The 144,179-nt window shown below is 42.7% G+C and overlaps 3 protein-coding genes across 4 annotated transcripts; 1 reads left to right on the top strand and 2 right to left on the bottom strand.

The window, feature by feature from the left end:
• The first annotated feature begins 39,173 nt into the window (after window positions 1-39,173).
• LOC311443774 (uncharacterized protein) lies at window positions 39,174-78,027 on the top strand. 2 transcript variants are annotated; one of them, XM_084534235.1, is made up of 15 exons: window positions 39,174-39,342; window positions 59,184-59,266; window positions 61,876-62,046; window positions 62,861-63,010; window positions 64,766-64,807; window positions 65,567-65,651; window positions 66,494-66,571; window positions 67,737-67,803; window positions 69,220-69,408; window positions 69,873-70,048; window positions 70,403-70,564; window positions 71,761-71,870; window positions 72,769-72,958; window positions 73,583-73,700; window positions 74,271-78,027. In XM_084534235.1, exons 2-15 carry the CDS (start codon window positions 59,187-59,189, stop codon window positions 75,989-75,991), a joined length of 3,339 nt encoding a protein of 1,112 aa, XP_084390361.1. In that variant the 5' UTR covers window positions 39,174-39,342; window positions 59,184-59,186; the 3' UTR covers window positions 75,992-78,027. The 2 variants fall into 2 exon arrangements, with proteins under 2 accessions (XP_084390361.1, XP_084390360.1); XM_084534234.1 differs by lacking the exon at window positions 39,174-39,342 and adding an exon at window positions 40,222-40,394.
• Window positions 78,028-80,459: 2,432 nt separating this feature from the next.
• LOC311443775 (adrenodoxin-like) lies at window positions 80,460-86,546 on the bottom strand. Its single transcript, XM_084534236.1, has 4 exons — window positions 86,296-86,546; window positions 81,724-81,848; window positions 81,045-81,174; window positions 80,460-80,796 (listed from the first exon to the last, which is right to left on the bottom strand). The coding sequence occupies exons 1-4, from the start codon at window positions 86,472-86,474 to the stop codon at window positions 80,676-80,678; spliced, it is 555 nt and encodes a 184-aa protein (XP_084390362.1). The 5' UTR covers window positions 86,475-86,546; the 3' UTR covers window positions 80,460-80,675.
• Window positions 86,547-95,214: 8,668 nt separating this feature from the next.
• On the bottom strand, window positions 95,215-137,789 carry MSN (moesin). Its single transcript, XM_084534233.1, has 13 exons — window positions 137,374-137,789; window positions 111,630-111,713; window positions 102,917-103,012; window positions 102,310-102,584; window positions 101,795-101,878; window positions 101,292-101,438; window positions 100,750-100,846; window positions 99,502-99,665; window positions 98,903-99,033; window positions 98,077-98,237; window positions 97,491-97,583; window positions 96,836-97,069; window positions 95,215-95,755 (listed from the first exon to the last, which is right to left on the bottom strand). Exons 1-13 carry the CDS (start codon window positions 137,383-137,385, stop codon window positions 95,591-95,593), a joined length of 1,743 nt encoding a protein of 580 aa, XP_084390359.1. The 5' UTR covers window positions 137,386-137,789; the 3' UTR covers window positions 95,215-95,590.
• Window positions 137,790-144,179: the final 6,390 nt, after the last annotated feature.

Raw genomic sequence — 144,179 nt, 5'->3', positions numbered from 1 at the left:
AGGCCTGCAGGCAGCCACCACAGTGTCGCCAAGACACCAGCTTTTGCTGCTCTTGGACCCTCTGCTTCGGGCTTCCAGGAGGAGAGATGTGTAGCTTATCACTCACCCTCCTTTTAGCACACAGAGGGCATTTCAACACTGCTGCCTTTGCTTGCATAGTCATTGTCGTAGGGAAGTATGTGACCGCTGGGCTCCAGCTCACAGCTAGCATGCTGTGTTGCTCAACAGTGACGGTTGGGTTTACATCAGCCATCGCCCTCTGTGGCAATGAAGCGCTTCCCCAGCACAGAGCAGCTTGTCAGCTGCAGAAACCATTGTAACAGAACAAAAGGGGGGGTCGCTGTACTGCATATGTCTGTGCCTCAATCCATCAGGCATGCTGCTGGGCATCCCTGTAACCACTGGATCAAACCTGTCCTGCTTGGACATGGAAGGTCTTTGCAGCTGTTCTCCCCAAAGCTGTTCCTCTCCCACCCTACCCCTAAATACCTCTCATATCAGGACCACCTGCTTCATCAGACCGCTTCACAGTGGGGCAAGAAAGACCCAAACAAAATTGTGCTGGTATAATTGCTAACAAGTTTCAAAAGAGTAGGAGCCCTTTTTTACTGTATGTATTTCCTTGACTGGCTGCTACATTTCCCAGCCTTCCTAAGGAGAAAAGTACAGAAAGAAAGATCACAGATCATAACCTGGGCAGTTCTTTCCTTCCTTTAAGGCTCATAAGAGAATATTCATTAAATTGTATGCCTCCACACTATAGCTGACCCGGGATGGACCCACCAAACAGACCAAAATATCTCCAACACCCAGTATCTATTTCCAGCACATCTTTCCTTGTGTGAAGGAGTTCTTGAGACATTCCAGGGCATTTTCCATGCCAGGGAAATTCCATCAGCACATCTCTTCACACTGGAATGTTTCACAGGCTATTGCCCACAGCAGGGATGCAGGCTGAAATGCCAGCACGTAGTCATCAAGAATTTCTCCACCTTTCCCAGAGCATCTGAGTTGTTTGACATCATTTACTCATTCAGATATGAATCAAAGACTCCTTCAAGCAACAGCATGGAAAATGAAAAGAAGTTCTATTGAGCCTAATGGCTTAATCTTATCCCATGATGTGAGTGAACTTTTGAAAACCCCAGTCTGAAAAGTTCAAATATATAAGTACTAAAATGACTCTTTTACAAGCAGCTTATGAAGCATCACACAAGTCCATCAAGTTATATAAAAAGAATATTTTAAGCAGCCAGTGATTTTACACAACCTTATCCAGACTGTGAACTTGCACATTTGGCACCAAGAGAGACACAAAATTGCCCATCAGAGCACATTGCCTGAGCAAGGTATTAGTGTCAGAGCACCAATTACCCTGCTGAGCAGGTTACTATGCCACCAGGCAATTAGGCTGTCTGTAGGCTGTCTGCAGGGCAGGCTGGGAGGTCTTAATAGGGTCATACCTGTTCTCATGGCCTCCTGTCACAGACTGGGTAAATATGGGTGTTGAATCTTAAAACTGTTCTACTGAGTATACTTCTACGCGCTATATTAAGGCTTTACCTAAGGATTTGTAGCTTTTAGTAGATACGAGACCAAATCTAGAGTGACTGATACATGAAAGTGCCTCCATGGCAGGGAACATGCTTTGCACCCAAAGCCACTGCTCTGTGCTCACATTACTAATTGCTCTGGCCTCCTCTAGGACTGTATTTCCATTGCCCTCCTTCTGTCTCCATGCCCAAAACAATCTGCACATCCAGCAGAGCTGTTAAAGCACACGGTGCCCTCAACAGCCCACCTCTGGCTGCCTCTTGGCTCTTAGAGGTGTTCAGTGGAAAAGGCACGCGCGCCTGTAGCGAGATGAGCGGGCACCGGCAGGCGGCCAGACACGACCGGTGCTCACAGAGCGTTTCAGGAGGGGAGGCCCAAGACGAGCACGCTCCTTGAAATCTCGAGGGACAATCTGAAACCACCGCGACCGCGCCCGGCGCGAGGCGCCCCCGCTCCGAGGGCTGCGGGGCCGGGGGGCGCTCGCTGCCGGGCCGGGCGGTGAGGGCGGCAGGGCCCCGCTCCGCCGCGGGGTGGCGCTGCCGCCCAACGCCAGCCGCGAGCCCCGCGCCGCGCCGGGTTGCAGCGCGGCTCTCGGCGCAGCGCAGCCGCTGCTCCCCCCCCGGGCCTGGCTGTGCGTTAACGCGGCCGCTACGCGGGGGCACGGGGCGGCTCCTGGGCGGTCCCGTGCGGAGCGGGCTGCTCGCTGAGCGCGCCGAAGGAGTAGCCGGCTGCCTTCGCTGCCTCGGATGGCCGGCTGCTTGGCAGAGCCCCTTTTTCCATGACGGGCGGTGCTGTGGAAACTGCATGGGAACATTCTTTGCAATCCTGGGCTTACGATCTCTCCAGGGAAAGAGCTGCTGGTCTGAAAAATACAAGGGCGACTTTTCAGTCTGGGGGTTGGATTTTGTTTTTAAAGTTCGTGTAAAAATAATGCAAATAAAGGCTTGTGCCTGCTCGTGGAGCCCAGAAGACGGAGTGGTGGGGCAGTGGCAGAGACATTTTCCCAGGCAGCTTAGAGCAGTCCTGCTGAATAACAGCAACTGAAGTCAGAGCAGCAGTACTGAATTCTTTGCCCTGGGAATTGCCATCCTACCGGCTAAATGTGACCTTTAGTATTATTTTGTCGGCTCTAGCTGACAGTCAGTTCTGCTAGAACTTGATTAAGAAGACAAAGAAGGGCCTGGTAATTGCAGTAATCCTAGGAAGCTGGTTCATGTCAACATCCCAACCAAGCAATTATCAGAACCATCACAGCCAGCTGCCTGCCTCATCCCTCCCAGTCCCAACATCTCAGTTGTACATCCAAGCACAGTGCGTTTTGGAGAGCAGCTCTATTCCCTGAGCTTCTATGAGCAGAGATGCTGGCAGACTCCCAGAATGGACTGGTGCCTGGTCACAGGGTATGTTCTGTGTCTGCACAAGGTTGCCTTCTTGTCAAGCACCTGTCACCTCACTGAGCTGCTGCACAGAGGTAAGCATCAGGAGTGTTTCTCAAGCAGTAGCTGCCTTCCTCAGCAGAACAGCAGAGACACCAAGACAGAGAACTTGAGGAAGTGGGCTGTCTGTTCTTCCACACAACTACTATCTCTGGTTCATGTTGGCAGGTGTAAGAGAAAATGGAGAGTCTTCACAAAGGACAGATTTAGGTGCAGGATCCATTTTGCAAGGGCAAAGCAGACTTCCAGCACATAGAGGCAGAGCTGCTTTGACCATCAAGACACAAAAATGAGCTCTACTGTTTTCCCCGATTTGCTTTGCTCAGTTTCCTTCAGCCTGACCCAGGCAAATGTAATTCTCTTTATCTGGCAGTTACAGTCCTGTAAATTCTGCAATGGTTTCCAGTATGGATGAGCGCTGGAACAAGTTTTATGCTACTAGTGCCTCCAGGCAGGGAAAGTGTGAGGGGCAAAAGGGATAGGTGAGTGAAAGACCGCACCACACAGCCAGCACTTGGAATGCGGATGAGGTGTCAGCTGCGGTGCAATGCGTACTCACCACTGGAATGTCCTGCAGGAAAGGGGCCGGCAGTGGTGCCAGGGCAGAGAGGATGAGAAACAAGGTGAGGAACTGAGCTGACCCACAACCTGCAGCAACCCTCAACCTTCCCAAGGAAGGTAGAGCTAGCCTTAGGAGAAAGTAGTGTTGTGCCATCCTCCTCCTCCCCCCCCCCCCCCCCCCCTTATAATCCATATGAGCACGAGGGTATGGCGAGCAAAGGATAATGCTGATAAAATGGCAAAGTGTATTCTGTAAGCTGCACAGCCTTGCCAATGCACCACGCTCCTGCAGCAGGCCCTGGAGCTCCCCTGCTGATCTGTGCAGGGCTCTAGCTCCCTTCCTGGGGTCCCACAAGCTCTCCTGCCCAGAGCTACCCAGAGGTCATCATCTAGCCCTTCCGAGCAGTTCCTAAGTCACGCTGTCACTGGTGCAATTTGTCAGTGAAAATGTTCTGCAATGTCATTTTCTCAGGGACAGAAACTCTTTGTTTCTCTACTCAAGACCACATTTTTTCACTTCAATCATTTGGAAATCAGTGAAACATATCAATAAATACAACATCAATAAAACATATTCATACTGAGTGGGACATGGTCCTCTGCATTTCGTTTACTCTTTTCATTTACTTGACAAAATGAAAGGGTTCTCCAGGTTCTCTATATAACATTTTTCACTTGCAAAAATATGGGAAGAATAAAATAAATGCATATTTGGGATACTTTTTTTCTTTCTGTTATAGGTTCTTTGCCTTTTGCATCATGTTCCCATGAGAAAATATAAAAATCTTTCCTTGCTTCACATGCTTTTAGAGTTTGTTTACTTTTTGTCTTTTAAACCTTTTCTCAGTTCGTACACACTTTCACAAACATACAGTGTGACCATAGTTTGAAAGCAAGTTTGTCTTCCCCTATATTTTTTATTTTACATTACAAAAATTGGAAGCATTTCACTTCTGACAAAATCTCATCTTCAGCATCTCTCTCAAGCTTACGATGCACTGAAAATGTTTGACAGATTAGACTATGCTGCTCCTGGACCTACCGTTTACGGTCAGTACCTGCCACGCAGAACTGGCCATTGGCTTCTGTGCTGATGCTCAGCTCCCTCCGTGCAGCTCAGCAGAGAGAGCAGATGGTGCTGAGAGCACAGCTGAGAGTGCGAGTCCTCCAGCACCTGGGGGCCAGGGACACCACGGGACTGTGGCAGCCCTTGGCAGCCGCTGCTGTGATGGCCGGGGCTCAGGGCTTGCCCTGCTGCAGGGCCAGTGAGCTGCTCGCCTCCTTTCCAGCTGAGACCACCAGGGGAAACTCTTTCTAGCAAGGAAAACTCTGAACATAATGCTCCTAAGAACTTTTGCATTTAGCTGTGGGCCTGATTTAAACATAGAATCATAGAATCATAGAATATCCCAAGTTGGAAGGGACTCAGTAAGGATCATCAAGTCCAACATACTAGCAATAAAGTCCAAAGAAGTCCAGTAAGGCTGAAGTGGCACAATGGAGCTACTTCCCAAATATGATTTCTGATTTTCTTTCATTCCCTGCTAGCCCTTGTCAGGCTTTAAAGGAGAGTTTTTTCCTTCCAAATGAAAAACTTCCTTTCTCTTAATCCTTAATCCTTCCTTCCTCTTCCTTCCTCTCAACCCATACTGCAACACAGCAGTATTCTGGGAGAGCCCCCAGATAACACAGCCTACAACCCCAAATGCAACAGGCCGTTCTCTGAGCTTTGAGGCCAAAAAGCACAGCTTTGATTGTGTCCACGTAATGAAGTAAGTTCTTGGTACCAGGTCTCCAGCATGTGGAGGCCTTGTGGTCCTAAGACATAATCCTTAACTTTTCGTGTGTTTTCTTTCCAGTTCAAAGAGCATGAAAGAGCACACAGCCTGTGCTGCAATCCATCAGAGGAGTGTTTTCACAGCATGAAACTGTACTGCCTATGCTGCCTTTTGGCAGTGCTTCCTGATTTATGATATTGTCCAAACAATGCCCAGGCATAATTTCAGAGAGTATTAATTAGCAGCAGCTGAAACAGTGCCAGATTGTGAGCTAATAATTAAGCAGGACAGATGATCGCTGGTCCAGTGCTTAAGCTCACAAGCTGACAATGTTTTGTTTAATAACATAAATATAGCCTGGCAATCAACTGATGGTGCAGGGATGTGATCAGGGCATCATGTACCTTATGTATTGCTTTGCCAACTGGGACATCCAACAGCATCAGGAAACCTTCAGCCTTCCTAAACTGTTCTTTGTTTCTTCTATTTCAGTGATCATCAGCTGCTATATAATGATTCAAGCCCTGTAATATGTGTATTCTTGCCTGAAGCATCACAAAATCAGTTTTACTATGAAGTTCATATTGATGCAAAACAAGAGTGTGAGTGATGCACACTGCATGAGGAGCTCAGGCAGGAATGGGATGCTGTGGACATGCCAGATCTGTGCAGCAAGCCAAGGAAAGCAAGCCACCTAGGGAACAGGAGCGGGATTTTTACCAGGGAGTGTAGCAACATTCAATTCATGCATCACATGTAGCACTAGTGGTGCCATGCTCAGGTGTTGTTGATACTAAAGAAACTGGGATCAGGGCTGCATGTGATGATGAAACGGTTTTGAAGGCACAGAATCACACAGAATTGTAGGGGTTAGAAGGGACCTCAAGAGATCATCAGGTCTTGGCTGTTCTTCTTCAAATACCCAGCAAGCTACTTTGCTCCCACTGTTAGTAGAGAACAGAAATACATGAGCAGCAGTATCAGGACTGGGAGAGAATCTTTGATTATTTCTAGAATCCAGGCTGGTCCACAAGTGGTGGACGAGTAGTTAAAACTATTTCAGGGTCATTAAGTTAAAAAAAAAAAAAAAAAAAAAGTCATTTAAGAAGAAAGACTTCTAATATGTTTGGAAGGGTGTTAGAATCTTTTAAATAGCTCTTCTCTTGAATGCACCAGGAGCTACTCATGGTCAGTAATGTATTCAATACAGTTCACCTGCAGTCTGTAACTTTTCCTTGCCCCCATGTTATTTTCCCTAACTGACTCACTGTTTTAAATTATTTTCTTGTTCCAACCTGTGAACATGTTCTCCACTTCACAGGCAGCTCTCAGCTTGGATGTACTAGTCAGAAACTGACCTGCATTGCAAATACAACTGGCTCATACAGGGCCACTCTGCTTCCAGTGCAATGATCATTACCAGGGAACTGCCATTTCTTCTGCTATTCCATAATTTAATATTTGCTCAGCAAATCTTTGACATGAGTTCATGTTTTCTTATTTATTTCTACCAATCTTCTTCCAGGGAGCATTTATAGAACATGAGGGCAAAAGGAAATCAAGCTCTATTTCAGTTTCAAAAAGGAAGACAACAAAGAAACATCTGCACTCCATGTCATGTTTCAATCCTCACGCCTGGGGTAGGAAGATATGTATGAAAGGAAAGGCACTTTGGCCCAGCATAAGTTGGTTTCCTGATGCACATTCCCTTGCTTACCAAGCCCAGGTTAACATGATTTAAGTAATAGGGCTTCCATCTCCTTACTTTGGGAAATGATGCCAAGATTTTACAGATCTTGCTGCTAGGACACTTTTCTAACTGGGTTTCAATCTTATATGTCCTTTGACACAGTCTCACCCCAATGGTTTCAGATAGAGGCTAAAATTAAGAAGAATGATATGAAATGAAGCCAAGGGAAATGTATTAAGTCATTTTTGCAGAGTACATTCAGAGAACAGGACAAAATGTCCTTGGGAAGACAAAGAAATCGATCATTAATAATATATCTCATGGTGCAGACACCAAAGTTTTACAGCTGCTGTGAAGTCAGCGTGCATTAACCGTAGTTATTGTGCAGTCCTGCAAAGTGAATATAGGCTAGTTGGGATCAAGGTAGACTAAGGTCTGTGATTAGAAAGTGTGCCTAGATCTTGTGAAACACCGAACAGGTCTGAGTTCTGCTACTACACAGTAAGTGCCAGGCACCCACACAAAATCTCCTGGATCTGCTGGCTTGCTGGATACACACTGTGTAACTTTTAGGAGCAGGGCTCAAACTCAGTAACAGTACATTAATCTGACTTTAGGTGTTTGGTGAACTGTTTAATTGCATGAAAGTTTAATGTTAGAGAAATGTTAATGTTAGAGGAAATGTTAATGTTAGAGGAAACCGAAGCAATCACTTCATTGAAAATGGATTACTATTCCAAACCCTGGGCAGATCTGAGTCCAGCAACTTCTAACAGTAGGTGCAGTCATCCCACATACATTCTGCAACAAAAAGAGATCTTAAAACTGATTCAATCCTTCCCACTTTATGTACTAATCAAGTTTAGATGAGAGTAATGCTGTGGGTGGAAGGACAGTCTGGACCAGCAGGCCCTGGTATGCATCAGGAGAGAGAAGTAAGAAGATGGATGAAGAGAAGAGATTTGACCAGGAAGATGAACAACAAAAAAGAGAATACTGAAACTTAACAAAGACAAATTAAATGAAATGGGGATCTCTCAGTGAGTGGAGCAGCAGCAAGGCAAAGGCTACACATGCTGGAATACTGGACTTGTCCTGAACTCCAAACAATCTGAATCACTGTCAATGGTTTTCCTTTGACAGCTTCATCTACAAAACCACTGCCACAGTTGAAGACCTAGGCAGGAATTGCAGATGGGGAGATCCAAGATATCCCCACAGCAGGTACAGCACAGATGGCTGCAAGCTCAGTATCTTTTAGGCAACACATTGGAGTCCTAATGGCAGCGACATGTATAACAAATGAGGTCACCAGGACTAATATTACAACAAATTCCACAGGAATTAATCACGTTTGAACTATAACGGTAACAGAGCGTTGGTTAGTGAATTATCTCTAAGTTTCCCATCTCTCTGGCACTTGCTTGTAGTCCAGTTTCTTTAAATGGGATGTGAATTGTTTTCTTTCATACAAAAGAAGTAGATTCATTTAGCTTAACTGAGATTTATTCTCAGGTAGGTCAGGTTTACAGTGCAAGTCATTCTAAATCTGCTTTATGATATATTTTTGTGAGTTGTTTTTTTTCCTCCTTTCTGTGCAAAATACTACCAGGACCCCATGTAAGCTCCTCCACCAGGCTTATGGCTTTGAGTTAAAAGTAACCTCTTTATAAAAACATACATGAATTACACCATCCTGGTGCTGGAAGTAGTGTCTTTGTTTGTTTGTTTGTGTTTTTTGTTGTTGCTGTTGTTTAAAAGCAGGAAACTCAAATGAAAGACTGTTACTAGTCCTTGCACCAAAAAAGTTTGTGAGATCTCCAGAGGAAAATTTTCTTGAATAAATATATCACATACATCAACATAATATCAGTAAATAGAAACTCTTATGACCACAAGAGTGAAAAACCATGTAGTTGGAGCTGCTTGTGTGGATGTGAGGGAGATCATTAGGTTCAGTAGCTGCACTGACCTCCAGCATTCCCATCCTCCCTAATGATGGATGGCTGACAGACTTTAACAATGGGATGAGAGAAATAAAGAGAAAGAGAGAGCACTTTGACCACATTCCTGGAAATCAGAGCAGTAGTTAGCCAAGTTGTAGAGCACAAAGAAGGTTAAAGTCAGGTTGGTGGCAATGGGTTATCCAGGGGCTATTTTTCTCAATCTGGCCATCCCAGAATAGCTGCTCTGCTTCAGTTTCCAATACAAAAGCTGTCTCTGTTACTCACATGTAGTAAGCAGGAAACCAGCAGGAAAGAGTGAAGATTCCACAAAAATTCCGCCTTTTCCTGTATTACTGGCTGTGCTGATGCTTTCTCTACTCAGCCCTTGTTTGACTTCTGGGCACCCATCCAGATTCACCCTCTGGCAGGAGACAAAAAGTGCTGTTCATAGACTGAAAATTGGAGCTTCAGTCTTGAGAGACCATTTGGCTGACAGATGTTTCTGCTTGCCTGTCTCCACCATTATTTTTTTCTCCTACTAATTTCTATCCTAGGAAGTGTGTGGCACTAGTGCAAAGAAGGGAGGGGAAAAGCCACAAAAAATAAAAACATTCAGAAAGCCATGAGACATGAGTTCTTAATCAAACACTGTAGGTCCAGTTATGCCTGCAGGGGTGCGTCTATACCTCTGGGTCTGGGTGGGAGTCTGCCTGCAATGAATACTTCATTCAAATCAAAGGGCAGAAGTTACACAATGTCTCTGAACTTCCATTTCACAGAACAGGGAGTGTCAACAGTCCAACTGTTTGCAGAAATGTCTTCTTACAAAACCTGCAAAGTTGTGCCCCAATCCTAAAATGGGTAGGGATACTTCTGCCTGTGCTGAGTTTGTAGTCAGTGTCAAGGTCTTAAGACCAGCAATCTTGCTGATGGATGTGTTAGAGCAGGAGGTCAGTAAAGTATCAGGTAAAGCTCAGGAGGACCTCTGCTTTCTTAGTTCCTGGAGGGGATCAGATCTCATCTTACTTTTCCTTCAGTGAGTCCTGGATGGATTAAACTAATACATAAAAAGAGAGCACAAAGTTCAGTACATGTTGTCTTTGGAAACCACCTTCACATGCACCCTCACAAAACAACCTGAAACCCTAGCAGTTTTTTGGCTGCATTTCTACACTCAGCAGTGGATGTTACCATCCATCCTGTTGTTGGCTGTCCCCTGTCCTCCATTGCTTCTTTTCTTCTTGCCTTTAACTGAAGTACACTCTTCTGGAGAAATGACAGGCCATATCACTTCTGCTGTGGCTAAGGGAGCTACTCATGAATGTTGTGAAATAAATCATGAAACTGTGTTGATAAAGAAGCTAAGGAAGAAAGGTGGGGTGTTGATTTGGAAAGTGTAGCCCTTGCAATCCTCTGCTGGCATAAGCATATCAAGTGATACTTTACTTTCTCTGGAAGTCTTTCGTCTGCAGCCACAGCTTTGTTGCAGTCTGTCATCTATGCAAGGCAAGACAGCACAATCTGCCGGTCTGCTTGATTAGTTATATAAAATAGACGAGTGTTTGTCAGGTCATCCGCTGCTACACATGTATAAACATGTATCTATACTACAGCTAAGCAGAATCTGTCACTTTACACAGTTTGTGGAGACCCTTTTTATCAGCACTAAATACATCCACTAAAGCTAGACTGTGATCTATTCAGCCTCCTACATCACCATGAAATAATAACTTCAGAGAACAATTGGAAATGCAGGGCTTCTCAAGAGAAAGTGAATACTGTAGGTTGTTGGTTTTCTTCTTATCTCCCCAAACAACCAATGGCATAGGATGGGGGTCCTCCAGCTTCCACAAGAATTGAAAGCAATGCCTTTTAAGGAGATGAAATCCATGGCAGCAAGTGGTGTACATGTGTCAGCCATCCAAAAGCCTGAAATGGTGTCCACTGTGCAGATCTACAAAGCTACTGTAGAGCTGTTACAGAAGATAATGCTAGCAAGCCTAGGGCAGTGAGAACCCAGCAGAGATTACTGACACCTAAATTTTACCTTATGCCTGTACAAATCTGTCTTCAGATGTGTGCAAGTGGTGCCACCATGCAGTGCCATGTAAACCACCCACTGCAAAAAAATACAAATGTCTGAGGGGCATCGTTACTCATTTGCAAAGATTTAATGATATAACTAAAATCATGACAAAAGAACAAAGAGAGATGTCTGCACCTGCAGCATGATGTTGGTGCTGAACCATGCAGCAGCTGGCTTTGTTCCCCACTCTACTCTGCCTTTGCAGAAGAGACAGAAACCCCAGGGAAGGCCACAGTGGCAAGGCACAGGGAACCTGGAGCAGGGCTGACGCACAGAAGGGAAGGCACTTGTCTCTGACAGGCCCCCTCAGCACAAATTTCTGACTGGATGCAAAGGGGAAAAGGCAGAGGAAGAAGGGGTGGTTGGGTCTGTACACCATCCACCCCTAGCACCCTACAAGGCCTGAGGCTGCTTTGCTCCTGGACCGCACACAGACCCTGTACAAGATCCTGCAAGAAGGAAGGAGGCTAACAGTGGAAACTGGAAGAATTCACAGGCAGAATTACCCTGGTCTGGGACAGGGAAATTGTTCTATTTAGGACCTGTCATTTATTTTTAACACAGGCTCTTAGATTCATACGCTGTTGTTACCAACTTTACAAAAGGAAGGTGGAGAGGTTTCTTTGCTGCAAGGCGTCTGTGTCTCACTGGGCACAGGATGAGCTTGGGAGGTTTCTAATTCCAGGAATGGAACTTTTTATAGATCTTAATCCAGGAAATAAAATCACATGGCCAACTTCTCCCCTGAGGAACACACTGTGCAGCCCTGGAACCCTAGGTAAAGAGTAACCAGAGGAGCAGAGGGGCAGGAGAGGCACAAACTTAGAGATAGGAAGAATGGTGGGAAATTGCATCTTTTGGTTGGAAGTCTTCAGCTGGGAGGACTATGAAAACTGTACAAAGGGAACATTAAACTAACTAGTAAACTAACAAGTAAAGCACCCTAATAGTGAGATATAAGCTCCCAAGGGAAATAGAAAATGCCTTTGTATTTTAACCATGCACTTTTTTATGTCATTGCAAGCCCTAAGTGATTTTAAATCTATCTCTTGGGCCTTTTAACCCTACGCTAGATAAATCATTGGAGCATATTCTTAGAGAATCACAGAATGTTAGGGATTGGAATGTTTGTTGAAAGAACATCTAGTCCAATCCCCCTGCAGGAGCAGGAACACCTAGATCAAGAATACTTCACTAGTACTGTAGAAACCTACTACAATTTATTAAAACTCCAACTGAGACAAAAGGCTGGAAATACAAGTGTAGTGTAGAATTTTTTTCAGGATTGGAAAGAGTGGCCTTAGAGGAGTGAAACATGTTTGTGCTTGCACACACACATATGCCCAGCCTGAAGGGAAGATACATAAAAAGACAAAAATAGTGCCAAAAGATTTCGATTGGTCTGGGGTGGCCTCACAGCTCCGTTCCACCTTCTCTCAAGCTTTTATGCAAATTGTTGAAGCATCTCATCAACTTTAATATGCTCAGGGAGTATGACAAAATCAAACCGTTCTAATCATCATCCTATTTCAGTAGGGCCTACTTTAATGACGGGTTAATTGCCCTTGATGAGACTTTGATTTTCTTGGAATGTCTTAGCCCTTTGTAATTTTCAAGTTCTGGCTTATTCACAAGCATCTTCATGAATAACTGCAGTCCTTCATGAGTAATAAAGGAAGACACAGTCCCACAAGGGAATCTGAGCTACATATTTTCTAAGTGTGCTACATATTTTCTAAGTGTGCATATAAGATACCTGTCAATTTGCTTTTTTCCATCTTCAACCTGCCTCCTCTGGAAGTCAATCCAAGAAGGCCAACACCCACTCCAAACTGTACTTCTACATGGGATTTTTTACTCAAGAAATGTTCCAGCTCAATGGAAAATAATCATGGTACCAACAGTTTTCAACAGTGAGCAAAGCCTCTGCTGCTGCTGGTATCCAAATTGGATGGCTTGAGGCTTTGGGCTTTGCAACAAAAATAAATTATAAATACATAAAGATTTTCCTGTGGTTTGGCACATGGGTAGCATTCCATTGATGTATCACAGAAATTAAAGGTAGAAAAGACCTGCTGGTAGTTCTAATCCATTTTGCTTGGATAGCACAGAATTTGTCCCTATGGGACAATTTGCATTGTTTGCTTGAGGAAAGTTTTAAATTTCCCAGGTGATGAAGCTTCCACCAATTCTTTTCAGGAAACCATTAACAACCTAACACATCTCACTGTCAAGACATTTTTCTGAGATTCTTCCTATACTTTTTTTTACTAGGTATAGCTCCTAAGTATGTCCTACCGCACTTCAATAAATAATTTCCTTTCTACCTGTCTGTTTACGCTTTCAAATGTTTTTGGTGTGCTGCATGAACTGGGCAGATTAGGATTAAGCATTGTGATCTCCTTATTCAATCCTTTCTTATTCCTTCGTATAAACTTTTCCCTCAAAAGTCCCAACTGGCAAACTGTTCTCTTCTAGATCCTCCCTGGCTGGCACAGTTTTGTATTGTTTTGTTTTGTTTTGTTTTAGCAAAATGGCAATCAGGATGAATGAAAATCTCATGAGCACGGGAGATAGCACACGCTATTCAGCATTCTACCTTCCTTAGAAAGAGTGTGCTATACCATTTTTTTCTTGGGCTGCATACCCTATATGTTCCCAAGCCATCAGTCATGTTGGCATTTCTTTTATCTTTGACCACAAGTATGTGTTTTAGTGTTGGAAAGTATGCCAAAACTTTAGCAACCACAGCACAAGCTCCTCTTCAGTACTTGTTCTGGTCAAGTTCAATGCACAGAGGAGGTTTCACCTTGATGTTTATGGAACACTTGCTCATGGAATCTAGCCACTCTTTAATTTGTCGCAGTGGATAAAAGTTAACACTGTAGCTCATGAAAAAAGCATTTTGGCAGAAGTGCTGGAGCTGGATCTAGAAATGGAGCAGCATTTAAGTGTCACAGTTGAAGAAAACAGATGAGCCCCTACGTGAAATACCAAAGCTGTTGACCAGGACAAAGCTCATTGGTGGGGCTTAGAACTGAGATAACATTGTACTATTTAAACAGAGCTGGGTGAGCAGTCAGGACTGCAGTCAGAAGATGAATGAGTTAAGACTGAAAGGCTCTGGTGGAAAGCACTTGGAAATTTTAATATTTCAGTGGAAAACTTTCTGAGACCTTAAAGACACTCTCATTTGTCTTGTTTCTTGAGACAAGGCATTCATCCACCTTGTCCCTTGTTCAAAACAGACTAAGATGTTCTTTGTTAAGTGCTGTGATCTGCAAAAGTGTGCTATTCCATTTTGAAAACCATATGCTATCCACGTATATGTAAACTGCAGAAATTATATTTCTAAGAATATCATTTTATTCCACCAAAGGACGTGTCCTTTATTCCCTCACAAAACAGTGAAAGTGGAGTGGAATGGTGAAAATGATTATGGAGTCCCACTTGGTTCTTCTGCTGCTGAGTCTGGTGATAGGTACTAAAATATTCTACAGTGAAGTTAGATGAATTTGCCTGGTAGGGGCAATTTTCACATCATCTGAGAATAGGCTTTGTCCTCTCAGTTATCTGGGGCCTCTCTGGTTGTTTGTTATCCCCTTCCTTCTGTTTCCCTTTTATCTTGGGCCTCTCCATTTGTCTGTTATCCTCTTCTGTGGACGGTTTGCAGGAGGGAACAAACAGGAATAAAGCAGGACTCATGGGATTCCAGTTCAGTGCAGCACTGCCACCCAAATATGCAGCTACATGAGAACTGATAAACAAGCTCAAGACTGACTGCAGCCAAGAACATATACATGGAGTTTGTTTAATATTATCTTTGCCCTCTTTACTGATTTTTTTAGCCTAATGTAACTTCATTATGTGCACAGGAGAACCTGAGGTTTCCTCAGTAGGATTCATGGCACTTCACTAGAAGTCCATAAATATTTTGACAGTTCTAATATAACTAAGGCTGTTTTCTATTGCTGTTCGTACAGTGAACCTCACTTGTATGTACTCTCAAGCGATAGATTTATTAATTCTCCCTGGCACTTCCTAGAAATGAAGTAGCAATTCCTAATCTGGTCAGCTTGCTTAGGGACACAGAAAAAGCTTTTTCTCTTTCACAGAGATATCAAAACTGGATCAACCCAAAGCTGGAAACCTGCATAATCAACTTCTACATTGATTTATCAACATCAGCCTTTCCATTAAGAAGACAGTCCAATATCATGGCATCTATTGCATTCCCCCATTTCTGTTCTGTTGGTTGTTTTGTTGTTCTTGATGTTTTTAAATTGCCTATTTAATAATGTTTTTAATGAACAGAATCAGAGTAGAAAATGATTGATTCAGCCAGAGATGAAACTATAGCCTCAGCAGACTACCTTTTTCTCCTGTCACTTCTAGAGATGCTTCAACCATGCTCCAAGCTCGGGAAACCTTGCTAGAAAAGATCAGCTCAGTAGCAAAGTCTTAAGGGTGAAAGTTAGAGAATGTATGTGCTGGCTGCCCACAGTCTCTTGTTTCAGATAAAAGAATAAATAGCCTCCTACCTTATTTTTTTGAGTCTGATTGTGATGTGAATCATCCTTGCAGTGGGCAGCTGAATGCCGTTTCCTCCATCTGACAGGTGAGGAAATTGGCATATGGAGTGCATTCTCCAATGTCAGGTACAAATCTCAGGCAAGATCTGGAGGAGACCCCAGGACATCTGTCTTTCTTAGGCAGCCAGTGAGGACAAGATGGTGTGAGGTGTACCTCATGCCTTTGCTGCCTCAAGTCTTGCCCTCTCATTCTATGTGCCATTGTTTATACAAATGCATATTAGCATGCCCAGCTAGCCCGGAAACTGATGATTTCTTCAAGAGGGCCTCATACAACTGGGTTCTGTAAAGCCCAAGAGAAAATGAGCTTTGACGCCAAGAGTGGGTACGTTGTCCACAAAGGAGTATCAATGCTGACAGTGTAACCCAAGGACAGTTCACCAGGATGGGATCCCACTGATCTCTCTGTGAATACACTGTTCTGGGAGTGCTCTGCTGGAAGAGGGCCTGAACATGGCCCTCACACTTTTTGTATGTTGTTGAGAGGGCAAAACACAAAAAAGTGAGGCAGAAACCTGGGGCCTACAGCAGTGTGCTGTTTGTCACATCCGTTTCCCCAACACCGTCATGCTCACATCCTCTCACCACAACCCCTTCCTTTGTCTGTGTCATTCTCCAAGTCTGTATTTCCTTCCATTGTTCCCCAGCAACTCCTTGGGTAATACTTGGCCATCCAGTGTGAACTGATGGATGGGCTTTAAACAACAAAACAGAATAAACATTTGCTTCCCAAAAGATTTCCCCCTCCAAAGTGCTCACACACTCATAAACGCACTGAAGTCAGATGTCTGTCTTCTTATGTTCATTGACTCAGGGATAGAGGCTAGGAGTGGGGAGGGAAGGTTCAAAGAGATTCTCATATTGTCCTGTCCCCTGGAAAAGTTGCTCTCCTATTAGAGCTGCCAGCACAGCATAGCTCAGCATTGAGGTCCTGGGCTGCACTTTCCCACTCTTCACCATTTCTTCCCAAACATTAGATGTGAGCTGTATTCACCAAGGTGCTGAGTATCTCCAGACAAATCCTCAAGGTCAAATGGAAGTCAGAGTACAAGAATTTATTTCTTTTTTCGCCTCTCTTTTCCTTCTTTATCAGCAAAAATCATTATGCCAGTTGAAGACAGACAAAAGGAATCAGCTCCCTTTTAACTCCTCAGAAAACTAGGAACACTTGTTCAAACTAAATATTTCCAAAAACCAGAATCATTTGTACCAAATTTCTTTAGACAGAAAACCTGAAAAACTGGGAGAAGTCAAAAGACACTTCATTTTTGAATAGTTTTGTTTCAAGCTACCTAAGATTAATTCGAAAATAAATAGAAACATACAATGTTTTTATTTGTTTGTTTCTAACTGTAAACAAACTGGAAGAAAAATAATTTGGTTTGGTTTGATTTGGATTGGTTTAGTTTCTGAAATGATTTGGCCTTTGTGCAAAAAATAATAAAACAGAAATAAATATGCTGTTGTTTTTGTTAATTTGTCATGGGAGCCACAAAAATCCTTCACTGAGATTGTTTTATTCCTAACTGATATTGATTAACTCTGTGGTATCCCACACATGATCCCATATAATGCTTGGGAATATGGGCAGCAGAAGAGCTGCTAGTTCTATCCAAGTGCCAATGTGGTGAGGAAGGGTATCAACATGGCCATCCTTCCATACAAGCACTTACATTATTCATTAGACCCAATGCTCTGGCCTGACTGGTAAGATATTCTCTGCCTCATGATGCCCCAAGACTCGCACAGGGACACATTTTTATTTCCTCAAAAGTATAGTGGGTCTTACTGTTCAAGGAGGGATGCTGGTAATCTTTTATATGTGATCATGAAACTTGAGCGTCTTTGCAGAAATCTCCAAGGGATTTTTGGCTTCCTGAAGAGCTCTCAAAGCTACTTCACCTTTGAAACTGTGCAGGACAGTGATGTTAGAGGGAGACATTAAATTTTTGGAGCTCTTCTGTGTTCTTTTAAAGACTGAGTGACTGAGGTCACAGGCAAATTAACAGGTTTCTGTAAGGAGATCAGGACTGCTTCTAAATATTTACCCTTTTCCTACGAGGGGTTTTTAGCATCCTAACAAGTGACCTCTACAGCAGTGGGTTGAGGGAAACGCTTTGAACGCACCTTGGCCTATCTAATTGCCAGTGATGCTTCGAGGGATTAGGCAGCTTTGCAAAACTTCTCCACCCAATTCAAAGCATTATGACTAACCCTCCTGCATACAGACCATTTCCTCAAAACAGCAATCAGAGGTTGCAGACAGCAGACAAAACCTTCCAGTGATGGGAGACTGGTCATGCCTGAGTGATGTCCTCAATCTAACCAGTTTAGTGCAGCAGAGTGGAAGGAGCATTAAGATGGGTGTGATACCATGCCGTGGAATTCCAGTGTCACTAAGTAATTATTTGTAATAACTCAGAATAACAATTTCCATATGTAGAACCCAAAAACAAGAACTGCAGGTTGGGAGATGCCTTCTCCAGCTTGTTAAATGAGAGCAGGATTTCTATCTCTTCTAAATTAAGATCTATCCTGTTTCCTATTCTGCTCTCCATTACACCACCGACATAAAATCAGCTGAAGACAGATCTGTCAGTGAGTAGAGCTGGAATTTTTGCTAGAGGCTGGAGGGAGTGTTGGCATGGGATGAACTCTCAACACCATGATCATATTTTCCTGATTAAGGAGCTGGGACAGATGCACCTTTCACTTCCAGTGTAGATGAAAATCTTTACTGTCTCCTCTAATATGGCAAGTTTTGCTCAATGAGACTGAGAAGCCTCTAAAACAACCTTCCTGTATGGCATTTGTGCTTTTTTCAGGTCTAGCCAGAATGTGGAAATTCTGAAACAGATGGAAAGATGGAGGGGAGGTGGGGAGGAGGGACTAAAAAACTAGGACTGAGGGCTTACTGAGAACTTCCATCCAAAGAGGTTTGTGTGCTTCCCCAAATGAAGAAATGAGATTTTCCCTTACCCATCCCTCAGAGAGCTTCTTTGTCCATCTGCGCAGTAAAAGCTAGGAAGCTAAGGGTTAACGCTAACAAGGCTATTTAGCTGAATGGTGTCTTTTTTTTTTTTCCCCTCCACCCCACACACACATCCTTAAGCAAGAGGAAGGAATTCCCTTTGCAGCCAGATGGCAGGACATGGGCCAGAGCCCCACAACACCTCAGGCTGGTGCTGACCTCCTCCTGCTGTGACCCCTCCTGCGCCGGGAGCCTGGCCACTGGGACCAGGGACAGGCACACAAATGCTCCTCTGTTCCTTGCCCACAGCCTCATCCTGGATGTAGCCAGCACAAACCCTCTGGCTCCTAGCCAGGCCTCAGGGTTTTTTCCCCCTCTCTCTGCCAAAATAAATTGACTTCTGACACCTTCCCTTATGTTTTCATCCTTTAAAGGGTGGAAAGCTGAAAGCCTGTCTTTGCTGTACACACTTCCGTGCCTTCTCCTTACTCCCCCAGCCAGATATTAAATAAGCTCTTTCAGGGAGTGCTGGGCTCCTGAGTTAATGGTAGGCAGCTCCTTGCGGGCAGGGGGAGTGCACATCCTGCATGCCTGTGTCAGCCACAGCTGAGCCGTGTGGTCCCAAGTGCAGCCTGGCTGCCCCACATCCCACTGCAGCCCACCACAGTGGTTGCCTCTGCAATGTCTGGTGAAAAGCACTGTTTGGAGTGTAGGTGTTAGGCGTGGTGCCTAAAACTGACAGCAAGCAGCACTTCAATACCTAACTGCTTAGTGTTTGTTCTTGCAAGATTCCATTGCCACTGTTCCTGTAGCAAAGCAGGTCATGGAAAGACATTCCAGAAGAATCAGTTAGTCATAGAATTGATTAGTTATATTGAACTGGCACAGGACAAAGGCATTTTCTCTCTTTGCCTCTAAACATTTCTGTTCCTTCTTTTCATGTTGCTTCTTTGTCATTTCAAAAACAAACAATCACAAAAAAACTCAGACATTTGGAAATTCTTAGAAATGCAAATTTACATTAAAATTTAAACTGTCCAAAAATGAACATTGCAAGAGCACTCAGACCTCCCAGTTTTATCCTGGCAAGTCTTTGCAGTGTCAATTGAGTAATCCTTTCAGCAGGTGGTAGAAAAAAAATGTTTAGGACCTCCTTTTCCTGACAGTGAAATGCAGTGAGCTGGGAGGAAAAGATTGTCTGAGTACACAGTGACAGCACACCCCAGCTCAGCTCGATGAGGAAGATATTCCCAGGACTGTGGTCAATTGCAGGCACAGTTTGTGGCATCAAAGTCTGTCCCAGAAACCTGTCACCCAAGGAGCTGATGTAGCTGCCCTAGGATTTGTAAAGGCATTGTGTGATTGGACTGAACTGAAGCCCTGCATCTCAAATGTCACCCAAGTGACTGACTTTGTTCTGAGTTGCTGTGTTCATGCTTTTGACTTCAGCAGTGCTATTGTCCACATATATCATCACATTTATCGTCACACCAGCCATTTCACATATCCATAAAACACCATTTTAAACCTCTCATCTCATTAACCCTCTAGAAGGTGAGCTGGCTGAATTCACAAGGGCTTAGACATCTAAAGGATGCTTTTCATGCCGGTCATCACTTACTTCTCTCTAATTGAAGAGACTGCTGCACAGCTGTGAAATAGCTGTTTTATGGGCCGCCATACCAGCAGGTCTCGAGCTGGAATCAATGACAAAGTTCGGAAATAAATTGCTGACTGCTTAGAGCAGGAGAACCAGGAAACCCAGCCCTGCTCTGAGATAGAAAAACAACAGAAACAGCCACCACCAGTCACCATGTCACATACCTCTCACATCTGTGCACTTCCTGCAGACCCACTCAGAGTGCCTCACTGGAGCATGAACCAGTGCACAGGGAAGCACAGAATTCAGAGGATTTCACACACATCTCAGGGAAAACTTAACCTGTACCAGTCATGAGAAGGGACTGTCTGTTCCCAGCCATGATTGCTTTTCCAAACATGAGCAGAGCAGCATTTCCCAGCCCTGGCTACTGCATCGATTTGTTGCATGTTTTACTTGGCATGCACTGAGCTATTCTGAAGCAATGACTCTTACCCATACTCCTCATAAATCAAATCAATTCACAAATCAGTCCTCTGTATGACTATAGAGAGATTTCATCCACTTTGTAATTTGCATCTGCAATGGACATGAATGCAGCTTTTGACTGACAAAGCTCAATTGACAACAATTGTAGAACCAATCACATGTGCAAAGTTGCACCAGTTCCACCATGCCTGTAATATATTATAATACAGCCTATATAGTATCTGTTCTTGGAGCACTTCAGAAGTAAAGGTCAGGTTCTTACCGATTTAAAATGTTCTGAAATTGTAATACATCATAAAATATGGCCAAAAACTATAAATAGAATACTCTCTCTCCATGGGTCTTACTCCTAAGGAAACTTAAAACCCAGATAAAAGAAACCAACAGAGTTCATGCAGACACTTAACAGACATCTCACAGTTTGTCTTTTATGAACAGCAAAGGGGATCTAGCTCATTGTTTCCTAGAGACCTCATGTATTCTTAGTTTTGTCTTGTCTTTAAAAGAAAAAAAAGTTACAGATTTGTTAAACTTTGGAATAGTTTTTAGCTAGCTCTTTCTGGACTTTTGACATTTTAAGATAATGTTGTTTCTGCAGGTTTGAAAAACATGAGGACTGAGGGTGGACAGGGAGAACTTAATGTAGCTTTCACTTCAGGAAAGTATGCAATCTGGTTCATACCTTTTTTGACATAATAAAAAGACATAGCAAATTGTGACTGAGAGAGAAACCAAAATTATCTAGCTGAGTGGATTGTGGATCTCAGTGTCTTCTCAAATAAATAAATAAATAAATAAATAAAACAAAGTTATTTATAACAATACTTTACAATCTGAGATAAAACCTCATGCTGACCTTGTCCTATGTCTTTCACATTAGCAGAAACCTAATCTGCTTTATAGTCCCCAGCCAAAGAATTATTCTGTGTTTCCAGAGTATATAAAGTGAAATATAACAGTTTTTCCTCTTAGAAAGGTCCCACCTTGACTTCATTTAATAGGTCATTGTTCTTTTAGGCAACTAAAGGTTTTAGAGACACACGGCAAAAGGAACCAAAACCAAGTGTCCATTTCTTTGCCCTCACAGCAAAGAAGACCAACAACATCCCAAGCTGCATTAGGAAAAGCATCTCCAGCAGCTTGAAGGAGGTGATTCTTCCTTGCTGCTCAGCACTGGCGAGGCTGAATATGGAAAGCTTTGTCCAGTGAACAGCTCCCCAGTAAAAGAGAGACATGGACATACTGGAAAGAGTCCAATTAAGGGATACAAAGGTAGCTATGGAACTGAAGCAACTGATATACAAGGAGAGGCTGGAAGGGCTGGAGCTGTTCAACCTGGTGAAGAGAAGGCTTAGGGGGTGTCTTATCAATTCGCACAAGTACCTGAAAGAAGCATATACAGAAGGCAGTTTCTTTTCAGCAGTATCCAGTGGCATAATGAGAGGAAATGGATAAAAACTGAAATACAAGAAACTCTACATAAACATATGAAAAACTTTTCTATCGTGAGGGTGAGCAAGCATTGGAATAGGATTCTCAGAGAGATTGCACTATCTCTATCTTTGATGATATTCCAACCCTGACTGGACACAGTCCTGATCAGCCTGCTCTAGGTGACCCTGCTCTGAGCAGGGTATGGGACTAGTGTGATCTCCAGAGGTCCCTTCCAGCCTCAGCTATTCTGTGTTTCTGTGGTTTCCATGTGCAATGCGATATATGCTACTGGTTTCACCTGGTCTGCACTGTCTGCCAACAGCCTGCTTGAGGAAAGACACAGTTTTGAACCCATTCCCTGAAAATAACTTTCCTGATTACCTAACTGTACACATAAGGCTTTAGACTCAGACTGTATGGCAGGCTACAATTTTAGAGACTAGGACTATGAGAAGGGACCATTTTAGACTGTACTTGTCTTAAACAGCTTCTGTCAACATCTGGGAGAGTGAGAAAGGAGTCATTCTCTTGATTGTGTGGAGCATTGAATGAAAACATCACTTGTGTGGGAGCTAGGCAATATTGGTATAGATGTTTGCAATTTCCAGTAATAGAAGCCAGGTGTTACTCTTAACATTTGCAGTATGTTCACATCTCACAGCACTCTCTGAGTTGCATCTGTCACAGAAATTGCACACACAAAAGTTACACACATAGTATAATTTATATGAATGAAGGCTAACAGATCTACTCATGTCCTTGATCATATGTAGTTTGCAGTAATTTTCCCAAAAGAATGAAAAAGGAAAAGGATCGGCCAAGAACTCAATGAATTCTGCCTCTTCTACTCTGTATCTTTTTCTTGCATGAGATTAAGAGGGACTCTCTCTTGCTTTGTGCTTATGTGAAATTTAATACTGGCATTACCACCACCCAACCAGTAATGAACTGATTAATAATAAAGGTGATGTCAAAACTAAACAGGATCATCTGACAATTTGTTTAGCTAACAGGTGCAAAGGAGCAAGTCCAGTGTCCAGTGGAAAGCAACTGTGAACGTATGTGTAATCCAATGAACTTGACCTTACCAACAAATCCATTAGCTTTGCCATAAATGCAATCAGGATTGTATTACCAGATCTAATACATGGAGAACTAAAAAAGCACTGTGCGACAGACTAGCATGAAAAAACATGTCTTGCCAGAGTCTGTTCTTGGTTTCTAGTGCAATTTTTCCTATTAACAAAGTGGTAACAATATTACAGTACTTAGCTGCACACCACTGTGGTAAGGGCATCTCATCCCAGTCTGTAACAAGCTCAGGGCCCAGAGGTGTGCCACAAAAGATCAGAATGTGCCATCTGGTCTTGAAAAATGAGAAACAAAAAGCTTAAACATATGCAGGGACCTCCATGTCTTCCTGGGACCACATAGCAAGAACACAAAGAAACTCAAACATACATGGAGAGGAATGCCTCCCTTCCTCCCTTTGCATGTGCTTCAGTCAGGATGTTTGTGCAAGAAGAAAGTCAGTTGAACAATAAAACCCGTATGTCAAATGTTGAAGGGAAGTCTGGAGCTGAACATGCCAAAAAAAAAAAAAAGAAAAAAAAAAAGAAAAAAAAGAGAGAGAGAGAGAGAGAGAGAGAGAGACTGAGACCAGTTCATCCTTACAATCAGATTACTCACTCAAATATGCACATCACAACATCCTTTCTTGGGGAAAAAACTGACATTAGTAACCATGTGGTGTTTGGTACTTTGAACTTTTCAACCAAGAATTGCAAAGCACTTCACATACATTGAAAAAGCCTAAAAATATCTCTTTGTGAGGTGGAGCAGGGAGGGCTCTAAAGGGATAGTTCTGTTTATTTTGAGCATGAAAAACACAATTCCATTACAACACAAAACAGAAAGTTCTAATCCACCTGAAAATGGTGCTTTTAATGAATTTTAATGGAATTAGACTCCAAGGCTAGTGGACTAGTGGACTTGAATGTTGCTAGGAGACTTCTAAGACTCAGTTTTTGAGGAATAAGCTGAATCCAGGGCCAGACAGAGCTTTATCTGAAGATGGAGCTACTCCATGGCCAACTTCAGACCTTCACAAAGATGTAAGTGTGAAGAACTGGACAGAAAAGTTCATGAGAGTCAAAAGATCTGCCATGAATTCTTGATGGCTTCCTGCTGTTAACTGTGGCCGGAAATGCTGCAAGAGCAACTTTTCTCAACACTTTCTTTGTTTGGGATTACATTTATTCACTCCTCAAATAATGGAGCAGGAAGGGAAGTGTTGTGGTCTGAGTCTGGCAAGCCATAATTTGAAACCAGGTCTAGACACTGGGAGTACTGCGTACATCTGAGTACTTGATTTTTTTCATCAAATTTTCATCAGATTCATCAGTTTTAACTGGACAAATTTTGGCCTCTCATCTGTCTGTGTGGGAAAAGTTCTTGCTAACATGGTTTCTTTTAGCATGTAGCCCAAAAGTAATTAAGCTCATAATTAAGCTTCCAACAAAGTTCTGGCAATGACAATGCCTGGCAAAATAGTCAGCAATCCTAACTGGAATTGGGTTGTTAGGCTTTTCCAGAGAACAGCACTGAGCATCTCTCAAAGTTCACAACAAGCCCTGCTCATCCTGCCCCCCTCCTCAGCATCCTCCAGCTCCTTTTCATCTTTCTTGGCTGTAGGCAGCTCAAAGAGATGTTAATATCCTGGAAGTGTTCTTGACACCAAGTTTCTCTATTAAAACCAACTCCAGGCAGCAATCAGATTTGCCACATGCCAGTTGTCCTCATCACTCTCAGGCAGTTTCAGCATTTCAAAGACTGGGGCTGGTTTCATTTCATGTCTTGTGCTCCTGCTGCTACGGTCCCCAAGTTCAGGAAGGGCTGTAAACAACGAAGGAGTGGGGGCTGCATCTTTATTTATCTCATCTGGTAGTAAGTGCCTTGAAAAATGTATCAAGCCAAATAAGGAGGGGAAGAGGCTGGTGAGATAGACATGTGGTGCCTTTCAGATTCTGCAGCTTCCCTGATGCATTTCTTTTCCTTTTGTATTTCTATAGAAAGCTTAAGCAAGTGAGTATGGCACTGGATGAGGAGTAAGCAGCAAGTCCCGTTACACTCCCTGCCGTGGCACTGACCACCAGAGGCTTCTGGCTTCCTTTGTACCCTTTGCCTGTATTTTTATACTCTCTTTAAAATGGTATAATCTGTTTTTTTTTTCTTTCTTTCTTTTTTTTTTTTTTTTTTTTTTTTTTCTGCCAGAAGAAGCAGTCCTGAAAAAAAGAGTTTGCATGGTGATCCCAGTGTGGGATCTTACCCCAGCTCAATTTAACACAGCAAAATAATGTATATATGTTACCCAGAGATCAGTCCTGTAAGCAGCTGTGCAAGCCATCTCAGGAGGATGGTGCTACCAGAGCATCTCTCAATTGTGTCATGCTAGTCCAAACTCTTTGGGACAGGAACTGTGTCACACTGTGTATACAGCCCCCTAACATGATGTAGCACTGATCTCAGTGGGATCCTTGTATCCTGTACAGCATCACCTGTCCTTCAATGGCAAGGTGCACCTTGCTAATAATGCACACCGATACTAGAGGTAAAACAAGGAACACTAGACCTGAAATAAACATTGACATGGCCTGTTGATAATGAGGAGTAGCAAGGAAAAATGTGGTTCTACTGCAAGAGGACTTGTGACCCTAGCTATTAATAGCAGCCCCAATGAACACTTTGCCTGTCATGAGTGGACAACATTGGGGAGACAAAAGTGTTCGCAGCTGATGACTGGCATGGGAGCTCTTCATGGGGGAGTCTTGAGGCAAACAGTTCAGAGACACTGCTGGAAATGTCTTCTAGTCCAGTATGAACCCACAGGCTGCATTTTATCACAGTAAAGAAACACTGCTTGCCTCAAAATGTGCTTTTTCTATGGAAAAGATAGTTTATATGGCAGTGCCCTGCTGCTAATATAATTCATGTTCTTTCAGTCATATATCCTCCTATCATTTGTTTTTTTTGGGGGGGGGTAAGTTCCTTTGGCTGGCACAGCCTGGAGTTATTTCTTTGACTGTGCTTAAGCTGTTCTGTCTTACAACTGAGAACTTGCTGCCACACTGGGAGATAATTTGGTGACCTGTGTAACATAAGCTGTTAGTATCAGGTGGTGTCCCGCATAATTGGTCCTCTCCAGCCCATTTGCCATCACCCTTAAGATGGAGATAAGTGCTAGACCATGGAGGCATTCCTATGTTTTTCTGTTCCCCTCCATCCTCATGAGTTTTTACAGATAAGGTAGATGTCACAGGAAAGCACGTGCTGGAAAACTTCTTGTCAAAGCTGCCTGGGCCAGATTTGTCCTGGCAAAGAAGAGAAGTTGTTTTGTGAATATTTTCGCAGTCCTGGAGTAGCAAAGGACATCTCACTACCACATCTCCTGAGCCTGAACATGCCTCTTCCTCTGGGTGTACAGGCAGGAAACAGTAGCCTACACGTAGGAGAAATTTGGGGTGAAGGTTTGGCTCTCCTGCATTGACTGTGTGACTGCTCTCAGCAGGACTACTTCCACTCCAAATGTGTTATTGCAATGAATAAACGGGAGATGGGTGTGGTTGCAGGGGCTGTATGGACAATAAAAGGAAATGCCTCTGCTCTGCATATGCTCTGCAGAGGGAGGGTGTCTGTGTGTCCAGGAAAAGGGGATGTTGTGCGAGACAGAGTATGGAGGGGAGGTGTCTGCATGAAAACCAGAGGAGAAGGAAGTATTTGAGAGAGAGTGGGTGGGTGGGTGGTGGCCAGGGAGTGGAAATGGGACGAAAGAGTCTGTGTATGGCTGTGAAGGAAAGAGTCTGCTTGAAAGGAACTGGGAGCAGAGGGTTTGTGTGAGAGGACTGCAGAGGAGAGATGAGAGGCAGAATGTCTGTGGGTGGCATAGAGATGGATGCAGTGCCTACACCATGCTGCCAAACAGGACACCCCGTCACAGATGCTCTGACTGCCCCTTGCAATCCCATGGGCTTATTTTGCCCCATTAACACAGTATCATCCAATGTCTTCTTCTGAAGTTGCAAAATTCTTACAGGCTGAGGATGCCAGGGTTCAGCAAGAGCTGTCCATCCCTGCAAATGAATAAGTGTTGCATCTTTTCAAAACTTCCTTGAGGGAACAGGGAGATTTTAGAGTCACTGTAGTACTGGTGGATTAAGGATCATTAGGGGACAGCCCATCCAGAAATGCTTCTCCTGAATTTTGAGTTAGTCTTTTTTGAACTACCTTCTTCTTACCAAAGGCATGCTTTCATACAACTTTGTCATTTTGCAGTTCAAGGCTTTGTTTTGTCTGGTTAAAAAAAAAAAAAAAAAAAAAAAAAAAAGCTTAGGGTTAGCATCCTGTGGTGCTGACTTCTGATGTTGATGTTTAAGATTGGACACACCTCTAAGCCAGAGTCCTGAATCAGAGTTGGCATGTGCCAAGGAGATTGCTAAATAAAATCAATTCATTTGAAGCTGATAGAGTGAAAATCAAGCATGCTGATAAATATTCTGCAGAGAGTAAAAATATATAAACAGTGAGGTAGAAGAAGGCTGTATTCAAAATTCCAGAGGATCATAGTAATCTAATATTTACATTGATGTCACATGTTTGGAGTCCTTCTGAAAAATCAGACCAGAGCAACACACATTTTATTTCAGGCCCTGCAGGTGATATCCATGCCTACCTATTATGATTCCAGTTTGCAAAAGGTTTCTGTTTGTTCCCTTGGTGGATTCTAATTGTTCTGGATCAAATTCAAATAGGAGGGAAAATGTTAAAAAAAAGATAAAAATAATAAAAAAATAATAAAATAAAAAAATAATAAAAAAAGGAGTCTTCAAAGGTCCTGAATGTTATGGCGAGCTGGTGATCTCATGGCAGCAATGACCTCAGAGGTGTGTTTGGCTTGGTTCAGATTCACAGAAGTGGCTCTTGACAAAGGTATTTTAACTGGGCCAAAAACATCTGTAAACACACCCATCCAAAAACACATGCTACATACAGTCACAAACACACATCATGTACCCTGCAAAAACTTACATATGCTCCTGACAAAAGACGTGGGGCCTGCAGTCATAGTCAACCTGTCGCTGCTATTTATCACACAGCTCAGGTGCCCCAACACGCAGCTTAAATGTCAAGAGTTCAGAGCACACAAGCTCATCAGCTTGTAACTCATGCTGTGTGGTACAGCTGTCTCCTGTGCAGTCCCAGATGGGGGACTATCCCCTATTTCTGTTTGTCTTATTTTGGCAGAAAAACAGTTCTAGGATAAGCAATCCGAACTTCACTGTGCTCTGCACAGTTAATCCATTTTCAACAAGAAGGAAGGTGTTCCCAGTGGTCCATTGGGAACAAGTCATTCCTTTCATGCTAATTCCCTTCATTCAACCCACTTATTCCCCTTTTCCCACAGGATAAGTGGTCCAGGTTCAACAGATTCCAGATGTACTGCAAATGCCAAGGATGCTGCTTAAAGCTCTTTAGAATAGTTTTCATCATTGCTGTTTCATATCAGGAGAAATTCTGTGCTAGCCATATAGAATAAAACTGGTTTTGCATGCTTTTTATGACAAAAAGCTTAAGAACGAGACTTCCTAAATAATACATGCATTTCATCACCAAAGCTTCACTTACATAAACTATAAAACCTATATAAATAGTTCCATCAACTGCACTGCAGTTGACCCTGGCTTGTACTAAGTGAAAAAAGTAAGAAAAAACTCACAATCTGAATTCTGTTTTGTCTTACTCTGGATTTGTACATGTTTAACTCCAGTTAAATTCCCAGTTATTCCGAATCCACATTTCTCTTGCCTAGAGCAGAACTTTGCTCTGAATAGGTCACAGAATACCAGCCCAGGCCTTGCAGCATTTAATAAGGCATGCAACGTGCACATTTCTGAATTGTACCAGAATATTTGTTACCATTTAATAATTCCAGACTACAAATTAAAATTAATCCAGGTTTATAGATCCACTGCATCAACAGATTAATCAGAGAGGAAACCAACAGAAGGCACACTAAACTTAAAGGCTCAAAGCTATGCAGTGAGAACCCCTGTAGGCACGTCTTTGTCCTGATCCTGTTCCCAGCTACTCGTCTCATTTATGATCCCACTGCATGAGCAGTGGCCTTGCCAGTTCATCAGCTCCCACCTATCTTCATACAGCATAGGAAAGGCAGAGGTACACAATGAAAGCTGCATGTCTGTGCTAGAAACAGATGATTTCTGTTAGTTGAGCAGACATCAAACCAAACCATTAAATGAAAGCCATAGTCCTCTTCAGAGAAAAATGTGGTCTAACAGCCAGTCTTAGTATTTAATATTTGCACTAGTAACTCCATTCACTGTTTTGTCCCTGTTGTACCAAATGTGGCAGACATGGGGAATGGTAGCAGCTATTTGCATATTTCTGAAGTCACATTTATATACATCTGAGTATGAACATGAACCCAAATTCTTGCTTTGTGCATCCCCAAATTGTGAGGAATGCAGATATCCAGATCTGTATTCCCCATCTGACTTCTGTGTTCATGTGTTTGTAGCTCAGCAAGTTTGAAATGGCCCCACGCTTAGAAGCAAACAATCCTACAGAAGCCCAAACTGTCATCTAGAGCCAACAGCAGAAGTAGAAAAAATGGTGAGGCTCAGAAAATGCAATACTCAAGAGAAGCTAAATCTCTGGATAAACGGTAGGAGGTAATACTGTAGATTCAGTGTGAAATACTGGCAAAACACCACAGAACCATAAAATAATTTAGGTTGTCAGGGACCACTAGTCTGTTCTGCCTCTCAAACTAGATCCAGCTAGTTCAGATTACTGAGGACTTCCTTCAGTCAAGCTTGGAATATCTCCAAGGATCAAGACTCTAGAACCTCTCTGGATAACCTTGTCTGTGTTTGACTTACCCTCACGATGAAAAAAATGTTGAATTGAAATTTACTGTTTTGCAGCTTATATCTGCCTGGCATCTGACCACTGTGCATCTCAGAGAACACTGACTGTCTTCTCTATACCCTCTCCTTAGATATTGTAATATTTAGGCAGTCCCACCCTCCAAGTTAGAAAATATGGAACTGAAATCACAGCAATGTGAAAGCAGAAAAGAAAGGAGCTGGAAGGAAGGTAATCAGAGCCACAGAATGATCCTATCCTAGAAGGTGACAAAGAGTGAAAGGAAAAGAATGGAAACCCTAGGCTTTTTTTTCTGAACATTGTGCTCCTCACAATCATGAATGGTGGTTGCTGAAAACTGCAATAATGATTGAAAAAAAAAAAAAAAAAACAAACCACAAAAAAAGCACAGGTTGATCCCACAGGGGGAGCCCTCAAAGCCATGCCTGCTTGACATTCTTGGTGCTCAACACATGCAGTAAATCATTTTCACAAGCTGCTGTGCATTCCTCTCCAAACACACACAGGATGCACCGATTGCCTTTTCCTTTCCAAAGGCTAAATCATGTATGCAGGGCCAAGGCTGAAGTTGGCAAGAGGAACAGCCCTGTCTGCGTGGGCAGAGTGCTACCATGGCAAAAGCTCCTACTCTCAAAAGCACATATTTTCCCATAAATGGCCAGTCACTAAGACACATCATGAACTGATAGGGGCGTGGGGAGGAGCCTTTATGTCCATTTATGATGAGGGAGCAGCTCTGTGACATGCTTGGATTGTAGGTGGCTTCATAGCCACTGAAATGCACACAGAGAGAGTTTGGGGTGCTGCAGCCAGCACACAGGGCTTGAGACTATCTGCCAAGTGTTCCTCCGAGGGATGTGGAGGAATCAAACCACAGCCATCTCTGATACCAGCACTGTTCTCCCTGTGGGTCACTGAGTTAATGTGTGTCGAGGCAGAACAGATACCAAGCCTCACCACCTCCTTTGGGAACAGGAAGGTGGCAACCATGGGCAGCACCATGCTTCTCCCTCCAGCTGGGGAGTACAGAGGAAGCAGGGCAGCTGGGCCCCAGGGTCTGCGGGCCTCCGGAAGTTTCAAGAGCAGTAGGTGCTTGGCTGGGTCCGAGTGGCACCATGCCCAGCGAGGAGCCGTGCTTGTCCCGCCACCCCAGCCAGCCAGGGAGAGCAGCCAGGCCCCGCTCAGGGCCATCACAGCCACTTAGTGCCTTGCAGGCCCTGGCAGCATGCTCTAGCCAGTGGGTACAGGAGGTGGCTAACCACCAGAGGCAGGCAGCATCACACTTACCATGCTGTGAGAGCAGCATGGGGAGCTACCAGGGAGTAATTCACATGCAGTCAATTTAGAGACCTTGTTTAGCGCATGTAGGTTCTGCAACAGTGCCCTGAGTGTGGGGACTGAGGAGTGCACTCCACTGACTGCAGCACCACCTGGGTACTGACAGTGTGGGACCACATCCCCTGACGTAAATGAACCACATTTAAGTAGATACAATGTACCAGTATACTCTAACAACCATAGCAATTATTTTAGAAAAAAAAAAAAAAAAAGATAGCTTTAACTGTTTTCACTATTTTTCAAAATCTCTGGTGCACAGTGAGTGTTGAAAAGCCTCCCTTAACTTTCTAATATTCAACATATTTTGTCTCAAAGTGGCACGTATTTCAGTGTGTTATTATGGCAGATACCAGACTCACCAAGACAAGGCTGCAAAACAATGCTCATTGTCATCCAACATTTGCTTAGGATGCTTCCATTGAATATTTGACCTCATATTTCCCATGTATGGTCTCCCTCAACAGAGGTCATTTTGTTTTGAAACTGGGAACAAAATCCCAGTAGGTATTTTCAAGTTCAAGGAAAGTGAAAAGAAACAAACCCAAACCCCCCATTGTGCAATCTTCTCTGTAAAAATACTGAGGCTGTACTTTTTTCAGACAGCCTCCAGCAAGGAGAGATGAAAGGCAGTTCTCAGGATCAGGTCTGGAAACAGTATTTAATCCAAGGCTACTACATCTTTCATGCACATTACATTACATTGTTACATTGAGGTGCTGAAGGAAAGGTTGGACCTGGTGCTTAGGGACATGGTTTAGTGGGTGACATTGATAGTAGGGTGACGGCTGGACCAGATGAAGGTCTTTTCCAACATTAATGATTCTGTGATTCTATGATTCTAAGAGAAGGATGGAATCTGAAGTGAAATCATTACCAGTGCTTGAAAATTCCCTCTGAGTGTGTCTGTTAGAGTTTTGTAATGCACCTTAATAAAGCTTACTGTCCTCAGTCTTGTGGACCAAGTCACTATGGATTCAGGGCTCCTGGTGGGACAGTTTGCATGAAGAAGACTTCAGCACCAGCTGCCCAAATAGAATCCTCAGCATACCTGTCCCCAGGTCAGGAATCAAAGAAAGTCACTGGTCTCCCTGCATGTAGGGAACTCCTGCATTTCATTTCCATTCAACAAGAAACAGAAGAGCGTGAGGAGAGAGACTGCTGGAGATGTGCTTATCTGAGTGGGGAATCAAGCCCTGGATTTTTATCTTTTATTCTACCTGAGATAAAACAGTTACAACATAAACAGACATACTCCTGTCCTTTCAAACCAGCTTTGTGTCAAGCTTTTTACAGACAGGCAATAACAAGAGCAAGCATGAAGAAAGAGCCCTCCTTGTGCCCTCACTGTTAAAGACCAAATGTTCTCCAGTTCTTTCACTCTCCAGTCTCTTTGCACATCAGTGCAAGACTTTAGAAAATACAGCTTTCCTAATCTGGTGGCATTCTTGTCCGAACTTGCAGGACTGCAAATATGAAATAGAGGCAAGGCAAAGCCTAATTTATCACATTACAAAAAATCACAGCCCAAAGCTCACTCAGTTTACTCATGTGATTAATGTTTCATTGAAACAGAGAAAAAAGGAGCAACCGATGAGTTGTCCCACTGGTCATCGATATTTGAATGAGTATTTCCAGCTACTCTTATGCTGAACCACACTGGAACTGGCTAGTTCAATATGCATGGAAATGCACAGGACAAGATTACAAAAGTAACAACACCTTGGCCAAATAGCAGGTGCAAGGTATTTTCTAATCCTTTTTTCCTGTTTAATTGTGTGGCAAGGTACACTGAGTGTTTAATTGCAAATAGGAGCACAACTCAAAGTAAGAGATGGTTTTTAAAGATCTTCATGATGTCTGATTGTGTTCGTGCTAGGAAGGAGCATGGGGGTGGTACCTGTGGGAGAACTTTAAATGTATTGTAGTCACATTTTTCTCCTAGTCTAAATTATCCCTTGATTCTTTTTTCCACTCGCCTTCTTGTTTGGAAAAAAAAAAATAAATAAAAAACACCTTTCATAAAGCAGAAAATCAGTCCTTTTCCTCTTGGCTTTTGCGGGACCCCTACAGACACATATACATACATACACACGTCTAATATTTTAAAGTACATCTAGTATCCATTCTCCCTCTGGCCCCACCTCAAAGAAAGAGGCCTCCGAAGCATCAGCCCCAGAGTACGATCTCTTCTGTACACTCACATAGGGATGTAGCTATATTTGCACTCTTCCATAGTTCCACATACACTCCCAGGCATATTCCCTTACAGCATCCCCTCCCTTTTTATTGGCCATGGTTCTGTGTGAGATCACAGGCTGAGTGTAAGAAAGGGCAATGACTGGAAATTGCAAACATTAAAAGGTGTTTAATAAGACTGTGGCAAGAAGGGCTGTTATAAAACAGACTTTTTGCCCTGAGGAAGGAAAGAAAAAGTAGTATCTGCCCTTAGGAAACATCTTAATTCAGTAGCCTTCATGGTCTTCAGACATGCCAAATCATTGTACAGACATCCTAATGGTATTTTCAGCTCCAAATGAAGCTACAGCAGAAAAATGAACCAGGCGAACAGGATGCCAGCAAGTCCTGCTAAAGGAAACATGATGTAAATCTGGGAGAGGAATACACAATGAATATAGAATGCATTTTTTCTATAGCAGGGGACAGCTAAACCTTTGGCTTGAGAACAAGATCCAGCCTAAGCAGCCATGTTAAATAACATTGTGTAGGAAGGAGGTGATGAGTCTTCATGTATCAAAGGTTATCATCAAAATTCAGGGCACAGGAACACAGACCTTTGTAAAGATCTAATCCATGCCCTGGTTAACCCAATTTCCTACTCCCAGTCACAGCCTGTGACTTAATTCTTCAAGGGAAGGAGGAATTTCCCTGTGTTTCAACTCACACAGTGCAGCACTAGACACAAATAAGTTTCTTAGGTGATCCCTACTCACCTTACTCTGTAAGCGTCAAATACAGACTGATGGACGTCAGTTCATTACAAATACAGGTAGCAATGTTAGCAGTATGGCAAATAGCAGTATGCAATAATGAGTCAAGTAGTATTTCTTCAGCACTGTAGTAAGGAAAGCAAATCCAGGAGCACAGTAAATTTATTTGTTGATCACATGTGTTGGCAAACTCTTTCAAATGGCTTCTCAGATAACAATAAAAAAATAAATAAAATAAAATCCAATCTGTTGAGAAATTTACTTTTAGCCAGCACCAGCCTGCTTCTGGTTGAGTTGCTCATGCCATACAGACACTTCATCATCTCTGCTCATGCAGCAGGGTCAAGAAGTTTGGAGAAAAAAGAAGTTTTCAGCCATGTCCCATAAACTAGAGTATTCCAGGGCTTTCCCCTGCCTTCACAGGAGAATGAGGAATGGACTACACTCTGTTTTGAACCAACTCCATAACCAGCAAAAGAAAGAACTGTATTGTAGTGGAATTGCCTGACTGGTCCTTTATTTTGTAATGTAGATAGGGCCAGTTGTGTGGAATTAGGTCAGACTGAGATGCCTCCAATGTGATAATCTATAGTTTGCATCTTTCCAAAGCACAACAATTTGGAACAACAGTTGCCAGGCAATTTCTCTTGAATATCCTTTTGAAAAAGAATTCCCAACAGTTGCTGTTTGCTTTATTTTGGTGTGGTTTTTGGTTGGTTGTTTGTGTTGTGGATTGTTGGTGGCTTTTTTATTTGTTTGTGGGTTTTTGGGGGGGCAGGGAGCAGTGAATAATTCTAAAAACTTATTCTGAGTTCATTTTGATCTTTTTGCAAATGGACTTCTCTGTTGGAAAAGGCTGTTTCAGTGGTGCACTGACATTTGGTGCCCCTTTGAAAGACATCAGGGACCTAAAGATCATTGATGCTCTCAGATTTCAAAAGCTGAATTCTTCCTCAGAATATCCAGGCTTGCAGCCGATTTGGTTGTCTTGGAGCAGTTTAATCTTTAAAAATGCTTGATGTGTATTCACATTAAAAAATAAAATACAAATACAAATACAAATACAAATACAAATACAAATACAAATAAAGGAAGAAATAGATTGCAGAATGATTCGGAAAGACAGGCATATGATGGAGTGGAACAACAAAGTCACAAGCAAAGACAACCCAAGAAGAAATGACCTTCCTTCCTAAATTCCATACCATTAGTTCTGCCTCTTGGAGAGAGTGCCTCAGCATTTGTATCACAGTATGATATTTCCTTTCTCCATATCTGATCCTCTACACAGCTGCTGTGATATCATAAAACAAAACAGTCTGAGAAACCAGCAGGCTATATCTGAGCCCACTCTTATGAAGATGTACCACTCTCCAGAAAACGATTGTTCTTGCATGTTTCTAGAGGAGGATTCTAAGGGGAAGGAAGAAGATCCTCTAAGTTTCCTTGAAAATTTAGGAGAAATGTTCTCTTGACAAACTTTGCTGATCTATAAGACACACATATCCTGAAATCCTATGCCCATGCAATGGAAGTAAAATAAAACATAGCTGAACTATCTTAAGTTACCGCCATAAGTATAACAAGCTTAGAGGCTCTAGAGCACCTATATTTAATATAAAGAGTGTTATTCAACTCAGAAGTCAGAGGAACTTCCAACTACAAGGAAAAAATTTTTATGCTTTCTCTATTAGGAAAAAGGTACTAGCACTTTGGAAAGAAATGCTCAATAAATTTTTATCTGGAGATCTCCTTTGGAAAAGGCTGTACTATTTTCATTATAGTATTGTTGCTATAACAAGATAATGGGTAGAATTGTTACAGGATTGCAGATCAGGTACATAAAAATACGAATGGAAAGCACTATAAAGCACTAGAATTGTTTGAAATCTTAAATTTGTCTGGCCCATTTGTACTTTTGGGCCTACAGGAAATGCCTCCAAAGGTATTTCCCATGAGAACGCAAGCCGATAGGGAGGGATTACATGTGTGTTTTTTTTTGTAATACTCCGTGAACATATGCTGGCTGCCTTGTTTTTCTTTTTTTCCAAAAGTATCTCTCGAGTATCCTATGCTGAAAAATATTTGTAAGAGTTGTTTAGAGACAAAGCAGTGATGTCGTTACAGAAAAAGATCAACTTTTCAAATCTCGTATTCATAGAACAAACATAAAGATCAGATCACAGCATATCTGGCAGCAAATAAAGCATTCCTCATCTTTCGTTATAGTTTTTAAAAATCACTTGATTTTCCAAGACAGTCTGTGTGACTGAGATGTGGTGCATTTTTTTTTAAGAGTTTAGTTTATTTAACACTGTAAGTATGTGTTTGCATGACTGAACTTTTAATGTGGAAGAGATCAAAATCTTAGCATAGATTAGAGTACATTCTACCTCTTTAATGTATTCTTTTCAGTACATCTCCAGAGAGGATTTTATAGAACAGATATTTCCCCAGAGTGACAGAACTGTGAAAGCATCTGCCCTCGGTACATGTTTACCTTGAAATAGTCTCTGAAGCGGCTTCTTTCTCAACACAAATAGAGTTCCCCTCAGAGACAAAATTTTTCTGCAGAGCAAATTAGAAAGCTTTCTAAATAGAATTTCCTATTAAAAGAAAAAAAAAAAAAAAAAAAGAGGGGAGGCGGAGTTAAACTTGGTTCCTATTGCTTTTCATGTCTTCTCAATGATAAACGGTCCCAGATACTTCAGCGTGTGAGACATCCACATGGGCAGATCCCACTTTAAGCAGCACCAGTAATGAAGGATGGCAAGGAATTTGGGCATTTACATACCTCTCAACTCTGTTTATGATGGCAAAACATTCCCATGACAGAATCTTTAAAATCTTGGAGTAACGACTTAGTAGAATACCTACTGGCTTTAGCTTAACTTTCAGCAGGACTTAAGTCCCTGCTTAACAGTCTCTTTCAAAAAATTCCAGCCTTATACATTATGGTAACACTAACAAATACCATAATGATAAAACCTATTATCACAATTGTCATTAACTTGCTTCCTTGCAGAAAGATAAAGGAAGAGGTCAAACAAATATAGGAAGGAAGATAAGTAAGCCTTTTTCATAATGAGATAGCAGCTCTCCACCTAGAGCCAAGCATGAAAAGGGAATGATATAGGAGAAGCACGTGTATTCAGTCTGCATTGTGGTAGCACAGTAAGCTCCCTTTGCAAGGTCACCAGTCTTCTACCTTCTATAATGCACAAAGACTTGTTTAAAATATAAATAAATTAATACAGTTAAAAAAAAAAAAAATCATACACAGTAAATAAATGACAAAATGTTCCAAGTAGATATTTAATAAGAGAGCTACAAAGGGGAACAATACAGGCTTTGCCAGCACACAGAAGAAAGATGTAAGATCTAGAAGAAATGTTGATAAATGATGGCTCCCCACAAATATTCACCTAGTAATAATTAGAAAGGAAAAAGCAAGAGGATAATCTAGAAATCTTTCCAACACAAGAATCTGCATTGCTAAATGTCTTTCCTCTTTTACCATAACTCCCTTTGAGACCCATTGTATTTCTCATCCATCAGCCCTACCACAGGGTTGTGAACATTACACGTATGGTTGCTTCAAGTAGCAGGGAGGATCGCTGCATAGCAAGTTCTCCGTGAAAGACATAGAAGAGTAGAAAACTGGATGACTGCCAACATACGTTATTTCTGATCCCATGAAATGTGCTGCAGTCATGACTTTTGTCAATACAGGGGAAGCTGTAGGAATTTTATATGCTTTCCACAGTAGTTTCTGCCCAGCAATCATGGTGGAATTACAGAATTAATGTATGGAATTTCTACCTGCTCAGGAGCCCAAGGACACTGTAATTTGTGTCTGTTTTTGTAAGCCATCAGAACTGCCAGCAAAGAGACATGCCCCTCATGGAAACATTATCATCATAGATCCTTGGTCTTCCTGACCAGATACCAGGCATCAGATGCCTTCCTTGAAAGTAGGAACCCACTCACAAGGCCCCTGCATCTGATTGACCCACAGAAAACTGACCTGGTCTGTACTCATAGGCTCTGGAAACACAAAGTTTTCAGATAGACAGCTGTGAAGCTGAGCTGAGCTGCCCAAGCCAAAGTTTTCCCTTAATGGGCTTTTGCCCAAGTTCCATCAGATTTGCCAGAACAAACATGTTTCCCCAAATGTGAACTATTCATCTGTTTCCACTGGGGAGAAAAAAAAAGAAAAAAAAAAAAAAAGGAAATGGAAGGGAAGGGAAGGGAAGGGGAAGGAAGGGAAGGGAAGGGAAGGGAAGGGAAGGGAAGGGAAGGGAAGGGAAGGGAAGGGAAGGGAAGGGAAGGGAAGGGAAGGGAAGGGAAGGGAAGGGAAGGGAAGGGAAGGGAAGGGAAGGGAAGGGAAGGGAAGGGAAGGGAAGGGAAGGGAAGGGAAGGGAAGGGAAGGGAAGGGAAGGGAAGGGAAGGGAAGGGAAGGGAAGGGAAGGGAAGGGAAGGGAAGGGAAGGGAAGGGAAGGGAAGGGAAGGGAAGGGAAGGGAAGGGAAGGGAAGGGAAGGGAAGGGAAGGTTCTGCTGGAAAATTTCTGACCATTTCTTTAGTATTTGTATTGCAATAGATTGTAGACAGAAGTAGGACTGGTAGGTTGTGGTTGCAGTCTCTCACCCAAACAGCCACAATCTAACTGGAGAAAAGATGCAAAGTGGAAAGCCTGAAATGAAAGAGGTGAGAAAGCTGGAAGGAGGAAGAGGGGGGGGTCAGCAGAAGATCATGTGATACAGAGGAAATGGCTACAACTTGATGGTTGCAAATACACTGATGTGTACCATTGAGCTGTAACCAAAATTTTCCTCCCGAAGGAATGAATGGACTGCTATGTTGGGCCAGAATTTAGGGGACTGTCTATGGAAATATGTAAGGAATGATACAGCAAAGTGGGAAGCCAACTGGTGTTAGAAGCTGGAAAATCAGGTGAGCAAGGCTATTCCGGTAGATCTGGGCATGAAAGTGAAGGAAGAAATTGGCAATACCTTGTAAAGTTATGCTGAGGTGCCTGGACTTGTAGGGACAACTGCTTTCCAGAGCAAGAACATGACCATCTCTGGCCCCATCAGTTCTTGGCTCTTCTGCTCAGTATGCCCGCAAAAGCTATCTGTTAGCATGAATTTCTGTGTAGCTTTTTCACCATACTTAGCCCCTGACTCCACCCTTGGGCAATACCCACAGTGAAAAGTGAGTTTCTGCACCACTGGGGATAGCAAAAACATCTCCTAGCCCGCAATCTATGCCAGGTTCTCTTTGCGTTGCTTTGTAGTTTTCCAGCCTGCAACAACTTGTGCTTAAACCCTGCCCAGAAACACTTTCAAGAGGCAGATCCTGCCCTTTTCCTCCAGCACGACTCCTTTTTTTCTCTTTTTTTCTCCTCAGTGCTTTGAGCAAACAAAGGACCCTCAGGTGAACAAGGAGATGGGTGGATTCATCCCAGCAGGATGAGTCTGGCACATGCCAACCCACCACCCTCTTCGCGCTGGGTGAATTTTCCCACTCTTCGCGTTTCTCTGGAGGGAGCGCAGGCTGGGAGTGCCGGCAGACCTCGCTGCTGCTGCTCGCCCGCGGAGGACCGGGTCGTTCCCCCGGGCACCCACAGCCGGGCGGGTGAGCGGGCGAGGACGGGGCTCATCCCACGGGCCTTCCCACCTCCGCCAAGCTCCAGCCCCGCGTCCCCCCGCCGCCCGTGCCCGAGAGGAGCAGGGCGCCGCCCGGCCCCTCCGTCCCTCCCTCCGCCTGCCCGGCCCGCCCCGGCCGCCGCGCCCGGCCAATGCCGGCGCCGGGCGGAGCTGCCCCGCTCGCAGCGGCTCCGCGACTCCGCGGAGCTCCGCTCGCCGCCGCCGCCGCCGCCGCCGAGCGCGCAGCTCCCGCCGCCGCCGCCGCCGCCGCGCACCATGCGGCGCGCCGCGCCCCGGCCGCGGGCATGACTCGGCCGCAGCGCCCCGAGCTGCGCCGGGGGCTCCGCGCGGAGCCAGGCAAGTACCGCGGCGCCAGCGCTGCCGGCTGCCGGACTGGCCGCCCTCCGCCGAGCCGGTGCCCCCCGCCGGCCTCCCGCCGAGCTGCCCGTGGGTCGGGGGTCTCCGCCCGTCCCCCGGAGGTGGCGGCGTCCCTCGAGTAGGTGGGCGCCTTGGAGGGTCCGCCGAGCCGGGCGCGGAGGCGCTGGGGCCGGGGGAGCCGCCGGCAGCCGGAGGGGAGGCCGAGGGGCTGGCGTGCTCAGCCCGGCTGCGAAAGGGAAGGGAGGCAGGGGGAGGCGGGAGAGCTCGGGTGCGGGTGCGCACGTGGAGCCGGGGATCCGTCTGTCGTGGGACGGGTCAGGAAGGAAACAGCCGGAAAATTCCTGCAGCACGCAGTTTTGAGAGCGGTTTTGCTCGATGCGTGTTTGCAGTAGGCTTCTCCAGAGTGGTGGCAGAATCACAGCGCTTTTGCCTCTACGTGCTTTTGCAGGAGACCCGTCGAATGAGTTTTACGTTTGTGTCAGGTCATTGTGACAGGCAAAACAGCCCTTGTGTTACTGCCTCGTCTTTTTAGACCCGTGTGTCCTGTGGTGTGAAGAGCATGTGGCGGTGGCTCCAGCAAAGCAGAAAGCGTGCTGGTGGGGAAGAGATGCTCAGCCTGTACTGAGTGGCAGTTGCCTCTAGTGATTCTTTTAAAAGCAGTAAAGCAAACAATAGAGTATCAAACTAGCTTGGAGTTAGGCTGAAATAATGGAAAATAAGGGAAAACCGTAAACATTACTCAAAATGCCAGTTTGAAATTCTGAGAACAAATCATCCAGAACAAACAGTAGCTGAGTGGAACAATTTTCTTTGGAGGCTGTTTCCACTGGAATAAATAGCAAGTTCAGTTAAACAAACAAACAAAAAAAAAGGTCTGCAGTTAGTTGTAATACTAACAGTGCTTGCCAAGGGCTGGAGAGTGCCCACAACCAAGAGAGACTTGGAAAGATCCATACAATCCAGTGAAGTATTATTGCACCTTTTACTGCCTGTTCTGGGGATGCTCGTAGCTTTTACCTACAAAGCCCTAACTGGAGCAGTTGAGACTGATGTCTGGTTTTCCCTTTCCTTCCTGTCTTCTATTTTCAAAACATCCCTTAGCATTCCTTTTCCTAATGGGACCCTCTGCTGATGCCTTCTGTGTAATCCAAAGCATTGCTGTGATCTATTTTACCTGCGGATACAGAAAGCAAGGGCCTCAAACAGTCTGTTCTTTGCCTCAGCACCACAGCTGGCTGTTAGCTCACGCAGCTAGAGCAGTTGGACTGTGGGTGCCCACTTCTGCAGGAGCACACAGCTCCTCCATGAATTGTGCTCCCTGGGATGCATAGGACGCCACAGGGCACAGCACCCCAACCTTCCCAGTGCTTTCTTCAACAGCCTGATCATCAGTTTGTTCAGCATGGCTTTAAGCTAATTAAGCCACTGTTACTCAATGGGCTTTATATTAATGGCAGTGTTCTGTCACAGGACAGCTGCCCCATTGTCTTGCTGACACCTGACACAGCTCATGCCCAGCTTCAGGGAAGTTCTGGGGTGCGTTTCACAGGTCCCTGGGCTGGTGTTCTCCAGGACACACACTTAAAGAGAAGCATTTCATTTGTGAATATGAGAGAAAGTTGTCAGGAGGTCATTGTGATATGCACAGATGTTTGAACACCTCTCCTCCCAGCAAGGTTTGCAGCTAAACAGCTTTCTCCAACATCTCACCGCCTATACAAACAGTTGGGTTGATTGGGAAATCTATTTATTTATCGCCCTCTAGTGATGTTTTAAAAATTAACATAGATTATTTTCAAGAGGAAAATATATTAAATTTTATTGGTTAAAACAAACTTACATTTGCTGTCAGTCTGCTGCTTCAGGGAATCCGTATCAAACACGACACCACATGCTGGGTCGGTGTACAACCTCGTTATTGACAGGCATCTCATGGAGGCAATATTCCACCAATAGCATTCGACACAGTTGCTTTTTCTTGATTTGTCTTTAAGTGTTGCTGCATTCTAGGTTTTGGCTGAACCCACACACAAATCACTTAATGTGACTAGGCTTGGTCAGCACGGATTGTCAGAAGGGACAATTTATGCTTCCCAGTGCTTCTGCTTTGTTCATTGTACTTCAGCTGGCCCAGAAATGGGAAGCCTGTGGCCTTGTCCTTGAAGATGAGGCTCCAGGACCTAGAACTGTTCTAGACTGTAATGAAGGGATGTGACTCAGACATTTGTAGTCAGGCTGGTTTTGCTTCATAGGAGTGTGAGATGCTGAGCAGTGTGAGGAGATATGGATTCTCTTAGCAGCTTTAAGATCTAGTATGCATTTGTTCCTTATGACTAGCCATGAGGGAACCTAGATTGCCTCATGCTTGTAATATGGGAGACTCTGATTTTATTTTTTTTTTAAAAAGGGGAGGGCATTTTCCTTGGTAGTTTGTACATCAGTACACCAGCACTGTGAGACTGGCTTCTTAATATGAAAACTGTATCTTACTGTCAGATGTGAGAAGTGAAGCTGCTGGCAAATTTGCGGCTCTGATGATCCTTCTCCTGGATCCTTTCCCAGTCCCTTGTGGACAGTATCACATCAGTATGTCGTACTCTAACATCCTGCCTACCACAGGTTCACCACCCCTTTGCTCTTTCACCCTCTTTCTCATGCCAGAACCCTCACAAACACCCCAGACTCCTGTATTTGTGGAGTTCAACTTCTTCCAAAAGTACTCATTACTCCATGCTTGCTGGTCTGACCATCGCAGCAAGTAGCACCCCAGTAGCACACATCTCTGTAAATTCCTACAGTGGCACTCAGTCACTCGTACTGTTATTGCATCAGCATCCCGCTTACAGCTGTGTAGTGTCACACATCTGACTGTACCCATCTCAAACAAACACCCTCAGCAGCCTCCAGAGCACCAGCAGCACATCACCCATTTGGCAGCACTGCTCAGGAGACAGCCTGTATCCTCTGGCTGGAAGCTGATATGCAGAGATCATCTAGAGGAGTTACTACAGTATGGTACACAAGTGATCTGCATGGTCACTTTCTCAGATAAAACATGGAAATCTAGCCTTGCCAGTTCCCCGCCTCTCCATGTCGCTCTGGTAAGGGACCTGGCATCTCCTTAGGATACTCACTTTGATTTACCTGTGAAAGCATCTTCACTATGATTACTTATGCCTTGAACAGCATATAGAAAGTCTGCTTAACAGCACCTTCTCCATTTCAGCCAAAGACCAGGCAGTGATGAAAACAAAACAAAACAAAACAAAACACTTTTGTTCATCTTCTTCTTGGCATTTTCTCATGAGGGGTGTTAGAACTGTGGGAGAAAGAACTGGAAGAGGGATGGGTGTGCATGGGCATGGGGTCAATCCCTCTGTTCTTGTCCACACTGTTCTACCCCTTCTCACATTTCTCTGAGATCAAATGGCGGGACAGATAATGACATGAAAGTTTCCAAAACCTGGCACTCATAGTTAGCCCCTCTGAAAACAGTTAGGGTGGAGTCCAGCTTGTGGCATGTAAGAGAGAAACTGAAGCAAAACAGGATGTGTTTGTGATTTAAAACTTACTTTTCATAATTCCTATTGAAAGGCATGGTTTGATTTGGTTTTGAAGTTGGCTGCAGTGTCTATCGGGAAAGCTCAAAAGAGCTTTGTGCATGTATGTTTATGTGTGCATCTGTCTGTGCACATGTGTTTGCATAGGGAAAGCAAATAAAGAGGCTACACATGGCAATTTTTTCCATGAAAAATTAATAAAGCTGATAGGGGCTAACAGCTAAGTGGTGGAAAAGATAAGCACTATCTTTATAGCTCTACTGTAAATTCTGCTGGATAATTGTTTTCTGCTCTGGATTCCTCAAAATCAGAAACATTCTGTCAGATTATAAAGTATTTTTCAAAGACCCACAAAAGCGCTCATGACTGGAGGTATGAGTTTACACATAAACCTGTGTTAAACCCAAGTGATGGGGAATGAAGTATAAGAGGCAGGTTAGGAAGCTTTTGGGGTCTTGTGTGCCTGCTAATGTGCCCTATGTTTGTCCTAGTTTAAGATGATAGAGTTTTCATGCTAGTTCCTGTAAAGATTAAGGCAAAAATGAAAAAGAAGTACTGGGGAAAAACAAAGGTGAGGAAAAATATATGAATCAGAAGAATAATCTTTAAATAGAATGTTTCTCAGAGTTTTCCACTGCCAGTTTCTTTAGGCTGCACCAGAAATACAGGCATAGAGAGTGCTATGTCAGAAAAGCACCACGGCCGCTTGCACTCCGTAGTGCCAGTGCAGGCTGGGTGCAACCTCTGCGTCCCCATGGCTACTTTATGCCTGCCTGTGCTACAGAGCAAAAATGCCTCCCCAACCCAAGCCTGTGCCTGTGCATGGGATATGCAGAGTCATTAATGTATGTAGCCTTTGTCTGATTCATTGGTGGTGCTGTACCCACTCTTATAAATCATAGGCCCTGTAAAGCACTGGCATTGTATCATGGACTTGAGTGGAACAAGGTGTTTTCTGCCTTAGTCATTTCTTCTCCTTGGCTCATCTATGACTTTCTGCAGTAGCCTGCAGCAGTTGCTCCCATGGGATAATTATTACAGCCTCGTGCAAGGATCTTAATGGGAATAATTTCATTCTACTGCTTATCTTTTTCCATCTCTTCTGCCATCCAAAAACTGGAACATGTTCTTTAACACCACACAACTTTACTTGCATTGGTTCGTAGCAAGAGTTTTCTTTTTACTGTAAGAATGTACGTATTTCCTTGTGTGCCTCACTTGGCCAACCATCCTGACTTCCAGGTTATTTGATCTCTGAGCTATTTGTCCTCTGTAATTAGCTTCTCTCCTTCCCTTTCTCAATCCACTAGCATTTCTTTCAGGCTGTGTTTTCAGGCCCCTCCTTCACACCTTCTTTTTTACATGGACCTTAGCCTGCCTTTCCATTCCTAATCTTTGCCTAGCTGCTCAGTGATGTCTCTCTTGGCCTCTTTCAGTGTTACACCCCTAACGTCTTCCTGCAACTACAAAAAAAAAAAAAAAAAAAGGCAAAAATGTGCAATTGTTTGAGCCAAAGTCTGCTTATACTTGCCCAGCTCGTGTAACTTTAGACTTGCAGCTCCACTGAAATTCATGATGTTTGGATCCTCATTTTCATCAACTTCAAAATTCTGTGGGATTAAATCCTGCAATTCAGCACAAACCTAAAATGAGTTTTGAGGAGAGGTTCAACAGGGGATATTACTAGCAAGTGTGTTAGCCGTCCTGTTTCTGACAGGCAGATGAGCAAACAACAAAAAGCAGAAATTGCCTTTCATGGTGCATGCGCTAGAAAAGGTGTTGGTTTTGGCCCATTTTTCAGCTACCAAGCTCTAAGAATGCCATTTAACAACTCCAAGTCTGTATAGCGCTAACAGGATACTTATAAGTCATAAAGGGATTAATGTTCAGCTCTAATGCAAACCAGATGCACAGAGCTGCCTCTTTTCAAGTTCTATTCCAAGGCTAAGCTGCCAATAAAATGATCTAATCATTGTAAATGCATGCGAAACACCAGGCTTAAACTCACAGGCACCAAAGTCTGCTGGCAGTTACCTGTTGGAGAGGACTGAGTTACCCACTGATGCTTTGCTTGCAACAAGATTGATTATTAATTAGGTGGGAACTTGGGACCTTTCCTGGGGACCACCATTCATGCACATATTTTCATTCAGGCTGAGGGAAGGTGGCTTGGAAGTAAGTCTGCTTCTACCCCTAAGAGAAAGCTAAGGCAAATATAAAGCTGATGTGTGTCTAGTCAGTCTCTGTCAGGGATCTGTCGGAGGTCAGCTAAGAACTTGTCAGCTCACAATGAATGTGCGTCCTCTGGGGTGGCAGGCAGAGGGAGAGGTGTGTTCAAGTGGAGATGTGCTGCCTGCTCAGTGGGCCTTAAGTGCTGCTGTCTCATAACTTTTTGTAGTTAACATTTTCACTTCCTCATGCAATTTGTATCTTCTTGTATCACATGCTGAAAACAGGTACTGTGCATTTCAGATGCCGGTAGATAATCTGGTCCCTAGTGGAGGCTGGGCCTGCATACTCAAGCTTAGAAGCTCTGCTTTGGAAAGACTGAAGTAATTCTGTAATTGGGCAGATCCAGCTGTCCAGCTTTGAATTTTTAATTTTTAATATGGCAGGAGGAGGAGTTTTGAACCAGGAGAAGGAAAGAAAAAGGGGTTATTTTAAAGACACAAAGGAATATTTTACATTCTTCTGTTCTTCAGGTTTGGCTGCTCTGCAAGCTTTTCATTTTTCCAAATCTCAATTCAGTGAATTATTTATTTGCATTAAAAAAAAAAAAAAAAGAAAAAAAAAAAAGAGAGAGAGAGAGAAAGAAAGAGCCTGGTTCTTAATTTACTTTGGCCTCAATGATGAATTTTTATGCTCTGAAATCCAGTAAGCTCCCTCCCAATATTATATATATAAATCTAACTCTAAAATAGAAACTTCTGCTCCGAAGTACCCACCTGCATTAAATGGTTTAACAGGCTTTTTAGAAGCGTGCACCCACTAATTTCCCACGAGTCCTGTAATTAGTCACCTGATGCTAGAGATCAAATGCACATGTAGAGCTATGCAGAGGTTTTCTTTTGAGCTATAGAGGCAAGAAGGTGTTCTTGCTGAGAGGTTCCTGGGGTAGCTTTTGGCGTTGATTCAAAGGAAGGAAATAGATAAGAAAAGAGTCCCTTTACTACTATGAGAGATTTTAAAGTTGTATCAAAACACGTGAGTGAAGTCACTTGCAGTGGGTTTTCACCATGGGCATGAGCACTGCAGGAAAACCCCAACAGGTGACGATGTCTAATCTGTTGTTAGTAAATATTTCAAATTTACTTGGCCCTGGACATCAGAATTACTGCCAAACCTTCAGGACCTCCAAGAATAGATTAAAATATTTTGCAAAACAAGGTTTTACTTTTCCCACTACTTTTGGCCTCCTGAATTGGTGCTAGCAGGGGAAAGTGCTTCCTTCAGTGGCTTAGTTTTTCTGCAGCCCAGATGCACAAAGTACAGAAACATTTCTAAATCAACATTGATATTTATTTTTGTTTGTTTGTTTGTTTGTTTGTTTTTAATCTTGTATTCACCAGTTATCACATCTGTCTTGTACCGGATACCATAGCAAGGAAGTACAGAGCTCCGTTTGGGTACCCAGGTGTTTACAGAGGCACAGTTTATTTTCCTGCTTAAAGCTTTTGGTGACCCTTTTTAGGTACCTGTCCTGCAGCTTGAGTGGCAGCTAAGAGTTCTGCTTGGTTTTAGGACACCCTGGGCAATGTTAGAGCAAGGGACCAAAACCTTGTACTAATCTCCATCCGTGCACGCTCTCTTGGTGGAGGCTGGCACTATGCAAGCAAGGCTGGGTTCAGTAACTGGAAACACAGGTCCAAGCCTTGACAAATTCAAAGTGTTTTGATTTGGGATCCAGTGCAGTGTCATTTAAGAACATGGGCCAATACATCCACTGTTCAGAAAGATCAGCTTCAGTCTGGAAGGCCTGTGGTGTTTCCATGAGGTGTCAGTCCTCTGCGTTTTTCAGGACATCCTCATTCTTTGCCATCTGCTGTAAATGTTGTGCCAGTAATCCTAAGGAAGGAAGGCCTCACAGGCACAAATAACCCATGAAAGCAGGGGAAAAAAATGAGATGGAATAGATTAGCGTGAGTCAAACTAGTCCCCAGTCACCTCTGGGTGGAAAACTCACTTGGCCTTTGGCAGCCAAGAATTGTTTCTCCCAGACCCCTTATATGGGACATTTTAAAATAAACCAGCAGGGCTCCATTTCTTGGAAGGAAAAGGAAATGTTTCAAAGTGTGTCCTTGCAAACTGATTTAGTGCCATCAGGCTCTGCGTATTTTAAGAAATGTTTGCATTTGTTTGGAGCTGCTTTTTAACAGTGAGGAAGAGGGAAGCAATTAGTGAAACAACATCTGAAGATGAACTTGTGTAAAACGTCTCAGATAAATATTTACACCCAAGTTTCGTAGGTCTGAGTTCACATTAAACTCTACTCCATCTCTTTGAAGGGACTTGCATCCACAATAAAATATGGTGCTGTGGCCACTCAACATTATTTTACTCTTCTTCCTCTGATTAAGCTAACTATGAATCTAAAATAGGTCAAAGGGTTAAAGTGGCAGGAGAGCTAAAGATTCTCCATAGCATTGCAAGGAAGTGTTAATGCTTTACCATGTGCCCTTGCTGACAAAATTCACTCCAAAGAGATCATAAAGCAGCTGCACTTCTATTGTTTTTTCCCGATCTTCTGTACCCTGAATTTTCACCCTGTTTGGAGCAAAGTAATGTGAACCATTAAAATGTAAATGGACAGACAGGCACGCCCTTACCCGAGTGCAGTAATATGGAAAAAATAGGCTGGATGAACTGGAACAGCATTGTCTTATCCAGAAAACGTAATGGACTGCCAGTGTCTCAGTGTCAGGAGGCATGGGGCAGTTACAGTGTTAATTGAGCTGCGTGTGCACTTCGAATTGCTCCTTGTTAGATGGAATGAGTCATCTCTGTTACAGAGAAACTTCCCCAATGTTAATAAAGGAGCCTGCTTCTTCAGACAGGTGGAGGATGGCAGATTTTTAGGTATCAGGAATTCCTAGTAATATGCCATGAGATTTGATCTGTTATGATTCTGTCTGCTCACAGATGTCGTTGGTTTGTGCTTTGGATAAGCTCCTTGGGCAGGAACCATGTAGGTCTTGTTTTTGCAATGAAAATGTCACAGTAATAACTTTGGGGGAATATGTAACTTTTGATTTTAGGAGAAAGGAGATCTAGTTTTGACCTTTCACAGAAGGAAGACCTAGCTTCCAAGTCTGGCTCTGTCAGTATGTTTCTGCACCACTGTGGACACGCTCCTTAAGTCTTTGTTCTGAGCCTCAGTTTCTCCATTTTCCAAGCAGTCGCTTTGAAGCTAAAGTAGACGTGTAGGATACGGATAAAGAAGTGCTTGGCTGAATAAAAACTGTAGTATGTTTTAGAACCCATGAACTAGAAGGAATCATGGTGAAACAGTTATATAGAGGGAAAAGCAGAAAGCCACTTTGCTAAGGGCATCAGTATCTGGCAAAGAGACTATGCCAGTCCTTGTAGCACTGACACTAGTCTCAGTCCTAAAAGAGCTCCTCACTTGGCCACTTGTAGCAGTAGGTATTCCTCTAGACATTCATGGTTTGCTTCTCTTCCCCTATTCACCTGCCCTGGAGTGTATCTAGAGCAAGCACAAAGGACTCACGCACTGCAGGGATGCCCACGTGGCATCCATTTGGGAGCTGGGCATGGGGTGGTGTCACGGCACAAGGCGTGGAGCTGCTCCTACAGCTGCTGGAAACGTTTCTGTCCCTGGAATTAGAAGCTGGGCAGTTGGCACATGAGCGCTATGAGCTGGATGTCTGAGCCTGCTTCATTTTCTCCTGGTTATTCTGAGTTATGGGAAAAGGCTCATCTGGTATCTTGGGGTGGAATATATGACAGAGGTGTGAAGCTTGCCTGCAAAGCCCAGCTCTGCACAGAGACAGAGAATGTGCAACAACTGCAGCTGTGGATAATAAGTTTAGAGGTGCTGTAGGCCAGGCACCAAGCAGGCAAAATACATTAGTTTTCGGCTGGCTTCCTCTCAAAATGAGGTACTTGCTGTCACACTGAGGACTGAGAGGGGATTGAACCCTGAGGGGATTGCTCAGACCAGCAAAGTCTGAGCTTGTTGGTGGGCAGAGAGGTCTCAGCAGCTGGGGAAGTGGCAGTAGACTCTGGAAAGGAATCCAGCTGTGGCATCTCACAGCCCTACTGCTCTGAAGGGTGATCCTGACACCCCTCCCCCCCCCCTTGGCAGAAGATAGCCACAGGTAGCAGAGTCCCATTTAACACAGTTCAACCTAACTAGTGATGAAGTTGTAGGAAATAAACTGAACTGTACAGCAACATATTCAGCCCTCTGCCCTGAGATTTCACATGCTCCGTGGTGAAGCCAGCTGCTGCAGTTGTTGACACTCGTGGTCGTCATATGCACTCCAACTTGGGGGATACTAAGGGAAGGACAAATACAGGAGGTCTTCTTTAAAATGTGCTTCTCTTTCCTCTAGTCAACACTTCCATGAATGTTTTCATCTCCTGCCTGGCTCACTTTGTCTGCATATGCAGGCTCACTCCCTGTTACATGCCTTACAGCATGTGCTGCAGGCACTGCTGATCCACCTTCTGACATCATTCCTGTTTGCTGATGTCAATAGGCACTGCACTTCCACGGATAAAAAATGTTAGGCATAGCATACTTTATGGATGTCTTCTGAAGACACCTACATTAAATGTGCGTAATGCTACTGACTATAGTGGACCAGAAATGATTTACCTCAGCTGAAGATCTGGTCATCTTTACTGGCCTCTGCTCAGTCCTGGAGATACTCAGCAAGGTCTGTGACAGTCTCCTGTCTTTCCATTTCCCTCCTCCGTCACAAAGCCCCTGAGACCTTCCTTACTGCAAACACCAGATCTGGGGTTGTTTTCAGCCTGCCTCTCGAGGCCCAACTTCTCTGGGAATATCAGTGAGGTTACATTCATGCCGGGATGGTGGAGCAGGAGGGAGGGGAGGTCTCAGGCCAGCAGTCTGTGCAGGACACAGCTGGTCCTCTCAAGACCTCCAGGTTCACACACAGTGTGTTTTTTGGAGGGCCTTCTCCCTTCTGGCCGTCAGGCTGTACTGGCCTGCCTGACTGGCAGCAAGCTGGAAGGAAGCTGATTAACAGTGCCTAAACGTGATCACCATCATAACAGATCTCTGCTATATATAGCATCTTCCTCTGACTGGGAACTGGGCAAAGATGGGGAAACCAGCACGGGAACCGAGTCACAGCCCAGGCTTTTGTCTGTCCTGGGACTCCAAACACTTACCTTTTAAGGGATGCTTGGAGGAGAATTAGAGAGGGTTTATCTTATTATGGGTAGTAAGCTGGGCAGGAAATCAAGGCTGCAAAGAAAACAAGTCCTCTTCCAAGGGGCTGGTGGAACGGTGTAGGAAAGAGTGTGGCTTTTCAAGCCTATATCACCCAATATCAGACTGGCAGAGAGTTGTATGGGCACACCTGGATGAGATGCAGAGCAGGAACACGTGTCTGAGGCTGCTGCCCAGTAAGGAGATACTGGGCATCTTGCAGGGTATTTTGCCATCTAAGGGCAAATAGAGGATGATATCAAGGCAACAGCTGTTAGAGCCCCTGCTAAATCTGCTCCTGGTCATGGGGTTACATTCAAGTCTGCAGTTTCTCAGGTGACAGATGAAATCTGGTAACAAGGGGGAAGGACGCAGCAGCTGTACAAACACAGTACACAAGAGGGTGGAAGGACTGCAGCAGCAGGTAGTGCTGGTGTTGCAGGGAGGGCAGATAGTACATGGCTTCATTTTCCTTCCCGCTGTGCCTGGTGAATTATGCCAGTGGACCACTCTGCTGCACAGTGTTCCTCCTGGTCTTACAACAGTCCTGAGGATTGTGGGAGGATTTTATTTGTAAAGTTATTAATCAAGCACTTTATTCTCTACACTAATTTTAAATGCAAATCAGCATGATAAAATGACAAGCCCACTTCTTGTTCTTGTAACCTAGTGCGAGATGTCCTTTTTTGCAGTGAGCAATCTCTTCTTTTTCTTTATCTGTCTCTAATTCAATTTTCTAACTAGAAATGCAACTGCAGTATTATACAGGTACTTTGTAAAGCATTCTACATTCACATAAACAAAGGATATAACAGAGCTGAAGCCAGAAGTGTTTCGCATTATCTCACATTAAGATACTTCTGCAGGAATTCTGCTGCTAACATAAACTCATTGGATGGAAGAGCAGCAGCAGTTTTTTTCACATGGATGAATCTAAGCCCAAGCCATCAGTTAATTGTTTCTGCACTCTTAAATGGATTCTTTAATATTTTTAGAGCTAAATAGCCATGTGCTACATTTCTGCAGTAACTTTTGCTTTTATGTGCATTTACTGGGATCAGTTGATTAATAACAGAAATCAGCTATCTACTCTAACACAACATACAAATACTGTGATGAAAGTATCCATAGGAAGAGAGTGTTTCACAAGATCTATCCAAGAGTGAGAATAATATTGGTGTTATTGGCTCTGAGCAATCTGTGATACTCCAAATAATCTAAGACATTGTAGCTGATGTATTGTTCTCTCTGACAGTGTCCTTAGCAATGTAAGCCTCCCTAACTGATCTAAATGTCAGCATGGAATTGACTTGGAGTCCACATTTATGAACACACATATATATATATATTTAAGAGGATGTGATACCCTTTCACTGTTTTCACATTAGAAAGTAGACTGTCTAAGACTTTGGAGATTGACATGGAGAGCCAAATCTTCCACATGAAAAAGTAGCAGAAATTAAAAGGTCAGAGTGGTGGGAGAAGCGAGTTTGCTTTGGAATTGTGAGCCGGGTACCTACAGCCATACTAGTGACATTTTGGTAGGGTTGCAATCCTTTTTCTCTGTTCAGCAGTATGCAAAGAACTCATGGTGAAACATCAATATGCTGAAAATAGGGGTAGACCTAAATTAGCTATCTCCCTACATCTGATCATACTGCTTTTAACTCCCCTGAATACAGGAAAGCTAGTCCAGTGTCAGGTGTGAAGTTGGTCTAAAATGCAGTTTCAGAGCTCTTTAAATCCTACTTGTCAGTGTAAGAGCTCAATAAACAATCACATAGAAAGGAACAGAGAGGGAAATGGTTAAGCTAAATTCAGAGCTCATTGGGGTAGATGGACTTCTCATTCACAACAGATTAGATACTGATGGGTGAATGTCCTAGATCTAAAGTCATGTCTTCATTTTTAGACTACGTCCATCTCTAGCAAGGGTCAACTAGTAAAGTCAGTGTACAATGCTTCCATTGTCCAGAAAAGGGAGGCGGTAGCAATCATCTTTGCTTCAATAGAGAGCATATGGGATGGACATAGGCTAACTGACTGATCTTCTTCTGTGTTCAGTGCTCATAAAGAACATGTTTCCACTACTAGCTGCAGGGTGGCATGGATGTACCAGGCTAGTTTTAAAGCTGCTAGTTAACCTTGTGTAGTGGCAGAGGCTCTGCAGAGCTCCATACTATTATTTCTACACTGCTATTTGTTTTCAGACTGGCTCGACAATCTGTTTTAGTGATGACATACCCCATGGCCAAAGAACTACCCACAAACTTTTTGATGGTGTATTTTTTCCCTGGAAAATGCAGATTCATTGAAAACAAGCATTTTTATGGAAATACCGCTTTGGAAGTGCCTTCCAGTAAACTGAAAAGATGGCTCTTAGAGAACTCTTCCTACCACAATGGATCTTAAAGCTTTTTGTCCAGCACGTTTCTATGGGAAAACATCCTTGTTTTGTGCCAGCTTACCCACCCTGTGTCATAGTTTCTACTGTTGCAGAAGCCTGTATTGTATGGCTTAACATAGAATTCAAAGTCCTGTAGATCTGCCACATCTTACCATGCAGGTAGTCATAGAATGGCCTGGGTTGAAAAGGCCCTTAAAGATCATCTAGTTTCAACTCCCCTGCACAGTGCAGGGTTGCCAACCGCTAGAGCAGGCTGTCCAGAGCTGCATCCAGCCTGGCCTTGAATGCCTCCAGGGATGGGGCATCCACAACCTCTCCGGGCAACCTGTTCCAGTGCCTTACCACCCTAAGTCCTGGGCTTGCAGATGGCCAAGCCAACCCACTGTCAGTCTTGGCTGTCTAGCTCCCACATTCAGTCAAAAAGTAGGATCTCTGATCCATGCCTTTATAACCTACAGTCTTCCATAGCATGAGAAGCCTGTGAGTGATAGAGATGTGTTTCCCTGCTGCTTTGCACTGACCGATAGAGATGAGACTGACCAGGCAGCTTCCCACTGCTGCTGGCAGAATGCACTGGTCTTGTCAACTTGCACCAGCTGCTGGGGTCCAAGAAAACACATGGTGTTTTTGTAAACATGTGTCAGTGTTTCTGAAACAAATATTTTAATTTATGCTTTGCAGAGAAATTGAACTATTAAAAAAAACCTATTTCTGAATATGAGCTAAACCAGACATTACAAACTTTGACCAGCTATCAAGAGAAGGAAAATCTACCCTGTACTAAGCAGGTGTCATTATTTTTCATCTCCCTTCCACCTTAACTATCTGAAGAATAACATTCAAGCACAGAGGTCAGGGAGGGGTGCGGGGGCATGGAATCTGCTCGTGCTGGCCAATTGAACCGATATTGCAGGCCTTACATGGGTTTGGAATGAGGGGTATTAGACTCACAACTTTCCCAGAGCCAAGAAATACGCAGCTAAAATTGGCAGCTCTGAGATGAGTAATGCACAAACACAGTCCGGAGTGTTGCAAGTGTTCAAGCACTTTCAGAGTATGTTGGGTAAATGAGTATCTGTTTCCGTGGTAACAAAACAGCACAGATTATGGCCCTGTGAGTGTTCTCTAATTCAAGTGCCTGGTTAGTGTGAACAGAGCTGACTTCCAGCAAAAACACTCCCTGGCTCAAACATGACGGAGCACAGCAAAGTGTTCTCTTCATCTGAAAATACTGCTTTTGTGGAAATGTGTGATGCTGTCCCATGTCCAGGTGAGCCCCAGCAGCTCACCAGCAGCAGCCTCCAGGCTCCAGCAGTTCTGAAGGCAAGGAGGCTGTGGCCATGTAGAAAGCTCCTAACTGAGACAAAGGCCTTGTGGTGTTTCATCCATATAGTAAGATGGGATGCAGGTGCTGGAGTTGCCCATTCCATAGAGTGCATGGGAATGAAGCGAGTATCTGGGCCACCTACCTGCTGGTCAGAGATGGCTATGCTGGTTCAGGGATTCCAGTTCTGGTTAGTGAAGAGCATCCATTAGAGGCAGTGCAGTGTGATGTTTCAGATTTGTTACAGGAGTGGTCTCTGAGCTGTTCACATGTATGTTAATAAATAATTAGCCGCAAGTATCGATCACGTTAAAGAAAAACATGACCTATTTTTCTCCTATTGTTGCACCTGTGAAAATGCTTACATTGCATTTCAATTTAATTCTCACAAATGATTTCTTGACATGTTCAGAGATCACCTCAAAGAGCATAGCTTACATTACCACCATCAATTGCTTAAGTTTAATCACAACCGCGTGAGGCAAATAAAAGTACTGCTTCACTTGCTAACAGAAAAATGAATGCACCAGGAAGGTGACTCTCCTTAGTCTTCTTACTATCGTTAACAGCCGAGCAAGAGCAAGAACCCAAGAGTTCAGCCTCATACAACTTTTATCTGTCAGTCCGTAGTGTCAATGACCTGTAAGACAAGAAAAACATTCTAGAGGGCTGGTTGTGGTACAAGGTTTCCCTTAGGGCCCTGGTGTAATGAAAGCCCAACCAGACTCCTGCAAAGATTTAGGCTAAACATCTAGAGGCAAGACTAGTCCACCAGTTCTCTGCAGCAGAGCTAGAGCAGAGAAGCATGAACTGAATAGAGTGGCACGTCCTGTCCTGTAATCGTGAGATTTAGAGTGCAGATAATATCAGATGATAGAGAGCTGTCATGTGTGGTTTTTTAATGTCCTTCCATTAGTGACATACGACAACAGATGTTGGTATTAGAAGTCATATGATATTTAAGCAGGCTCCAGAGCACTTTTTACATGTCACTGAAAGAACACGCAAAGTGTTAGGAGACTCTTTCCTCGTCTAGCAGCTTCTTAAAGATACATCATTTACATTGGCTAGCCTATGCAAACCAAAATTGCGTGAAATGGGGTACATAGCTAAGGAAGGAGGAAATGAGCAACTGATTAACCTTACACAGCTACAGAACAATTTATTATTCCTCTACTAAATATGCAAATAAAATATATTAAACATGAGATTATGCCATTCAGCTGTGTCCTTTTCCCTCAGTAAGATGCCACTTGTGTGATCTCGTGGCCATCATTTCAGTGGTGTCCTGCCAAGGAGACTCAACTGGCTGAGATCACAGAGACTTTCGATGAGGATTTGGAAAGAAATTTGCTCGTTTCCCTACAGTCTGTTTTGCATCAGACAACTGGACCTCTGTGCAACCAGTGAGCAAAGTCTTTTATTTGGAGATAGTGAGTATGGGGAATAACTTGTGTCTTGTAGTCACATTTCACAAAAAAAAAAAAAAAAAAAAGTTCTGTCTTGATTGAGAGGCTTTCATAGGTAGTCCAGTGGCTGCTGGAAGCAGTACTAGTGAACAGGTCCTCAGACTTCTCTGGAGAAAGCATGGGCAAAGACAAGGCTTCTTGGAGGGTATTGCTGCCAATATTCAGGTACAATCTGGAACCATTCCTGATGGTCAGAAGAAGAAATCCACCAGTACTTTTCCCTCTATCAGCTGTATAGTAAATCCCGACTCTCTAATGTCTCCCATGAAATGTATTCTGAGTAAAATGTTCTCGTACGCTACACGCACATCATATATATCATTGCTACTCTTTACCACCTTATACCACAGAGAAGACTAGTTTTGGGGTGGCCAAAATGATTGTTTTATCTACAGTGTGATTATTACATGCCATAGGATTCTTCAGAGCAGAGGATTCCGTCACTTGCAAAGGTTTTCTGCCGTGGCATTCAAAATGTTAAAATAAAGTCCCTGGCTTAGAGATGCATTAGATCTCCCAGCATGCTTGCTTTATTCATTCAAGAGACCTTTGCAGCTGACAGCCACTCAGGGTTTTCCACCAAGCAACCACACCCTATGATATGGCATGACTGATGCTTTACTGTACTATGTTTTGTAGGAACATTTTATCTTATTAAAGCACTTCTGAAAGGCAGATGTTCTCTTTCAGTATGGACTTTAAAATTATATATATATATATTCATGTTATTTTTATTTAGTTCTGTATGTGAAACTTCCAAGGAAGGAATATTGTTTGGCAAGGTCATATCAAGCAATGAGGGAGAAACTGCTGTCCATCTGTCCCTCAGTCTACATATGTACTCATACATAAAGAAACTACTTGGAGAGCATTAGGGATGTTGCAAAGCTGAGCATTCATACATTAGAAAATGACTTAATTAAATTGCACTTGTAACCCTACTCCAACTTTGAGTTATATGACCATACATTATCTTTCACAAAGCCACCTGTACTTTGGAGGGCTCAGATGGACATGATCAGGTATTATTCAGCAGTCTGTGTTGTAGAAAACCGTTGCCTGTTGAGTTCCCTGGTCTCTTGTCACAGGAGTCCAGAAGCATATTGTAAACTAAATGCGATGTGAGTAAGCATGAGCCTTCTCTGGCAGCTGTATTCCATCCCTCCTCTGCCACAGATTTTCTTCCTTTAGTGTGGTAAATAATTTCCACCAACTTTTGAAGTGGTTACTAATGTCTTGTTCTTAATTTGGGGGATTCCTCACATAAATGCTAGGAGACAGACTTATAGATGTGCTGAGCCCTTGTAGCTCTAGCAAAAAACGAGCAGGGAGAGTGCTTCAAACAAACCCCCTAATCCACCCTTTCTGTCTACGCAGAAAAAGCAGATCCAATGTGTAGAACAATGGGCACCCAAATTCATTGTAATCCTTTGTTCTTGGCCTTTTCATCAGTGAAATGGGGATAATAACTTCCTCTAACATCATAAGAATGTCATGTTAACATGATTAATATAAGGTACCAAGCTCTAATAGCGTAAAGTACTCAGAGATTGTACTAATGAGTTCACATGAAATGACTATTTCTACATCCAGCATAGTTTGAAAAGTATGTGGTTGATAAAAGGAACACACTTTATCCGCAAGATTTCAACTAGCAATCCTAGTTTCTTTTATTCTTTGGATATTCCATATTTTAATATGTTCAGAAGTCAGAAGATCAATAATTCTGAACATAATCTTAACCTCCTGGTACTTAAAGCTCTAGCACAAGCGAATGCTGAAATTAGATATGAGGTAAGGGAAAGATTTTCCCATGCTTACTAAATATGAGGCACTCAAGTGCTGATTTGTTTCCCAGGCTAAAATATGGCATCTTTCTCCAGCACAAAATTCATTTAGCAACTAAAAGAAGACCCGTGACCTTCTGTGTATATGTTGACATATACGTATGGATGGTTATCGGGTCTAACTCACAAGTCTCACCATTACAGTCACCTCATTTACGTGTCATACAAGACTGTGGCTAAGGTGTTAAAAAAGATACACATGTCTTGAGGTTACGTTACCTGCAGAGGATATAATAGTCTATTTGATGAATCTATAAATCATGGAAAATAAAGAGAGAGAGAGAAATCTAATAAGTAAACTCATCCATTCCTTCAGCCCATAAAATATGGGTACCTATGGCATTAAATGCTGTCCATAGCTCTGTTCAGTCCAGTTTTAAAGTGGATTTCCTTGCTCTTCCTTAAAAGACTATTCCACTGTCTACTAGGTAAGAGTGTTAGGAAGTTTTCCTGACCTTCATCCCATGCTTTTTTCTCTGCCTAATTTCATGTCATTACTTTGAATTTTGGCTGTGAAAACTGGAAGTGTTTCAAGGTAGGAAAGATTTAAGTGTCCCACATAAATGGGAGACTTTACAAGTGTTTGAAAAGTAAGTATGGAAGGGAAAGTGTCTCACATCATGGCTTTCAGTGGTGAGGTATGATAAATTTTGGCAAGATAAAAAGAGAAATTGTAGAGTGCAGTAAGCAAATCTGCTTCCAAGGTGGCCAAACTAACTGGAAAGTATTTTTCTCTTGCAGAAGATGAAGCCCATAGTCCAAAGAAGACGATCTACGCCTTCTGCCATTACTAAAGCTCTCAGCAAGTCAAAGTACCATTCCAGGTAAAGGAAATACCTTTCGGACTCCTTTTTCACTTTTCTGCCTATACAGGCTGAAAAGAAACTGCTTTTAAAATTAATTTAACAGTGTCAAGGGCAATTGGTTTGTGGACACATCTGGAAGATTTTCTTTTTTACTGCAACATACTTTAAAAATGCAGTGCAGAGGATGTAAAGTGCCAGACAATGACATGAGCTGCAAATGAGACAAACTTCCTGTGCCATTCTAGCTGGGCAGTCAACGTGTGTTTAGCTGACAGATTCATGGCTGTTTAGTCTGCCATATAACCCGCAGCAAGCAGCAGTATGAGAAGGTGAACAGAGGTACTCTAAGAAATGAAACAACTGATGTCTTAGGAAGTGAGACTGGTACATGAGGGCCTCCTTTGTTCAGCAGTGCATTGCCGTGGGTGAGAAGCACAATTGCAAATTGTCAGAAAGCAGACTTCAGTGCAGAGAGGCTGCATATGGGCCTGCCTGTGTTCTGCAAATGTCCACTGATTTGGGTGAGAGCAGTCATCCCCGTCCCCTCAGTCCTAACTGCAGTGAGGGGCTGCAGTTTGGATTAATAGGAAAGGGACCATAAACAGTCCCCAAGTGAGCAGGTGTGGAAGGAGCTGCTCCAAGGAGAAGAAGGCTGCACCAGCCACAAGTCTTGTCAGGAGAACAGGCAGCCCTGGGGACACATCCTGGCCCTGCAACCAGGGGGACTCTCCACTGGGGAACTCTCCACAGGAGACCTCTCTGCCCTCTGCTCTGCCTGCTAGCCTGTCTGTGGGAAGGGTTGGCTTTGAGATTTGGCTCTGTTTCAGATACAAATTCACTTGGGAGTGTGAGGAGGCTGGGAGCTGCTTTGGGTAACAAGGGGAGTGCTGGGAGGTCTCTACGAGAACTGTGTGTGTGGCATCATCTCTGGCCATTTGCTGAGAGAGGTACGAGGATCCATCCTTCCTCTAGGACAATCATGTCCCCTGTCAGAAGACAGCAGCTTCCTCTTGCTACTAGCTTGGGTGGACAGGTTAAGTGACAACCTTAACATGAAAAGCTCCCTCTCTTGCCTGCAGCTCCAGAGTCATCCAGTGTTGTCCTGATGGTTTGCCCGTTAAGATATAAAGCACCAGGAGTGTCAGCAGATAGAGCTAGGTACAAACATGCCAGATTTGCAAATCTTCCACTGAAATATCAAGTGCTAGCTATGAATTGAGCTCCTTTGTCCTTACATGGGAACTGAACCCTAGTCAATGTCATGCTCTCTTCCTCCTGCAGCACCATGTAACTACTAGACATAGCTAAGGGGACACCATGCTCCTTTCTGCCTTGCACTAATAATGATCTTATAAATAACACTTCCTGAGGTATTAGTCTAGTTTGATCTTTTTTTTCTTTATAAGAAAAAGTTGATAAAGCTGAACTGCTTTACATTTTGATGCTGACCAGCCCTTCTGAAAAATACACCTTTTATGTTACACCATAGGTAATTGATGCATAGTACATCCTGCTTTTCTGAAACAACTGTCTGAGGTCAATCTTGTGGGATCATTTAAAATAAAGATCAGGACTGATTTTCATTTGGTCATCTCCTAACCAAATTATGTGGCTTCTTTGCTATTTCTCCCTCCTTTAAGTTGCACTAAGAAAAAAAAAAAAAGAGAGAGAGAGAAAGAAACAAATTCTTGACTTTATTTGGCTGAAGAATATCCTCGTGAGGGAGGGAAATTTTAAACATTTCTCATGATGGATTGCTGTAGAAGGAGCTGGTACAATGCCATCTTTGCTTAGGCCACCAGAATATCGGTGAGATATTCTTTTTTGCTGTCCTGCTGTGTAAGCTGTGTAACTCCTCCAGCTTTAGGACGTCCACTGCTGAGCTTGTGTGATGATGTGGCTCCCACTGCTCAGTTAATGCACATGGAAAGCTTTTAATAGCAAGTTTAAAGGTGATTTAACTTCTCACTTGCAGTGGCAACAGATGTATAAGCCAAGAATTCACTTGTTGGTGACTGGGGTGAGGAGGGAAGAATGTAGTTTTTCTGTAACTGGGGAATGATTTTCAAAAGCAGTTAATAGCTAGCTTTAACCTCAGTCCCATGAAATCAAAGAGGCCTCGTTATGAGATCAGTGGAAATGGAGTTAGACTAATGATGTCAAAAGTAGTACCCCTAAATTTCATGTGTTTTCTGATTTGCCTGTATAGAGACTGCCCTCCAACTAGAGAAGTATTGCAGAGGGGTGTAGGGATGGCAAGTATCTTTTACATGCACCCTTGCCTGCACGCAAGGTGCACATTTTTGTCTGTGTAGAGACAGGAGGATCTCTGTTACTCTCGATCTACATAAATCTAGGGCCATTTCTCAGAGGTTAGCTAGTTCAGTCGGGATCAGGTACACAAACAAGGTCTTTGAACAAGACTCAGCCAGGAACTATTGCTTGTTAGTTCAGCACAATCCCACCTGCAGAGTGAGGGTAGACCCAGGAAATGATGGTGTGGGACCTGGTGTATGGTCTGCACTGATGATGACAGGCTGTTTGTTGCAAAACAGTCACCAGTGTTCAGTCACAAAACCTTATGAGAAAAGCTGCTGACAGTCATACAATTTTTTGTCCTCTTCCAGGGAAACTACCCTCTCCTCTTCCCATTCAGACAATGGGCTGCCAAGTTGGATGTTCAGCAGCCCAGGCTCCACTTTCATCCTGGATGAGCGAGTACAGCTAACTGTGGGCTTACAGACCCAGGAGAGACATTTGATCTTGTTCAGTGACATGCTGATCATCGCCAAGTCCAAGTAAGGAATTTGCAAATTTTGGATCTAAAATGTGGCATCTCCCCCTTCCACCTAAAGAAATTCTTCTTGGTATTAATGTTTCACTCCATTTTTCTGAAGGACAAGGTAGTCCTTCAGTCTACAACTTCCTCGTAAGGGGGTGTCGAGAGGCAGGAGACCTTTTCTCTATTAACACTAGTGACAGGACCCGCGGGAACGGGGTTAAGCTGAGGCAGGGGAAATTTAGGCTGGACGTCAGGAGGGGGTTCTTCACAGAGAGGGTGGTTGCACACTGGAACAGGCTCCCCAGGGAAGTGGTCACTGCACCGAGCCTGTCTGAATTTAAGAAGAGATTGGACTGTGCACTTAGTCACATGGTCTGAACTTTTGGGTAGACCTGTGCGGTGTCAAGAGTTGGACTTGATGATCCTTAAGGGTCCCTTCCAACTCAGGATATTCTATGATTCTAGTTTTTGCCCCATTCCTCATGGGATTTCTTGAAGAAATCACATGAGGGTAAGAGACAGTAAGTACAGAAAACAGATTCTTGGTCTCACTGTTTCTGCCACATTTTCATGTAACACATGGTTACAACAATAGTTAGCCCAAATCATTACCTGCCTGTGGCTCTAGTGAAACACATTGCCCACAAGTGGAGCCGCCAACACCAAAATCCACTTGCAAAACTTTCCTACAGGGCCTCCACATCCCCAGACATTTAGTTTTAGAGGACTGCTAGTGTTGCTGTATCTGCAGGACAGGATGGTGGCACGAACAAACGTTGGAGGCATAGTTGTTAGAATATGGCCTAAGAAATTCATAATTTGAATTGCAGGTCTTCTGCCAGCCTGAAGCTGAAAAAGCAGGTACATCTGAGTGAAGTGTGGACTGGCACCTGTCTCAGTGAAGTGACAGAGAAAAAGATGAGTCCTGAGAATTCGTTTGTCATCGGCTGGCCTATCATCAACTATGTTGTCACCTTCAGGTATCACATCAGACATCAGACCTCTCTCCAACCAGGCAGCTGCCCAAGTCTTCCATGTGTCAAGAGAAATGATGACTGAGGATGCAAGACCCTGAACTCTACCACAGCCCTTCTCCCCATTGAGTGCATGACTCACATTAGGCAGTGTGGTAAAAATTTAGATCTTGGGAGACAGTCGTATTTTAAAATTATCTGCAGGCTAGTCCATGAGAGACTTTTAAACTAGAGGACCATGCCTTGCAAGTGGTATTGTAACAAGAGCTGGCCCTGCCAAAGAATATACTGGAACATCACATCCAAATCAGCCATAGCAAACTGGCTTGTGCCATCATATAACCTACATACCTGTTGTTTCAGCACCTGCCAGCAGACATTTCATAGAATCATTGAACAGCTTGGGTTGGAAGAGACCTTAAAGATCTAGTTCCAACTCCCCTGCCATGGGCAGGGACACCACCTACTAGATCAGGTTGCCAAGGGTCTTGAACACATCCAGCCTAGTCTTGAATACCTCCAGGAATGGGGCATCCACTACTTTTCTGGGCATTTCTATAGATTAGTCCTAGTTTGGGAATTTTTCACTTCAAAGGATGGTTTAGTTACATTAATGAAAATGCCAGATGGCTTTGTTCAGGGATTAAATTCCTTTATGCACCACTAATGTGGCATGGACAGCTTCTGGGTAAACCTTGCTGCTGGAGTCATCTTCCAGGATGTCTCGTGCCCACAACAATAGCCTGTAAAGATGACAAGGATTGTCAAGATAGGTCTGCAAAAGCAGCACAGTCCAGACCTGTTTAGTCCTTGCTAACCCCAACATCAGAAATGCAGGAGAGTGTGAAGCAGGCTAGAGAGAAACCAGATCATGTTCAAATGCCATCTGAAAGGCTATTCAAGTGTTGATCCTGAGCTCATAAAGCTCACCAAAAAGAGTGTGACTTTTTTTTTTAGCTTGGGCTCAGTCTAGCCTGGCCAAATTGAATCTAGAGCTGGTATATCCACAAGGAGCTCAGGTCACTGCTAGCTCAGGCATCTCCACTTCACAGTCTGTTGCGAAACTGGGAGGCCAGCAATCTTCAAGGGTCATTCTGACCTTAGGGGTCTGCTGACTTGGCTAGAAAGACTGATCTAGTGTGATGCTTTTCCTTTTGTGGGGCAGCTGTCCTTGTGGGAAAAGAAATGGGAACCATACCCTACTTTCGCACTTGCTGCCTCATAATTTCCAAGGGTCAGGATGGTCTCTTCTGGGTGATGGATTCCTGGCCTTAGGACTCATGCTCTGACATGCAAGCAGTCATTTTTTGTCTTAGTCCAAACTCAAAAACAGTTGCTATTCCTTCATGTCACTGAGACCTGGGTAACCCACGTTGGCAGCAGAAGCTTCTAAGAACAGCAGACATTGGAAAGGAAATAATAGTAGAAACAAAATAGTAATTAAAGGTCACCACAAAAATAATAAAGGCCCACAAAATGAGTTAACTCCAGAACCACACGAAGATATTTGTTCCTTAACTGAACACATGCCAGCCTGGGCGGGAAATGTAGTCTAGTTTGTTCTTGGGATTTTTTTGTCATGGTTATTATTGTTGTTTGTTGAAATAGGACAGAAGTAGGAAAGGACTGTGCTTTTGTTCCAGGGCTTTGCAGGAAGGAACTTTGACTTACAGCTATATATAAATGAAACTGGGTAAAGTTTCCAAAGGCTGTTACCCACTCAGCACTTGTTTGATGATCTGCCTCCCTTTTTATCTTCAGCTCAGCTGACGTGAAGGAACAATGGCTGTCTGCATTACTATGGTAAGTGACTCTCCTTTTATCCTTCTTCGGGGTGGTTCCTCTACAATACTCAGGAAATTTGTCATTCTTGATATCAGATTGCTCTCTGATTTTCAGCACAGTGAGTGTCTAGCTACTGTTTGAAAAATCTACCTTTGAAGTCTGATTGTAGAATCCATTGGTGAAAGCAAAAGTAGTGTTTACAGTCCAGAAAATATGAACTCCACTAGAAGATATTATTATTGGAGCATCTTTATTCCTTTGGTGCTGGAGGTTGGCTTTCCTAATCACTGTGGAAATGTCATAACTGGTATTGATTCTTCAGATGTTTTTTTGATTTGATTTAAAGTTTGTATTTCATGGCATCTGGAGGCTCCAGTTGTTTCTTTTTAATGTTATGTTTTTATATGTCATTTCCACGAACATTCAGGCAGAAGTGTTTGTATATGTAGAGAGAGGGGAAAAGGTTATCTCCCGATTCTTGGAGAACAATAACGATCCAAAGAATGATGGAAGGTGTTAAGTTAGGCACGTCTATCTGCATTAGCATTGCCATGTGGAGTTTTCCTAGCCTGTGGCCTCAAAGAAAGATTAATAAGTTAGTAAAAGCACATGACCACTCTGTAAACATTGCATGTTAATAATACTGTTGTAGTTGCTCTGTATTGATTGCAGTGCCAAGGAGAAGTTCTCTTGCATCTCTTGGATTCAAACTTTAGGGTCCTTCTTGAGTTTCCTTAGGAAATTATATTCCCCCCCTCTCTTTCCTTTGACTTTCAGGCATATCAGTGAGATAAAACAGAATGAATATCTGAAGAATCTAACCCTTCAAATCTTTGTGCTGGATGCTGATAGCTGTTCTTCTGTAAGTAAAACTACAGCAGCTGTTGCTGCTACAGCTATCCTTGTTTAAAATTCAAGTCCCACCTGAAGAGATTTTACAGGGTGCATATCTGTGTAGCTGCATACTTCCTGCTGGAAGCCCACTCAGAGGGTTTTGGCTTGGGAAATCATGAGGTATCCAGACCCTTATCAAAGAATACTAAAGTCTTAAAATTATTCTTGGCTGCTGGCTTCTGTACTCCTTTTGCTTTACTTCAATATTGGTGATGCTTTGTGGTAGAGTGACCAGTAATTCCTATTTTCAATGCAGTAAGTGAAGATACTGATCCTGAAAGAATCACTGGCTTACTCTCCTGAATTATTTTACTAGAATATGTCCTGGTCTCTTCATATTTATAGCACTTATTTCTAGGCTTGACACCAAGCTTGGTGGGTCACCTTTACCTTTTAGCAAGTTGTCTTTCAGAGAGGGACCCCAGGCCATTTTGACTTATTAGCTTTATGCCATGTTCACCCTTTGAACTAACAATGGCATTGTTGTCAAATACCAATGTGATCAAATACAGTATCTGAACACCACCCAGTTCTTTTGTTTTCTACAGGATGAAGCCTTTGTATTCTAATAAACCAATGATGGAAATAGCTGACAATAGTTTTCACGATGTATAACCATCACCTATAACAATGATTCCAATGTAGTTCAAATTAATGCAACTGTTCTAAACATTTAGTTTAGAACATTTAGGAAAGACAGACAATAGACAGATGAGTGATATTTTTTGCCAGATTTTCAAGCTACAAGAAACTGCAACCAATCTCCATGCCTTCTTAATGGCTTCCCACATTTTCTCTTTTCCTTTCTAGACTACTGCAGTCAATGTGTCCAATGTGGAAACTGCAGAGAGTGTGATGAAGAAGACACTTCTACAGATTGGACTTCCTGTAAGTGACTGTTGCATAGATTTGCCAGATCTTAGCTAGGGGAGCTGGTAACATCTGGGTTTCAGGACACTGCAGATACACTGTAGATAGGTTTTGGGACAGTGCAGATAATAAGTCTACATTTGCTGTAGTTAACCAGTAAGACATTGATACTCTCTGGACTAGAAGATGAAGAGATCGGTTTGTGTGGATGCAAAAATTTACAAAGACGCTCATGCTTATGTTCCTACATTAAATTCAAACTTTGTAAAGTGATCCAGCATTAGGCTTGAGTCTAGCTTGTCAAAGAATTATTAATATAGCCATGAAATAGTGAACAAATCAGTAATGTTATCAGATGAGTCTTTCCCATTGCAATGGTCCAGCAATTACAGTGTTTGGTAGCTTTTACGGTGTCCAGTAATATAATACCAAGGAAAGGTGTGGAACACGTTGCTAAAATAGTCCTGGAAAATGCTCATTCTCTTTCTGTAAAAAGGAAATCACTTCTATTGTGTCATATGCGTATGTGTAATTATGTGAAAAAGTGTCTGGGCATACTCCATATCATTGCAGTCTTAAGAGAGACATGAATATTTCTCATCTTTCTTCAGCTTGCAGAACACATGATGCCAATACATCATACAAGTATGGCAGTGCTGTGGCATGCTAGGGGATAGGGAAGTAGGGAATAGCTGTGACAGCAAGAACCCAAATATGCCAATCTGTAATCTGACCTGGCAGCCACACCTAAATTCATTGGACTGTTGAGGCTGAAAATGGTACTGCGCTCTGTGTTCTCCATATACAATGTGGGACACCAGCATTCCTGAAAAAGCATGTTGACTTGACTGGTAGTGCTTCTCTGGTTGTGTCAAGGGATTTCTTCACTCAGAGCCTACTGGGTGGACGGTCAGGAAACCATTACATGGCTTTACAACCTCATGGCGCTCAGTCTGTTCTTCTTCTGAACCTTTTCCCTTTCACTCTCTATCAGACAGCATGACCCAGAGCACCCATCCCTCCCATCCATGTGTCCTGCAGTTAGCTATACACTTCTGCTGCTTCTTGGCCTGTTCAGACATTATCTCTCTCTGTTGTTTTCTGAGTAGAATGCAACTCCTTGGATCCTCATCCTGGTCCGCTTCACCTGATATTTTTCTCTTTTCTGTTCTTCAACCACCAGGGCAGGACAAATGACCATCATCTCTGGGTGATCTCAGGAAAAGATGAGCCTGCTTACCCTCTCATTGGTAAGAGCTCTCCCATTTTCTCTTAATTCTAGCACCACAGAAGTAAGTGAAAAATGACACTGGTGTATGTAGCAGAGAAATATCTGAAACAGTGCATTCTTCACATAAAAAAGCAATTGTAGGGGGACCGTATCAAGCTGATGTAGAATGTCACTTGGCTCTTATGGTGTCAGGATACACATTTAATGAAGGTATGTTGACATCTTTGAATATCTTCACACTTACTTCCCTTTTTCAAGCAAATCTGTGCATGTCTGGATCTGAAATCGTGACACTTCTCAGTAGACAAACCAAATTTACAGATTTTTAAGCTGGGTGAAGAATCTCTTTCCTTTTGGTGCTTGTGATGCAAGGGGCTGTAGGTAGGACATAGAAGAAAGCTTGCTCCTATCCCCCTGGCTGCTGGTATGAGCTTTCAGGTTGGTTTGCTTGGTGACTGGTCATTCTGTCCAGCACTTCTTGGAAGGCTTCTGCTCCTTACAGACAGTGCCTGTGGTCTGGGGCAGCCTCTGTCTGCCTTCACTGCCTGTGATAGAGATATACACTGATGTCCATCCAAACATCATCAGGAGCATCTCTGGACACCTTCTCAGCATTTTGTATTGAGGCCCTATGAGAAGTAAAACAAGTCATTGCAGTTAGGTGGCCACTCAGCAGAAGCATGCTAGGTCCAGGGGAAAGCAGTTGAGCAGCTTTCCCCTGCAGACATAACAGAAGAATGCAGAATTTTTAGGTGGATCCACTGGTGATTTGTAAGCTTTTTATGAAGAAGATAAGATATTTGTCTAACTTTTTTGGTACTTATTTATCTTTCATTTCATTGCAGTTCACAAATAATGAAACTGTTTTTTATGGAAAATCTTTATATGGAAGATCAAAGCCAATTTGTTTCATAAGGCTCCTTATAGTTGTTGTCCTCTGAATCTCCACTTTAATCCAATACTGATCTGATCACACAAAGACATGGGCCACCGTAAGCAATGCCCTTTGCAGGTTGTTTATTTGAAAAGTTTGCTTTTCCAAGTTCGCATGCCACATGCTTATTTTTTGTATCTGTCCAGTACATACTAGACTATCATAGGTTGCTGACTGCAGCACAGAGCAATGCTTACAGTATTTTATTAGTGTAATGGGGTTCAAAAGTCTATTACTGAGGACTTGAACCATAATGTTCTGAAGAGCTGCTAATGAAGCTGGCCAGGTTTAATTTGATGAACTTATTTGTAAAGCAATGATCATATATGCACAGAGGCACCCTAGCCTCTTTAGTCCTCAGGTGGAGCTTTTGAGCAACATTGCTTAAAGGCCTGGCTGCAGTAAGAGCCATTGGATGTGGCTGCTTCCTCGCGCCCAGATTTAAATCTGTTTTCACATCTGCATCTTTACTTGCCCTTTACACACCTCTTTGTTCCACAGGGCACGAGCATCCTTTCAGCATCGCATTGAACTGTCTCCGAGATTCTGTTGACCAGCAACAAGGAACCAACAATAACACCCTGCTGGCTGATGGGTCAGAAGCTTCCTTCCTTGAGCAGCTTCCAAAAGAAAAACAGTGTCAGTTTGTCCTGAAACCCAGGCTCCAAGTTCCATTGCAGCTGAAGAGAGGTAGGAGCTGCAGAAGTGCCTCACAACCAGACAGATTTTTCTGTTTTACGGGGCAGTGCCAAATTCTTCCAAGCATTGTACATGTATCCCAGAGTCACTCTCATACCTTACTGCATGCATAGAGGATGGGATTGCAGAGGGGCTAAAAAATTGTTGGTGCAAATGTTCAGAATTAGCTCTCAGTTCCTGAGTAGCTTTCAACTGCAAGCCATTCAAAACATTGCATAGATGATAAGGTTCCCTAAAGAACAGTGAATGAGTAAGACTTCTGATGATGGTTGAGAGATGAACAGGTGTTTTCACTGCAGTGGTTTCTACCTGCCTATCCCCCTTAACAGTGTATTTATTATCAATGAGATGGTAGAAACTTCTTGCTTTGCTGGGAACTCTGACTCCCCTGCAGGTCACTCACTGGCCAGTAGGAAGGACAATCACATGTATAATGAAGATCTGTTTCCTTTTAGAGTCACTGCAGAAACACACCAAGAGGAAGAAGTCATTGATTGACTGGGCCCTGCGCCGTAGCACCAGCACACCCACAGACAGCCCTCCTTCACAGTCACCTACCACCCCACGGAAGCTCTTTGGCCTGTCTCTATCCTCTGTCTGTCCTGATGGGATCCTTCCCAAGCCAATCATGGTAAAGAGCAGCCTACGCTGTTCATTCTGACATAAATGCGATGTGTTCGGTCAAGAATTTAAAGAAGACAACCAACATTTGCCTGTGGTGTCAGTGGACTATGTACATATACGTTGTCTAAATCTCATTCACTACAAGAGTCCACTGGACTCTCGCTTGCCACAGGATAGGAGTGCCCATGTGAACTGTACGTGCAACTAAGGCTCTTGTCCCTGTTCAAGTCATGACAAACCTCTTCTACGTCTGTCCTCTTCCCAGTGCTGACTAGGTCTTACACTAATTATGTGAGGGATAATATACACAAACAACAGGATAAAGTATTAGGTTCTTACATATAACTGAGCTTTCTCTTAGGATATGCTGCTCCTGCTGTACCATGAAGGTCCCTCCACTAGGGGCATTTTCAGACGTTCTGCCAATGCCAAGACTTGCAAGGAATTAAAAGAGAAGCTGAACTCTGGAGATGATGTCCAGGTGGACGGAGAGTCAGTCTTTGTGGCTGCAGCTGTCATCACGGTATGTTGGGCCAAGTAACTCAGCTGTCTGAGCTAATCGTGCCTTCCTTCTTTTAGTAAGAAAGCAACATGAGTCTTTACGGGGAGGGATGATTCAAAGCAGGGCAGGGCAGGGGGGTTGCACAAACCATTTCCAGCAAGGCACATTCTCAGTTGACAGCTTTGTCCTCTATGTGCACAAACGTATCTGTCTGACCCAGTGGTGGTTGCTTTAACGTGCAGGTATGTGCAGTGGCCCTCAAGCCAGTGTTTCATTTTGTACCTCCCTTGTACAAAACAGCCTCCACCAGCAGTTCTAGTAACATCTACCTCCAAAGTAACTATGGCTTCTGTGCAGGAATTATCTCACAGTGCCAAATACCATGACAGTGCCTGAACTCAGCAATTCAGATGCTAGACACAGTAGGTCATTAAGCCCTGTGGTGACAGCACTGTAATTGTTTTTTGTCCTTTTCGGACACATGGAGGAGCGTGGAGGGAGATGTGGGAGGACTAGTGCCATTTGACTGCAACCACTCTGTATTCCCTGCAGAGAGGCCATGCAAAGGAGATGGCTTGTACGATCTATGCTCTGAGCCTTCACCCTCTAATCAGACAGCAAGCAAGAGGAAAGCTGCCAAGTCCAAGCAGAGGCATTGTAGTGGATGGGGGATGAAGCTTGGAATAAGACACAACTTTTGATAAGAAAAAGCCTATCTTTTGCATTTAATTTGCAATTAAATGTGGTCACAACAATTCAGACACTAAAGTGCCAAAAACATTCCTACATCTTGTTCTAGTTGACCTAATATAAAAAGCTGTTGACTGGGAGGATATTCAGGCATTTTACATGCAAAACGTATGTTAAGTTGTTACAAAGTCCTCTCATAAAAACAGCAATCCTTATTGATTAAAAATATTTCAGACAGAACTATGCATAGCCTTAGATACCAGTCCTTGGCCTACTGTAGCAGAGATCAACCCTGTTCTGGAGGAGGGGCAGGCATGAGCATGTTCTTCTGCCATAAACTGTAAACACAGTTCTGCAGTGCTGCAAATGAAGAGCTTGGTGGAAGTGGGGAGGGAAGGAGAAATGTATTTGTGTCGCGTCTCATTTTATCTTCTTAATATGAATAAACACTAACTATATGCATCATGAAACCAAAACAAGGAATTCAAAACTGACCAGACTGCTCTGCATATATATATTTAATTCAGGATTTTCTCCGAAATATACCTGACAGTGTTCTATCCTCAGACATGCACGGACTGTGGATGGAAGCTGTGGATACAGAAAATCGGGCACATAAAATTGAAGCTATCAAAAGGTTTGTAAAAGCCTTTGTAAAAGCTTGTTTTGGTGGGAGAAGGCAAAACATAGGGCCCTAATCATAGACTTCATCTTCTGGGAGACTCCTGTTGCTGTTCCAGGCCACAGTAGAGCTGTTGCTGGTTGCTACTGTCACTGGTCAAAACCTTTCAGTGGTCTTTTGTTAACATTTCTGACGCAGGAAAATAAATTTCTTTTCTGATGACCAATTCAAATTACCAGAACCAGCAAACTGAAAAACCACAGTAATTCAGTCACCAGAAGTACATCAGATATTAGTGGAATTAGATCTTTAGCAATGGTAACTTTTTTTCTATGTGCACAAAATAAAGATAATCATATTGGCAGTTAGAAGAAATACGCCTACCAAGATGGTGACTGGAACCTTGAAAACAGCTCTACTGCCTTGAAACTGCTGCCCCAAGCAAGAAAAGTGTATTAGGAGCAAGCAGGATAAGCAGTATATTGAATCTCTTCTTGATAGTGGCTTTTGACCCTTGCTGTTTGACCTGGATCTCCTTCTTGCATTGTCTCTATAGCACAGGACACGGGCAATGGCATTGTCTCATGCGCTGCTGGCATGGAGCTGTATGCAACTCCTTTGGGTGGTCTTTATTTTGTTAAGACTTCTACCCACAAGTTGTGGATATAAGTCCCTTGGTCTCCCCCCCCAGGCTTTGTGAACAGAATGGTTGGGCAATATGAATGTAAAACTGTGGCTCTCACATACATTGAAGAGGGAAATGTCTTACTTTATTATCAGATGAGAATGTCTCAGACTGGTTATAAAAGGGCAGAAAGGGACAAAAGCTTTGGGAAGCAACCTCCAGTACTTGAAGACCAGATTTTTATAGTCTGTTACATTTGCTGTTTTCCTGTTATCACTCTCTTAACAGCCTAGTCAATCAGCTCCCAGACGCCAACCTCATCTTACTCAGACACCTCTTTGGAGTTCTTCATCACATTGAGCAGAATTCTGGTGTGAATCAGATGAATGCCTTTAACCTGGCTCTTTGTATAGCACCCAATATGCTGTGGCTACCTAGTCCCACTGGGCCTGAGGAGGAGAGCAGGTCTACAAAGAAGGTAATTTCTCATAGGTTTGACCTCATGATTGTCTTTACATTTTGTCACTTTTTATGGGCACTGTATTTTGTAGACTAAATGGAAGCATAGTTATCAGTGATATTGTAAGCTGAGTGGCATCAGAGCTTCATCCTTTCCCCTATGCAGTCATGCCCAAGCTAGTGAGTCAATTTAGCTACTTAGGTTATGTAGGGTGGAAAGGGAAGCCGTGGTTGCTTTACCAGGTGAAGTCCTTTATGGACAAGCATGTTCAAGAAAGATGGGGCAGCTGAAGTTAGACACTGCCAGTTCAGCTGAATCTAAAGCTATCCTGCAGAGACAAAGTGAGCAATAAACATGATGGAGTATCAGAGGGGAGGAATGCTTGCTTGTAGTTTGTGAGGTGTTACCAATAGTAAGGAAAATCATAGAATGTTCTGTATCTGGCTCACTTCACCAATGCACATAGTTCATATTCCTTCCACAGGTGTATTTAATAAATAAGTATTGCTGCATCCTTAACAACATTTTGAGCAAATGATTCTGTAGGAAATTGCATCTTTGTCAAAGAAAAAAGAACTTTTGGGGACTTACTTGATTTGCTATATATTCATGAAACTGACTGTAAATTCATGTCTTTGCCAGGTAGCTATGTTAGTGCAGTTTCTGATTGAAAACTCAGCAGAGATTTTTGGAGGTGACATTGCTTCCTTGTTTCAAAGATCAGACAAAAAGGAGTCCAAAAACTCTGAGGAATCTGTGGGTAAGTTGGCCATACTGTATCTTCAAGAAAATGTTAAAATCTTGTAATAGATAAACTCTTCATGCAGAAGAGTTTGTTTCTCCTTCACTGCCAAAGAAAAGCACTGAAAAACAACAGGTTTGGATTTTCTCTTTCCCTGTAAGACATAGGCAAAAAGCAAACGGAAAACAGAGGGCTGAGGTGTGACACCTCAAACACATCCCTGAATATGGTTGTCTTTCTCTGTGGCTGCTGTTCAATCTATTCCAGCCATTCCAAATTAAAGCACTATCACAGGAATTTAGTGTAGCCTTAGCAATGCCATGTTCCAGCAGTCTTTCAGATTAGTTCTACAGAGCTAAATCATAAGGTTGTATGGAAAGAGATACAGTTGTTGACTACCCTGGGTTGTCAACCCAGAATTTTTGGTATTGTTCCCAGTACTGTTCTAGTCCCTGGGAAAATAATAGATCATCCTTGCTTTCCTGTCGGCAAAATGTGGATGATAATATTTCCCCTGCCTTGATTGTAAGGTGCTGTATGCAGTTGGGAGACATAGGCAGCAGATAAATTTTGTGTTCTCTGCCCTAGGCATAGGCTTGGCTCAGAATGATGATTCCTCCGATGAGCTGGAATTTTCTGCTTGTGACCCAGAAAGACCAAAGCATTGTCTGGTACCTGAAACAGATGCCATTTTTGAACAGTCTAGCAGCTTGTTACTCGATGAGGAGCAAGAAGACTGGGACTTGTTCAGTGAGATCACAGCCTGCTACCAAAGCAAAGTCCAGAATAACACCAGTGCGGATAGCTATGACCTCCTAGAAGAGGAGGGCTCTTTCTGCTCCATTGGCTCAATACGCTCACTCAGCCCAGCCAGGGACCGGTGCTCGTCAGAGCCCAGTGTCTGCCTTAGCTCCCAGCTTCCTGCTCAGAGCCATGAGCCCGTGGCTCGCCAGTCTAGCTGTGATGCAACCATCATGCACAGCCATACAGACTGCATCCACAGGCTCAAGCAACTACAGGTGGAGAGCCAGAAGTTGATTGATGAAGGCCTAAGCCCTGGGGGTAATAAGGTCAGGCAGAATTTGTGGCAGTCACCTCAGACCAGCTCTAGGGTGAAGAAATCCAGCCTGTCCAACAGGTCCAGCTTCTCTAGTCTGTCCTCCACCACCACATCTCCATCTGCCTCTTCACTTAGCTCCTTAGACAGTGCTTTCTCCTACTGCTCAGAGTCATCAGCTGTTAGTCCTACAGATGGCTCGTCCCTGCCATTCATGTTTGGCACATCTGCCAGACTTCATGCTGTGTCTCCCAAGATTGCCAAGAGATCTCCAAAGGAGTGGCACAAGTCTTTCACCTCTCCTATGCCTTTACATCTGTGTGACGTTGACAGTTTCAATGAGTGTGAACCCAAGGCTTTAGACAGCAGCCATTTTGGGGGGGAGAGGAAAAGTTCTGCATCTGTCAGCAGAGCTGCAGTGGGAAGCCCACTAACCAACACTGACTGGGAAAAAGAGGAGAGACAGCTGAGTTGTGCAGGGGGCTCTGGTCCAGGGCTCAGAAGCCAGGATTGTGCCAAGGAGCTAGAACAAACTCCCGAGCCCTCAACTGGCAGCCCAACTGGTGATAAATTCCCACCGATCAGCCAACAGCAGCAGAGGGAGAAGGCAGTGAAGCACATTGAAATCAAAAGCATTGATGACTGCCCTCCAACTCAGGAAAGCCTGAAGCGCACCAAGATAACCTTTTACATGGCCCCAGATAAAGAAAGCTGTCGGGCATCTCCAGTGGAAGAGGAGTGTTCCAAGACAAACACCAGCAGCAGCAACTCACCCAGTAGCAGCAATGAGCAAAGCCTGTCTAAGAGCTTGCAGACTGTGAGAGTCCATATCCCCCAGACAGTTTTCTATGGGCAGAATACCCCCCTTGTCCTGCAGTCCACCTCCAGGCGACACCACCATGAACCAACAATCCTGTCCTTACAGGCAGAGCACAAAGAGAGTCCCCAGAGTTTCTCCACTCCCAGTGAGCTGGAGAGCAAGCGACTGGAAGTGGTGCAGGCACCAGTCCAGAGTAGGGGCTTCAACACATTCAGCCACACTATCCGTATCATCCTCCCTGCCTCCATTCGAAACACTGTCAGGGAATATTTCAAACACAATGAAACCAAGACCTGTCCCATGGCTGAGGCAGAAGCAGTGGAAAATGAACTTCTTCGGAGCAAGATGGAGTGGCTCAGGAGCCAGCCACTGGCAGAAGTGACCACGGAGGAGTGTGATGCAGTTGCATTTGCAGAAGAGACACTTGTCTAGAGAGATGACGGTGGAAGAACTGAATATTTTTTGTGTATATGCAGCAGAAAATATTCTGTAAGATATGATCAAGGTGTGAAGAATCTAGTGGGCTGCATTGGCAATAAGTGTAAAGTTACTCTAATGTGTATGTAATATAATGTGGGGGTCTACAATTCATTTTGATTGGGCTGGGGGGGAGGGCATCTTGTTTTTCCTTTACATTTTTTTTATACTTCAGAGACTTCACCGACTAGGTGTCAATTGGTCTGAATGCCACCAGACTCCATCCGTGAATTAGCTGACATGTACAGAGTCTGATCCATTTCTTTTTAAAGCAGGAAAGGGAAATTCTGCTTTGTTTTCTCCAGTCACCAATGTGTGTGGATGACTGGAGAACCAGGACAGCAAATACTCTATCAGAATTAAGTTAAAGAATTTAAGCTTGCACAAAATTCTCTACTATTTGCTGTTCATTGTTACATGAACAGCTAGTGCTGTTCATTCATCCAAAAGAAGACCCTTCACCCCCATTCCACAAATCACTGCTTCTCTCTGCTCATCTTCCTTTTGTCCCCCAGTGGTAACAGTTTGCGTTCATTACTGCTTGAGAAAGAAACACCAAATGGAGCCCAGCTTTCATTGACAAGGCATATGTAATGTTTAACCCCAATATGTTTTTTTTGTTTGTTTGTTTGTTTGTTTTTTCCCAAGTTTATATTGATTCTCTCTTGTTATACCTCCTCCAAAGCTAGCATTTGACAGAGCCACAGTTACTATAAAGGGCACAGTTACTATAAAGAACATCAGTGAAGTTCTGTCACTTCAGAAGGGCTAAGAATATCTGTGTTCTATGGTATTCTCTGGGAGCAGATGGTCCTTTCAGTCTCAGTAAAAGGTGACATTTTTCTGTGAATGATGGTGACATTTCAGACAGCCCTTTCCAGAGGCAGCGTGAATGGGACTCCTAATCAAATCCCTAGTCATTCTGGGAAGGACTCGAGCAGTATTTGGCTTTAGCATGAAGTTAAGGAGTTGTGGAAGTAGTCAAGAATGTTGTTAAGTGGATGCTGCAGCAAAGTCCCATCCAGCCAGAAAGCTGACAGACACTCTATAGGCTAACTGTCCAGGTTTTGACAGCACTGATGTCAGAGTAGTCAAAGTAGTAGTGAGATCCCACACATCAAAGACCATAGCCCATGGCACTCCAGCAGAATTAAATATGGAAAAGTGACAGGCAGGGATGTGTTAAGAAGCCTGTTTATATTTTACCACTAAAGAAATGCAGCCAGTAAACTCCTGGAGCATCCCCATGATTCCACTCAAGACAATGCTCAGAATGGTTTTTGCCGTGATGGGACTTAATGGGACTCTAAAAAGACTTGTCTAAGAAGATGCTAAGAGCACTACGTTAGCTTGACTGGTATTAAGAAAATGATGGGAAAAGTCTCAAAGGTTAAAATGTTCAGGATGCTTCATCTGAAAGTTACGTAAGAGTTTTCTACAGTGGTTTCTCTCAGAGTGAGACAGCCCTTTTACTCAGTTACTAGTGAATGGGTGAAGGACAAGAGAAATACATGAATCTTAGTGATCAAATGGCTATCCTTGTGGAGTAAGTGCCCCGTGCAGGTTGCCAAGTATATGCCATAGCCATGCCTGGGATTGCTTGGCATCAGCTGTGGTTCAGCCCTTGCACAGAGGGGACATTACCTTTGTAAAATGATCCAGTAAGTATCTTCCAGGTGCCAGTGACAGGGCCTGTTAGCTGGCCCAGGACTCAAAGTTCACACCACATTCCTCTAGGGATTGAAGGAGCCCCAAGTCCACTTTATAAGGTGTATAGAAAATGATTTGTCCTGCTTAGTGTTTAATTCTCAGATGTGGCATTCTCTGTCCCAGCTCACCTTGGTGGCCCTTGTTGATGATGAACGGTATATATAATTGTAGTACAAACCACCTGCCATCATTTCTCTGCACTCACAAAACACTACAGAGTCATTCAGTTTTTTTTCAAGAGCTATGGTTGTAACTATTTCAATAAAAAGAGACAGTTTGCATGTGATGTGGCAATTGCCTTTTGTTCCCTCTTTGCTCCTACTTTCCCTCTCTTCTGTGCTTGGGTGGTCGTGCTTGCAACCATGCCATGAACTGAACCATGCCATGATACATGCACATGCATCCCACTCAAGCTGTGACACTGGGTCTTGCTCACAAGGAACCCTCTCCCAGCTCCCTTGTTTCTCTAGCCCTCATTATTTGAGCTCCCCTCCAGGGGAATACACCTACCCACACTGCATCAAGGAGAAGGCAATAGATAACATTACTGCTGTTTTAACAAAGTAGCCCACAGAAGGCTTTAACCAGAGTTAAAGTACGTGTTGGTCTTCTTCAGGGAGGTTTAAATGGATGTGAATACTTCCAGGTCAGGGAGGGCACATTGAGCCTGACACTGACTACAGCACAGTGTCTGCAGCACTGTGCCCTGATAGGCCAAGCAAGTCCAGCTCATTTGCCTTGAGAAGACGAGTCATGCACTTCAGCCTCTTCGTTTCTGTTTGGCATGTATACTTTGTTCCCTTATCCCTCAGGCTGACTGAAACTGATAGAAGTGCATAAGGGCATCTACAGTTGTTTATTTTAACTGTCTTAATTCCACTTCTTATATGCCAATAGAGTCAGGAAAGCCAGGTATCCACAGACAAATTCAGAAGGGATTCTACCCTCATCCTTGGCAGATAGCCCCTTTGTGCAGCATACTCACCTGTACCCTATAGCAACTTTGAGTGTTAGACTTGCAGAAGGGAAGCATAGGCTATTTTTGCTACCTGCATTTCAAAGCAACGTGCCCTAGAAACCTTTTCTTTCAAGGGCAACAATGCTCTGAAGAGGAATGTGACAGCCACTCAGCCATTTTAAGAGGCAAGTGCCTCACTTGCCCCCCCCAACAGCACATGGCTTCAACGCCTCTGTGCAGGGAAGTGACATCTTTCAGCCGCAAACTGTGGTCCAGCTTTGGGCTTACAAACAGGAGGTGACTGATGAGAGGGACTGCAAAGCCACAAATCATCTCTGCTTTGCAAATGGATAGTGGCAGAAACAGGGAGACATGAAGTGGTACTGAAACTGGTGGCTTCACTGCTTTCATTTAACCTCTTTTACAACCTATGGTAAATCACAAGCAAGTGTTCAGCACCAGAAAAATCCCACCATTGTATACCCTTGTCTTAGTCTCCCAGCATAAAATTTTGTATGGATGAATGGACCAGAGAACCAAGGTTTGTACCTGGGGATATACAGGATGTCACTCTTCACCTGTGAGCCCCACACTGACACTGGACTACGCTTAGAGGGGCAGAACTCATGTCAACATTACTCCTGCCCTGGGGAAAGGTATGGAGGTAGCAGCTGAAATCAAACATGGATAACTGCTCTGAGCCTTCCAAGACAGAGCTAGTCATGACTCAGTGTAAGAGATTGAGGAAAGAACAGAAATAAAACGAAGTCAAGGAAATTCAGGTTCGAGTCACATCCTCTTCCCTTCTGCTTGCAGTTTCACGAGTTGCTGATGTAGAGCGAGCTCCACCTGGTGTCTGGTTGTTCAGATGCAATCTGACACTGTGAGACACGCTGCATAGTCTTGGCATTTTGATGCTAGAGACCAAAAAGCTGTGGGAGGAGAGAAGATTATAAAAATTAAAAATAAATAAATAATGCCCAAGACAATTGTGAACACCCTAATATCAGCTAAAAGTACTTTAAATTTATAAGCCTTTTATGCAGTTGATACCTTGCCTAAGAACAGTAGATTGTTTATTTAAATTGGCTGCTAAGTACAGCCTGGGTTATAATTAAGTCTGTAGCAAAATGCTGGAAAACTCAATTGTGTGTCATGGATTCTCTACAGCATTCATACTTCACATATTTGCTTAAACATAAGGAGGAAAAAAAAGTCACAGATTATTCCACATAAATTACCTTCAAACTGATTGGACTGTAACCAGGCTGATGTTACCAGGAAAGTACAGGTCTAAAAGCCTGAGTAGTAGAATTTTGACATACACAGTAATACAAAAATTTATTATTTGGAAAAATTATTGGATCATGGCACATAATTCAGTGACATGTAACATCTCAAATTTATAGAAAGTGGTTCATTCTTACAGGAAACAAATATTTATCAGTATGTCCTTGTGATCCAGACTCAGTTTGTTTATGTCATCAAGCGAAACAGCACACTGTCTTGCATTGGGAACAACTATTTCTTCTCAAGCTTCCCAAACTGGGAAAAATCTGCTCCAGTTAAATAGCCAAGCCTTACAAAATTTCCAGTAGTTATTTAGAGAATAGCAGGTTTCCCTAAATGTAAAAGGGGAGAGTGATTCACACACAGCACAGATGTTTACTGTCACCCACCCAAGGAAACGTAAAGCCATATATTTTCATCCAGTTGCTTCAGCAGAGCACAAAAGCAAACACTTAAAACACATACTTAATATCCTAGTATCTTTATTTAAAGAAAAGCTTTATTTAAAGAAGAGCTTTCAATCAACCTTTATTTAAAGAAGAGATTTGCTGAACAGTCGTACATACTAAGTCAGACTTCCATTGTCTACTGCAAGCCAGCCCCAAAGAGCACCAGTGTTAACCAAAAGCAAAGTGCCCTGCCACACCTAAAGGAAGTGGGTTGGGCAGGAGTCGTTTCCAGTTACTGTTTGCTTTGCTTTCCGACCTCCAGCTGCCTCCTGATGTCTGATACCTCCATGGGGACCTGCACTGTCAGACCATCCATCGACTTCTTAATGCGCACCTGGCAACCAAGGCGAGATCTGAGAAGAAAAAGATTAAGTGAGGTTCATCAGTTCCCACAGTAAGGGAAGAAATTCCTAACCCACGTCGGAATGTCTGGTCCAGGCTTGCTTTTCATGAAAGTTCCTGTTAAAGATAAAAGGCACAAGAGAAAGCAGCTCTACAGGCATAATTGCAATACAGGATATAATCCTGTCTCCTTGGAAATAGGTGCTGAGATTCTGTCTGAGAGGTTTGAGTATCTACTGCAATCAGTAGGGATGCTTACGTCTCAGTGAGTCCATATGCCAAGTCCAGCATGTCCATCTCTTCATCTGAGATGGCATCCAGCTTTTGAAAGGTATCCTTCTCAAAGATGAGGTGACAGGTGGAGCAGGCTAATGTCCCTTCACATGCACCTGGTGCAGAAGTGGGGGGAATAACAGCAAATCAGAAAAAAAAGATGGTAAAGGGTGATCATCTTTGGAAACACTGGGAGGAAGTGTCCTTTAACAGATCTAGAGCATGTCAAAATAGATGCCGGAAAACAAAATAGATGTAGGCAGACTTCAGCCTGCCTCTGCTTTGAGAGGATCGCATCAGTTTTCAAATTCATACTTCAATTCCAACCAACCACAGTACCACTGAAATCCCAGCAGCCAGAGGGTTGAAGTCACACTGCCACGTCAGTGCAGTAAGCCAGCCCAAGCAAGCAGCTGTTGGGGAAGAGAAGCTTGCCAGTGGGTGGATACAAATCAGGGCTCCAAGCTTAAGTAATTTGAGTAAGCTGACTGAAAAGCAAAAGTGCTGATGACCAAATTAGCAAAGGAAGCATATGCATCCTCCCTGTGCTCCATGCTCTCACCAGAGCACAGTAGCATGTGTACAGTTGTACTATTCCCAGGTATTCACTGGTCAAAGCACAAACACAGAACTCTTAAGAGTACATACCCTTCTGCAACACCTACCAAATCCATCAATGGCCAAGTTTTGATTGACTACCACTTCTAGCAAACTCTCCCCTTCTTTGGCTGTGGTTGTAAGTCGCTCTCCATCCCGATTTATAAAATGCACTGTCACCTGGTCTGCAGAGCTGTAATAAAAATATGCAAAAGAAAAAAAACATCAGAGGAACCTACTTTCTTCTGCACATCCACTGCCAAGGTCTTTTGTGTGAACACTAGAGCCACGGCATTCAGAGGTAAATGTGTATACAAATAATGTTTCCAGAAGGATTACGCTACATGTGCTAAAAAACTTTAAGGTTGTTGGTTCTCAGTGGAAATAGACAAACTTGAACAGTTCAAAAATGAGCTGACCAGAATATTTTCCATTTTACCAAACTTCCCTCAAAATACATGTTGGCTGTGAGTCAACAAGTGCAGATGTTCTGCACTGACTCTGCCTTGGTCTGGCTGGCAGAGGAAGCGTTTGTAGACAAGGAAAGCATTTGCAGCTCCTGGAGCCTGGGATGTAATCCTGGTTGGAGTAATAAAGCCTTTAGGATCAGTTACTAATAATGAAATAAGGGATGCTGTCATTCACATGGTGCTTCCCAAGGGGATTACTTGCTGACTACTCCTTTTCTGCTCTTTGTTCTTTCATGAAGCATCCACTCTTTCCCTGAACTCGGTCTCAGGGAGCCTTCTTGTGATGAGACATGCTTAGCCCCAGTTTACAGAGCAACCATGTTGAATAACCTTCTCTGAGCTAACACAATCCTTGTTCGTGAGAAACCACTAGTTGTATTGACAGCCTGCAGAATTCAATCTGGTAGTGTGTTAAGGACAAGGCCACCAGCATTGCTCAGTGCTGACTTGCAGAAACTGTGTCTACAAACAAGAAGGAAACAGCGTCCACCTCACCTCCTCCAGACCAGGCCCTCCCTACCAGTGTGGAGGCTGCCACCCTGAAGAGCAGTGTCAGGGATTTCTCAACAAGACCGTGTATTCTGAGACTGTTTTATTTGTCATGGAAAGCACCAAGCAACAGCAATCTTTCTTAGTGCCTGTACCCAAATGGTCATGTAGGAGCAGGAGGTCCCAGTTATCCCAAACCCTACCTCCTGTGCTGACACTGGGCAGCACCCCAGAAGCAGTGGGTATTTTGTTCAGTATCTCAGTGTGGCACTGCCCAAGTGCCCATCATCTCAAAGTCCAGGACACTGTCCAGTGGCAGAAGATGGGCCACATTCTTCCATGAGGCCAGCGATGCAGACCTGTCTCCCAAATCTCTGGAAAGAGCCATAGCTCTCCCCCACAGCTCTGGTATGCTTCTGAGGACTGGAAGTGTCAGTGTTGCCCCCATGGCCTTTCTGCTGTCATTTCTGGCATCAGAAGAAAGAACTATGGCCTTGAAGTGAGAACAGGCCAAGTTTACAATCCCCTGATGTCCTACTTAGATGAGGATGAATGAAGCAACATCCACCTTTTTCCAATAAAGGTGTTGCTTGGAACACTCAGTAAAGCTTGGTAAAATTACTTTTCTGGAAGCCCTGGGGCTACTGAAACATGGAGCAAGTGTGGCTCAGAGCTCTGAGAATTTCGAATATTATGGCCTGATTTCTAGCAATTTGCTGTACACAATGAATACAAGCTGTCACTGCCAAAAAAAAAAAAGACACATTACAGCAAATCCTCTGGCCAAGGAAGCATGACAGCACCTGCACTCCTTGTGCTGAGCATCCTCATGAAAGTCACAGAGATTAGGAGGAAGAATTGGTTGAATGGGTTCTGTGTCTGAGATAGCAACAGCAGCAGCAACTGGAAGGACTTAACCTGTCTGCTCATCCCTCTCTGCTCTGAGGCAGATGAAAATGAAATGTGCAAAGATCTCTGCTCATGTAAATTAAGAAAGAGCAAAGGGAATTGCTCAGACTTGATTCTTATATATTTCTGTACTTAAAGGAAATCAGCACAGTTGGAGTACAGGGGATGTGTCCTGTTCAGCTGGATACAGGAAAGAAATTCTGTAAAAATGTAATGGAGAAAAGAGAAGAAATTTTTTTTTTCAAGTTTGCAGGTCAGTTTATCCCCCTTCCCATAAATCACAGTCACCATATAGGTCTAATCCCCTTTACCTGCTAACAAGTCGTTGCAGGATATCTCTGAGTGACTCAAGATGCCGTCACTTAAATTGCTGACATACAGATTGTATCAGCAAGCCTACAGGAGTAGAAAATTTCAAATAATTCTCACTTTGGAAAGGTGATCCTATTTCACTGAAATTTAGAAGTGGAGAAAAGAGATTAATATTCTTGCATTCTCTGATCTTTTTTCAGCTGTGGCTTGATTCAGTTAAAAAGAACGGAACACAGGGGCCACTGTACCTTCATGTGAGGAGATCAGCTTCCTGTTTTTCAGAAAGCTTAGTCAGAAAACAATGCCTGGGTCATTGGTCTGTGACAGGGTCCCCTGGTTATGAAAACAGCTGTGAAGTTAGCACTAAGGCCGTGCTGCAGTGGGAAGTTTCCCATACACAGAAAGAAAAGATCATCGTGTTGCAGTCACGTGACCAAGCAGGACCCCCTATTTGACAAAGCAAACAGTCAAAGAACTTCTCCAAGACATTTCAGTCTCCTTCATAACAAGACCCACAAATATTTCTCTGTAAATAAGCAATAAATAAGTCTAGTTCTCAATTGTCAAAACAAAGCAAAAACACCCTTCCTCTATTTTGATGAAGTGGACCCATTTGTTTTTATTTATCTATTTACTTTTAAATCACAAATATCCACGTTTCCCTTCAATGTTTGTTTTACAGCTATGGGTGAAATAATTTGTTACACAATAGGTATGGTAAAATCATAGGACTTCACTTACTGCTACAACTCGACATATTTATCACAAGGATTATAGAAGGCAGCCACCTGCAAGCACAGACTTCTGGATTCAACAGTCCCCAAAACTGCACAGATACTTATGCATAGAAAAATCAATTCATATTATCTTGAAGGCAACCTGAATCTTGAGCCAACATCCATGCCAGAAGGATCCCTGCACTTGGGATCCCGCAAATGCTAGGGGAATTCATTCTCTGCAGTTGCAGGGTTTTAGTTGTTGCCACCAGTTAAATGAGCCATGAGAGAGCAGAGTTGCAGCCTGAGAAAGCACACAGGGTATTCACTTAGATACAAGAAAGTACAGATGCTATTGTCATTGATCCCCTGCATAACTTTGGACAAGCCTGGGTGTAACAATTTACCATTTTAGAGAACAACGTAGGGATGATGACAAACACTTATAGACCATTACATAGAAAGCACCTGTAAGCATCTTCTGCTGGCTGTAGGGGAAACTTAAGTTGCTTGTGTTTTTAATATAGATGCCTTTGTTGGGGGCATAAACCCAACCTGATTAGTCCCTATTTTTACTGTTCAGTTATCTCCTGTAGATCCACTCGTACTGGCCTAGTCATCTTCATATTCCCCTGAACTAGTCCCAGTCTCAAGTCTCCTCTGGTGGACTCCTGCTTTGGGCACCCAAGGTTTCAGGAGAAACAGGAAAGAAAACATATCTTTTGTTTTCTATTTAGCATTTGATTTTGTTTGAAGTTGGTTTCAAAAATACCAATAAAAGAAATCACAAAGAAAAAAAATCCTTTCACATTTTGTTAATAATTTTGAACCAAGATTTTGAAAACAACTCAGAACTGATGAGACCGACTTTTGCTTTGTTTAGGCTGAACTATTTTACAATGGCATTACTGTCAGGCACATTCAGGGCTTTGGAAAGATGTTATCCAGACATAAGCTCAGCCCTGCAAATTCAGCACATGCCAACTGATTACTCCCCTTTAAAAATCTTAAACTTTCTGTGACAAAGAGAGCTAGTGGAGGGGTTCAAAGATGGTGTTTCTTCCTTGACAGTGTTTTTCCCTAAAAGATTATCTCCATATAGGGCATATACTGCCAGCAATAACTTCATATGCAACAAAGAAATTAGAAAGAAAACCCATTGATAATGAGACTTCATAAATCCCATTAAGTAGGATTATCAGCATAATTTTTCAGGAAGAACATGCCAGGAAGACATGAGAGCTTATAGTGGGGCTTCCAATGACCTAGAGAGGGTGTTTTGCTCCCTGGGACTGCAGAAAACATTAGCTCCCCACTCCACCTTTCCAGCAGCAGGTACATGAAACCTGAAAGAATCTGCAATTCCCAGAGTAACCCAGCAGTCATCCCAATTTCTGCCCAGCTGACTGACCTGCTATGCCCACCATCCCCATTCCTCAAAGGCTCATGACTGGACCCCAGCAGTCCATGGACTCATATGTCACATTGTCATCTCTGTGCCACTAGTGGTAGCCTCTGTGGCTCCAGAGGCAGGGGAGCTACACCTCTCACATCAGCTCCCTGTACCATCTTCATCTCATCAGCATCTGCTTAGACTACACTTCCTCATTCACCACCCCTTTACAGGTCATGTTTTGTATCAGCCTCTCCTCTCCCTTCTGTGGGGTGAGGTAGAGGTCAGTGCATTTCTCTCTTGAAATGGCCCTTCCCAACACGGTGATGTATGGTTCATCCTTTTACTTACCTTGACTCTCTGGGGGCACCCTGGAGATGGCACGTTGAGCTGAAACCCCTTCTTGACACCTGCTTTGCTGGCATACAATTCTGTTCTGTCATCCCACAGAGAAAAACAAAGCGAGTTTTGCTCACATTCAGTCCACTGCACAGGGGTCGCATGAACCCCAAGATGCCTTGAGCTATCATGCTACTTGGGTGTTGCTTCGTGTCTCCTGGGCTGTCTTTTGTTGCAAGGCCAGCTAGATTAAGAGTTATAAATATGGCTGGGAAGGGGAAGAAAAAAAAAGGCAACACATGAGGACAGCCTCCCTGGGGGTGGAGGAAGGGAGGGAGGAAAATGAGGGATGGATAGTGGGATTACACTTTGATCTTGCTGCAGTCCAGCCCAGTTGTGGATGTTTCGTGGCACAGGTATTGAGAAAAGTATGGTAATAAGTATTGTCACCCCATACCCACCCCCAAGCCAGACTCATCTTGTTTTGCCTTACAGACTTCCCTTTTAGGAACTAAACCTAAATGCAAGTTTAGGCATCAATATTCAATGCAATGTCTAATGACAGAAGCGGTTGCAAGCTGAGGGTTGGTAGAACAGACTAACAGGAACACTGAATGCCTGGATGATGCCACCTTGTGAAGGCAGGTTGGGGTACCAGTTCTTACAGCAACAGAGTGAGAGTTAGGCTTACGGAGTCTGCTCCTGACACAGATACCATCTGGCCACATAATTGCCTTCCCCAATACTGCAGGCTCAGTAAATATGTCCCAGTAATACTGCCTTCCCCAATACTGCAGGAGATGTAATATGTGATTATTCACCTACTTTGCAGGACAGTCATGAGAAGCAACCACTGTTTATTCATTCATTAAATCCTGTTGAAAAGTGACAAAGACACAGATAAGTATCACTCATTTCAAGCTGATATTTCATGCAAGTGAGACTTCCTTAGAAGAAAATGCTTTATTTTCTATTTTTACTATTTACATTAGCCTACGCCCTCTGCCCCAGGCTAATTAAAATTTCCCCTGAGGACCAAAATGCTACAGTAGAGACATGTTCACTTCCTGTTTTTTGTGGAGTTTGAGAACAACTCTCATCTCAGGACCCTTAATTGCCCCTAATACCAAACTAACAGCTCATATTTTGGTAGAATGCTTACACAGACGTCCTGCCCAGTCTTGTCTTTACTTTTCAGGCACCATGAAGAGATGCAGCAGGCAGCTCAGTTATCCAAACAAACAAACCACAGAGCATCTTATCTCTCTAGCAAACCTTGAAATGAGAGATACAGTAGATATATGTGCAGCAGTTCTCACAGCAAGGACATTCATGTGTTTGCTTGGCACTGACTTCTCTCCTTGCCAGGAACTCTGAACACAGCAAGTGAGAGGTCAATGCCACCAGAGGAGAACACAGAGAGGGAAGTTAGGTCAGAGATCAACACATCCAGTCCTGTAGGGAAGTGAGAAGCAGCGAAGAGGACAACTGTCCTCTGGTGAAAACAGGAACACCACCACTAGTGCAGGATAGAACCATGCCCTGCACTAGACTGGTATGTTATTTTAAGGTTTTTGAAACAGGGCAAAGAAAAAACAGAAGTAAGGTCTGTCTTTCCCTCTAACAGCAAGCCTAGAAGTAAACTCAGCATTTCCAGAGTAAACCCTTGTTCATTTAGTCCAAGCTACAAACAGAAATCCAGACGAATAAGTATTCATCTCAAACAAACAAAAAAAAGAAAAAAAAAAAAAAAAACCTCAGAACATTTTCTTTTTTCTTTTTGTGTAAAGAATTCTACAATTCTTTATGAGCAGGACAGGCAGAGCCGAAGTGAATCTTTAGCTCCATTTCATAGAAATTTGGCAGGAACCATGTTTCTACTAGCAACCATACACAGACATGCACACACACATCCCATCTCACTTGCCTGCAGGTCACACTGCCATCAGTGCAGTGGCTGTGCTGATGTTTAGTAATGTCTTAGCACACACAGGGAAGGAAGTGGTTTTCTAGCCTGAAACACATTACCCAGTTTCTTTTGCACCACACAAAGAACAGTTTCCTCTCCTCCCCAGTCTAGGGACTCTCACAAAAATGGACAAAACAGCTAAGAGGCACCATTATCCCCCTTGTCCCTGATTGCTACATCAGATGTAAACACACTGATATCGGCACAGGACTGGTCCAGCAGGACATTATACAGTGGTGCTGCAGCTCTCCAGAGCCAGAACCACTCAGACTTACTGGATACCAGACCCAGCTCCTCTGACCACTGTTTCAATCCTTCTGAGGGACAGTTCAGCAAATATGTATGCAGTCAGCACAAGGCAGACTTGCATCTGTTCCCTTAGGTAGAAAGCACTGTGTGCAAACAACTCTAACCAAAAGAGCTCTTCTAACTTTGTGGCTTGCAGGAGACCCTAGATGGATGGTTTAAAATTAATCTACTAGTCTACTGCCTCTCTGAAAGCACAATCACAGAATCATCTAAGTTGGAAAAGACCTCCAAGATCACCTAGTCCAACGTCTGACCTAACACTGACAAGTAATCCACTAAACCATATCACTAAGCTCTACAGCTAAACATCTTTTAAAGACCTCCCAGGTTGAAAATAAAATCATGCTTTAATCCTGTAGTTATTAATGTAAAAAGCCACCACAGTTCTGTCAGAATAAATCTGCTACCATTTGAATCAACATTTCACAAATCTAGTAAATTAAGGTAGGAATAAGTCCCTCCTGAGAGAGAGAGGGAGGAGGGATCAGAAAAAGCAGCCTGTTCTGCAGCAGATCAGCCACAAAGATGGGAGAGGAAAGAGCCAAAATCAGATGCATCAGAAATAACCTCGTCCCTACCCATGAACAAGCTGCAAGACACACAGGAGTACAAATGTCATCCAGGTCAGCACATCAGCACCCACTTGCTCCAATGTGCTCAACAGTGGATCAGGAAATGTGTCTAGAGGAAAGAGAGAACTTGAGTAAACAGTTCAATAAATTGTGGCAAAGCTGAAGGCCAGCACTCTGCTCCAGTAAAGAATTGGCTCCATTCATGTTTGGAGCAAGCAGGACTGATCCATGCTCTCCTCCAGGTTTGTGGGAAGGCAGGCAGTCTGGACATGTGTGAAGGCAGAGCTGGAAGTCTGAGCTGAGTTCCATGAAATGGGTCATGAGGTTCCTTCACAACTCTGTACTGCCACGGAAGAAAGGCATCATCTTCTGTGCCATGTTTTACCTCTAAGATAAATGGAGAAAAAAGATTCCTGGTTGGCCTCTGAGAAGCATGAATGAGGGATGATAGATAAAATGGATACCTGAGACAGAAATTCTCTTGCCAGAGTTATACAGAGCTGCTCTGGATTAGTCCCTGCCAAGAGGCAGGGAGAGAATCAAGGCCTGTGCTGCTCCCACAGGTGAAGTCTCGGGGACTGCAGAGCAGCAGACACAGAACCAGGAATAATGAAGGCTACCAGAATACCTCCTACCAAAGCCCATCACCTCACAAATACTGCAGAGTAAGGAAATTGACACAGGCTGCTTACACAGACAGAACTAAGTCCACTAAACAAAACCGAAATTCCCAATCCTCATAATCACCACAAAAACCCACCAATGACCATTTCCTGTCCCCAAACAAACTGTTAATAAAATCAAACTGGACAACTTGTGCTTATCCTGCTTTCTCCAAGCCCACAAGCCCAGGTACAGAGGACTGCCCCAAAAACAATATGTTAAACTCAGACCTGCAAAGTGCTTACATCAAGTGTTTTCAAGTCTCAGATACTGAGCGTTATAGGCTGGAAGGTATGTGGGAAGGCTTTCAATGTGCCTCAGTTTCTACATCTGTCAAATGAGAAAATCAGTTGCCCACTCTGACCTCTCTCTAGATGTTCAGCAACATCTTTAGTATTGCTATAAACAAAAGAAGCAAGGGACAAATTTTCACCACCGGAAGCAAGAGGACAGTAATGCTATCACAGATGAGCTAACAAATCCATAACAGGGCTCCTTGATAGCAGCCACCCCTGGCAGAGCAGCTGCTGCCTGTCTGGGTGAAGGCCACTAGAAGTTACAGTGCCCCGGTCAAGGCCTTCATTTGCAACTACAGCTGCTTCTCCTTGTCAGTCAAGGATGCTTCAGAGATGGATGGGAGGGCAGTACTGCTACATGTGGAGTATAGACAAGCTTTGCTGTAACCTCTCCACTCAAGAGCAATACATTCCACATTCCCTTGACCCTTAAGTCAGTCTTGATGGAAGAGCAACCCTGGCCTTAAAAGAGCACAATCAGAGGCAACAACCATGATGAGGACTTGTAATTTTCCAACTAGCTCTGCTCACCAGCGAGCTGTATCAATGGTATTAACATCTATTCAGAGCAAGCACATTCTCAAAAGAAGCTGGAGGTACAGCCCAATATTCCTTATAAGTTCCCAGTATTCCTTATAAGTCTCAGAGATGGTCTTTCCTTTCTCCTCGTTAGTCTTTACTCCTATTTTCTGTATACCAACTTCATCCTGTCATCTATTCTGAGAATATCTATCCTAAAATTACTAGTAACTTTAAGAGAGCTATTACTTAGCACCAGATGTTTGTTTGGGCATTGCTCTGTAGTAGGAACCTGCATGTTTGTCCACAAGCTGCACTTAAATTAGAGCTGCAGACCAGTGAGACTACTAAAGCCAGCCTCATTTTAATGCTCAATACATTGAGGTCCAACTCATTTTTCTTACAGATGACCTGTATCCTGCTTGTCTATTCACAGAGAATCTTGCACCAAATCACTTCCAGTCTGTCCCTGTTCCACAGACAAAAGCGTCTGTGTCCCCAGCAGTTGCAGGTGTAGCCTAGATTAGAAACATTATCACTGACAGAACAGCGAATAACAGCAGAAGCTATCTACGTAAACTAGAATTTAAAGTTTAGAATCAAATTTGTATTTATCTTCCAACATTTTAGAACAGTCTGGTGTTTTTTTTTTTTTTTTTTTTTACTATATGGCCTTGCATAGCAACCTTCAGCCATTAGTGCTTTGCACTTCCAATTGTTCAAGCACAAATTTAGTATAACTATACTTTTTTGGAGATTTAACTAAACATCTTAAGTTTCCAAATTAAGGGTTGCAAGGGAACACCATGAAAGCTACACCATTCATGCAGAAGAATAATCTGACTGCAAGCACAGAGCCTAAGCACAGAGCCTTCAGGGATTCCAGAAATGTAAGCACAGGTGGTATTGTTCATCTAGCAGTAGATGCATTAAAAGACAGAATTTCATTTGTGAGAACTGCATTCCCAGGCCAGCATGCATTCCCTTGAATAAGGCAGTACAGTAGTATTCAAGTAAATTTGTTCAATTCACCCAGTGGTGTTCAGGTTTTTCAGAATCCTGGAAGGAATAAGGAAACCCACCTACAGAAAATAGATCCATGTCAAGCCTGATGTGGATTGCAGAAGTCTCTGTTGCTCCACACTTCACATTTAGTTTGTAGACAAGTTCAAGTTTCTCCCACAGTAGCAGATCTCTGAGCACTAACAAATTTTGATGAAATCTGCCTTATTTTACAGTGCAGCAAGCATGAGGCAGTTTCTGCAAAGCCCCTCTTGACAACCACATGGAAAGCAGATACAAATGAAGATCACACAGCTCATTAGCAGAAAGGTAGCAGTAGCCTTGCTCCTCCATCACTGGGACCTGTACTGAGACCTCATGAAACACAAAAGATGGGAAAAAATACCTGTGGAACAAATGAGATTAAAATCTCCAGTACAAGGCTAGTCTTGGACAGACCCAACAGCAAGTCTGGGGCATGCAGCAGCAGCACAGAGCCTGGCCACCCTCATGTGCTCACCTGGTGCTGGATTCCTCATAGGTCAAGGCATGGCAGGCACTCACCAGTGAAAAACTACTGCAGCAGCTCTTCCCCAGTTTGACAGGCAGTTTGCAAGTTAAACATGATACAAATACACACTCAATTTTTCCACACAGAAATCTGAATTCCAGTACTAGTTCCAGTCAGACAGCTGGGAAGGTCAAAAGGGGCATTACTTCAAGCAGTTTCTTGCTTTTGAAGGATGCAAGTAAGATATCCCTATTTGTGATAGTGATATGATCATGGCTGACCTCTCAGAGGTCACATGGCAGACCTCTAACTTGGAGACACATTACTAGACTAAAAGCAAGCCTTAAGCAATCATCCAGACACCATCTGCTGAATTTCTCTAAACTTTATTGGCACTGTAGGAAGAACAGCGTATGGATTTTTAACAACTCCTCCAAACATGGGAAAAAAAAGCCTTAACATCAAGGTTCTCTTTGCAGATAACCACATGGACCCATTAATTACTCCACAACCCTAAGGAATTGAGATTTTATTATAATCCAATAAAAAGACTGGTCAAAAAAACAAAACAAAACAAAAAAAAAAAACACACACCATAATTTACAGCAACAACAAAAAAGATAAAGCCAGGCAAACACTTGATAAGGTATTTCCCTCCCCCCCCACCCCCATTAGGAGTAGTTAACCAATTAAACTGGGACATGGAGAGGAAGAAAAAAAATTCACTGTATTTTAACAGATAAAAAAAAATGTGCCTACAAATCTCAACATAATACTGAAAGCTTCTTACATTAGTTTTCTTGCAAAATATCATTTCTTTACAATACAGTATACATTTCCAAGGGAAGGGGGACCATAAACGTATCCTCCATCCCATGACTAATATTTTCTAATTGTGCATAGCTAGAAGTATTGAAATCAAATATCATTAGATACCACTGGAATATAATACTGGTTAAGAAGAAGAGAGGGCTGAAACAACTACAAAGAGTTAGGTGGACTCACTGGCACAAGCCGTTCTATTCCTATACTGGAACTCTTGAAATTAGAATGACATTTAACAAAAAAAAATAATCAAAACTCTATAAACAGAAGTTATGCCAGCATCATAACATGAGCTCAGCAGTGTTGTGTGACTCAAAGCAGTAAGGCTTACTAGTTTATTATTTGAACACATATTTCAGGCACTGTGTATCAGCTTGTTAGGAAATTGTTTAAATGCAATAAGGGCTTTTTTCCCTGCAAATGCACCAATAGTTGCTACAGACAGAACAGAAGTGCTGAGAACCAGCTTTAAAGCACCAGAACAGAAGTGTAATGGTTGTCTGCCCTGCCAGTAATGAGACTCACGCAGAGTCAGTGCCAATAACCCTTCAGTACAGAAATACACAAATCAGTTCTGACAAGTTTTACTGCAATCTTTCATTTGTGGCTTTCAAAGGACTGGAGCATGTGTTTTTGACCAACCAAAAACTTCCTGGTTCCCCTGCCCAAAAGCATGCTATATTCAGGGGAGAGAAGGGGGCTCTCACATGACTAATCTGAATGTTCAGAAGTAACACGCTAAGTTATGCTTCCAACAGTAGTTGGGTTGGTTGGTGTGTGGATTTCCACAGACTTGTATTGATTCAAAAAAAAAAAAAATGCAGCATTGGTGAGGTTGTTTCTAGCAGCCCAAGGAATTCTTGGGGAAATACTGCAGTTTGTTAACACTGACATGGACATTTCTTTTTGGCACATTCCCCCTTTGCCATATTTCAGGGAGCTGAAAATACTTCAGCGATCAAATACTTTCCTTCCATCACCATGAACAGTGACACCATACAGACAATGGAGGCATCCACAAAAATTAGAAAGTCACAAGATTTAGGATCATGTTAGGCAAGAAAATAAGTCACAGGCTAGCCCAATAACTTCCTATAAGGACAGGCTAATCCAAGGAGGGTAAAGCAAAGGAGGACTCCGTTGTAGATGGAATCCATTTTAAGAGGCCTCTTCTAAAGGTTAAGGTTTCCTTCCATGAAGGATCAAGGCAAAATGCAATTCAACCCTGAGCATACATGGCTGTTTTCTCCCCAGATATGGGGGTATGGGGGTGGGGCAGAAGCATGGGTAGGAATAGATAGCTTGGAAGACCGGCGGTGATGGGCATTAGAATGATTGATACAAATGGTTCCCAGGACCAGTCCCCCCCACAACCACTAGTGTCCTGTTTCTAAGAGACAGAGATACTGTGTTCAAAGCTATAACAGGGGCAAAGCATCCTTCTGGAGAAGGAAAACCATTTGAGCCAGGGATCTGGCAAAACTACTGAAGATTAAGGCAACAATTGGACAAATATCTCATGACCCTCTCCCATCAAATGCTGCTGGTAGCCAGGAAGACAGCTGCAGTCTTGTTTCTACATGACCCAGATACAAAAGTAGTTTTTGGTCCCCAGCTGCTAATCACTTTTTATGATTGTATCTGGTTTAAACAAAGACATCTGAGCTACAGTAGATCTATACACCATCATAAGGCACTGACAACTATGTGCTAAAAAGACTTCATAGAAAAAACTGAAATCCCATTCACATGACTGAAATGTACTGGTTCAGCAAGAGAAAATATAGTTACAGGAATTTGTAGACATTTACATTTCTGCTTACCTCTTTTCATTTTCAGTGGTGACCCAGTAATGGAAGGCAGTGTTCTTTAGCTATCTCTGCCTCCATAGTTACATTCAAGTCAGACAAATGACAGTGAACAAAGCCATTTACCCAGAGGAAAACTTCTGGAAAATGGGGAATTCAAGGCTCTGATATACCCCTCATTAGTGGAAATACTGCAAAGGCCTCCATGTGACTAGGAAATTCCAAGTTTCATCATTAAATAAGAAGTAACACCAGCAGGAACGCCACAGATTCTGTTTGGTCTGCTTAAATTTAAAGGACAAAAGCTTTGGTCTTTTATAAAGAAAGTCCATATTCTACCTCCAACCCTCCTTCCTTCTTCCCACACTCCAGCCTCTCCTTCTCAACTACGTGATTCGGACCCTTAATGAAGTCAGAAATGGCCTCTAGGCTTAATAATGAAGCTTGTGCAAGTTAGTAGGAATGTCAAACTGTTAGCACTTTACTGTACGTAATTCAGTAAAAGTATCTGCTGGCCTCCCTACCCAATGGGAGAGGACAGCAACACAGCTATTTCAGTAAGCAATACAAAACTAAATGCAGTAAGACTTTACCCAAAGCCAAAGAATTTCAGATTTGCCCCAATACAAGTTTGCTTTCCCAAGCCGCCCCAGGAAGGTGTTAAATGATGTTCTTTCTTCTGTCGCTGAACTCCAGCATTTGCCCAAAACTCTATAAATAAGACCATGGTCACTCTTCTGTAGTGGTTCCAGCGCAGCACAATTATGAGTGAGTGATGGGAGAGGATGGGAAAGGGGAGAAGAGAGTGCAGGGCAGCAGGTGCAGGGGAGAGTTTACATGGACTCAAACTCATCAATGCGCTGCTTGGTGTTGCCCTGCCGAATCTGACGAAGGGTCTTGTACTTGTCTCGGCCCAGACGCATATTTTCAGCGTGGATCATATCATTGGCTGTCTTCTTGGTTTCATCCCGAGCATTTGCTAGCTCTGAGGAAAGAGCCTTTGTAGAAAGGGAAACAGACAGCAATGGGTTAGCAATGCCAGAGACTCAAAGTTAGACAAGGAGTTTCCTTGCTGATCCTTCTAAACAGGAAACAGATGAGCCCAACTGCATACAGTCCTGGGCAACCTTGTCTAGCTGACCCTGCTTGAGTGAGGCAGTGGAACTAGAGGATCTCAAGAGGTCCCTTCCAAACCAAACATTACTGTGGAAGTTGTTAATATTTTTCCCTAACATTGGAAGGTAGAAAATTTCGGGCACTTCCACCTTACTTATCTTTGTCTAGCACAGTAACAAAGACAGCCATCAGTTTATTTCAGAAGAAGAATGAGAAAGTCCAGTGGAGAAATCCCTAAAGACTTCAGGAGCATTTTGCAGAAATGAAGCAGTTACAACCTTCTACCATAGAAGAAACTTGCTGTAGATGAAAAAGGGCGTATCTCTATCACTCTGCCTGTGCATAACCATCACAGCATGATACAGAACAAAATCTGCTGCAAGCCAGGCAGCTAGAAGGCAGTGTGGAGAAAAAAAAAAAAAAAGAGGAGAAAACTAACAAAAAACACCTTGTAAGCATCAACACTGTAACACTGGCATTCCCATTCCTTACAAGGAGGAGGTGCAGCATTGCTTCCCCCATGCTGAGCCCTATTGAACTGCTCTCAGGATTTTGCAGTGAAACCCATTCAGACAAGAAAGACAGCCAGCTTCATGATAAGAACTTGACCAAGTCCTCTGATACTTTGCAGCCAGGGCTATGAACAGCTGTCAGATGGCTGTCAAAACTTACACAAGCACAATACATCCAACAGATACTGCTTCTTGGCACTGTTTGAAAACACTTTGCTGTTTCAAATGAAACGGACATCAAGTGTCAGGAAACAAGCTATGCCCCCCTCCCCAGTGGTAAAGTAAGCAGCTATCTGATAAGATAACAATCATCTTACCTCATCCACCTCTCACCCCCCTCCCTTTTTTTTCCTTCCTTCTGAGGAATACCACTAAAACCTTCCAGCTGTACTAATGGCAAGAACAGAAGCAACACCCCAGCACACACTCACTCTCCTGCCAGCTTCTTACCTTCAGGTGTTTCTGGACCCGTTCATTCTTCTCTGCTTCAGTGGTACGCTGCTCCTCACTGCGGTCCTTGATGGTGGCCTCTGATCGTAGCTCAGCACTGGCTTCTGCTGCATTCTCATCCTGTTCATCATCATGCTCATTCTCAGACTGCATGGGTTCGGTGACATGAGGGGTGCTCATAGCAGTCTTCAGTTCCTCTTTGGTCTTTTCTAGGTCCTCCTGCACCATTTGTGCCTGCAGCAAGACATGCCACAGTGAGTTAGTGAATGCAATCCAGAGCGTGAGGGACTTCTCACACAAGTTCAGAAGCACTACTTAGTGCTTATTATATCAAACCTTGCAGCTCTTGCACACTGAAATGGTACTTTCCATAGCTACCCAGACACAATCACTTGCAAAATTTTCTGCTGGCTAGCAGATTTGAGAAATGCTTATAACTCATGGAAAATTAGATATAGATTTAATCAGTCAAATTGTTTCTAGATATGGGTCACTCATTCGACTTAAAGAAGCAAAGCTAGATATCCACAACAGCCTCAAGCTTGCAGACGATCAATCAGTCTAGTATGGTACCTAGTGCAGTAGTTTAGGTCACAAAACAAAACAAAGATTAACCCCACAAAAAGTACTGCTGTTTGTTCACATTCTGCTTTACCTTCTGTTGCCACTCCTGGGCCTCACTCTCTTTCTTCTGCCTAGCCAGCTCCAGCTGTGTGATCCTAGCTGTGAGTTCAGCCATCTCAGCAGCCTGCAAAGGAAAGACTTTCAGTGGGGACAAAACACATACACTTGCTAAATGAAGCATTAAAAAACAGTATCTCTCTAATATCGTTTTGTTAAGGAGAACATCTTTACATATACTTCAGTCCCACTGATAACTACAGGATTAAAGGGAAAAGGAAGTTTAAAAAAGTTTTGGGTTTTGTTGTGTTTTTGTTTTTTCCTCCAAACAGAACTGGAGAACTCACATCTTTGAATCCAAGCCAGGGAAAGCAATTAGTGAGTTCTGCATGCTGTTCTCAGCATCACATACTGTTGTAAGCAAAAAGCACAACAATCCAAACCCACTGTACAAAGAGATGCAAACACCTGTATTCAGATATAAGCTCATCTACCTGAGGATAAAAATTAAGGAACCATACTATTCTTCCTTACTACGTTCATAGCTTGGTTTGTTCTATGAGTTTGAACCCCTACATTGTCACTATTTGCCCTACTCAATTTTCAGCTCACCCACTTACCAGCTGTTCCTGGGTCTTTTGTTGATCATGGGACGCTTTCAGCAGGGCCTCCTTTGCCTCTTCTGCTTCTCTACGTTCTTTAGCCAGTTTTTCTGCTTCCTCTTGAGCTCGTTTTCTTTCCTGTTCCAGCTCCATGGCTCTGCGCGTCTGTTCTTCCAGTTCTGAAAGAAGAGCATAGTACATTGAAGAGAGATCAAGTAAAGAATGGCAGCAGAAGAGGAAAGTGTTCCTATCTCTACCTCCTAGATGAGACCTTTCCTTTAGGAAGACAAGCAGGATGCAAGAAACTGTCCCCTTTCTTCTCCTTCATATTGTAAATTGAAGCTGGAAGACCAAGAGTCAAGCCTGTTCCAAATCAGCAGATTACTTACCTCATTGATTTGTAGGGAAGTACCTATCCCAAAATGATGTCCTTAAAGACGACAAGCATACAGCACTTTGATTGGGCAACACAGCGTGGCCAACATTACTATGCAACTAGACCATAAGAACCAGAGCACTGGCTGGTAGGACCCCTGCTATGCTTTTTTACTCCTTCCTCTACAGGTGTACTGAGATAAAGCTTCCAGCCATTAAATGAACAACTGCAACATAGATTGGCTGACGGAGAGGCAGCTTAGCTGCCACCTACATCTTTAACACAAGCCATACTTCAGCAGGTGCAGTTGGAGAAGTTATATTCAGCTTCAGAAGGCTAAACTTGGGACCTACCACACCAATTTGGACATAGAGTCTGAATGGCTCAGAGATGCTTCTAGTTTTACTCCTTGAAACCTTCTCACTCAGATTGTGCATCTAAATGGAATACTGGAGCATTTCATCTTACCTTGCTGGGCTTTCTTGGTTTGCTCCTCAATTTGCTTGAGTCTCTCCATTAGTTCCTCCTTTTCACGTTCAATCTTCTCCTTCTCCTTTTCTGCCAACTCCCTCTTCTTCTTCTCATTCTCCAGGAGGGCTCTGATGATGGGAAAAATCATAATACAATTTACAATTAATAGATATCCAGTCTGGAGTGCTTCCTAGTGAAGCTATAAGCACACAAGAGATGTGCACTAGATCACTCAGCTGATGAGCTTTACTCCAGCTGTATCCTTTTAAACTGAAGCAAAGAAAGAAAAAGCTGTGTCAGCATTCACCTCAGTGGGAAGTTCTCAATAGCAATGATACTAAGAGAAAGCTCTTTATATCAAGATCCAGATTAGTCCTTCCAAATAGACAGACACATTTTTAACTCCAAGGAAGTGTTAGTGGGTCACACTTGTGATGAACACTGTTTCCATCCTCCCATTATATCTACTGAAGCAGAAAGAAATTTGCCCTGTTTTTGGCTCAAGAAGATTAATGTGCTGCCAGAAATTTATCTAGCACATGGTACTATTATGCCGTGACCAACCAAGTCCAGGTTACTCAGAAGCCTACACCAACCTCTCCATCTGTTTCTGATGCTTCTCTTCCCGGGCCTGTGCTTTCATCTGCTGCACCTCAATGGTATCTGGTTTACGTCTGCGCATGTAGAGCTCATGGTTCCCCATGCAAAGTGCCAAGATTCGTTTGTTAATCCGTAATCGAGGGGCGTAGAATACAAAGTCCTTGGGACAAGGAAAAGGCAACATTATACTTGTTCCTTTAGCATAATAACCCCCTGAGTATGCAATATGCTCCAAGACCCTAAGCTTTCTAGAACTGCTAGCCAGCTTTTCTGCTCAGCATCTAGTTCACTCTTTCAGGAGTGAATTTCAACCTGATAAACACAGGGCAAAAGTGCCCAACTTCTCCTTGCAGTGGGCTCAGTTTCACTGTAAAGCATTTCTAGTACACGGAGTGCAGAGTGACTTGCTCCATTGTTTCATTGCAAACACAATCAGGAGTTAGTTCACCAGGCATATTGAGACTATACCTTCTCCCACCTTTCTTCCCACTTAGCTCTTTAATATAATAGTCTGGCCATCCACATCAAGCGTAATGCTTTGTCTTATGTCAGAAAGGGTGTCAAACATTACGCCCTGCAGATAAATAATTTCGTTCTGTTAAAACAGAGCAACAGCAGTGGGAAAATGCTTCCAAACAGCTGTGAAACAAGAACAGCCAAAAAAACAGAAGGTATCAGCTCACACAAAGTTAATAAGCCCTAAAGATCAAACCAAGCTGAATTATGTTTATTAAAAATTTCTAAGAAAAAATGCTCCCAGTGTACCCTACAAAACAACCTGAATCTTCAGCTTCAAATAAGGTGGAAAACTGTGAAAGACATTCCACACTACTAAAGCCAACATGATGCAACAGAAGCTTTCAAGGTTAACATGGGTAGCTCAGACCAGTAATTGTATCAGAAAATTGGTATGGTCTTAGGAGAACCAGCAACCCTAAGCTGAAAGCCTCTCTTTCCCACTGACTTCATACAGCATAAGGTTACAAGGGAAGAAATTTGTTCAGTGTGGCCAGAACCAAGCTCCATCTATCCCCTTACTGCTATTAGATCCATTCTGGGCATACTGCCCCAAACGTATCAGGTAGTAGAGCACTGCTTAAGTCAATGTTGACATTACTGATAACAAGATAATGTACAATTAAATAAAAAACACACAGCAAGAAAAAAAAGCTAGCAATCAACTGATTATTCAGCTAAGAAGAAACTGAAAGTTTAAAAACTTCAATTTGAATGCTGCTTCTTACCGGTGCTTTCTTGTCAATAGGCTTGATAACAAACTTCTTGTCATTGAATGAGATGTTTCTGATCTCACTCCAAGGGAATCCAATTTTTGGTGTTAGCCTACAGAAATAGAAAGCAAAGGAGATGAAAGTCTCAAGTCATTCCAAATTCTTGACCTACAATAAGAAGCTTAAAATTCTGCCAAACCTGCCTTCATATTTCAGTATTCTTAGGTTGACTCGAATAAGCAAACAAAATTAGAATCATTTAAATGAACTACAAACAGAGAGTAGTTTTACACTTATTTATTTAATGAAAACATAACTGAAGAATTCATCTGCATCATGAAGACTAAGGATGCAAGTAAAACTAACTTGATAACATTTGACAATGTATTATGTTTTCTGGTCCAAAGCACCATGTTTAAGGGAGCATTCTGGCAGCATCAAAAATACAGCCAAGAATGATACAGAAGTAGTAGAGTTTAGCATAAGACCAGAATTCCAGAAAAGACTACCTTTAGTAGAAAGGAGTAGAATGTAGTGATGAGTGAGGGGTTAATTACCTGTCATTCTGCTCATAAATGTTGAGTCCAAGAGCATCTACACCTAGCCAGAGTTCAGAGCCCTTTTTGTTCTTAATGCTGAAGTAGTTCACACCATACATTTCCAGATCCTGTGCAATCTTCAGGTACTCCAAAACAGCATCTTCTCTGCAGCATGCAAAAAGAAAGCAGATATCCCTTCTGAGTCAACATTAGATCAAGAAGGTGCTGGGCGCTGTCTTCCTACACGGCTAGAGCAGCAATAAGCTGGCAAAGACTCCAAGAACCATTCTTGAAGACAATAGCAAACAAAATCTGCAAGCTTGTTTTTTTGTTGTTCTTGTTTTGTTTGTTTGTTTTTTACATTAAGGACAACCAGCTGGGCCTAGTTACTCCCAGTGGAATAATCTGAAGAATGCTAACTCATCCTGGAGTAAGTCACAGATTTTTATACGACTTCATACTTCACGCGCTAGCATATATCACAATATCTTAAATACAGCAGTTCCACATGCATCAGTTACCTAATCATTCCTCGATGTTCCTCATGCCACACCTGGATCCTCTCTTCCCACTGGTCTTTGTTAAGCTTATGCTGCTCCAGAACTCTAGAAAGAACACATTGGATGATTTAGACCAGCCACTGCATTTATGCTGACACAGTCACATCACTTCAGAACACCACATTATTAAATACGCTGTGGGCATCAGTTTCCCCACAAAAATGTTCCAAGAAATAGGAGTTCTATAATAAGACTAGGTAGAGACACACTAGTCAGTATTCAAGACTTCTGACAAATGACAAGCTATGTTCACCTTGCACCATAATATTTTTGTTTGTTTGTTTTGGAGCTTCTCCCACTACCTCTAATCAGAGTTTCTTCAGTAGCAATAGGACCTTTAAGATTAAAGCTCCTAAAGAGCTCTCATCCTCAGAGAGGCACCAGACTACTTTATTCTGAAAAGTGCAGTCAAGACCACAAAAAAACTACAAACCTTTTAAGGCAAAGAAAAACTAAGACTGACTAAGTTCACTTACCTCTGTGGAAGCAGTTTGTCACTAGCAAGGTAGCCAGACTTATGAACCTCTTTGTTGAAGTCTCCATATTTTGACTGGACAGCATAGGAAGCCAGCAGGACAGCTGTTTCTGGAGGACAATAAATGTCATCGTTCAGAATTGCTTCCTTTACTTGGAGGAAGAATAGGCGCTGTGTGATGTCCTGGATCAGCTCTTCTGCCACATCCTCTGGGTAGAACTTGGCTCGGAATTTGAAAAGCAGAGGGCTTTCTTTGCGTACATCTTGTGCTGTTACCTGGAGCAACAAAGTTATTCTGTTTTATAGCCCACATACCAAGTGAAGATGATCAGGTTTATGGACAGGAAGAGAAGACAAGCATGCATTTGAAAAAATTTCTCCTTTCCAACACAGTAGTGAATGGGCAAGTATTCACATGAGCATCATATTAACAATTCTTGGGGTGGGTAACAGATTTTCCAGGGTGGGGAAGATGGACTGAAGGAAGGTGGTACCAACTTGCTGTAATTTCAGGTGTTTATAGAAGAACAGATCCCTGATCAAAGTACAGAGACTGAATCTCCAACAAAAGGGAACCAAGGATAAATGAGAGGTTGAAGCAAACATACCTTTTTATTTAATTTCAGCCATGTTGAGAAACCTTTTGTGTCCTGATACTGGAGTCCAAAAAACCAGACCTCTCTTAGACCAATTGTCTTGACAACCTGGAAGAAAGATAATTATTAGGAATCCCAGTCAGACAGGCTGATCTCACTGGTGGTGGAGAACCACCGGGGGGGGGGGGGGGGGGCAAGACTACTGCAGTATTATGCTGGTATAAAGGAGGGGGGAAGTTTCTTGGCAGAGCCTGTTCACTAGCATGGGGCCACCACTTTGTACTCTGTCAAGTCTGGGACCCGCCTGCCATGGGGTTCAGCAAGTCAAGGGAGGTTCAGGCTGGACATCAGGAAGAGGTTCTCCACCAAGAGGGTTGTTGCACACTGGAACAGGCTCCACAGGGAAGCAGTCACTGCACCAAGCCTGTCGGAGTTTAAGAAGTGTTTGGACTGTGCACTTGGTCACATGGCCTGCATTTTTGGGCAGACCTGTGGTGACATGAGTTGGACTCGATGATCTTTGTGGGTCCATTCCGACTCAGGATATTCTACGATTCTAAGTCTAGAAACTGAAGTTCATCTACATCCTTCCTGATCTGCCCCCCCAAGTTGTTCTTACACCTGTGAACAAGGCACTTACCTGTAACCTCCAATACTAGACAATAGAGGAAGGAGAAGACAGTTGGCTTTAGGTCTACACTGTACCTGGAGAACTGCTTTTAACACAGCTCCCACCCCTTGTGCTCCCTCACAGCTTCCCTCCTTCAGGGTGCAATGATTTGACAAATAGCTGAGGTAGATTTAGCACTGCGTTGTCCCATGTTCTATATGATCTCTACCCAACCCCCTACTTTCTTTTAAGTTGATTCCACGCTGATTCTGATTCCTAAGGATGCACTCTATTTCCTTCTAATGTGGTCTCCAGATTTGTTGATATACAACATTAAGGTCACAGGTTTCCTGCAAACACATTACTAACTAGTTAGATTACTTAGGGCTTGGATAAGACATTTCTTCTGGCTTTACAGAAGCAGCGGTAGGGCACAAAAAAAAAAAAAAAAAAAAGGAGGGGGGAGTTTTCAGCAGAGACATGCTATTAGTAGCACATACAAAACTTACACAAGGCCATGTAGTGTATATACATCATTCCATTGAAGTCCATTAAATTATTCAGCCTGTCCTTGCTTGAATATGGAGAATTGGCATTAAGCCCAGAGTAAACAGGGATTTGTGGGCCTTCACTTGCACATATCACATAGTAGGATGCCCACAGCTAAGGAGGCTTTCAGAATAGCATTAGACCTTGCTGTATGTATTGAAAGTACATGGTAGGAGAGGAAGAAGGGCTGTCCTAGAGCCTAAGGAAAGCTCTGTTCTCGGCAACATTAACATTTGAATGGGATGGAGGCTCGCCCCCCACTGCTGCATGTGTCTGCTTGCCTCATTTTCATTTGTCAGCAGCTTAAGCCTGGGAATTCAACAAGCTGAACTGCCAGCAAGGAATTGAATGGCATCGCACTGCGGCCCCGCACAAAGGGGCTTTTATTCCATAGCAGAAGTCTGCAGAGCAATAGCGGTGATAACAATGGCCCGGATGGGGCGGAAGAGCACAGCACACAACGTCACACCCCCAGATTGCTATTGAATCAAAGTAAAATGCAGTGCAATTCCTGCTCTACGAATTATGTGAGCTTGTAAAGCAAGGCATGTTGTGGCTTCTTAGCCTGAGCATAAATCTGGCCCATTTAGCCTTCATCCTGAAAGTAAAGACGCATGATGGTAGCCTCTGTCAAGTGGGGAGAAGGAAAAAAAAGACAGCAGTTAGCAGCTCAATTTTGTTTGGGGGTGTACAGCATTTAGAGCCCTGATGAACTGTGAGATATTCCAAAAAACAAACAGCTATTGGCAACAGCTAGGGCTGGAAAAGGGCTGGTGCACAGAACAAGAGAATACAGAGTACTGTTTAACGCATAGACCACTATGCTTAAATACCAGAGTTTACTCTCTTGGCTGGACAGTGACATCTTTTCTTTGTACCACAGAAAATATTAAGTCAGTCCCAGTGTCTTGTTTAGCATGCAGTACAAGGTTTAATATACAGTTGGCAACAGATTACAGGCAGACTTAAAATCCAGCTGTTGCACAAAACCTTGACCAGCCACAAGGCTCTTCAAACACCTTTAGCTTAAAGGCCACTTTGTGAGCAAATTTGTCTCTCTGCCTTAGGGTAGGTGGTGTATTTCTAGAGACAATCTAAGCACATAGTACCTTCTTTACATATGTTCAGAGTAGAGTCTCAAGGTCTTCCCGACAGCCTTTTCTCTCATTTCTCCTTACTCTACTTTTTCCAGGCCTGCATGGCTCCTGAACTTCCCCTCACCAAACACTAACCTTCCTCCCAGCTACAGATCTTGCCATTAAGAGGTGTCCCACAGCAGCAGGAGGGCCATAATAGGCAGGTCTCCTAAATGTAGATTTTAGCATCAAGATGATTATTGAAGATTGCCCTTTTTCTCAGCCCCAGGAAATATACCACCATACTTGCAAACAAGTGGGGATCTTGCATGAAAGCAATGTCTACACAAAGATAGCAAAGCATTCAAGCAGAAAGATGTTCCACTCAGAACAAGTTCCTGCTCTGAAGGCCAAAGCATCCTGGACTATTCCACAGCACATAAATCAGACTTGAATCTTACCTGTTGTCCTGCCTGAAGATGAAGCAGGTCTTGACAGGCATGTCAAGTATTTCTAAGAGTAAGGTGCTAGCAAATAGTATTGCTGGAGTAGCTCTGACCTGCTGCCACACCTGCAGTTTAATATGCCATAGTTATTCTGTTCAGGCTAGTAAACAAGGCCAATTTGGAATGGTTTATGAAATTGAACATGTATCTAGCCCACAGGTAGATTGCACTGATATTCGAATCATGTCTCTCAAGAAGACTCAAGTTGCTTCATCATGTGTCTTCAGTCTGGCTATGGGCACAGATGAAGCCTGCAGAGATTAATGCCAAAAATAATCCCAGAGATTAATTCCAAGAATCCCAAATCATTCAGTTCGTGCTACTGTCACCATGCTGGTTCTTTTCCTAGCCTTCCTACATCCCAATTGCCCATGCAAGATTACCATGCCTCAAGAACTTTGATCATCAGATAACATAACCATCTTAATGCTGAAGCCACTATCTCTTAGACTTCACAATATCCATAAAATAGTATTGGAAGGACTGAAGTTTACATGGTCAGCTACAGGCTCAGAGAGCACAAAGCATATCATCAAGGAGCAAATCTGAAGTCAGGGAAGTGGAGTTCATTGTAGGTTGGAGAAGGAAGCACTGACTAAGTAGTTTAGTAACCACAACTCATCGTTAAAAAATAAAGCCTGATGCAAGGCCTATCAAATAAGTAGATCCTCATCTATCTATTGTACTTACCACCCAATAGATCTAGTATGGCAGACAGCTAAGCCACTTCTACAAAAGACTAGAAGTAAGAGGCTCTAAAGTGGGAAAGAACAAGAAACTAACACAATCCAAGGTCAGAAGTGATCAGAATCAAAGCATTTGAGAAGCTGCCTTATAGAAGCAACTGGGTACACAGAAGAAGGAGTATGTTTTCATACCACAGAAGTGCTCAAAACAGAAAAAGGTTTTGTGACTACAGTTTGTATGCAGGCTGTTTGAGGAGCTTGTAAAGTCAGTGTCCATTAAACCAGGGCATTTCTGTGAAAAAACCTTCCAGCCAGCCAGCTGTGAAGCACTTGGGCCAGTGAATTACTGTTACCTCTCCCGCCCAAGGCATAGGCTAGTCCCCCTGCCTCTGTGACAGAAAACATCTGCTAGAATCAGTTTATCCCCTCCCAAAAAACAAAGTTTCAGAGGGAATTGAAACTGGGGGGACACAACTGCAAAGCAATAAGTAGTTAAGCAGTTCTACCACATACACAAAAAAAAAAAGTTATTTTTTCATAGAATATCCAAGCTGGAAGGGACCCACAATGATAATCAAGTGCAATTCCTTAGGTCCCCAAATGACCACCTGAAAAAAATCTGACAGTGTATGTATAGGAGACATACAAAGCAAAGCAATGCTTTGTTTTACAGACTAGCCTCCAATCTAACTACACTTCAATTTGATAAAGAACAGGGTCAAAGAAGGAAAACAAGCAGCTATCACTGCTGCAGTACCTGTACGCTGCATCCCAGGAAAGCGATATTCCAAGCTGCCCATGAAGTAACCGGTGATTCACTGCATGAGGGGTAAGCAGCCCTCCCAACAGCCATAGCCTATACTTAACCTTGGCAGAACTGTTTTTCCTGGTGAGTTGGCAAGCACTAGAATCCAGTATCTGATGCTAAGAGGCATGTAAGCAAAGATGCTAAAGGTAGGTTTGCATAATCTTCCTGTCTCAATTAATACAGGTTTTGTCCATGTAAACTATTTAAGATAATGCTATACAATTACAATCCTAGGGGATGGGATGATGTAGGAAGACCTCTAGTATAAATCATTGTGTTATTACACCATATGTCAGCTCATAAGGATACTTCTAGTCAGGTACCTTGGGGCAGAAGATGACAACACTACAAAACTTCATCATGGAACTTAATCAGGCATGATAGAGGAAGACAGGACCTTTCCTACCTCAAGCCCATTCACCTACTAATACTATGGAACTTTATCTCTAAACTCGAATTGTTCTTGCTCATGAAGCTACATAGACATAAGCTTTTCCAAAAATCCTTTGAATCCCATTCGGAATAGGACAGAACTACATCTTGGATAATGAATATATTTACTCTACCTTTAGACACAATGAGTGGAAACAAATACTCTCTAAACATTACTGAACAAAGCCAGCAGCATGCACTAAGACAGTTGTGTGGCCAGAAACCTTGGTAAAATTTAGTAGCTTCCTTTTTGCTTAATTCAGAACTGACCATGCATTCAAATTGAAAGGGCACTCGGGGGCAAAAACATTCAGGATCTCTAAAAATTCTTCTGTGAAAGAGTCAAAATCAGGTTTCACACCAGAAGGTCAATATGCTGCAACAGCAAAAGCATAAACTTGCTTTGTAGAGAAAATCCCTACCCTCAAAAAAGCCCTCATGAAGGCAGACATTTTTTCAGAACCAGATTCATGCAAAAACACTAGTTTAACACCATAAGGAGTGCATGATATTTCAAGGGAGCTAGAAAATATAGTTGAAATATCTTTTAGGTATTTCCTAAAAAGGAAGGGATAGAATTGTCCATAGAAAAATAAAAGGTGCGTTAAGAAATAATGAACAAACAGCCCAAAGTTGAACTGCACATTATTTAAATTTATTTAAACTTAACACAAGCTAAATTGAATTCAGCTATAACTTTGTTCTTACTCATTCCAGTACGGGACCCATGAACACCTCAGGATGGAAGCCAGATAGAGTGAGAAGATTAGTCAGACAGTCATTGCTTAGTCCCTGTTAGTAGTGTCAGCATGAAGAACAGCTCTGGACTAGTCCTTTACAAGAACTAATCTACACAAACAGCTCAGCTATTTGAAATATTGAATACATGCCTGTTGACAGTTAAAAAAAAAAAAAAATTAAGAGAGCAAGGCAAAAGTGGCTAGACTACAAAAATCTCACTTTAAGTTCTCTTAAGAGTGAGGTGAACAGGCATTAGTTTTTGAGAATCAATCATCAGATAAGATGATTTGGTTGCAACATATGAAGTGTTCTGGTATAGTGGACAGACGTATTTGCATCACAGAGTAGCACTCCTGACTCATGCATCTGCCTCCAGATGACTTTTGCTAGATAAAAGAATACTAGAGGCTCCTCGTGATTTATGACCATTTCATTGCTTTACACTCAGCAAGAGATTCCTCACATACTGATCAGTAAATTTTATACTATAATAGTCCAATATGTTCAAAGCTCTCTTCCTGTATTAAAGGGAGTAAGTCAAGCTATGCACTGTCAGGTCACTATACACTCTCGTTTTGATATACAGTTAGCTCTTTATGCACAGATCAAGAATATGTTTGAGCTTGTCCCTAATACAAATACTTGCTCCCCCCATCCCCAGTATTTTCAGCCCCCTTTATGCACAGGTCTGATTATGGATAGTCTCTTTTGCAATAAATATGAGCCTTGATCATTAAATAAATAAAAGATGGACAGACAATTGTCTGTTGCATATTTGCATTTTGAGACCAGCATGAAATGTTTCCTCATTGTTTAAGGAGTTGAATACCTACTTCCTTTGCAATTACTTTCCTTAATAGTAAAAGAGTAAATCATTAGATTGCAGGGCACAAGAGAAGCTGGGATTAGGTTCCCTGACCACTCACATAAAAATAGCCTCCAAAATTCTGTATTTGTGCTAGAGGTGAAAGACATTCAGCATCCGCACATCTTCTGCCAACTCCCCATGTTACTGCTCAGAACGTTCCCAAGCCATGGCAGAGGGTTAGTCTTTCTATCATCAGCACTGTTGTGTTAGGTCTTTGACTAACCGTCTGCCAATGGTAAGGCTCTAAAACATTCATTTCAGAATCAGTCCTATCAGAAACCAGAAGCACTGCCTCTACAAAGCATATATGCTAAGATATATGCTGAACTATTAAAAAAAACTTTTAAAATTTAAAAAATTCTTATGACTATAGCACCCATCCACCAAGTCTCTGATGTACGGATAGTATAAAGTGACAGTGTACACCAGATCCTTTAAATATAGCAATTGTTTAACAGCTAGCTTCTGAAAGTTTTTTCCTCCCATAGTATTTCTTCTTCCAACTCTATCTACAACCCAAGTTAGAAAAAGTAAACAGTCTCATCTATATCAGCAACTTCAAAACTTAGTTTTGCAGCAGCATTTATTTTCTCCCTTCACTGAGGGTATGATAGAAAAAAAAAACACAACAAGACTTCTGTTTAGACAGGTGCTGTGTGAAACACATTGCACAAAGAAGAATGTACAGCTGTTCCAGAACATGACATGAAGGAGTGAAATCAATTACTAAGACACAAAAAATTCCCTTATGGGAAACACGATTAGATGCCTCTCAAAAACAGACAAGTTGCTGAAGTCCAAGTTTAACACCACAATTTCAGTTTGTACTTTATGTCAAATGAGGCAAAAACTGAAGATGGTCTAGAGCTGACTGAGAAGTTTATGTATAGATTAAAAAGTACTACTGATTTCAGTAGTAACACTTCTTAGTTCATAATGCTTTATCTAGAAAAGATCAGAAATTATTTAATGAAAAATAATCATAGAAAGCATTCAGCTGAGGAACATACTCTCTAAAGGAAAACAGTTCACCCTTCGATGAACTTTGAAGTACGTCATGTCAGCTTTATCAGAATATGGTTCCATAAACTAACTGTGGTGGAGCTCCATGTTGCACACATATATTTTGGATGGAATCCAGTACTCACTTCCATTGAACAAAAACTGTCAGACTTGAGACCACAAAGGGCTAAAATACACAGGACCTACTACATAGTAACATGCAGACATGAGAAACCACTTTGCAGCACAGAACCTTCCTGAAAGCATTTTTTGCCTTTCCCATCATGAAAGGGTGCTCTTCACTAACCCCTACAATCTCTTTATTCCACGTACACACATGCCATTTCAGGGCTGGGTTACGGACAGCAATACAATATCTAGTGTTAAATCATCCAGATGAGTATGAGAGAAAGTAGTAGTTTGTGGTTAAGCATCTAAAAAATTAAATTTGGTTTGCTGGCCCCATATGAGACAGCTGACCTCTACGGGTGGGTCAGGCCTTAAGTACCTCACTTCATTAAGATAGGCTCAGCATAGAGCTCTGAACCGCATACATATCTGGTCTGGCAGCTCCTTCATCTTGTATGATGAATCTTAGATTAATGACTTTTCTTTAAGCTATAAACTTATAGCTCAGATTATTCTCCAGTTCGGAAATGCTTGATTTCTTCCTCAGAGTTCTGACAAAGCCTCCACTGTCTATGAGACAAGAATACATCATTTCCTAGTAGCAGATGCTTTGACTGACAGGGCAGTTGCCTAGATAGAGCCTTTGGGATTACAGCAGATACACATAGTGGAGCCTGTCAAAGTTTCAACAGCTGCAATTGATAAAAATCTGTCTTCAGTTGCTCCTAATTTGGAGTGCACTTGACTCCCTGCTTCAGTTTGGGTCAAAGTAGGAGGAAATATGCCTAGTCAGTGAATGAAGAAGACGGCTAAAACACAAAGATGGCCTAATACAATACAGTACATAACTTATCTTAAAATCTCCCTCAGGCCCTGATGAGAGTATAGAATATCACTTGCACTTAAGAGTTGCAGCAATGTTTGAAACACCAGCTAAAGCTCTCCTGTTCTACAGAACACCTATTATTTGAAATCAATTACACAACAGATGCAAGTAAGCCAACCAACAATAGCTTACTAGCTCCCCCAAAAGACTGATTTTATGAGTTATGACTGCAGATATCTATCCAACCCATATTACGAGCTATAGCACCAATTCAGTTTGTTAAAGGCAAGAATAGCTTCTAACACATTTCTAAAGCTAAAAAAATGATGTAGTTTTGAAAAGTGTGCCATTTCTTATTTTGCTAATTTCTCTCAGGATGGATCCACACACTGTCATTTAATCTTTGAAGCCCTTAAGAATTTGCTTGCTGTTGCCTTAACAGAATCACAGCACCAATATCAACTTTAGATCTTCTGCAGCTCCATCACTTACCTGATCAAAGAGTTGCTTTCCTGTAGTGTTGGGCTGGATTGCAAACTCCAGCTCAGCATCCATGGTGGTAACACGCACACTGATCTGGAAAACAGAAGAGACATCATTACAATAGATGCTTCAACTGACACTACACATAATAAGGAACAACATCATTCGCCTCCAGCCAGGGACCTGCTCCCAAGCCTCCATGAATTCCACTGCCAGTGATTATAAAGTCATCTGTACTGCCAGTACAGTGTTCCCAAACCCCATCACTTCAGTTCGCTCACAAAATGTAACCTTCCTGTTTTCTAGTGTAAAAGTTTATCCTATCTGTTCCAATTTATATTCCCATCTACATACTTATACATGAGACAATGATTTACAGCTTATTTAGTTGTATTTCTGAGTTTAGAACAACACCCTGATATCTTTCATTAAAACAGACATCCCAGTTATACGCAACTGGACATTCAACTTCTTCCATGTGAAGGATGGATGTCAAGGAAGTCCCCAGATGCATTAACAACTCAGACTGCTGCAGAAGATGAGTGAGTACAGAACAATATTGTTCTAGTCTCCCTGGAGATTTTAAGAGATTATAAAGCACAACCCCTGGTATACTCTAAGGACTAGTGGTACAAAGCAGACAGGATGCAAGGATGACTTCATGTGCTAAGGCAAAAAGGATGCATACTGAACTAACACACACATTAATATGTGCAGGCACTTCACAAAGAAGTAGAAGGATCGCTACGTAATTGCCTACTACCACCCAGTTCTTTCAGGGAGTGAAAAGTTCTTTCAGGGAGGTGAAAGATCTCTAAACAGTGAGGAAATGGTTATGTTGTCACTTGTTACACAGTCAAATTTCATAGCTGTAGATGCCTACACAAAAAAAAGTGAAATCATGAATCTGCACTAGTTAAGTTTAAATCAAGTGCTTAAAGAGACCACCACATCCAAACACATTTTGACTTTTCCCAAAAGCCTTCTTGAACCTACTTGGGACTAGTCATGCCACTACTTGGTATAATGATAACCCTTGGTGATGAACCATGGAGTTTTCTTGTTTTAAGTTCAGCTCAAACTCTCAGTATATGCTATAAGAAGTTAAAGGTAGCACAGCAAAGCTGAAGTCATTAAGAGCAGCTGTGCACAAGGAAAACTATTTAGACATTGCTGTAGCAAAGATCATCAACAAGCACAATAGGAATAAATTGATTTTGAAATTTCTGAACCTTTTGACACAAAAGAAGTCAAACTGCAAAACAACCATCCCTTAGAAGTAGTAAGGAAAGAGAAAAAGGTTGGTAGTTTGTATTGAAAAGTAAAAGTCAAAGTATTGAAAGGCCACAATAAGGTCTCCCTGGAACCTTTTCCAGGCTGAACATGCCCAGCTTTCTCATCCTTTCTTCATAGGAGAGATGCTCCAGCCCCCAATTATCTTTGTAGCCCTCCTCTGGACTCGTAGCAAAAATCATTCTCCCCAGATTCTAGATGGTTGACAATTTGTTAATTTCACAGTGCTTCAGTGAACCACAAATTCAACTGCTTGCTAGCAGGGCTGCAAACCCCCAAACCATCTTTTCTAGTTGTAATTGGAAGCACTCTTTTGAACCAGGAGTGATGGCTTCTAAGACTGTCTTGCCTAGGCCACATACCAGCAGCATGAGTAAAGATGTCCATAAGCCACCTAAGAGGGGTTAATTAAACTACTCATTAAGCAAGAATGTTGCTTTAAAGTTGCTCCTGTTCACCTACACCACTAATGTATCAGCTACCATGAAAAGAAATCGTCTTTTTGCTCCACTGTTTATGGGATTAAAAAACAAACAAACAAAACAACAGTAGCTATCTTGGCTGATAACATCTGTATAAGTGATTGAAGGTTAAAGTATCTGAGCACAGCGGAAGCACCAGAAAACAAACATTTGTGGCAGCTCTTTGCAACTAGTGCCTGAATAACTTTAAAGCTCTTCATCACAAATTTTAAAGTAGAGCTGCTTCAGTAAGCATCATCACAGAATTGCATAATTCTTGCAGATTTGTAAGATTCAGATCTTTGTTAGCACAGTAAAATACAGACCTATACTACAACCAGTACAATTCCTTCATTGTCTTTCACTTAAATGTAGTTAAGCTCCCTGACCAGTTATCATCCTTCAGTTAGTATGTTCAATAATTTGAAATGTACTTTTTTGCTTAGTAGAAGCCTTCTGTGCTCGAGATGAGTAGCAATCTAAGGTTTAGGAGCACTACAGTCTTGAATGGGGTACACACTTCCAGTTTCAGGCTATGCTATTTTAGAAGACAGCATGAGCTAAGATACCACAGGAAACAGCCTTTTTTTTTTTTAAAAAAAAAAAAAAAAAAAAAAAAAAAGAACCACACCCCAGTAACGTTAGCTTCCCTAATCTGAACAAAGTTTTAACACATTAAATAGCAGACTGCTGTTAAAGACCAGGGTGGTGGCGCTTTGAAGCGAGTCCTGGGATGTACCACTGACATTTCATACAGGGCTGAAATGCTGCTGTAAATTTGAGCTTTGTTAAGCCTCATTGATGCGGGGGAAGAAGGAAAAAGAACACACATACGTATGCTACCAAACGGAATTTTTAAGCCAGTGGTGAACTGAAAAAACAAAGTGAGGTTTCCACCATTACAGGTAATGGCAGCCAGTGGTCTGCATTCCCAGTTAGCAGATAAGAAGTTCATTCAGAGCAGATGCAGCTTTACCGGGGTGTTTGTTTTTGTTTTGTTTTTTTCTCATTTCAAGAGCCTAAGTACTGGTACAGAAATACAAATTGGTTCTTCCAGTATGTATAAAAGCCTGAAAAAACAAAGAAGCTTTGTTCTGAAAGATACCCAGGGATCACTCTACTTTTGGGCAGTTCCACTGTTCCCTTAATGGGTTCTGTCTGCAGCTCAGACAGAAACTACCAGAGATCTACAGATTGCTGTAACCTCTGCCTGACAAGTAAATGCCAGGCACTGCATGCTTGCCTTCATTCTCCTCAATCATCTGAAATACTAGTTTCAGTTAAAACCATCATACTGAGGCACACACAGCTGGGTACTGCCCAACACAGATGTTGCATACCCCTTGTGTAACAATGCTATAGCAGAAGAAAGCCAGCATAAGCCAGTCCCATTATAGTTTAGACTCATCCATTTGTCCTGTTCCTTGAGTTACCCTGCCAAAGTGCTTTTAAACCACTAATTTAACATCTGTGCTTACTCTAAGCAAGAATAGTCTCAAGATTCACTAGCATTAAGGTTTTATACTTTTATTTCTAAACCATTTAATGAGGTTTTATTAGAATAAATATCCTAGCATCTACATTTATTGTTTCGTAGATGCATCTCCCCTTAAGAAATAACTGTAGTGTATATATAACAGCTCTGTTCCCAGGAAAAAAAAAAAAAAGTGTCTTCCAAGTAACAGTGCAGAAATGGTTAACCACTAGGCCTGAATTAAGACACTGCAATGACCCTTTTGTCTACAGGTGCTCAAACTTTGCCCCATAAAGACATGCCTGAAAAACTTAATTGCTTTTCCCAGGGGTGAATGTATCAAGACCACTAAGAATACTAGAATACTCTAGAACGCAGTCAAACATGGAGACTGAACAAGACTATAAGAGTCTGATTCCTCATCAACACCTTCATCTGAGAGCGCGCATAACCATCAGTGCATTTACTGTTCTGGCTGCAAACAGAATAAAATGCTGCTCAGTAAGATAATCACCTTGGACTGCTGAGCATACACAGCTCTAGCTCTGTCATTCCAGACAAGCAAGGCACATACTTCTTTGATGCTAGCAACAGGAGAAAACTGTGACAGAAAGACACTACCCACAACTGATCAGATTACAAGCACCAGAGTGGCAGCACTCATTCCCATTCCTTTTTCCAGAACTGACAGTTAGTAAACTCTTTTCTTAAGCTTCCAACTTTCAGGATGTATTTTTAGAGGACTTACTGAATTTCATCAACAACCAATTTACCAAGAATGCTATCCTAATGCAGTAAGTTATACTGAAGCTCTATTTAAACTAACTGAATTTTTATCATCTTAGCATATATAATGCACTCAGTGATGCATCCAAGTGTCTGCAACCCTCAAGTTCTGCTTAGATCTTAAACTAGAAGTTTTACCATGGCAGGTGGCCTATGAATAGGCTTTTGTTTTTCCATTATAATATAATAAAGTATTTTGTATACAAACAGCTAGTTATATTGTATGATAAGCTTCTAGAGAAGGCCATCTTGCACATTACATGAAAGTTTAACTATTGCATTTCAACAGGCAACTTTACATTCACCAACAAAAAAAATACTCAAGGAAAAAGCCCATATTTAACTGATTCATTTCATAATGGCTACAGGAAAGAGATAGAAACCTAGCAACTCTTCCTCTTCTCTACTTGAGGAATTACCATTGTTTTTACCAGTCTAAGCACAGCTACAGATTGCCACTACCAAAGCATATTAAAGCACTTCCTGTAGCCAAGGACAGTGGCTCAAGGAAGACCCCCTGCACAAACAGAAGCTCTTGCATGGAAAATACACTGTTTTAGCTCCAAGAGCAGTCAAAGAAAGCTCTTTTTGGTAGAGAAAAGCTTTTGTAACAGCACCCTCCTCACATGGTGTCTAGCAGACCATGGGAAAAAGGCATAATACCAGTACCATGCACCCATCTGCAACGTCTTTTCAGAAACATTAACATTGCCCACCCATATATCCTCAAGTTCCACTTTTTTCTTTTCACTTTTTGTGGTACCACTCAGATTCCCAGTAAACTAGCAGCAATGATCATCAGTTCTCTTCCAGGTCTCTAAATGATCTTTACTAATAACCTGCTATAATTTCTTCCTAAGATGAGAGTTTGTAGTTGTATATGAAAGAACAAACAGGAAGGACTGATACCATCACACTGAATAACAGATGTATTACTTGTACTAACACCACAGTGTATGAAGCAGTGCAAGAGGTAGAACAGATAATTCTGTTTGTCAGATGGAGACGGGAACAGAGCACTAAGAAATTAATGTCAGAGCAATAGGTAGAGTCAGCACAACAGAGTATCAACCTCTACAGAACTCTGACCCTGAGTTAAAGCTTCTTTCCTCCCTGGATTTCCTGAATGCAAGGAGGCTGTTACACAGTACTGGTCTGGAGACCTCAAGCTTCAGATACTGTTTTCCAGGTTCAAGCCACCAAGTGGAATATTTCTGGATAAAGTGGCGTAACTACAACTAGGGAAAAATATTTTTTTTATTACTCATTTGACTGTCAAAGAAAAGAAGTTAAGAAGAAACTGCTGGCTAGCCAACTCTTATAGAGCATCTGTTCAACCAACAGTTGATGCAAGTAAAGATACTGGAACTAACACCATGCACAAGTGGCACAAGCTATGACTGAAGAAGTGCATTATATTCAACTGAAGATGCAAGAGGAACTCAAGATCTCACAAGGTACCCCAGAAATCTAAAAAACTTTCCCAGTTTTGGCTTTCAGCAAGACTAACAGCAGTCTCATAGGTATAATTAGAATCATGTCACTATCTAAAAAAAAAAAAAAACAACACTTTTCTGAGGTGACAAGTACTTCTCAGGGCCACATATTCCACTCCCTGCTGCAGCCACCTAACATGGACCCTGCCACCTTACATGCTTGTGGGCATGGTACCCTGCTGGAAGGACAGGAGTCACACACCAATCCACATAGCACCTTGATTTGCCTCTAAGGAGCATCAGAGGTAATGACCCCCACCTGCAGCACCAGCAATACTCACAGACATCTGGCTCTTTTCCGAGTACCAGCGCTCTTCTGAAAACAGTCCTGGGTCCTTTGTGTCAGGGTGAGGCTGGACTCAGGTCATATGAAAGTGCTTGCAATTTCTAAAGGGATTACATTTAATTAAACCAGCCCCCTTCCAGCAGTCTTAAAGGGCCTTTTCATATCCCTAAGTTCATCAGGAGCAGAACACCAGCAGGGAGCAGGCACACCCCAGGTGCCAGCCCTGGCCCTGCCAGGCTACAGCCCCCACTGAGAATTAACCCTGCAGATGGCTCCCCAGCACTTCACCACTCTCTCAGCTACCTTTCTCCCCATTCAACTGGGAAATGGCACTACTCACTTGACTGGAACCATAGGGATCCTAACATGGCCAAGGAAGGTGCCCCATTCCCACTCCACTGTGACCGTTTGAATAGAGTCACCATAATAAAATGGAGGAGGAAGCTTGCCCACCTTTGACGTACTCAGTGCCAGTGAGACTGAAGTATTACTTAAGTGGTACATAATATCCCAGACACCAATTCTGTCTTGGCCTTGTTTTGGAAGGAATTCACACTTTAAGGGATTTCTAGTGGTTTTAGAGCAGACTCTGAAGATAAAGAGCTGATGTTAAAGAAAAATTCAGCTGCCTTCCACATATATCTCTTAGCCATCTACAGATAAAACTGAAAATAGACACAAGCAATCATCATTATCCAAAAACATTTCAACAAGTAAAGATGCCGCCATAATTGTTGTAATAGGGAAAAAAAAATGTCCTTTCCCCATCCATCTTCTGTTCTCTTTCCACATTTGACAGCACAGCACGTAAGCTCATTTTACAGAAGTAATAATCAGTTAGAACTATTTTTAATGTCATTTCCAACAAAACCATACAGATTTTGAGTTGACTGTACCTTTCAGTGATACACTAATTATAAATGCATCCCAACTTCCTGCATCTGCTGCATACTAAGAAGCAACCCATGACAGTCAGTTATAGACTGTGGCTCACTTTTCTGAAGGTACTGAAATGCCTAAGGATCTTGTAAGCATACTGCCTTTCTTTAAACCACTGTTTAAAACTAGCTTAATATTACAAAATTCAGACTACTTTAGACAAACGAGACATAGCTGTCATTACTGCACAACTGTAAGAGTTGGACTCAGTAAGAAATAGCAGGTTTACACAGATCTTACAGGAAAGTTTCACTTATTGTTTTGCCGAATTCCACACTACAGTGTTATCTACTGAGGAAAAATTCAGTTCACGCCTACAGTAAAACTAAATTAAAAACACCTGCAGAGGGACAAGTGGCTTCCCTGTAAGCAGCCAGATACAAAAGGAACAACGGACTACATATTTGGATCTCAGTTAATGGGCTCAGTTGCTGTCCAGGTTGAATCTGACAGAGGCATCAAGAGCTGTTGTCTGTAGGCTATGAAAGATGCTCCACTTACTACCTTTAATAACAGATATTTTGCTGCTCTGTTACCTTATCCACCATCACCATCCTTGTAGGATGGAAGGAGACCATACATGCAGTGTGCTATGAAACATCACTGGGCTCTAGACCAAGAACGTGAGAAGCTGGCAGCATCCTCCAGACCTCACTGGAAAGTGCATATTGCTGCTGAGTGACCTAATGTGATCTGACACAAGTCCTCAAGGAGAGTGCATTGCCACTGGCTTTATGTGCATAGCCCTGTGGTAACATACACAGGGTGCTGCTGCTCTATCCTAGGTATAATCACAGAATCGCGTGTTACATGTAAACACATGTATTACTTAAAAAACAACACATTTCTTAATTTGAAAATCAAATGGTAGATGTGCTTGAGTCCCTTCAATAAAATCTCATACTTAGGTCAGTATCTGAACTGAAAATGATAAAAGAACAAATCATTTGAATTGCAGCAAGATTATTATAGAAAAGAAAGTTGGGTGAATAGTAAACTGAGGAAAAGCTAGGAGAAGGCACCCCATGAGCTCACATCTCCAAAGGACACAGTTACTGGTAACTGCGGTACCCTCTGAAGCCACTGAAGGCATTGTGAGCCGTGTGCTCAGCCCCACTTCCATGCAGACCAATCTGGAGGCAGGCACAGGTTGCAGCTGCTGGAGCTCCATTTGACTGTGAAACGCTGTTCTCACAGGTGCAAGCACCAGCAAGCCAGGCTAGAGAAGTGATATGGATACATCTAACTAGATTTAGGCTCAAAGAGTCCTGTTCCCTCTCCATGAATAAGCACAGCAACGAGCCAGATCAGTTCCAAAAAAACACTGTAGAACCACACATCAAAGCCACATGACAGCTGAAGCCCCCCTCCACTCCTTTCTCGGTCTCCAGTCAGGCAAGATGGTCTATGTGGGCAGCAAGTTGCAGCTTTCACACAGATACTGAACAAAGTTGTTGAGAACAGCAAGACTATGAAGCTGCCACAGGAAATGAGCTGCAGTGACAGCAGTGCAGATTGAGAAAGTTCACAGCTTTGAAGAGTCTACTTGCAAAAACTGAACCGAGAAAGGGTGGAGCAGGCATAGCCTGAGCAGGAGGAAACCAGACATGCCCTGACACAAGTACATGTCTGACAATTTGTCTCACTTCAGCAGAGACACAGGAGGAGCACTGACAATGCAGAAAGCACTCTCTGTAACTTCCAGCAAAATGCACCTTTCTGGATGGATTTAGCACCACTGGTGGGGCAGGGGAAAAAGCTGGTTACAACACACTGACTAATAAAATAATAGCTACACTATGGGTTACCCACTCTTCTAAAAGACTTCTGCGTTAGTCTCCAAGTTGTAGAAGTCCTCTGCCCAACACAGAGCTTGGAAGAATAGATAATTTTTGCTTTATCTAACAAAGGGGTTCTAAATAAGCCGATTCCAGGACCACTCTAACAGCATTTTCTTTCCAAGTCTTCTCACAGGATTTATAGCAAGCATTGTATCCAGTGGTTGAAAGAGCCAATCCCTGTTCTTGAATCAGATGAGAAAAGACTGAGGCTGCACCAAGAATCTGGTAAAATATGATGTTTTCAAAAAAGGAAACTGAGCGATTTACCCTAATACAAACCCTGTCAAACTGTAATGTCAGTCCTAAATATTAATTTACTTAGCTGTTACCACAAGAGATGATTTTTGAACCAATGATTAAAATGGCAAAAATTGTTTGTCCACTTGAACACAAGAGTAGAATTCTAGGATTATCTCTACCCCCCTCCCAACCACCTTGGACTCACCAAGAGGCCTTGCAAGTCTAACTCCACAGAATTTATATGTTAATGACCAATGTTTACTATACATTTAATCCCCTACTTGTCTACTATGTGGAAAAAAATCAGGCCAGTTAATAATAATGGTACAAAACACGTTCTACCTGCATGAGTTTTGTCTCTATTCTTTATTCTGCTCTTTCAGCAGATTGAGATACATACTATAACCAATAACAGTTCATCATGTTGGCAAACATCTCTTCAAGACCTTTCTTGACACATCATGGAACTTTCTAGCTGAAGAGCTAGACCTCTATACTTACTGGCCCAGCAAGTAGCCATCTAAGCTACACATTCATGAAAATACTTATCACAGTATAAAAAATAACTCTTTATTAGACTTATGGTGGCAGGAACACAAGCTGTTCACTGGAACTGCGTGCAACAGGCTTAAGAAAATAAAGCACTGAAAATAAAGATTGAGTTACATGAAGAGGCCTATCAGTAAATGCCCCATGCTGCTGGTTCTCAGCAGAACAGCCTTTTATCGGAGAAGGTCTACCTATCTGCAACACTGAGCAGTACTCCAGAGCAGTAGCAAAAGAAACTAGTTACCATGACTGCCCCCATCAGCAGAGCTACAACAGACAGCAGAGACAAGGCACAGATTTTTTTTGATCTTTTCTGTACCAATGCATAGCGATAGGTTCATGGACAAGATACTCTACATTTCAATTCCTCCTTCTCATGATCAATTTCTCACAAATCTATTATGTAAAAGTCATAACAATAAAATGCAGCAATAAGCTGTATCTTACAGCATCAATTCTAGCATTTAAACACGTATTGCTGCTGCATTATTTCCATTTTCCATTACTTCCATCCTTTCCATTATGAAATGAGCTGGAGTGCTCATCCCCCAGTGATAAGAAAAATAAAATTCTTCCCTACAGCAAGGAGTAAACTTTTTTTTTTAAAAAAAAAAAAAAAAAAAAAAAGCAGTTTCCTTGAAGACACACTCTGCCGTTGAAAAATTAATGTCTACAGAACAGAGCAACACAGCAGTACTTTGTTGCTTTTCTGGTTCTTGAAACCAAGTGTGAGAAGCCACAACTCGCTTCCTGCTGAAATCCCCCTTTGAAACTGATCAATACCTGATATTCATAAGGTCCTGAGTACAGGGTAAAAAAGTTGAATGCAAGGAGATCCTGCCTTCAGGACAAGCCAATTAGACAAGAGATCAGTTACTCATATCAAATCAGGAAATCTACTTCAGGCATCCTTATATAAGCTGAGGCTTTACCCTCCATTCCCCCACCCCACAAGAGGCAGAGAACCAAACTTACTGGTTCCAAACTTCAAAACTTATGCTCCAGAGCAGTCCCTTCAAAAACTCAGGTCTTCTTCAAACCACATCCACAGAGCTCACAAGAGGCACTCAGAAAAGCTTCTCCCTTATCCAAAGGGGCTGGCATTTACAGTTGCCTTTCTTTAGAGGCTACCTTTACTGAACCACTCTGCCTCAACTTTTCTGTTTTCTCATAATCAGCATTTCAAAGTCCAGGTTTCTTTCTACAGTGCTACCAAGCATGCACTAGAATGTGGGGCCATGCAAAGCCAGGGCTATATATCAACACTTCTTAATGGGTTGGAGAACTTGGAATTTTAGAACTCCGTGGACATCATTTACCCAGCTTAACTGGTGATCAGATTTGGGCTCCCAGGGAACGTTTATTCCTGAAAAAGTTCTACATCATAAGAAGATTACTACAAAGTAAGTCATTCAAAACAATAAATAAGTTTTAAAATAAAAATTAAAAAGTCACACAGGGAATTTCCCTGCACCTTGCACATCAAGTCTTCCAAAGTCATTAATGTTTCCAAGCTAAAGCTACTTGAATATAATTCCTTCCTTTTCAACCAGGCAGATAGTAACTAGCTACACCCCAAAAGTGGTATTTCAACATTGTGGCTGCTAATAGCCTACAACCCTGTCTGAAGTGCAAACAAGCTTCCGTTTGACAAGAGGAGTTGCGAGATAAAAGCACTAAGCCAGTAAAAGAAGCCACGGGTGGATCCCCAGATTTGCAGTCAAGTACAGATGTTTGCAGGACATTTATTACACAACCTATTCACAAGTTTGTGCAACGGGTCAATTCCTCTATTTTTGCCATTTCCTCTCTCATAAATAGATTCTTCATACATCCCTTTGCTTTCCTGTAGCTGCTCCAAGCCATAATGTTGCCATTCACTATTCCTTTAGAGCTAGTTTGAAGTCAGGCCTTGGAACAACTATTTTTGTATCTGCTATTTGGGCTAGAGACAACATACTTCATTAGTCAAATCCAGAAGGAGGTGAAAAACTAATATGGGGGAAAAAAACTTCCCCCTCTTCCACAACTTTTGCATCAAGAAGGAAAACTCAAAGCAAAGTCTAGCCACATGCAGTTGCCATCGTTCAAATTCTACACTTTGAGGTAGATTTGGGTTTGTTTCGCCTGTTTGGAGTGTTTTTTGTTTTGTTTTGTTTTTTCGTGGTGGTGGTTTGTTTTAACACTCATTTGCTTTGTGCATGTTAGAAGGTGCTGTTCTCTGGAGAAACCGTATATGCCTGTTTTAGCCTTTGTACCGTAATAGTGGGGTTGGCAGTTGTGCTTCACATGTCTGAGCTTAACCACATCCCTCCTTAAAGCTCTTCAATTTAATGGCAGTCAGCAGGGCAGTGGGCATGTTTGAAATGCCAGCAGTGGTATGTGTGACATTCCTCACAGCTATTGCATGCACCCCCTAGACAATCCTAATCACAGGTTACAAACAAGTATTTCGCTCCCTCACCACCACTGGAGTAAAATCTATGCCATACACTAGTGTTATGGCCCTGTCTGTTACTGCAGTAACTTAACTCACAAAACAGTTCCATTACCCCACCCCCACCACCATGGAAGCATATCAGATTTTCTAAGAAGACTTAGCAGCTTGTTCCCCCTTAAACTTGCTTAAGTCTAGTTCTTCCCTTCCAGCAGGGGATTTCCCAGTATCATTTAGCAGCTGCAAAGACAGTGCAAGTGTTTAAAACAGACAAGCCTAGTGGTCAAGATGCATTTCCAAACAGCCAATAAGCTTTCCAAACCTAGCATCCAGTGGATACCTGCCAAAATTACAAGCAGCTTTCAGCTAGAAATAACTCAAAACAAGATCAAGACAGGATGATAACAGTACAAGCGTGATCTGTATAAAGGAATCACATGTACCATAAGTACTTTAGGTTCATGAGCTAATAGACTAAACAAGTCACTCCCTATGTAAAGGTCTTCAAATTCACCTGTGGTTAAGAACTGTTTTAGCAGTAACTTGGAATTTAGGGCAGTAAAAAAAAAAAAAAAAAAAGAAAGCCATGCTCAGAAGCTCCACTTATCATTCAAGAGACTTTTCCATGGGGAGACAGCACAGAGATCACTGCTGTGACTGAGCTCATCCTTCCAAAAGGATTCTCATGTGTGTATGAACAAGTCAGAAATGTGCTTAACTGTTTCACATGCTTCTCTGTTCTTCAACCAAGAGTCATCCAGCACTTAGGCTCACTGATAACAAGAAGGGCAGCTGCACACAGGGGCTGCCTTTTTCAGACATCCAAGGCAATGCCTGGGTGTGGCATTTCAAGTTCTTGGCCAGCTCACAGAGCTCACTGAATATCTGAACAATAGCCAGATTTCTAGGAGCTAGAACACAGCCTTACTGTGGGATCTGACTGCCCAGACTATGAGCTATCCCTCCAAATTTAACTGCAGGCAGAGTCAAATGTGAGGTAAAGCTGTTTCATCATCCTGTGATTATCAGTTTTATCATATCCAGTGTGCTAGACAAATCCTGTAACTTCCTTTTAGTACAGGGTCTCATGTAGGCTCACTGCCTTTTCACATCTATTTAGGTCATGGTTCCCTAAAATACAGGATTTCCCTGGAACAGCTCAGTTTTACACTACTTTTTAAGTGTAAGTTTCCCCACCCACATTCACTTCCCTCTCCACCAACCTATTTTCGGTTTTAAATAGTTCTGTTGGGACTGTACATAGTTTATAAAAGACCAGCTTGTGATTACTGAAGTACCTTTTGTTATTTTAAGCTCTGTCTAGTTCAAACACTTGAGTTTTCCTAATATAGAGCAGAGTAGCTACAGCACCAGGATAGAGAGAGCCCAGTGTCCCAGAAGACTCTCGAGTGGGTGTAGAGCTGCTGGCAGCAGCCTGGAGAGAGCAGTGCCAGCACACTCTGGGTGTGGTCCCACCACCACAAATCATCCTAAAAGGCCTGTCACCATGTTGCACACTCCCACTGCCTTCTTTGGACCAGTATTAGCACTACCATGACTACACAACAAGCAGGATCAAAGAGTAAATCAGGCTGAGAATAACTTATGTTATTTTTTCCAGCAAGATCATTTCCTTGGTCCCATTCACTATACTGACAGAGACACTGCTACTAGCACAGATGACAGGAAGGTGGAAGTGTAAGATGACTCTCTTTGGGTACAATTGGAGAAGACAATCGCTTCTTGTTCCTCACCCCCAGGCAATCCTATTTTATCCTGTTTTATTGCAGAGAAGAACAATAAAGCTGGTAAAGGGACTAGAAAACAAGACTTATGAGGAGAAACCAAAAGAACCGGGGTTGTTTAGTGTGGAGAAGAACCTGAGGGTAGACCTCATCCCTCTCTACAACAACCTGAAAGGAGGTCGCAGTGAGGAGGGCACAAGCGATAAGACATGAGGAAATGGTCTCAACTTACACCAGGGGAAGTCTAGATTGGATATTAAGAAGAACTTCTTCACAGAGAGGGTGGGCAAGCATTGGAATGGGCTGCCTAGGGACATGGTAAAGTCCCCATCCCTGAAGGCATTTAAGAGACGTGTGAACATGGCACCGAGGAACATGGTTTATTGACAGGACTTGGAAGGACAGGTTGATGGTTGGACTCTATTATCCTGAAGGTCTTTTCCAACACAGATGATTCTATGATCCTTTGTAGTGACTCAGGTTCTCACACAACCCCTTGCCAAGATTTACCCCCTAATCAAGCCACATGCAAACTTGCCATTAACCCAGCTTTCTGTTGTGCTAGCAAGTCGGAACTGATTCACTGTTGAGTTGAACTATCAGAGCCAATGTAAGGCAGGACCACAGAGATGTGAGCAAAACTCTTCAGTGGCAACAAACCATCAAATCTCTTAAACAGGAAATCAAGTTAATTGCAGCCTTTAATAAACCAGATCAAGGAGTTCATACTTACACGATCTTGAAATGCATTGCTTAAAACTGAATTATTTGAAAAGAATGCATGACATCAAGTATCAGGTATCACTTTGTATTAGATACATACATGAAGACACAGCTAAATGCCTTGCAAACCAAATGGTCAAGTAAGATTTGTTAACAATATGTCTTCCTTTTAAGTTCATCACACACCACCTTTACTACATGCAGATTCACATGCAAATGATAGTCGACATTTTATAGATTGGGCACACACCACAGGATGCCATTATGAAACCACAGTCAAAGAACAGCTGTAGCAGAGGGCATCATTTAGACCAACAAATAGCATTCTGCATCATGTTGCATTTCACAGATAGCCTGACTAAACAGCAGGAAAAAAAAAAAAGTTCTTAATGTAAGAAAGCACTTAACTACCCCTTCCTCTCCAGAGTATTTTCATCTTTAATGTTTCAGGGTGTTTTAGCAAAGCCTATTTTAAAAAAAAATGTTACAGTTACCTGAATAGTATTTGTATCTGGTAAACTTTTAATAAAGTCTAGTTGTCTCTACAGTTTTATAGAGAAACTGAATTACAACTTAATAATAAAGCTTTAGACTCCCAGTGAACTGCTACTGAGACAAACTATTCCCAGTTTGCTACAGAGGTGCATCTCCTGAAACAATGCTATAAACAATGTTAAGAAGCTATCCTGCTCAGGGTTCTGACAGTTTAATGTGATCTCCTGGCCTACCCTACCTTCCTGAGGGAAAGTGTTTTTAGATTACTGCCTGAACATGACCAGAGACATCACATGGATCAACTGTACCAGCAAACAGAACAGATAAACTAGCTATACTTAATAGTAACTGGGCTTATACTATGTATTTCCTTTAAAAGGGGTTACTTTTGATACATTTTTGTCATTATACATGACTAGCTCCTTTACTGTCTCCACGCCTTTGCACTCCTGAAGACAAGGTTAAGAACCTCCAGTCACCTACAGAATATTTTGCAAATCCAAGTACTTTCCTAGCTATGCTTGTGAACAAGTCAAAGTATCATCTCAATTCAAACAGCTCAAGAACCTGAACAATCCAATCCAATTTAGAAAGTGATCCAACCTTGAAATCAGCCTTGCTCTGAGCATTGGGTGGGACCAGATTTCTTCGAAAGATCTCTCTTGGCTTAACTTTTAATAATTCTAAAAGACCGCAGAAGTTGCTGCAGAGCTACCCTGTAATAACATAAGTCATTACAATGCTCATGTTGGAAACTGACTTCTTGTATCAAATGAGCAGAAGCAGTTTCCTCATATGATTTACAGTTTCAACATCCAGGTCTTTCAAATCTCCTCAGCAAACAGAGATAATGTGCACCATCTCCACAGTCAAACAGATACAGTAGGAAGAAAAATAGCCAAACACTGAGCACAGCTCCCATCACCATTCATGCAAGTATAACTTATGAAAGTAAGCAGTAGAACTAACTAGACTAACCTAAGGCAAGGAGCCTCCAGAGCACCTTCTGCAAGGGACATTCAGAGTTCAACTTGAGAACTTAGGGATATGGTTTAGTGGGGATTGTTAGCGTTAGGTAGAGGTTGGACTCGATGATCTTGAGGTCTCTTCCAACCTAGAAATTCTGTGATTCTGTGAACTTAGCTCTTTATTCAGACCTGCAGTATAGGGTTGGTTTTCTTATATTTTCAATTCCTACCCCACCCCCCATAAGCCAAGGAACAGCAGCAAGGATTTACAGGCAGTACTTCAACTCTGATCAAAGCCTGGAGCTCCTTCAAGATTCCTGCATGCAGACACCTCACACCAAACTGCACATCTTCAGAACACTGGAAACAGTAAAGCTGCTTGCTAACTACTACTCTTGCTCAGACTTGTCATGAAAACAGATAGATCCACATGAACGCATCTAATAACCCTTCCTCCTCTAATGGAATGGCAGACCAACAAAATTGCTTGTTTTACAAGATTTTCTGAACCCCTTCAGACTGAAATTATTTTCAAATCCTTCCTAACACTGCCACACTAAAGCTGCCATTAGAATACTATAACAGCATTTCACTGAAAAAGTCCTTTACACCAGACTTTCCTGAGACCAAGGTGTTTGGACATAGTCATTTGCAGAGAGATGAGGAAAACCTTGAAAGTACAGAGTAATGCAGCATATAATAGCAAAATACAAAAAGAAAGTCATGTGACACCTGCCTCCTCCTCCCCTCACCAAGAGGGAGAGAATAGGCTTACTGAGAAGCAAATTATGATTGCAATGAATCCTAAACTCAAAATGCTTCATGCAAATTTGAAGGGTTCTACCCAAGAAGCACCCACAAAACAGCCTTTTTTTACATGATAATTTTATGAATGAAAGACACTTTCATCAAAGCTTAGCCATGAGAGAAGTAGCTGGTCACTTCATCTGCATTTGGTCCCTGCTGGTAGAAGAGGCTTTGCACAGAGGTGAATGAAGTACAGAGAAATCAACAAAACTTATATACTGGATGTCAGAACTGAAGCAGCAAAAGAGAAGCAATCCAGACATCTGTCAGATTTTTACTTGATCATTCAGCATTTGTCAGAACAAATACTAATATAGCATCATATTTCCTGTGTATGATGCTGAAGCAAGTATTGTTCAGTACTGCCTCTCATCTTCAGCTGATTGCTCTGATATTTGCTTAAAGTCCTTTCATTCCTTCTGTCTTTTGACAGAGAGATTCAGGACAGACACTACACGGAAACGTTCTTACTGCTGATGATGGTGAAATGCACCCACATTTGAAATAAATCTCTATTCTATTAGGTGTGCAAAGAAGTATTTAAACAAAGTGTAATACATTACATTGCAGCTTGCAGTAGTTTCTCATCTTGAGATGTTAGCAATGAACTACAGAAACAAGATAAAGCAAAAGACTTTTTTTATGAGCTTCAACTCACTTCTGCATACACATCTATCACCACAACTTCCTAGGTATACATTGTGCCCATCAGTATCCACTGATTTCTTGTAGCTGGCAACACTTACTCTTCTTTTAATGATATACTGTTGCAAGAAAATCACAAGTCTTCAGCAACTTAATGTTAGAACTTACTGCTTTCAGGTTTGCAGGGGCTGGGTCAAAATCTCATCGGTTTGGGTTCATTTTAGTGTTTCATACAAAAAAAAAAAAAAAAAAAAAAAAAAAAACTTTTTTTACTTCAGGAGACACTAGACACTTCTAGATTTCTTGAGCACCAAATACAGGAAGAGAGGGTCCTTGCTTGTTTTTTCTGAGCAAAGCACTAACACTGCAGTAACAAGGAAAGCCTGTCATCCCAGGAAAGAATATTTTACAGTCCAGCCACCATGACAAATATACGCCTCTTGCTTACTTGCATAAAAAACAATTCACATAAAAACCATTCACTAAAATAGGCTTATTGATTGAGGGAGTTGTCATACCAAAAGGACTAACAGAATTGTTCTCATATAAGAAGACAGTGAATTATAACATATTGTGTTGATTATGTATCACTATTTTTTTGTAGAGTGACTTGTATACATTGGCAGTAGAACTGCCTTACTTCTTTAGATGGTACCTCCAGAACCATTTGCCACCATCCTGCAAGTCCTGGGGATGATAACCATCTTAAAACTACAAGTTCTGAATTTTAATAGAGAAAAAAGTACAACCAGAAGCCTCTTGTCCATCCAGCCTGAAAAGGCACATAGTATATTGAGGAAACAGAATCAGATTTTTTTTTTTATCCACTATTCCAGAATAGCATATTCAGAGGGTAAAAAAATTCCACTTCATTATTCTTAGACACATTATGAACAAAAAGCCACAACTCCATAGGGGAAAAAAAATACTGGTATGCGTGTTTGCTGAGGGACCTGACACTTCACCCTAATAATTTGGGTGTCAGCTCAGTTTTTGCACTGTAAAAAAGTGCAGAATTAATACTGGAGAGCCAAGTTCAGTACAGTTTAAAAGCCACAGCAAGGAGATTTGGCCTATAATTTTGTGCTTTATTAGACTGTTACATAAAACCAAGTACATTTATTAAATGGTGTGACTAAATGATTGATTGGACTGTAATGGCAGATTTTTTCTCTGCTTAGTCACTTCCCCACCTTAAATCCAGAGAAAAAGAAGGCTGTGAATCATAAGGGCTTACTAACAATAAAAGGGTAAGTCAGTGATATACAGACAGACAAGAATGGCTCATGGCTGCAGGAAGACATCAGTTTTGCCTTTAAAAGAAAATACCTGCAGAACACAGGAATGCACACAATAGCAGAACTGCAGTTCTCCAATACGCTGTATGCAAGATTTTCTGACACTGACTTAAATCTCCAAAAAAAATTGTGGTTTTGTAGTATTCACACTCCAATACACTATTGAAGTAAGTGTCCTTTTAAGTAGTCTCTCTAAGCAGCAAACTTACTGATCAGCAGTGCTATAAGCTTACAAGAGAGAGCATAGATCAGTCCAGACCAAGCATACTGCGCCATTATGCTTCACTACTTCACTAGTTGTCCCTTTCCTGATCTTCTCAGAGATTTCCTTCACTCGGAAATTCCTTATGCGGAATTGCTGCTGGCAGAGAAAGGAGACTGTCTCTTCCCTCCCAGACCACCATCCAATTCTTGCCTAATCACACCTCTCCACAGAGCTGATCAGCTTCAGTATTTTTTCATTCATTCCTCCTTTTGCAGCACATCTGCACTTTTGTCTGTAGCTATTAGTCAACCAACAACGGCAAAAGGGAGAGAAACTAGTATGGCCAAATACTCGTATTTTTTTTTAGCCTGGGAATGGGATGAGAACAAAACATCATTCCTCAACCCTAAATTTATCTTTTTGAAAATTGGTTCCTCAGGACTACAGCTTCAGAGATATCAAAACAAACAAGGAAAAAAAAATTGCTCAAATCACATCACTAAAAAACACTTCAGAGTAGTTTCTCCCCAGGTTCAAAAAGCTGCTATACATAGACCAGGAATATCTGACGGCCCCACTACTCCACAGGAGGATCGGATCACAGATTTACAGAAGATATCATTTCACAGATGCACAGGAGAGAAGCAGCACTAGATCACTTGCCCTTGCATCCATGGTTGCTACAGCCGTAATTGCCTCAGGCAAATGTAAGGCCCAAATCTCTGCATTTTCAGATTTGAAACCTCTAAACAGTTGCAGTTGATCCTACGGTTTTATAACCACCAAGGCCGCCAGCAACTGTTTTTCTTCCTACACCACTGCCAAGTATCTGCTGCACAATCTATTACGTGTTACAGTAAGAGTCAGCATTAATTGTTGGAGTCAGAAGGATGGGTTTTATGCCCACAACTTCCAGAACACTTGAATGCTCCACCTAGACACAGCTATAGGTGTTGTTATGAAGAGATTCACCCAGGAGTAGCTTTCCATGAATCTAGACTTCAGTCTGCTTTAGATGTTTCAGTTGGGATAAAAAATAAAATAAAATTCTTTGATGCAGTAATATTGCCTGCACTACACAAACTCCTGCCATTCTCAAACACCCCCAGGGAAAAGAAAGCAATTAACTGGCTGCGTACTACTGCTCTTCATTTACATCAGTTAATTGCCCTGGATTATTCCCAGGCAGGGAGGGATTTCCTCTTTTCCAGCAATATGTCTACAACAGCAGGGAAGCTCCTCACAGGATGACGTTGATTTCTAGTATCATCATCTAGCAGGCAGACAAACAAGACACCTGGGGGGGGGGATCAGGAGTTAAAGCTGAGATCTTGGAACCCTTTTTGAAGCAGATCCCACTGCAGTCCTCAGAACAATGATTAAGCACAGATAACAGTTTTATTGTGCAAATTCAGGGAGGCCCTCTTGCTGTGCAGAGGCAGAAAAACAAGTCAGCCAAATAAGGCTGTTTGAGCTGTACCAAGCCAGGAAAGAGTCCAGGAGATGACGTAGTTAGAGGAAGCTTTTAGTCAGTTTCCTTTATAACCTGGAGCAGGGCCAGAGCTACCTCTTCCAGACAAGTTTCTCAGTGAAGTGTCAGTTGATCAGAAAGGACATGGAGAGCCCAGCAACTCAAGAAGGGTCCTGTTCCCCCCTCACCCCAGCTTCACAAGAAGCAAATGCAGAAGGTATTTGAAGCATTCAGTTTCGGTTTGCCAGCTGTCTTTCATATAGCTACCTAGAGACTTCAGTGAGCTCTGCACAAAGAGAAGATCACACCAGCCATTATACATAAAACAACTGAAACAAGTTTCCTCTAGAGGCAGCGATGCCATTTCCTGTCAAAAAATGAGTCCATATTAAGACATCTTATGAAGTATCCCCTTGAGAAAAGCAAGAATTGTGATTAACATTCAGGGGTGATTAATCAGATGAGGCAGTCACCCAAAGGAAAGTGTTGCAACCCCTTGCAGGTCCAAAAAAGGTAGTGCCTGCAAATGCTAAGGGGACAGGGTATATGCTAGAAGTGATGACCAGCCCCCTGATATTAGGCCCTATTTTCCCCCACAGGATTCTTACAGCAGAAGTAGTAGATCTAAAGCTTTCCTTAGGCTGCTTTTATTATATGCACCTCACCAACCTTCTTCTTGCTCATTTGCCTCATGTAAGAAATTAGGAGGTCAAAAATGAAAAAAGGACTCAACTAACATTCAGTCCTATGGAAACTCCGGTACCATAAGCACTCTTAACCCTAATAATCTGTAATGTTAGTTTTACAAACTGGATCATGACTACCAATTCATATCAGGTACTCAGACCAGTTCTTGCTCACTACAGTTTAAAAGAATTGTAACTGATGCCTTCTGCAGCGCACTACCGGTTAGGTTCAGGGCTTTCTGTAAGAGGGGGGGAGTAGAATTTTACAGTTATGCATTTACAGAGTGAATATAGTTTATTTTTATTCTATAAACCCCCTGTTTAACTTCAGCATAGAAGGCTTGGAAGTACTAAACAGAAGCTTTTGCTCATTGTTAGTGTTAACTGCTTCATCTGCACAAGAAGTAAAAGCTTGCTATTCTTGCATAATCTAGGAACCAAAATGATTAATACAATACAAGCTGGGGTGTAATTTTCTTTCCTGCTTTCTTACACCCCACAACAGGTATTTTACTACAGGTAATTCATTGTACTCCAAATTGGTAGTTTACCTGGTTTCAGAGCACTCTCAGCATGCTTTGTAAATTACTGTTGCTCCCATTGTACAAACTTATCTGAAATTCACCAACAGGGGCAACACTGGCTTTTGTGCAAAGCAAGGTCTTTTGGAGCTCTCAATCACACTTTTTTACTGCAATTCAATGCATGCAATAGTGTTAGAAGAAAGATACAAGGGATTAAGTTCACCCAACAAGCTAGCACTAGTGCCAGACCAAACCCTACCTAATTTTGATCAGTGGTGGCAAGTTTCTCAGGTTATACTGAGGGACAGAGAGAGGGAAATACAACATCTGAAGACCAACCCTTGGGTAAGAGAGAAGACACCTGAACTGTTCCTAGCGTAGGAACATAGTTCCTATACTAGTGTAGTCATATTTCATAGCACAACAAGATTCAAATCCTGGGCACCAGAAGTACAGCATCCATCCATTAAAAGTCATGGTTTGCATCACTGTCCACCGCTGTCCTTCCAGCTTTCAAGAGCTCTAGCAAATTCCACAAGGGAAAAAAAAAAAAAAAGGCATTACCCAAACATAGTGCTCTGTTTACAATTGTCATCTTGCTATGTTTAGTAGCAAGATACCACACCTCAGGAAACTAACTACCCAGAGGGTTCTCCTCATACTTGACCCATAATCTGTTACCATCCTTCTAACTAGACCCATACCATTCCAAAGAATAGAGGGAGATACGCTTCAGGGACCTTTGGATTCCGATGGGGAATTAGGACCATCAATTTTCACTACAGTGTCCTTGAAGGCCTTAATGGCCACCACTGCAATGAATTTTAGAAAATAGAGGAAAAAGGCAGCAGTAATGAAGAAATTTTAAAAGTCTGAGCTAGCATAACAGAGCTGAAATCCACAAATCTCACTGTTCTTTTGTGCTTGTCCAAGATGACTTTTTTCTGCAGTAATACTCTGCCCTAGAAACCTGGAGACTTATGTTCTCAGCATCTAGAGAAACACTTAGTTCTGCTAATAAGGTAAGGAGGCCAAACTTCACTACCTCAGTTTGAAGCTGTTTGTAATATTCAAGCTCTGATTAAACCCATTTCCCTACAGTGAGCGAGGACTACATTACCTAATACTGAATTGTTCAATTACTAGTGATAGGACAGTTTTAAGAGTTGAATACACACTTTATACAAGGCAGATGCTCACATTTCAAGTTCTCAGTGACATATCCATTCATATAGCCACTAAGCCAGTATGTTCACAGACAAAATATTTAACAAATCCTGATACAGAAATGCTGCTTTTTCCAATAGTAAAAAACACTGAAATATCACCCAGTTGTCAAACACGACTGGTACAAAACTGTGGCCTTCCCCTCTACTACTCCTCTCCAGCTAAAATGTTTTTTTGTAATATTAAAGTGATTAACAATATGGCTTGGCCCAGCTGTCAATATGACATCTCATTCATTTCTATCAGGATTTGGAACAGAATGTGACATTCAGCTCCACCCATCCCAAAATGACTCAGGACCAGTCAGTGAGCATGAGATCAGAGCCTACTCATGACCATACTTCCCACAAGCAGGGGAGTTTTGGAGTTGACAATAGCTTGAAAGAGGTATCTTACCACCCAACCGCTTCTACCCCTTTGCAATACAAATTGTGTGTGGGGATTATATGTCCTCTTTCATGTGCACTTTAACTGTTTACATCCTGCAAGTTTTTCAGAATAAAGAAGTTACAAACAGGAGTTGGTTGCCTTACTGTAAGAGCACTCAAGATAAAACAACGAAGCCTTCCTGTGGAGAGCATGGCAGGATAAGCAGGCTAATCTGGGATGGACTTCCTATAGTCTACAAGGTCTCCAACAACCAAACCCACTCTGACTGTGCAGACATTACACTTCACAACAGCAAAACCATGTGCCACTAGTTCAAAGGTTACCAAAGTTAATCTTGAATTCCTATTAATAGTGCACTAAAGCATAGTGCCACCGAACAAATCTCACGTAACAAAGAGGCAATCTCTAGCTACATGTGTTAACATTTAGCCTAGCTTAACAAAGAGTAGGGACTCAGAACTCAACAGGTTTTGCTGCTCAAGCCACACAGCAGCTGCAGCAGCATGTTCTGTAAGCTTGGTGAGATGAATGATAAAAGCTACCAAACACTTTAGACACAAGTGTTTTTCCTGCCCAGCCAGAGTTGTTCCCTGGAACATTTCCTCCATCTGTCTTCTTCACAATGGATTTATTTTTGTGATGAAGCCTACATATAGCTACATCTAACTGCTCAGGTTTCACCCACATTTGACCTCGATCAAGGAGACTCACTTGCATTTTACTGTTTTGTTAATTAAGTAGCTATTAAACAAATCTAAAGCTAGCACACTAGCAGCCATGTTTCTTTCACATGAAGAACTGATTACACAGTTATGCCAGCATTTCCTGTTCCTGCAAACCACAGCTCAAAAAATGATGTTTAAAATATTATTTCAGTTGGGTCTGCAATTAGGGCAGATGGGGCAGGAAACCAAAGTGGCTGATATAACAGCCACTCTCTACCTCAACAGGCACAAACACGTGAACTGCTTCTGCAGAATCTGCAGCATACAGCAAAGTACCTGAATGTCTTTATTTGTTCCAGTTTTTAAAAGCTCTTGAAAGCAGAACTGCTCCATCACAGCCAGAAAGCAGCAGATTGTGAAAATGAATCTGGCCTAGGGTGTGTCTCCAGATTCAAAGGCTAAGAGTACCTTGTCATGCAGTGGCAGAGCACTTTGATTCAGCCTGTTAGCAGGGAATCCTGCCTCATGAGCCTCTCTGCAACACATTCAAAACTTTTTGGCTGATTCATACTAAAAGAAGTCACTCCACGATTGTAAACTCTCCTCTGGCTAAAACATCTCAACCACATTTTACACAAGAGTTCCCTAACCTGGGCCACTTCTGCTGATCTTACTTCTGAAAAAAAGGCGACAAGTTCAGTGACTCTTCACTAACGGTTGCTGTTTGAAAAAGCAGTTTTCAAAATCTTTAGAAAATATTGTCTTCTCAACCTTTAAGTGATTGAGTTTGGTATCCTTTAAGATGATGTTTACAATTAAAAAAAAACTTACAATAATCCCAGATTTTTTTGTCAGATACATTGTCTCAGACTGCTTTTAAGACAGCAGGAAAAGAATTCAAACACATTCAAAAAAAAAGACAACATTCAAAAGTCATTCAAACAGGCACCTAGTATCTAAAGGGATAAAATTAAACTACCTAAAAAAATTGAGGGTGGATTCCATTTCAACTTCCACTTGTATAAGGGTGTGTTTTTTTTGTTTGGTTCTTTCCCTATCCCCCCCCCAAATAAGTTTATTAGAAGTGCTTAGGCCATTTCAGATCATTCCTAGCGAGGAAATATCCAGAGCCTTCCAGCCTGCTCTTTCCTGTGTTATCAATGAAGGGCGAGGACCCATTCTTTTACTCCAACCAGAGAAATTAAGTTGGAAAAGAAAAAAAAAAAAAAGCTCCTTATTAGTCACTGAACTACTGCTGTGAGAGGGAGAGTCAAGTACAGACTTGAACAGACTTTCTAAAGCACCAATCTCTCTCTAGCCAAGAAATACTTCAAGTCAAGCTGGGACAAGGCTCCCTAACAACTCAAACTGACTAATTAGAAGTTGTGAAAACCCTAAACGTCTCTCTACAAAGCACACGAGAGGTAGCCATAGATTTAATTAGCTCCCCACCACGCTCTCGTGTGCTCCGACTCGCCGAGCTCGGAGCACACGTACTCGAGCAGCACGCCCGCGTGCAGACTGCGGAAGACACGGGCGAGGCAGGGGGGAGGAGGAAGGCACCTCTTTATTCAGACATGTTAGGGAGGAGAGCAGCGGCCAGAGGGAGCTGCCCGACGCGCCGTTACTCAGGCAGCCGCGGTGCGGTCGCCGCCGTGGGGTCCTCCGGCCCCGGCCGCCCTGCCCCCGGCCCGCCCGGGCTGCGGGGGGCGCGGGGATGCCGCGACGGGCCGGGAAGCGGCCGGAGGGGAGGGGAGCACAAGATGGAGGGGCGGGCGGCTCCGCTCCGCTCCCCCCCGCCCGCCGCATCCCTGCCGCGTCCCTCCTTCCCTCCCTCCCTTCCTCCTCCTTTCTTCCTCCCTCCCTCCGGGGGTCGCGGCCGCCCCGCGGCTGCCGCCGGCTCCGCCAGAGCCCCCCGGCCCCCGCCGCCGCTGCGCTGGGGCGGCCCCGCCTGGGCAGGGCGCGGGCGGGAAGGGAAGGGAAGGCATTCCGGCTCTCCGTCGGGCGGGCAGCCGTGCTCCGCCATCCCCTGCCGCCGCCAGGCCCCTGGGGGAGCTCGGGGCGGGGGAGCCGCGACTCCCTGGCGGCCGCGGGGCGCTCACCGTTTTCGGCATCTTTCCGGCGGACTGGGCACGACAACTCGGTGCTCCTGCGCTGCTGGGGCTCTCCGCGCCGCTTCTAACGGGACTCCGCGCCGCGCCTCTCGCCCGCCTGCCCCGGCACAGACCCCGCCCCGCCGGCGGCCGCCCTGCCCGCCCCCGGCCGCCTTCCTTCGGGGCCGGAGCAGCGGCGCCCCCGCCCTGCGCGGCCCGGCCCCGAGAGCTGGGCGCGGCGCGGCTCGCTCCGGCCGTGCGGCGGCGGGAGCCGGGCCGGGAGGCGCCGCCGGGGGAGGGGGAAGCACGGGCGTGCCCCCCTTCCCCGTCTGTCCGTGCTCTGCGAGGCAGTCTCGGAAGGGGAGTGGGGCTGGTGGCAGCGGCCCGCCAGGGCGAAAGCCGCGGAGGCGGGAGTGTCCCGCATCCCTGACATTGGGTACCCGAGAAAGCCCTGGACTCAGAAGCTTATTTACATGCCAGCTGTCGCTGAGACTTCTGGTCCTTTCTAAATGCGTTATTTTAAAAATAACCGGATTTTATGGGCGATTGCACTCTTCAAAATAAGACCACGGCGCTGGTGCATGACAGATCCTTTTGTCTTGCATTTCGTCTGAGTCATGCACGCTGGGTACTGCTCAGCCGTGGAGGTAAGTCAGTACTCTCCCCGGCTGACCGGGGCGTTTGCTGAGAATGCTGTGCTTTATGGGGTTTTCATAGCTGTCTCTCACTAAAAAGCACACATCCAGCTTCAGGTATTTGGAAAACAAAAAAGACACAAGGGGCTGCGGCTTCCAGAAGCTCGGCAGGCTCACCACTTCTTGTCCTCAAGCCTCCTCAGAGGCCACTACCAAAATTACACAGAATAGAAGAGCAGTCAAATTCATGGACTGAAATAGGCTGAGGACCACTTGCCAAAGTTTCCCTTGTCATCAGTGTTTTGGAACCACTGACAGAGGGAATCAAGGTCCGATGTTTTCACAGGGTTTTAAAGAACCCGTTTCATCTTATTCGGGACTTTGAAAATAACTGTCAAACAGTGACACAAGTTCTACTACCAGAAGAAAAAAAACAAAAAAAACAAAAAAAAAAAAAAAAAAAAAAAAAAAAAAAAAAACACTTTGTTTTTACAGTTACCAGCTTGGAGGACAGCTTGTGTCCAGTAGAAATAAATTAATTTTCTCAGTAAGCTTCATATCTTATTTTTTAAGGAAAGTAGAAACCTATTTTCCTATCTAGCTTGAGTTTTATCTTCATGTCAAATCCGCTAAATGTTTTCAGATCTATAAGTCTTTCAGATCTTTTGTGATGGGAAGACCATTCAAAACTAGCTGTACTTCATACTCACTTTTTCCCTGCTTATGAATAAATATTGTGTTAACATGAGAACACATGAATTCGGATATAAAATGGAAAAGATGCAAACCAAGCTCTACGAGGCATTTCAGCACAGACTCCTGCTGAGTAAACTGTTTTCTGGAATTTGATTACAGGATTCTACTGGGATTAGTATTAAACTGAGGCACATTGGGAACTGATTTCAGATTCATAGTAACACTTTGTACATCTTTAAAATTGCACTTCATTCAAAAGATCTCAAAATGCCTTGTAAATACCCATAGTGAAATCCTAACCATCTGGGGAAAAAAAAAATAAAAGGAGTTTTCTCTTTTTTCCTAAGGAATAATATTGTTGTAGAAGTATATGTAATATAACACATAATTTTTAAACTAAAGACTTGTAAGTTGTGTTGATTTGCTTTTCAGTGTCATGTTTCCTCACCATACAGCATTATGTGGGGAAAAAAGACACAATAGTCTCACCCAGAAGGAAGGAAGGAAGGAAGGAAGGAAGAACAAAGCCTTGCTTTACCCCAGAGTAAAATGGGAGTGATACTATTAAGAGCAATGCCATTATACCTGTACTCACCTGAAAGGAGATAGGAATGAGGTTCATAAGCTTTGTTTACTTCATCAGAATATGCAGGTTTCACCTAAACTAGAATCTCTATACTGTCTATATACAGGGGGAAGATTAAAAATATATACATATTATTTAAATATATATTATTAAATAAAATAAATATGTTTTATAAATAATATATTATAATGTAAATATATTTTATAAAATAAATATATTTTATTAAAAAAATAATTGCTTTTACACTGGTATTTGTTTGTTTGTTTTTCCTTTTCTTATTTTTACACCAACTGTTTCTTAGACTAGGCCGAACAAGACTGAGAAATTAAAGGGTCCCACTTGTTTCCCACAGAAAAATATTACTGACAAAAGATATCCATAGTACCAAAAATACTTGCTTGTGATTTTGGCAAATGATAGAGGGCACCCACAGTGTCAGGTTTGGATCCAGGAACACTAAATGTGAGATTTCCCCCTGAATTCAAGTGGTTCTGTGAAGACCTCTTCATTACTATTCTAACAAAAATATCAGTGATGGGGAGAGTCTGATTCTGCTTCTACTGGGACTTGTATTTCCAGGTTCCTTCATGAGACTGAAGTTACTGTTTGGAGGATTTAATCATTCTTTTTCACACAGATGATAGAACTGCAGATGATAAAAGTATATTTCCTTGCCATATTTAAGGAGCTACAGTTTAGCATCCAGGGAACTGACCTTTGCTTCATAGTACTTAGGACAGGAGCCATGATTCAAAGGAAGTCCCTTGCCAGTGAAACAATCAGATACAAAGCAGTCACACTCGTGGTGTGTCAGGCATTGGCTGTGTGCACAGAAAGTCACAAACTGTATGTCTTCTGTCTACAAGCAGCCTGAAGGGGTGAGACAAAGCAAAGGGAAGTCTCCAGCATGATAGACACTTCTCTTGTTGTTTTCTACTGCTCATAGCAATAGCTAAACAAAAGACTATACATGCCACTTTGAAAGACAAGGGTTCCTGTGACAAGCACATGAATCTCCAAGCTTTACTTCCTCTCCTGCTTCTTCCTTTCCTCTTCCCCTTCCCTGTTAAGCAGAAGAATAAGACATCTGAAAGGTCTGCACTCAAGGATTCTCCAGCTACACTGTCACCAGGAATTCCTGCTGTGGAAGTGCTGCACCAGGATCTGATTTCACCCTCAGATCTCTTCTGTGCTAGCTGCTGGGGAGGGACTGCAGTATCAAGCAGTCCATTTGCAGAGCCATCTCTGCCTGTCCATGTGTGAGAACAAGCACAGCAGTGGATTCCTGGAGAGCCACAGGCAGGGGTTATCTCTCCTCCACAACTGAAGGATGAGATTTCAAGTGTCAGCTGACTAAAGCTCCTCCTGGGAAGAGTCTGAAGTAACATTGCCCAAGGCCTCAAAACTGCCATTACTTCCAGCCTGCTCAGAGCCTAAATAATATTCGAGTATTTCAGAATTAGATTAGACCAAAATGACGTTAAGCATTCTCCTGGGAGAAGGCCTGATATTTCACTAGGGATTTATTGCCTTGGTTTTGTTTAGATCATGGATTTTGTAGTACCTTCTTTTAGGCGGAAAAAGTATATCAATGATTTGGTCTGAAATAAAAGAATTATTTAGTATGAACTCTTCAACAGGAGCTGTTTCTTCAGTATACAGTTTTCTTGGACTAATGCTGGGTGAACTTGAACTGCCCTTCACGTAGCTTTGACAGAAGACAGAGGACTCATTCCATCCACGATATGGCAATGTAACAAAACAAACAACAACAACCAAAGAAAAATTAAAGGTATTCCATACTCAAAGGTGTAATTCAGAAGGCTGAAAGAAAGTTAGCTTTGATTTGCATAGCCAAAGGAGGGCACAAAATGAAATTGTTACTGTAGTGTGAAAACTACTCCTTCAACACACAGTAGTCCTAGATTATCCTCTATTCATTCTAAATACCATTTGCCTCCTCAGCACTGATGCCTTGAGCATCAGGGTAATCTTTTGCAGTGATTCTCAAACTGGGAGGATGAGAGGGGAAGGAGAGAACACACCATACCTAGGGATGCAGGATTTGAAAAGGGTGAGGATAATTCCTTGCCCACTCAGCTTCTGGAACACTGCAGAAGCTGACGGGGCCATCAGACATGTGCCCCATTTATCTGATCCACTTTCTGCCTCAAAGAATGGATCTCACAACAGGGTGTGCTTCCAGCTCCTTGTTTGTCCATTCCACAAGGCAGAAATCATAAAATCATAGAATCATAGAATATCCTGAGTTGGAAGGGACCCTTAAGGATCATCAAGTCCAACTCTTGACACCACACAGGTCTACCCAAAAGTTCAGACCATGTGACTAAGTGCACAGTCCAATCTCTTCTTAAATTCAGACAGGCTCGGTGCAGTGACCACTTCTCTGGGGAGCCTGTTCCAGTGTGCAACCACCCTCTCTGTGAAGAACCCCCTCCTGATGTCAAGCCTAAATTTCCTAAATTTAATATCTGGATTTGACTGCCAGATGCTCTGTAAAGACCTAGTTCCTAGTTCCCTCCTGCATATAAGAACCCCACTGCCAAGGAGGCCCCTATAAGGAACAGGGAAGAAGGCAGGACTAGGGACATTCACTGTATGGCCCACATCACTCACCTCACCCTGTGTGTCTGGGGACATGCTGTGTTTGAGCAAGAGGAGGTAAAAGAGGAGATTTTCAAACCAGACAAAGTGTGTGCAAAGTACACAATGGCCGTATGAAAAAAAAAAAAAAAAGAAGAACCACACGTCTGCTAGAATTGTCTCTTCTTCAGATGCTCTTTTTATGTACCATATGGGAGTAAATGGTTGTATGTTGCTTGCTTTCTGCACCTTGTAACGCTTGCAGCAATGGGAGGAACAAAGAAATCTAATGGATATTGTGGGACACAACTCCAAATATTTACATCTCAAATACTAGATAATATAGCTAGCAAGGACAAAACAAAGAATGGGAATATACTTTGCCTGTTTGGGTGAAAGGTACTAATGTAAAAAATTCTCTGAAGCCTTTGTAGAATTGGAACAATGTGAGCTTTGGAGTCTGACACTGCCACCTTCTTCTCAGACCAAGAAGTTGGGAGTAAGGACTGCTGATCTCTTCCATCTCAAACTAACTGAGAGAAATGATTTCTGTGGATGATGGGGGAATCAAGTTATACTATCTTAACAGGACATTCCAAAGCTTCCTATGCGTAAAATCTGGAGAATCTTTTATTCAACACAACTCAGACCAGCAAGAGCTTATATGCAACACTGACAGGCTTTGTTGCAGAAAGGGAGGTGACTTGGAGTCTTCAGCAAAGATCTTCCATTGCTGTGCCCTGAAGTAGAAGGCTCTTTTCTCCTCTCCCCCTCCCTCTCTCCTGCTCTGCTTCCTCTCAGATGCTTGATGTGTGGCCAAGATGATAGTTCTGGTGTAATGACCATGTAGGGCACGTGGATCACCAACACACACAGTGAGCTACCACAACTGCTGTCAGAGATCAGCAATTCTGAGATTCTAGTGTGGGCCACCAGGTGTGTCCTTCCACATCTCCCAGAGAAAGTGAGTGCCCAGCCCAATCACTGAGGCTGAGTACTAGGCTCTGGTTTGCTCTGATAGAGGTGGCCGCTGGATAGCAGACTATCAAGAATGCATTTACTTACACTGAGGATTTCTGAAGGCTTTGAAACCTAGTAATTGGGAGTAAATGTCTACAGAGGCAGTTCAAGAGGGTGAAAAATGGGCCATAGAGACCAAACAATCTTACTGAAAAGGAACCAGGGAGAAGCCAGTTCCGAAAGGGGTTTTCAGGTCAGTAGGTTTTGGCAGTTTAAAACAAAAACACACCCAAGAGCAAGTGGATCACCAACACCCACAAACAGATACCAGTGTTGCCATCTCTAGCTGCAGAGAGAGCCTGATCATGACAAGAGATAGTGAAGGCAGGCCAGTGATGCTGTGACACATTGGGTAGGGTGTGGTCATTGCTACTGTTCATACACAAAGATTTTTAGTCTATACAAAACTCTGGAGACAGGCAGGGCTTTTTCTGTTTAGTTCATGGGGTGACAAAGAGCTCTATGATCAGGAAGGAAAGAGGCCTTGTGAAATATATTTGTCCTTTATCCTGTATCTCCAGTGCAATCAACAGAATTATATGAGGGAAGAATTTGACCAACTGAGAATAATGAAGTGACAGCAAATTATTTTTTCAACTGTTGCTAAACTTATTAGAAATATTAGAGTTCTTTGCACAAGTGCCAGTACCTTGCCAGCCTTGGTTCAGGGGGATGCTTACGAAGCATAGACAGTGACTGATAGTCTTTGTTGATCTTTCATCAGATGCTCAACAGATCCTGTGACAAGATGTCAATGATCTTTGTAGTCCTAACTGATTCATCTCTTGTCAGCCGGAGAGCATGTCACAGATAATTCTTCATCCTTTACCCAACCATTTTATATAATGAAATTTCTTTTTAAAAAAAAAAAAAAAAAAAAAAAAAAAAAAAAAGACAAGTGTTAAACTTCACATTTGTCATCATCAGTAGTTGAGGTATATCAAAGAGGCAGTATTTACTGAAGTATTTAATTTCCCAACACACATCCTGCCCTCTCAAGCTCTTCATTTCCCAGGCTTTATCTTCTGGGTGATCATTCAAACAGTATTCTTGCACTGCCATGTTTGCAGCCCTCAGACATCACAGCAGGAGCTCAGTCTTACAGAGCTGTACAGCTTCCACATCAGGACCAGCTCTTCACCACATGGCTATCAGTTTCTTAACTTTTGCAAGGGCTTGAGGAAATCCTGTATTCATTTCCCCTTTAGTGATGGGTGAAACAATGAGCTGTCATTTATGTTGGTTACAAGGGCTGTAAACTTAGATTTAGTGAA

This window comes from Aythya ferina (assembly GCF_964211825.1).
Source record: "Aythya ferina genome assembly, chromosome: 13".
NCBI lineage: Eukaryota > Metazoa > Chordata > Aves > Anseriformes > Anatidae > Aythya > Aythya ferina.
This window is presented reverse-complemented; position numbering and strand designations above follow the sequence as displayed.

Coding starts and splice junctions, on each gene's coding strand:
- LOC311443774 (XM_084534235.1), top strand. CDS start 59,187: ATGAAGCCCATAGTCCAAAGAAGACGATCTACGCCTTCTGCCATTACT. Junction 62,047..62,860: donor CTGATCATCGCCAAGTCCAA/GTAAGGAATTTG, acceptor TTTGAATTGCAG/GTCTTCTGCCAGCCTGAAGC. Junction 69,409..69,872: donor TCCATTGCAGCTGAAGAGAG/GTAGGAGCTGCA, acceptor GTTTCCTTTTAG/AGTCACTGCAGAAACACACC.
- LOC311443775 (XM_084534236.1), bottom strand. CDS start 86,474: ATGATAGCTCAAGGCATCTTGGGGTTCATGCGACCCCTGTGCAGTGGA. Junction 81,849..86,295: donor GGTGCCCCCAGAGAGTCAAG/GTAAGTAAAAGG, acceptor TTTTTATTACAG/CTCTGCAGACCAGGTGACAG. Junction 80,797..81,044: donor GCATATGGACTCACTGAGAC/GTAAGCATCCCT, acceptor TTTTCTTCTCAG/ATCTCGCCTTGGTTGCCAGG.
- MSN (XM_084534233.1), bottom strand. Junction 101,879..102,309: donor GACAAACTGCTTCCACAGAG/GTAAGTGAACTT, acceptor TGTTCTTTCTAG/AGTTCTGGAGCAGCATAAGC. Junction 101,439..101,794: donor GAACATCGAGGAATGATTAG/GTAACTGATGCA, acceptor TGCATGCTGCAG/AGAAGATGCTGTTTTGGAGT.